This window comes from Aethalodelphis obliquidens, unplaced genomic scaffold, assembly GCF_003676395.1.
Source record: "Aethalodelphis obliquidens isolate GAN/ISIS:26980383/991018 unplaced genomic scaffold, ASM367639v1 scaffold26, whole genome shotgun sequence".
Lineage (NCBI taxonomy): Eukaryota > Metazoa > Chordata > Mammalia > Artiodactyla > Delphinidae > Aethalodelphis > Aethalodelphis obliquidens.
In genome coordinates this window covers 6891142-7035320 of record NW_020837970.1, presented here as the reverse complement: position 1 = coordinate 7035320, position 144179 = coordinate 6891142, and the positions used below count along the sequence as shown (strand labels likewise).

The following is a 144179-nucleotide window of genomic DNA, read 5'->3' as shown; positions in this document are numbered from 1 at the left end:
ATCTCAAGATTTGTCTGCATTTAGATGAGCCCAATACTAGATTAAATTGCAAATCTATAATTTTACTGTAATTAAGAAATCTTTATAATTTTGGAGAGTGTTCTTTGTGTCATAACTTATTCTAGCAGTAAGCAATTTATTGTTTCTCCTTTCTGCAAATAAACAAAAATTCATCAGCTAAATGAATTATAGTGAAATCATAAAAGCAAATACTATGCAGCCATTAAAATGTTATGAATGCACGTTTGTTGGCATGAAAAAAATGTCCAGATATATCGAGTGAAAAATCAAATAACAAAGCAGGATATATAATATTTCATTTTTGAAAAAAATCACATGTGCACATGTACATATAGAAAAAGTCTTGAAGAACAGCCATAGCTGTTCTCCAAATAGCAGAATTATAAATGGTCATTATTTTCTCCTTTGTTACTTTATAGTGTTATGAAATTTTTAGGGAGAGTTTACACTAATATTGAAATCAGAAAAAAGGGCAATTTTGGAGGAAACAACCTCACTAATTTCTTGTTCCCATATATTTATTGTTCAGAAGATGTACACATGAAAGCTCCTTGGGAATAGTGAACTATCAAAAATTATCAAACTTTCTCTGTAAAGGGCTAGTTATCAAATATTTTAGGCTTGTGTACCATACATTGATTTTGTGACCATTCAGCTTTGCCATTATAGCACAAAGCAATCACAGATGACAGGTAAATGAATGTGCTTGACTGTGTCCCAATAAAACTTTCCAAAAACAGAAGTCATACCACTATCTTACACCATACACAAACATTAACTAAGAATGGATTGAAGACTTGAGCGTAAGGCCTGGAACCATAAAACTCCTACAGGAAAACATAGACAGTATGCTCTTCGACATTGATCTTAGCAATATCTTTTTGGATCTGTCTCCTCAGGCAAGGGAAACGAAAGCAAAAATAAACAAATGGGACTACATTAAAGTAAAAAGTTACTGCATGGCAACAAAACGAAAAGGCAGCCTACCAAACTGGAGAAGATAGTTGCAAATTATATATCTGATAGTGGGTTAACATCCAAAATACACAAAGAACTCACACAACTAAACAATGAAAACACAAACAACCCAATTGAAAAATGTGCGGACGAGGTGAATAAACACTTTTCCAAAGAAGACATACAGATGGCTAATAGGCACATGAAAAGATGTTCAACATCACTAATTATTAGGGAAATGCAAGTCAAAACTACGATGAGATATTACCTCATACCTGTCAGAATAGCCATTATCCAAAAGTGAAGAAATCACAAGTGTTGAAGAGGATGTGGAGAAAAGAGAACACTTGTGCAGTGTTGGTGGGAATGTAAATTGGTGCAGCCTCTATGGAAAACAGTATAGAGATTCTTCAAAAAATTAAGGACAGAACTACCATTTGATCCAGCATTTCTACTTCTGAGTATTTATCTGAAGAATACAAAAACACTAATTCAAAAAGATATGTGCACCCCTCTATTTTTTGCAGCATTATTTACAGTAGCCAAAATATGGAAGGTACCTAAGTGCCCATCAATGGATGAATGAGTAAAGAAGACGTGTTTATATATATATATATATATATATATATATAAACACATGGATGGACCTTGAGGTGGTTATGCAAAGTGAAATTACTCAAATGGAGAAAGACAAGTATTGTATGATTTCACTCATATGTGGAATTATTTTTTAAAAAATAAATGAACAAATAGAACAAAAACAAACACATAGATACAGAGAACAGATAGGTGGTTACCAGAGGGGAAGGGGAGGTGGGGGGAGGGTGAAATGAGTGAAGTGGGACAATTGTATGGTGATGGATGGGAACTAGACCTTTGGTGGTGACCACTTTGTAGTGTATACAGAAATCAAATTATAATGCTGTACACATGAAACTTAATGTTACAAACTAATCTTACCTAAATTAAAAAAAAAAAAAAAACAGGGCTTCCCTGGTGGCGCAGTGGTTAAGAATCCACCTGCCAAGGCAGGGGACACAGGTTCAAGCCCTGAGCCGGGAAGATCCCACATGCCGCGGAGCAATTAAGCCTGTGCGCCACAACTACTGAGCCTGCGCTCTAGAACCCACGAGCCACAAATACTGAGCCTGCGTGCCACAACTACTGAGGCCCGTGCTCCTAGAGCCTGTGCTCCGCAACAAGAGAAGCCACCTCAATGAGAAGCCCGCGCACCGCAACAAAGAGTAGCCCCCACTCACCGCAACTAGAGAAAGCCCGCGTGCAGCAACGAAGACCCAACACAGCCAAAAATAAATAAATAAAATTTTAAAAAAACAAACAAACCCAGAGTCATAGCTTGCCAACCCCTGGTGTGACAGAAGAAACCTGGGCTTTGGGGAAGAGTCAGATGAGAGTTAGAGTCCTCGATCAACTGCATAGAGATGTATACCACTGCAAGACTTGGTTTCCTTGTGTGAAAAATGCAAAGAATAACACCTCCCTCGAAGGCTTGTATGAGAAAGTACATCTCACAAAACAGCACGCACCATAAGTGATTGTTTCCTGCCACCTTTCTTTTCAGAGCACAACTGGAAAAAAAATTAAGTGTGTTAAATAAGATTTAAAAGCAAACTAATTCTAACACCAACATTGATCCACAACAAAACTGTTTTACAGCTAAAAGAAAATTTGTAGGGCAGGCTAGGAAATAGGGTGAATAGAGGCAGAATGACCCAGTTGGTCATTTCCTTTTCACTGCTCCAGGAATGGTGATGACTATAGAAAGTTTTGAAAGCACACATTATGTTTAACGTAAGCCAAACACAATTTATCTGATAAGGTTCACGTTGAATGTACCCTAAGACAAAAAGTCATTCAGAACTGGCAACATTGAGCACTGACCTCAATACTTTCATGTAGGATAGTATTTTACTTTTTTTTTTTGAAGTATAGTTGGTTTACAATGTTGTGTTAATGTCTGCTGTACAGAAAAGTGATTCAGTTTATATATATATTACATAATATAGATATACATTCTTTTTAAATATTCTTTCCCATTGTGGTTTATCACAGGACATTGAATATAGTTCTCTGTGGTATATGGTAGGACCTTGTTGTTTATCCATTCTGTGTATAATAGTTTGCATCTGCTAACCCCAAACTCCCACTCCATCCCTCCCCCACCCCCCACCCCTCACCCCCCAACCCCCCACCCCCCTTGGCAACCACAAGTCTGTTCTCTGTGTCTGTGAGTCTGTTTCTGTTTTGTAGATAGGTTCATTTGTGTCCTATTTTAGATTCCACATGTAAGTGATATCATATGGTCTTTGTCTTTCTCTTTCTGACTTACCTCACTTAGTGTGATAATCTCTAGTTCCATCCACATAGCTACAAGTGGCAGTATTTCATTCTTTTTTATGGCTGAGTAGTACTCCACTGTATATATGTACCACATCTTTATCCATTCATCTGTTGATGGACATTTAGATTGTTTCCATGTCTTGACTCTTGTAAATAGTGCTGCTCTGAACATAGGGGTGTATGTGTCTCTTTGAACTAGAGTTTTCTCTGGATATATGCCCAGGAGTGGGATTGCTGGATCATATGGCAACTCTATTTTTAGTTTTTTGAAGAACCTCCATACTGTTTTCCATAGTGGCTGCACCAGTTTGCATTTCCACCAACAGTGGAGGAAGGTTCCCTTTTCTCCACACCCTCTCCAACATTTGTTATTTGTAGACTTTTTATTAAGATTTTTTTTTGATGTGGACCATTTTTAAAGTGTTAATTGAATTTGTTTCAGTATTGCTTCTGTTTTTTTATGTTTTGGGTTTTGTTTTGTTTTGTTTGGCCACGAGGCATATGGGATCTTAGCTCCCTGACCAGGGATCGAACCCTCATCCCCTGCATTGGAAGGCAAAGTCTTAACCACTGGACCGCCAGGGAAGTCCCTATTTGTAGACTTTTAAAATGATGGCCATTCTGATCCGTGTGAGGTGGTACCTCATTGTAGTTTTGATTTGCATTTCTCTAATGATTAGTGACGATGAACATCTTTTCATGTGCCTGTTGGCCATCTATATATCTTCTTTGGGGAAATGTCTATTTAGGTTTTCTGCCCATTTTTCAGTTGGGTTGTTTGGGTTTTTGTTGTTGAGTTGTATGAGCTGTTTGTATATTTTGGAAATTAAACCCTTGTCAGTCGTATGGTTTGCAAATACTAGGATAGTATCTTGACCCATTTTCTGGGAACAGGCCAAATGGGTTGACTCACAGACCCCCCCTTTACTAAAAATAAGTAATGGGCATCTTCATGTTTTCATGTTAATGATGATTGAGGCACCTTAGATTTCTCTCTTCTGTCCTTGCTGTTCATAATGATGTCTGTGGTCCTACACGTCATTCCTAACAACATAAAGTGAGATCAAAATATGTCAGTCTCTCATTTATTTACCTTCCAAAGAAGTAGTGCTTACTTGTAAGTTCAAAACACATTAATTACCCATGGTACTTCATTAGTTTCTATCTCCATGTCTAAGAAACATATCTTCTAATAATTTTTCTTTTTTGGCTACTCAGGGTCTCTGCTGACTGGAGATAGTTGATTAGCTTCCAAATGTTACAGAGATTCAAAAAACAAAAAGCCCTATTCATTCTGAGTACACGTTACATTCTTATGACTCTACTGTGCCAGTATCATGTTTCATGAAAGCTGGAAAAATAAGAATATGGAACAGAAAAGAAATCTCCCTTAAGAACTTGGATTCTGTTCACAGCAAAGTACTCATGATTAGCAATTTCCCCCTGGAAAAACCTTTAAAACATGAAAAAATATTGATGTTGATACCAAAACACGTATTGCCATACAATGTAACACAGTAGTGGCCGGTTAGTGATTTAAAAGGGAAGCCAGCCGCTATGATTCAGGTGCTTGTTTCATGACTAACCTCAGTACTGAGTGTGGAAAAGGAAGAATTTCTACAACATTTGCCTAAGACAGAGAGAAGGAATTAGAGGTAGTAACTAATACAGGTGTCTGGGACAGCTCTCATGTTCTGTATTAAATATATTTCTTAAATATAATATTTAAATCCAAAATACAGTACTTTGTGCTTATTCCTTTTGTTTCCAGGGAGATAAAGTCTATAACAGGCAGATAGCCTTCTTCAAATCAGAAGTGGTTGCAGGAGCATAAAGTACAGTGGTCTGTACACTGCACATAAGTGCCAGGAGCGATAGGTCTGGAACCCAGCACCAACTCAACAACCTCCAGGAGCGATAGGTCTGGAACCCAGCACAAACTCAACAACCTCCCCGATTATCTAGAAGGAGTTATGTGGGCTGGCTCCAGAGGTGGGTGCTTAGGCCAATTCAGGTGATCGCAGAGAAGAGACTGAACTAGAAAAACTAGGTTTCTCTGGAAGATCAAAACCCAGGACAGGAAGAGTCAAAGATGGAAGGTGGGGCTGCATTGAAAGGCAATACCATATAGTAAGGAATTATCATCAACCTTCCTATGACAAATAGTTATTTACCAGGTGTTTGGGGAAACAGATGACCTCTAGAAATGTATACTCTAGAGTGACAGCTAACGTAATGACATCTAACAGTTTCAGGGGGAGGGTGGATGTAATAGTGAGTAATTCATGTTGGGGGCTGATGCTGGGGGAGGAGGGACAGGCAAAGAGGAGGGGCCCAGGAAGGCTTATTACAGGAAGGAACTGTTGAGCTAAGCCTTACAGTGTTCACCAGCTAGATAAAGAGGAAGGGGATTTCATGTAGAAGGACCAGTATAAGCAAAGTTTGGAAGCATGGAACTTGCCAGATTTGGGGAAGAGCAAATAGTTTGGTGTATCTGGAATATAGGGGATGACTGGAAATAAGGTTCAGAAACTGGAGAGAAAGATTGTATAAGGTCTCTGTACTTCACCAAGGAGTGTGAATGCAATCCAGAAGGCAGTGAGGGTGACTAAAGCTCACTTGTGGTTTTAAAAGATAAGTTCACACATGTAGAGTCATGAGGTGGACTTCACTGCAGGCTTTAAGGGAACTGGAGAAGACAGAGATAAAGCTTTTTTAAAAAAAACTATAAATAGAGTGTGCCAAATACTGTTCTAAGTGTCTTTACAAACATCAACTCATTTAATCCTCATAACAAGCTTCTGAGGTCAGTACTAATAGTCTCCCTATTTTATAGATGAAGGAACTGAGGCCCAGAGAGGTTAAGTAACCTGTCCTAGGTCACACAGCAAATAAGTGGTAGAGGCAGGATAAAAGCCCCAAGCAGTCTGGCTCCAGCATTTGTGCTTAAAGCTATTCTGTTAAGTTTCCTGTGTTGGGCACTGGGTCCAGTATGCAGTTCATAGTAAGTTCTCAGTAAAAGTTGGCACAGAGCCAACCTCTGAGTGCTCTCTCTTGTCTCTCAACAACTGAGCTGCCTTTTTAGTGTCACGCCATCATCTATGTCCCTTGTCACACCTGCTGGAGGTCAGGGAGGAGAACAAGTAGCACCCTCTTTTCATTTTTTCTCTTTAGTGGGTATTCACCTTCCATTTACAGTGTGTGAAATGGTGTCAACAACGCAGGTTGTGGGCCTTCAGTGAAGAAATATAAATATACATATTTTTATATGTATATGTAGTTTTTGGTCAATAAAATTTTTTTAATTTTGTGAGCTGTCTTTTGAAAGAAACCCTTCCAACTACTATAGAACACTTTTGACATGAGTCTGATCGAGACAGTTTGCCAAAGCTGCCAGTCTTAATTAATGACTTACCATAACCTCCAGTTTTATTAGGTCTATATTTCTAGTATATGGGTACATATATTAATGACTGGCCTGTGAATAAACTGACAGTTTTAAGATGACACAAGATAACTTGTTTTCTTATGGGGAATTCACTTGTGCCTTGAACTTAGAGTAAAATGATGATTAGTTCAGTAAAGTATGACTCCAATGTTCTTATGATCACCTTAGCAATAGAAAAACTGTCTATAGATTTTATTTCTTGATGAAATCCTACTTTGGACGAGTCTCTCTGGTTATTCTCATGCTCTAGGAAGTAGGACAGTTGCCATCATGGTCATAAACTTTTCAAGCAGAAAAATATTCACTGGGGATCTGCTGGTTTCCTGTATTAGTAATATCCAAACCTCCACAGTATTTTCCAGTATCATAAAGAAGGTGTTAAAATATAAATATATAGTAAACAAACTTTTATTAAGCAAAGTTAATTTGAATTCTCTTTAATTGTTAATAAAAGGCATATAGAACATTTTATAGTGAAACAGGATATTAATAAAATAATGTGAATTTCATAACAACAAAAAGTAGTTGGATGGTCTGCTGTCTAATTTGAAACAATTTGCATCATTCCCCCAAAGAAGACGCCACGTGAGCCATGTTTTTTATGCATGTATTACACAGGCAAAGTCTGGCTAAGATATGGTGGTAGAAACAAAAAGTGGTGAGTTACTGCTGAGTTACAATCTTTTCCAGCCCTTTCTTCCCAAATTCACTGTCTTTCTGAGAGGTGAACTTTGAAATTAATGTGACAACTCAAAGTGACAGTGAAAATAATATACAGAGCTGAAAGTTTTCATTTGAAATTAACCCAGACAGTCTGAACCAGACCTACAGTAAGTCAGTCAAATTTGTGGGAGTTACATTGTGTTTGAGGGTTACTCCCAAAGGCCTAGCATAATTCAAGGCTGATTTTCCTTTAGGGCTGACAAAGGATAGCTTGTATTTCTTGCCAGTTGGAGTGACGCCACCGTGTGGCAATAGCATAAGCGCAGTTTACAAGTCCCTCAGCCAGGCCACTTCAAAGTGAGACACTTGACAGTTTTTTTTTTTCATTTGAGATTACGTACATAGTTTAAAATTTTGTACAGAGGAGAGCGTCAACTTATATTTTTATACTCTATGATTTCAAATTAGTATATTTCAAATTCACAGAAAAGGTGAAAGTGTTGTGTTTTTATATAGTCATATGCAGAGTGAGTGATTAAGAGGATGTACTTTTGGAGCTAGTTAGCCTGTAGTCAATTCCCAGCTCTGCTACTTACTCTCTGAATCGTTTTGGACCAATTACTCAACACTTCCAAGTCTCAGTTTTCTCATCTGTAAAATGGGGCACTACTGGTACCTATCATAATGGATTGTTGTGAGGATGAAGTGAGTTACTGCAAATAAAACGCTTAGACCAGTGCCTGGCACAGAGTAAGTCATCTAGAAGTTTTTTGTTATTGCTTTTCTATTAGTATTATTAAACTTCAAGAGACTTTGATAAGTCATCTGATTCATCTTTCTAAATCCATTCAGGGTACACCCTAAACCAACTCATGAGAGATCAACATCAGTGAACAAGCTAAGGGAACAGACCACAGCTACTATTTTTTTTAATCATTTTATTTTACCTGATATCTCCAAAACATTATCATTTTGACTTGTTTTTTTGTTTCATTTTGTTTTTTTTTAATTGAAGTACAGTTGATTTAAAATGTATTAGTTTCAGGTGTGCAGCACAGTGATTCAGTTACACACATATATGTGTGTGTGTGTGTATACATACTCTTTTACAGATTTCTTTCCCTTTTAGGTTATTACAGAATATTGAGTATAGTTCCCTGTGCTATACAGTAGGTCCTTGTTGGTTGTCTATTTTATATATAGTAGTATGTATTTATACTAATTTATCCCTCCCCTACCCCTAATTTATCCCTCCCCTACCCCTTTCCCCTTCAGTAACTATAAGTTTGTTTTCTATGTCTATGGGTCTGTTTCTGTTTTGTAAATAAGTTCATTTGTACCATTTTTTTTTTAGATTCCACATATAAGCGATATCATACGATATTTGTGTTTGTCTGGCTTACTTCACTTAGTATGATAATCTCTAGGTCCACCCATGTTGCTGCAAATGGCATTATTTCATTCTTTTCTATGGCTGAGTAATATTCCATTGTGTGTGTGTGTGTGTGTGTGTATACCACCTCTTCTTTATGCATTCATCCAGAAGCCACTTTTTACAATTTAAAAGCCAGTACCATACTTGAGATGATTGCTTTAAAAGAAATCAAAATAACTTCAATGTCTTTGTGTCAGATTACATCACTTAAATGCTCAGTGACAAATGACTGAGCTTCAGCATTTTAACTCTTCCTGTGAAATCTATTCTAGAAAGGCACCTCTCAAACTTTAATGTATATGCAAATAACCAGGGACTCTTGTTCAGGTGAAGATTCTGAGTCAGTAGGTCGGGATGGTTCCTGATATTGTTGCATTTCTTACAGGCTCCCAAATGATGCCAATACTGTTGGCCTACAGAGCACACGTTGAGTAGCAGCTCTCTAAATCACTAAAACTCATGTCCATTTCCGCTTTATTATTATCTCCCCCTGTCACTCAGCAAAACCTGGTAAGTTGATCACAAGGCAGAGCAAAGCCATAGGAATCAAGATAATACACTGTGTAGTCTTCACTTTCTCTAGACAACTTAACCTTCATCTTTTGCCATGGCAATGACTACAAATGTAAGGGAATGATAAGTGCCTAACAGAGCTAGGAAAAGTGTGGAAAGACCAAGTTTTATCACAGTTGAGTTCTACCATGTCAGAATTTCCAGAGAATAGGAAATAGTGTAAGTCACATTATGTAGAAGAGCCCCATATGTGACAGGCAGAAGGGGCAGTTTAAAGCCCACAGAAGTGTACAATGGGGGTGCTATCATCCTGGAGACCTCACAGGGTGTGAGAATCACATGGAACGTCCATAAAAGTGCTTTCTAAACTACTCAAAAGGAAGTGAAGGGTTTTATTATTTGTAAAGCAATGCCGCAAATATCGTAACTTTAAAAAATTCTTTGGAAATTTGCATAAGCTTATCTAAAATCAAATAGTTATGACTTAGGCAAACAAGATGCACTTTTATTGTCAGAAATTAGAAAATTACAGATCAAGAAATGTGGTATCATAGAAAAGACCCCAGAAGTTGAGAGTTTCTAGGGGAACCTGTTGTGAGGTTCTCACAGCATAAACTCTCACCAAATAAACAGTTTAAATAATTTCCAGGAGCTAAAAATATATCCTTAACAACATCTACATGCTTTTTTTAAATTAGATATATAAAACAGCTGCAATATTTTATAGTCAGTAAAATCACATTTTAGTAAAAGAAGAAATTATAAGTATATATGGAAAAAGCTAGAAAGATACACAATAAAATGTTGAGAAGTTAACTCCAATGGTGATTTTTTTTTTTTTTTGCTTAACTGTACTTTGTCATATGCCATAATCAATGCATATTATTTTTGTAATATGGGAGGTGGGGGAACAGAACCAAATTTTACTTTAAAAAAACATGTCCTGAATGTGAATAAAGTATTTTAAAAGTTTACTGTTTAGCAATTGAAAACCTTATATAGTAAGACTACAGTTCGTGATACACCTTCCTCCACTTACTGCTATTGGCCAAACTTTTGAAAATATAATTTGGTTCCTTTTTAACAAAACAAATACCAGTATCCAGAAAAGGACTTTAGGGTTCTGAGAATTTTCCCTGCTAATAATTAATTCCATGCGTTCTTTGGCTTCTAAATTACTCTGAGGAAAATCTGAAATAGAGAAAAACCCATTTCGTTCATGTCTGCATTCTTGTGGCTCCTAACTGTGTTTCCATTTCAAGTGCATGGGGGCCTTCGATATGGAATTTCTTAATTTTTTTGACTCTAGAAACATTTCCAAGGAGCACTTGCAAGAAAACTGCTTCAAATTGGAATCCTTCCACTCGGGTACAATCATACAAACAGCCGGCAGAATTTATTTAACCTTCAGCCAACTGCTCAACCAACTTGAAATTATTGATAGCCCATCAGCAATGATCAAGATGGAGAGGCTAAATGAAGAGGTGCTTTTTTTTTTTTTTTTTTTACAAGAGAACCATTGAGCTGGTAACAGGACTTGAAATGCCGTGTCAGCTCAGCTCGCCTGGTCAGGGAGCTCAGCTGCTGGAGGGAAATAAAACTGTTCAGTTACAGCCGCCCTCCAATCAGTCACAGGGGTAATGGTGTTTGGCTTCAGTCAGGTTGTATGTCAGCAAATATACATCTCTTAGACAGCCCCTAAGAGCGCCTTAAGATCATGCTTATTGTTTTTTATGGATGGGGGTCAGATGCTGATAGATGGTGGTCATAGGCCACTGAAATAAATTTTACCACGTTCAGCAGGTAAAGTTAATCTCAATCCTGGAGAATGAAAGAGCCATTTTGATAGAATATTCATTCCATTGACAGTGATGGGACATTTTTCCTCTGTTAATGTCTGGTGTAGATCATGTGAAAGTAGATATCCTCGCCTCCCCACTCTTCCAGCCCCCACTGTGTGAAGTCCACCTGCAGAAAAAGAGACCTCAGGAACAATCTGAGAGATTCCCTAAGATTGAACTTGAAAGCGGGAGTTTGGTTGAAGGAGCTCTCCAGGGGACTGAGCATACCATAGCTCTATCCTGCGGTGGTCAGAGTGACACAGGAATCAGAGAAAGAATTAGAGCCACTGGCTGTTACATTGAATTATTGATGCCCTATCTTTAGTCCAGAAAAGGTTGGAAGCAGCATTAAGGGGTTACCAAGTCATGGATGGGAAATACATGGCACGAGGGCAGCCACTCTCTGCCAAGTCTGTCACATGTGAGCAATCAGACACAGTACCCTTTTGCCATGGAGCTCAGATGAAGCTCAGAACCTCAATCTAACATTACAGGCACTCAGATTAAAATGAGTTTGCCACCATCCCACTAAGTCTTTAAAATCTAGGAATCTGCCTTTAAACGTTCAAAGAAATACGAGTCCTCTAAGTTTCCCAAAGGACGATGAGAGGGTGGTTCCAGTATTAGAGCCCATGAGAAACAGAATATGATAGCGTCTGCGAGAGATTTTTGGGAGGAATGATGAATGAATCCCAGCAGAAACAGGACACAGTGCTGTTCATTGGAGAATGAGAAGACTTTTGCAAAGGATTGGATCTTCTTATCCCTGGTCCAAGAATCAGTGAGATTTATGGAGCCGAGTCATGTGCCTACAAGAGCATCTAAGAGCTATACTTCATTAGAAACTCTTAGAAAGTATGAAGGAGGGGAAGGGAAAGAAAAGTACTAGAAGAATGTTAGCCTCAGAGTGACTGCATGCTTATGTTGTGGCAAATATAATTAAAGAAACCAACCCTTCGCCAGTGACTTCAGCCCTTGGAAGACCTGCGGTAGAACATGGGACTTTTCTCATCTCCCTGGCCTACTGCCTCATTTATCAGACTGGATTCCTCAGACAGTATGACTGAGAGCCTACTTGGGAATGAAAACAATAATTTCTCATTTTCTTAATTCAGGGAGAGTAGGTCTTTGTTTTATTAACTTGTCCACCTTCTTGTGTTCCGCTTTCTTGAGGGCAGGGTGTTGCCCACGTATCTCAGCGTCCCAGGGGTAGCGAGTACCCAGTCCAGTAAAAACTGTGAATACATCATTCAGCACCTCCCTTTCAGAGTCTGCTCTCTGAATTTTTAGTGTAGTGTACCTTATGTAGGCCAATTTCTGCAACTAGGCCAAAGAAAGTATCTATACTCAGTTCATGTTCCCTAAAAAAACCAAGTGACTAGACTGTCCTAGAATTTGAAAAATCGGTTTTTGGTATTTTGATTCACAATTCTGTAAGCACAGAAGAATTCACAATTACTCTGTAAACACATGGCTAAAAGAATAGGAATAATGAGTATTAAGATGTTAATTATAAACATTTTGTTAGGGAGAGGATTTGAAACTCTGGTTACAAAGGTTTAAGTTTTATGCAATACCAGACTTTGCCCCTCTAACAAAACTTGCTGGGTAAGATTTTCTATATATTAATTAAGTTAATATTATATCATTAATGGATTTAAGGCACTTTTTAAAAATAGGCCTCATTTCTCCTGTCCTTTCATACCGGGAGAAATATATAATAGATAGAAACCAACCTGGATTGCTCTGGTCTGAACACAGATCATGTAGGACTTTAATCATTGAACAAACGAACCTTTAATAGTGGTTATACCACAGAGACGTGCTGATCCAACACCAAGGTCGTAAACCCTAGTGTCGATATGAACTCTAAAATAGGATTGCGCTATTATCCCTAGGATAACTTGTTCCGTTGATCAATTTTTTGGATCAATAAGTGATAGTATATTTTGACTAGTAAGTCTAGACTTTAATCATTCAGAGGCTTTTTTGTTCTCCGAGGTCACCCCAACCAAAACTGTTAACCCATGTGAAAATTTTATTATCCTTTGGTGGTTTAGTTAGGTTTCTGGGGTTAATTAATTAAAGCTCCATAGGGTCTTCTCGTCTTATCTTATTATTCCCACCTCTTCACAATAAGGTCAGTCTCACTGACTGAAAGTAAGAATTCCCTGGCTGTCCAGTGGTTAGGACTCTGTATACAGTCTCACTGCCGAGGACCTGGGTTCAATCCCTGGCTTGGGGTTCAGTCCCTGGTCAGGGAACTAGGATCCCACATGCTGGGCAGTGCAGGCCCCCCCCCCAAAAGTAAGAGACAGTAAAACCCTCATGTGCCCATTCATACAAGTCCTTATTTAGAGAACAAATGATTACGCTACCTCTGCACAGTCAGGATACAGTGGCTGTTTAACAGTTGTCACTGGGCAGGCAGTCCCTCTAATACTAGTTATGCTAGAGGTGATGTTTTTGGTAAACAGGTGGGGTTTATGTTTGCCAAGTTCCTTTTCCTTTTTTTAATCTTCCCTTGGGTGCATGCCTGTGTTAACAGCATACTTAATAATTTAATGTTGAGTTGTGTTTATTGGCTGTTAACTAGCAGTATAATATCAGTTACTGATGTAAGCTTATACAAGGAGAAATAGTTCTTGTTACTCATACTAACATAATTGCTTCTCTTGGTTAATAGATGAGTCCAGTCCAGCTAGGAGATGATTTGCTTATTGTTGGTATTAAGATAAAGTTATTGCTGAGCTTGAATGCTTTCTTAGTTGGTGGCTGCTTTTAAGCCAATATGGTGTTGTTTATTTTTACTCTCTAGATAAGGTTGTATCCATTTCTAAAAAGGTATACTTTTTTTAAAATATATAAATGTACTTATTTATTTATTTTTGGCTGCATCGCCTCTTCGTTGCTGCACGCGGGGTTTCTCTAGCTGCGGCGAGCAGGCCTACTCTTCGTTGCGGTGTGCGGGCTTCTCATTGCGGTGGCTTCTCTTGCTGCAGAGCACGGGCTCCAGGAGCGTGGGCCTCAGTAGTTGCAGCACGCGGGCTCAGTAGTTGTGACTCGTGGGCTCTAGAGTGCAGGCTCAGTAGTTGTGGTGCATGGGCTTAGTTGCTCCACGGCATGTGGGATCCTCCCAGACCAGGGCTCGAACCTGACTCCCTTGCACTGGCAGGCGGATTCTTAACCACTGCGCCACCAGGGAAGTCCCAAATGGTGTACCTTTTTAAATTAACATTTAAAAATACATTAACGTTTATAATATTTTTTGCTAATTTTTAAAGTTGAACTAAGATTCTTTTCTTGGACAACCAGCTGTCACCAGGCTCGTTAGGTTTGTCACCTCTGCTTATAAACCTTCACACTGCTTTGCTACATAGATGAGTTTGTTCTACAAACTGTTCGTAAGTAGCTCATTTGGTTTCGGGATATTTAGCATAAGTTCTTTTTGTTAAATGTTTACTAGTTAAATCATTATGCAAAAGGTAAAAGGGGTAAACTTTGCTTTTTATTACTTGTAATGCTTCTTTCATCATTCCCTTATGGTGCTTTCTCTATAGCGCCAAAAGTGGGGTTTTTTCGTTTGTTTGTTTTTTGCGGTACGCAGGCCTCTCACTGCTGTGGCCTCTCCCGTTGCGGAGCACAGGCTCCGGACGCACAGGCTCAGCGGCCATGGCTCACGGGCCCAGCCGCTCTGCGGCATGTGGGATCTTCCCGGACCGGGGCACGAACCCGTGTCCCCTGCATCGGCAGGCGGACTCTCAACCACTGCGCCACCAGGGAAGCCCCAAAGGTGGTTTTAAATTTCTGTCTCCTGTACTTTAAATGTTGAGTGAATGATTTATTTAATTTGCTTGTGTTAGTAAAATTTGTGGAGGTTTCAGCTAGATTTGTTCAAAGTATTCATAGATTAGGAAATTCCCTAGGTGTAAACGAGGTGCTTTTATTTAAGCTATGCTTTGATTGATCCAAGCACACTTTCCAGTAAGCTTACCTTGTGACGACTTGTCTCCTCTCAGAGTTGGTGTTTGTTAACAGGTTATAGAAAGTTGTTATAATACCTGAGGAGGGTGACGGACAGTGTGCGCATGCTTCATGGCCTTGTTCAACTAAGCACTCTATTCTTAAGTTACTAGTAAATCCTCCTTTGGTTTTTAGTTTTCATAGAAACTTTCGTGTGTGAGAAATATATTCTTGAAATAGAATATATTCTTCCCATCCCATAGGTTACCCCTTGCCCTAAAGTTTTTATGTGTAATATTTATGCTTACTTTTATTCCTTCTTAGGGTTTGCTGAAGATGGCGGTATATAGACTGAATTAGCAAGGGTTGGTGAGGTTCATCGGGGTTTATCGATGATAGAACAGGCTCCTCTTGAGGGGTGTGAAGCGTCGCCAAGTCCTTTAAGGTTTAAGCTGCTGCTAGTAAATACTCTGGTGAATAATTTTGTTATTATAATTATTTGGGTTTAGGGCTAAGCATAGTGGGGTATCTAATCCCGGTGTTGGTCTTAGCTGTCATGTAATTAGGAAATACTAAAGTCACTTTTGTAGTTTATTTTTATTTTAGCTGTGGCTTTTTACGGCTCAGTTAGAATTTAACTTTATTTTTTATTACTCTTTAACATGCTTTACCCAGGTTTCCTATTAATTTGGGTCAATCGTATGACTGAGGTGGCTGGCACGAAACTTACCAGCCCTAGGTAGTATAACTTAGTGAAACTTTCGCTTATGGCTTAATTTTTATCACTGCTGTTTCCCGTCGGGGTGTGGTTAATCGTGGCATTTTGAGCTACTACTGTTACTGTGCTTGATACCTGCGCCTTTTCATCTTAATGATTTAGAAGGCATTCTCACTGGGGTGCACACACTTGCGTGTGTAATTTTATTACAAACTAATAGAAAGGTTATAGAGTTAATAAACTCATCTATGCATTTTCAGTGCATTACTTAAGGTTTTAAGCTCCATTAGCAGGTTGTGTTTATATAGTGAAGTAATGTATATACAGATTTGTGTGATTTATGTTAAATTTAGTGTTAAAATTTTAATAAAAATGGCCAGTAGATCTAGGGAGATGTCTGTCTGTATAAGTGGTATATACCTAAGTAATTCATTGGTATAATTAAGGTTTATTTTCTAGGTCTATCTTACTCTGAGCACTGAAATGTTCATGCTTTGTTGGATAGATTAATTAAAATTTATGTATGTATTTATATGTTTTTGTGTTGTATGGGGGATTTGGCATGGACTTATAGGCAAGTAGAGCATAGGATTTAAGTGGGACGTGAGGGGGGTTTGAAGGATAGGGATAATAAAAATGTACTCTATGATGTTCTAATAAGAAAAATGTACTACAGGATATAAAGGAAAATTCTGTTCTGAATTAGTCACAACTATAGACTTTTTTTAAATGCCCTTTAAAAGATTTTTTTAAATAATGAAAATTAATCCTTAATGAAGTCCTGCCAAACAGAGGTCCTAGAGGGCCTTCTTTTGATGAATAAATTAAGGATTTTTAATTCACTAATTTAATGGTTTCCTTGCCACTTCTGAAGGAAGGAATTGGCATCTAACGCAACCTTATGTAACCTGTAGTGCTCAGCAAGTGGCTTGAACACATCTGACATTCGGGAAGTAGCTACTAAATAGATGCTTGTAAGGGGTTTGAGAACCATTTGCTCTCTTGAGTAAATATTTCTTCCATATTTTTCATTTTATGAGGTAATTGCCACTTTTTTTTAGCCACTGCAGAGTTCAGTTTTAGTCCAACCCATGAAAGAGTGATTATAAATTCCAGATAAGTGGGATCCAACTTCACACAGTTTTACTCAACTTCAAAATGTGGCACTATGGGACTTCCCTGGCAGACCAGTGGTTAAGACTCCACGCTTCCAACACAGGGGACATGGGTTTCATCCCTAGTCGGGGAGCTAGGATCCCACGTGCTGCATGGGGCAGCCAAAAATATATATATTTAATAAAATAAAATGAGGCACTGTAAATTGAGAGCCTTGAAAATATGTTTACCTTTCACCCAGTAATTTCTCTTTTAGAAATAGTAAATAATAATGGATTATATAAAGATTCAGATAAAAGAATATTCATTACTGGGAAGCACCCTAAATGGTCAAGTATACCTTTAGTGGAATAACATTTAGCCTTTAAAAATGGCCTTGTAGATAATTATTTGGTGACTTGGAAAGATAATAATATATTAAGATTCTTTTAAAAATAAGGCTCAAGTTGACCCGCCAGAGGTTGGCAGATTGAGCGATGGATTAAGAGAAAGAGGTTTCTCACCGTCAGAAAAGAGAGTTACAAATATGAAAAGAGGGAAGGTTAGAATGAACTCTGCAGTATTGGACTGGAATTGGCGATATTGTGAATTTATGGCTTTCAGTACGCATAAACATAAAACCAAATATAAATGTAAATGTATATGTATTATACAGAATGTATCTTTCCCTGAGTGTCTGGGAGCATCAACCTTCCAGTAGCAATAAGCACACCACTTCCTAAGTCTTAAAAGACCTCTCCATTAAAAAGAACCTCCACAAAGAAGAAGTAGGGCTTCTTGGAGAAATGGCTGATTTCAGGGCTAGAGCAGGGAAGTACACAATATGCCTGGAACATCTTGTACCAGAAAGTAAGGCAGTGCTCAAAGAACAGTATGGACATGTCACTAGGACATGGAAGCTAGCTTTCAGGGATTCCCATTGGCTAAATATGGGACAATTTCATGGTCAGAATAATTAATGGCAGTAATAGAAATAGATAGTAATAGGAAACAGTAGAAATCCATGAATCCACGCTGATATAAATGAATGAAGAAAAATCTCTTCTTTATAATAGAATGTCAACTAACAAGTGTAGAAGAAATAATGGATTTAGAAAATCACCATTTGGTAGCTATCATAGTAATGATAAATTCAGTTAAGAAACATCAAGAAATGCTAAAACTAGTGGAAGAGATTTAGTTGGAAAATGGGATATATATATCATCTCGAAGTATCTCCATGCAAAATATTTACTACTTACAAAGGAAAAACAAGTAATTTTATAGGGAAAAACCTGCCATACATTACCAGTGACAAAAGTTACCGTCACCAGTAGTGGAGAAATCAAATAGTATGCCATCTTATAAAACGCAGTGAGAGAGCACAACATTCCTTTGTGATATTCCTGCCAAAGATTCATAAACTGAATCTAATCATGAGGAGACATCAGACAAAACCAAATAGAGGGACAGTTGACAAAACAACTAACCTGTAATCTTCACATATGTCAAGGTCATAAAAGTCAAGTTAGGACTGAGGAACTGTCCCACAATGAAGGATATTAAAAAGACTTGACAGTTAAGAGCAGTGTCTATTTCTGGATTAGGTCCTTTTGTATAAAGAACATTTATTCATACAGTTGCTAAAACTTGAATAGGATCTTTGGATGGTGGGTTTAGGGAGTTCTTTGTATTGCACTTTCAAAATTTTTTAAGTTTGAAATCATTTCAAGCTAAAAAATCAGGATATAATACAATATGTAAGCTATAATATCGCATTTTTTAGAAGCTGTATATCATAATATACATGACACAAAGAGAGAGGTCAAAGAATATATATCAAAACATCGTAATCTCTGAGTAATGGGACTATTTATTTATATTTTTATCTGTTTTTTATCTGTATTTTATAATTGTTAAAAATGAATATAATCGTTGCAATGCAAAAAAATATTATTTTATTTATTTATTCTTATTTATTTATTTTTTTTGCGGTACACGGGCCTGTCACTGCTGTGGCCTCTCCCGTTGCGGAGCACAGGCTCCGGACGCGCAGGCTCAGCGGCCATGGCTCACGGGCCTAGCCGCTCTGCGGCATGTGGGATCTTCCCGGACCGGGGCACGAACCCGTGTCCCCTGCATCGGCAGGCGGACTCTCAACCACTGCGCCACCAGGGAAGCCCAATTTTTGTTTTTTAATGTGTACTTGTGCACTTTGGTAATTTCCAGCCTTAAACTGGTAAGATTATATTATAAAGCATAATTGCTTCGTTTATAATTCAATTAGCTTCCACAGTATCTAGTTTTGTACTTCCAAGTCACTGCAAGATTACATTTTACTTCTGAAATGTGGGAAATAGTCATATTTGGGAAATGCTGTTTATCTTTTCTCTTTAATATATTACCTGTTGCTCATTGATCATATTCCTGAAAAATAGTCTACTATAATTGAATCACTTCCATTCTAATTTCTACAATAGAACTTTTAAAATAGATTAGTCTTAGGGCTTCTTACTGAAAGAATTTGAGCTTCCTGTTGAATTGCATTCATTGAAATGAAATGTGTTCAACATTGTTATCATTTGCAAAGGCAAAGCCCTTAGTAGCATGGGCCTGAGGTCACAGAAGAAGAGCCTTGCAAGTATCTAAAAAATGAGATTCTTCATCAGATTTTGAATAAATTTGCAGTTATGGTCATTGTGCGCTTAACGTATAGAACACAACACTGAAAATGTACACTAAATTCACCTTTTTGCATGAAAGCTTGAAAGAAACATCTCCTGGGTCAGTTTAGGTGAAAAGAAAATAAATAGTGGGGCTTTGCAAACCCTGGACGTACACACGTATCTCCAATTAACTGAAACAAAATTCGCAGCATGCTTTGAGTGGAGAGGACATTCTTTAATCATGTCATTGTATTTTGGCAGGTAATTTTAACTACATAAATCAGAAATTTTAACAGCAGAACCAAATCAGAGACATACATTTTTCTATATCAATTTTAACACCCTCTCTCTGGGCAGGTGTCTACAGCACACTCTACCTTACTTACCAGATCTGTAAAACAGAATCAATATTACCTTGTGCAGTGGGAGAACCAGCTGAACTTGGCTTGTAAAAATTAAGGTCTATAATATACATAATCTCATTACCTGCTAACACCTCTACTACACTGTAGCTATTCCTCAAGCCAAAGTCTCAATCAGAGAAAGATGGTAGGTGAATGAAACTGGTCTTACAAATACCCAGGACAATAACAAATTAAGATAGTTAATGTAAAGATTATGTTTAAAAATAGGATTATTTTAGCTGCAAGCGTAGAAAACCTAACTGAAAGTGGCTTAAATGAAAGATCAGTTACCATTTCACATAAAACGTGTCTAAAGGTAAGGCTGCAGGGAGGCTACAGGGACATCCCTCAACAGTGACATCCATGACTCAGGCTCTTTCCGTCTTAATGCTCAGTTCTCTTCCATGTGTTGTCTGTCGTCCTCACGCTCATTCCCTCGTTGTAGCAAGGTGGCTGCTGCTACTCCAGACATCAAGTTAGTAACCATGTTCAAAGGCAGAAAGGGTAATGTTTCTCTTTTGATCAGGGAGGAAAACTTCACAGAACTTCACCAGCAGACCTCCCCTCAGGTCCATTGGCCAAGACTTCCTGGGTCCCATGCCAATGCCCTAGCTGCAAGAAAGCTGGGAAACTACCTTTCTGACATTTAAGCCTCTGAAATGAGAATCAGCTCTGCCAGCAAGAAATAGGGGAAGTTGGAAGGGCCGTTGGGTAGGCAGCCAATAGTGTCTACTATACTATGTGTCTTCTGGTCAGAGTTTTGCTTTTTCTTTTCTTTACTTTAAAAAAAACTTTTTAGAAAGCTTCAAGTAAGCTTTAAGTACACCTGTCAGATGTATTCATATGCTTTTGAATATGGTGCATTTATGAGCCCTTGTTTCTCTTTAACTTTGCACGTATGAGGTGGATGTTTGTTAGTGGTCTCCTGTGTTTTCATTGGGCTCAACATACATAGCCACGTTCCAGCACCTCTGTGCTGATAACATCCTAAATTTACACCTGGGGCCCTATCCTTTCATGATAAAAATTAGCATTTGTATAACGCTTTGTAATTGGAGAAACTTCCTATTCATATATCTTTCAAACCTTACTATCCATATAAAGGCTGTGTCCATTTTTTTAAAATGAGCCAGGACAATAGGAAAGCTCTAGACCTGGCACTCCAGATCTGGACTAGGTGAAAGCCAGAGACTGGACACTTAAGTTTCAGCCTCTGGAAACATGGTCAACAAACAGCTGGGCTCCAGCCAGTGGCCTAGTGCTCAGAACAGAGCTCCGGTCTCATGCGAGGAAGGCCAACGACAAGATGACACTTTAGTCTGAAGGGAAACATCTCTAATAGGAGGTTAGCAGATGAGGATCTGGGAATCAGGACCAAGGTAGAAATCTACAAATAAGACCTAAGACTCAGGAGTATACAGAAAAATCCAGCAAGTTCTCAATACATTTTGATGAAGGAATGAATAAATGAGATAGCAGACTTGTAGCAGAGGTGATTTAATACTGCTTAAATAGTCACATCCATTATTAGTATTTACTTTAAATTACATAGGTATGTATATGTGTGTAAATATATAGGTATATATTGGGTTGGCCAAAAGGTTCATTCTGTTTTTTCCGTAAGGTGGCTCTAGTAGCGCTTAGTTGTCTTTAACTTCATTTGAAACAATTTTGTTAGATTGTACTGTGACAGCTGTCACATCAGCATGCATTAAAAAAAAAACTTATCAAAATTGGTGAATTTTTGTGTAGCCATTTTAATATTGAAGATGGAAGAAAAAAGCAACATTTTTGGCATATTATGCTTTATTATTTCAAGAAAAGTAAAAATGCAACTGAAACACAAAAAAGATTTGTGCAGTGTATGGAGAAGGTGTTGTGAATGATCGAATGTGTCAAAAGTGGTTTGTGGGCTTCCCTGGTAGCGCAGTGGTTGAGAGTCCGCCTGCCGATGCAGGGGACACGGGTTCGAGCTCCGGTCCGGGAAGATCCCACATGCCGCGGAGTGGCTGGGCCCGTGAGCCATGGCCGCTGAGCCTGCGCGTCCACAGTCTGCTTCGCAACGGGAGAGGCCACAACAGTGAGAGGCGTGCGTACCGCAAAAAAAAAAAAAAAAAAAGTGGTTTGTGCAGTTTTGTGCTGGAGATTTCTCACTGGATGATGCTCCATGGTCGTCAGGTAGACCTGTTGAAGTTGATAGCGATCAAATCAAGACATTAATTGAGAACAGTCAACGTATTCCACGCGGGAGATAGCAGACATACTCAAAATATCCAAATCAAGCATTGAAAATCATTTGCAGCAGCTTGGTTATGTTCATCGCTTTGATGTTTGGTTTCCACATAAGTTAAGCGGGAAAAAAAACCTTCTTGACCGTATTTCCACATGTGATCCTCTACTGAAATGTAACAAAAACGTTCCGGTTTTAAAACAACGGATGCTGTACCCTAATGTGGAATGGAAGAGATCGTGGGGCAAGTGAAATGAACCACCACCAACGACACCAAAGGCTGGTCTTCATCCAAAGAAGGTGATGTTGTGTATATGGTGGGATTGGAAGGGAGTCCGCTGTTACGAGCTCCTTCCAGAAAACCAAACAATTAATTCTGACAAGTACGGCTCCCAATTAGACCAACTGAAAGCAGCACTCGATGAAAAGCGTCTGGAATTAGTCAGCAGAAAACTCATAATCTTCCATCAGGATAATGCAAGACTGCATGTTTCTTTGATGGCCAGGCAAAAACTGTTACAGCTTGACTGGGAAGTTCTGATTCATCCGCTGTATTCACCAGACATTGCACCTTCGGATTTCCATTTATTTCGGTCTTTACAAAATTCTCTTAATGGAAAAAAATTCAATTCCCTGGAAGACTGTAAAAGACGCCTGGAACAGTTCTTTGCTCAAAAAGTTAAAAAGTTTTGGGAAGATGGAATTATGAAGTTGCCTGAAAAATGGCAGAAGGTAGTGGAACAAAATGGTGAATACGTTGTTCAGTAAAGTTCTTGGTGAAAATGAAAAATATGTCTTTTATTTTTACTTAAAAACCCAAAGGAAATTTTTGGCTAACCCAATACATATACATTTACGTGTGTGTGTGTCTATGTGTGTGTGTGTGTGTGTGTGTGTGTGTGTGTGTGTGTGTGTGTGTGTGTAGTATAGGTGTGGGGGGTGTATATATTCCATAGCTTCATCCACTTCCTTCCTTCCAATTTTTTATTAAAACTACCCGATCATAACCTCCTTGAGGACAGTATCCATGTCTTTACTCCTTTGTATCCTACAAAGCACTTACCACACACATTGTACATATACATACTCAGTTATTATTTATTGTTGAGGAAAAATCTTATCAGCCAGTAAAAGAGCAATGTGGAGATATGGAAAAAACACGTTTGAATTCTGGCTCCAGTGTTTAATAACTGTGTGTCCTTGAGTGAGTCACTTCTCTGAGCCCTGCTGTGTGTGAAATGGTGATGTGGTTGGAAACAGCCTATGGGTGTGTATACTCTTTGCCCCAGTTACTCCAGTTCTAAGAATGTATCCTACAGGTTGTCATCTCAGAAAAAGAGGTAGACTGTAAACAAAGAAATGCATTTATTTGGGGTCTTAGAATTGCAATGTGGAAGCACAGATTCTGACAGCAACCAGAATAATGAAATGTCCTGTCTGGGGAGCAAAAAATAGGGGTCTTAAAAGGAAAATAGAGAAGTACATTTAGTTTACATAAGTTGTTTGCCAAGAACTATGATTGGATGGCATATATATATATATATATATATATATATATATATTTATTTTTTTTTTTTTCCTGTAAGAATTTATTGGCTTGTCAAGGATGTTTCAGTAAAGGCACATTTCTACGCAGTTCTCAGGGATTACTTTCTCAGCAAATAGCTTCCTTTTTTTTTTTAAGTCAGCAGAGTCAGGTCAGCAGAGTTCCCAGTTTAACAAGATGGAGTTCTAAGGTACAAAATGAAGTTACTGCTGACAACTCTTTCCAGAAGGTAAACTTGCATTATTAAGAAATAGTATATTTACAGGTTTATTCATTGTAGCATTGTTTGTAATCACAGAAGATTTTAAGTAACCTAAATGCCCATCAATAAAGAACTGATTGGGACTTCCCTAGTGGGGCAGTGGTTAAGAATCCGCTTGCCAATGCAGGGGACATGGGTTCGATCCCTGGTCCAGGAAGATCCCACATGCCACGGAGCAACTAAGCCCATGTGCCACAACTACTGAAGCCCACACACCTAGAGCCCGTGCTCCGCAACAAGAGAAGCCACTGCAGTGAGAAGTCTGCACACCACAACAAAGAGTAGCCCACACTCAACACAACTACAGAAAGCCTGTGTGCAGCAACAAAGACCCAATGCAACCAAAAATAAAATAAATAATTTTTAAAAAATAAAAATAAAGAACTGATTGAATAAATTATAGCATATGCATATAATGACATCATAAAAAAAGATTGGGGAAGCTCTTTTTGTATTGATATGGAACAGTCTCTAAGATATATCATTAAATGCACATTTGTGTGTATAGCATACTACCATTTATCTTTTAAAGGGTAGGGAAAGAATGTATTCATTTACATATATATGCATAAGTTAGCTCTAAAGAAACAGATAACATTACATACCCATGAAGTGAAATATCACAGGAAACTGCTAACATTAGTTGCCTGTGGGAAAGGTAGCTGAGAGGCTGAGGGACAAAGGTGGCAGGGGAGAGTTTTCACATTATACTCTCTTGGACTTTAAAATTTTTTAAACTTGTAAATACATTTTCTATTTAAAAAGAGATAATATAATTTAAACTTAAGACATTAAAAATAAAGAAATAATGTTGTAAAATACCTAGCATGTGGCTGACATTTAGATATCAGCCTCTGATAGGCAAGTTATCTATCACTGCTGTGAGTAGTGATGTAAGTCTACTTGCTTTTCTCTCCAAACATTAACCTTGTTCCCTCTGGTGGTGATACCAGTGAGTTGCACTAAGCGGGAGAATAAAAGTTGGAACATCAAATTCATGAGTAAATGAGAAATGGATTGGATACCTACCTTCATTTTCCCTAACCACTCCAGTCCATGCATTTTCAAGGTAGCTCTCAACTTAGGGAGTCTGGCACCTGACAGCCTCCCCAAGGTACATGAAGAGTTAAGAATATACGTGATGTGCTCCCTTCGGCAGCACATATACTAAAATTGGAACAATACAGAGAAGGTTAGTATGGCCCCTGCACAAGGATGACATGCAAATTCCTGAAGCATTCCGTATTTTAAAAAGAAGAATATATGTGATCACAGTGGCCAGCACATGTAGCTCGGTTTACACAGACCTGTGGATGCATCTTATAAAACTTTGGGATGTTACCAAACTCAGGTCCGGCTGTTCACTGCTCGAAAACCAATACTCAAGAGGCAGGTGTTGGTCGAAAGGAAAATTTGCTTTATTTTTGAGGCTGGCAACTGGGAGAGAATGTGGACTCATGTCCAAAGACCAATTTCCCGCTGCCGGCCAGTGGGCAAGAGCTTTTAAAGGAGAGTTTCAGGGGTGTATAGATGGAGAGAGGTGGCTACATGTAGAACAGCATAGTCTGCTCTGATGATCGTCTTGAAATTAGTCATGCGGTGGTTTGATCAACATCATGTTTGATTGTTTTAACTACCGTTAATCTTCAGTTCAGGGTCGGTTTGTTCCCATTTCCTTGAGGCCAGTTCTTGGAATTATGGCAGCTTATGTCATGGCTACAGTTTGGTCATCATGTAGTTAATGTCTTCCACCTGGTGGGGGTTTCAGTATCTACAAAACAGCTCAGAGAATATGGCTCAGAACATTATCTATAGCCCTCGACAAGGAGCTAAAAGTCTTTGACTTTGCTTAATGACTATACTATTATTATTTTGTCCTGTTTGACTGCTTTTTCTTTGTTTCTGCATTTTCTCATTTCTCTGATTAAATTTATTTTTGACTAAAGTTTTTCTACAGACAAAAGGCAGGCAGAGGACATGGAGGGTGTCTGTCTTGGGAAGGCCCCATAGGGTCCTGCTCCATTTCAGGGACAGTATATTTGTAAATAAATAACCTAGAAATGTGTCCAAATATTGTCCAATAATTGAGGCAACTCAACTGCTATTATTCACCCACAAGCATGATTTTTTTTAAGTATAAATGGCATAAAGTTTTTACTCTTGAAATTAGCAAGTAATTTTGTTTTACATCTTTATTGGAGTATAATTGCTTTACAATGGTGTGTTAGTTTCTGCTTTATAACAAAGTGAATCAGTTATACATATATATATGTTCCCATATCTCTTCCCTCTTACATCTCCCTTCCTCCCACCCTCCCTATCCCACCCCTCCAGGCGGTCACAAAGCACCGAGCTGATCTCCCTGTGCTATGCGGCTGCTTCCCACTAGCTATCTACCTTACGTTTGGTAGCGTATATATGTCCATGCCTCTCTCTTGCCCTGTCACAGCTCACCCTTCCCCCGCCCCATATCCTCAAGTCCGTTCTCTAGTAGGTCTGTGTCTTTATTCCTGTCTTACCCCTAGGTTCTTCATGACATTTTTTTTCTTAAATTCCATATATATGTGTTAGCATACGATATTTGTCTTTCTCTTTCTGACTTACTTCACTCTGTATGACAGACTCTAGGTCTATCCACCTCATTACAAGTAGCTCAATTTCATTTCTTTTTATGGCTGAGTAATATTCCATTGTATATATGTGCCACATCTTCTTTATCCATTCATCTGATGATGGGCACTTAGGTTGTTTCCATCTCCGGGCTATTGTAAATAGAGCTGCAGTGAACATTTTGGTACATGACTCTTTTTGTATTATGGTTTTCTCAGGGTATATGCCCAGTAGTGGGATTGCTGGATCATATGGTAGTTCTATTTTTAGTTTTTTAAGGAACCTCCATACTGTTCTCCATAGTGGCTGAACCAATTCACATTCCCACCAGCAGTGCAAGAGTGTTCCCTGTTCTCCACACCCTCTCCAGCATTTATTGTTTCGAGATTTTTTGATGATGGCCATTCTGACTGGTGTGAGATGATATCTCATTGTAGTTTTGATTTGCATTTCTCTAATGATTAATGATGTTGAGCATTCTTTCATGTGTTTGTTGGCAGTCTGTCTATCTTCTTTGGAGAAATGTCTATTTAGGTCTTCTGCCCATTTTTGGATTGGGTTGTTTGTTTTTTATTGATATTGAGCTGCATGAGCTGCTTGTAAATTTTGGAGATTACTCCTTTGTCAGTTGCTTCATTTGCAAATATTTTCTCCCATTCTGAGGGTTGTCTTTTGGTCTTGTTTATGGTTTCCTTTGCTATGCAAAAGCTTTGAACTTTCATTAGGTCCAATTTGTTTATTTTTGTTTTTATTTCCATTTCTCTAGAAGGTGGGTCAGAAAGGATCTTGCTGTGATTTATGTCATAGAGTGTTCTGCCTATGTTTTCCTCTAAGAGTTTTATGGTGTCTGGCCTTACATTTAGGTCTTTAATCCATTTTGAGCTTATTTTTGTGTATGGTGTTAGGGAGTGATCTAATCTCATACTTTTACATGTACCTGTCCAGTTTTCCCAGCACCACTTATTGAAGAGGCTGTCCTTTCTCCACTGTACATTCCTGCCACCTTTATCAAAGATAAGGTGACCATATGTGCGTGGGTTCATCTCTGGGCTTTCTATCCTGTTCCATTGATCTATCTTTCTGTTTTTGTGCCAGTACCATACTGTCTTGATTACTGTAGCTTTGTAGTATAGTCTGACATCAGGGAGCCTGATTCCTCCAGCTCCATTTTTCGTTCTCAAGATTGCTTTGGCTATTCGGGGTCTTTTGTGTTTCCATACAAATTGTGAAGTTTTTTTGTTCTAGTTCTGTGAAAAATGCCAGTGGTAGTTTGATAGGGATTGCACTGAATCTGTAGATTGCTTTGGGTAGTAGAGTCATTTTCACGATGTTGATTCTTCCAATCCAAGAACATGGTATATCTCTCAATCTATTTATATCATCTTTAATTTCTTTCATCACTGTCTTATAATTTTCTGCATACAGGTCTTTTGTCTCCTTAGGTATGTTTATTCCTAGATATTTTATTCTTTTTGTTGTAGTGGTAAATGGGAGTGTTTTCTTGATTTCACTTTCAGATTTTTCATCATTAGTATATAGGAATGCCAGAGATTTCTGTGCATTAATTTTGTATCCTGCTACTTTACCAAATTCATTGATTAGCTCTAGTAGTTTTCTGGTAGCATCTTTAGGATTCTCTATGTATAGTATCATGTCATCTGCAAACAGTGACAATTTTACTTCTTCTTTTCCGATTTGGATTCCTTTTATTTCCTTTTCTTCTCTGATTGCTGTGGGGAAAACTTCCAAAACTGTGTTGAGTAAGAGTGGTGAGAGTGGGCAACCTTGTCTTGTTCCTGATCTTAGTGGAAATGCTTTCAGTTTTTCACCATTGAGGACGATGTTGGCTGTGGGTTTGTCATATATGGCCTTTATTATGTTGAGGACGGTTCCCTCTATGCCTCCTTTCTGGAGGGTTTTTATCATAAATGGGTGTTGAATTTTGTCAAAAGCTTTTTCTGCATCTATTGAGATGATCATATGGTTTTTATCCTTCAGTTTGTTAATATGGTGTAACACGTTGATTGATTTGCATATATTGAAGAATCCTTGCATTCCTGGGATAAACCCCACTTGATCATGGTGTATGATCCTTTTACTGTGCTGTTGGATTCTGTTTGCTAGTATTTTGTTGAGTATTTTTGCATCTATGTTCATCAGTGATATTGGCCTGTAGTTTCTTTCTTTGTGACATCCTTGTCTGGTTTTAGTATCAAGGTGATGGTGGCCTCTTAGAATGAGTTTGGGAGTGTTCCTCCCTCTGCTATATTTTGGAAGAGTTTGAGAAGGATAGGTGTTAGCTCTTCTCTAAATGTTTGAAAGAATTCTCCTGTGAAGCCATCTGGTCCTGGACTTTTGTTTGTTAGAAGATTTTTAATCACAGTTTCAATTTCAGTGCTTGTGATTGGTCTGTTCATATTTTCTATCTCTTCCTGATTCAGTCTTGGCCGGTTGTGCATTTCTAAGAATTTGTCCATTTCTTCCAGGTTGTCCATTTTATTGGCATAGAGTTGCTTGTAGTACTCTCTCATGATCTTTTGTATTTCTGCAGTGTCAGTTGTTACTTCTCTTTTTTCATTTCTAATTCTATTCATTTGAGTCTTCTCCCTTTTTTTCTTGATGAGTCTGGCTAACGGTTTATCAATTTTGTTTATCTTCTCAAAGAACCAGCTTTTAGTTTTATTGATCTCTGCTATCGTTTCCTTCATTTCTTTTTCATTTATTTCTGATCTGATTTTCATGATTTCTTTCCTTCTGCTAACTTTGGGGTTTTTTTGTTCTTCTTTCTCTAATTACTTTAGGTGCAAGGTTAGGTTGTTTATTCGAGATGTTTCCTATTTCTTAAGGTATGATTGTATTGCTATAAACTTCCCTGTTAGAACTACTTTTGCTGCATCCCATAGGTTTTGGGTTGTCGTGTCTCCATTGTCATTTGTTTCTAGGTATTTTTTTATTTCCTCTTGTATTCTTCAGTGATCACTTCGTTATTAAGTAGTGTATTGTTTAGCCTCCATGTGTTTGTATTTTTTACAGATCTTTTCCTGTAATTGATATCTAGTCTCATAGCGTTGTGGTCGGGAAAGATACTTGATACAATTTCAGTTTTCTTAAATTTACCAAGGCTTGATTTGTGACCCAAGATATGATCTATCCTGCAGAATGTTCCATGAGCACCAGAGAAAAATGTGTATTCTGTTGTTTTGGATGGACTTGGATGAACAAGTCCATCTTGTTTAATGTATCATTTAAAGCTTGTGTTTCCTTATTTATTTTCATTTTGGAAGTTCTGTCTATTGGTGCGAGTGGGGTGTTGAAGTCCCTTACTATTATTGTGTTACTGTCGATTTCCCCTTTTATGGCTGTTAGTATTTGGCTTATGTATTGAGGTGCTCTTACATTGGGTGCATAAATATTTACAATTGTTACATCTTCTTCTTGGATCGATCCCTTGATCATTATGTAGTGTCCTTCTTTGTCTCTTCTAATAGTCTTTATTTTAAAGCCTATTTTTCCTGATATGAGAATTGCTACTCCAGCTTTCTTTTGGTTTCCATTTGCATGTAATATCTTTTTCCATACCCTTACTTTCAGTCTGTATGTGTCTCTAGGTCTGAAGTGGGTCTCTTGTAGATAGCATATATATGGGTCTTGTTTTTGTATCCATTCAGCCAATCTGTGTCTTTTGGTGGGAGCATTTAGTCCATTTACATTTAAGGTAATTATCGATATGTATGTTCCTATTCCCATTTTCTTAATTGTTTTGGGTTTGTTAGTGTAGGTCCTTTCCTTCTCTTGTGTTTCTTGCCTAGAGAAGTTCCTGTAGCATTTGTTGTAAAGCTGGTTTGGTGGTGCTGAACTCTCTCAGCTTTTGCTTCTCTGTAAAGGTTTTAATTTCTCCATCAAATCTGAATGAGATCCTTGCTGGGTAGAGTAATCTGTTGCAGGTTTTTCTCCTTCATCACTTTAAATATGTCCTGCCAGTCCCTTCTGGCTTGCAGAGTTTCTGCTGAAAGATCAGCTGTTAACCTTATGGGGATTCCCTTGTGTGTTATTTGTTGTTTTTCCCTTGCTGCTTTTAATATGTTTTCTTTGTATTTAATTTTTGACAGTGTGATGAATATGTCTTGGCATAATTCTCCTTGGATTTATCCTGTATGGGACTCTCTGTGCTTCCTGGACTTGATTAACTATTTCCTTTCCCATATTAGGGAAGTTTTCAACTATAAACTCTTCAAATATTTTCTCAGTCCCTTTCTTTTTCTCTTCTTCTTCTGGAACCCCTATGATTTGAATGTTGGTGCATTTAATGTTGTCCCAAAGGTCTCTGAGAGTGTCCTCAGTTCTTTTCATTCTTTTTTCTTTATTCTGCTCTGCAGTAGTTATTTTCACTATTTTATCTTCCAGGTCACTTATCCGTTCTTCTTCCTCAGTTATTCTGCTATTGATCCCATATAGAGTATTTTTAATTTCATTTATTGTGGTGTTCATCGTTGTTTGTTTCATCTTTAGTTCTTCTAGGTCCTTATTAAATGTTTCTTGCATTTTGTCTATTTCCAAGATTTTGAATCATCTTTACTATCATTCTGAATTCTTTTTCAGGTAGACTGCCTATTTCCTCTTCATTTGTTAGGTCTGGTGGGTTTTTATCTTGCTCCTTCATCTGCTGTGTGTTTTTCTGTCTTCTCATTTTTCTTATCTTACTGTGTTTGGGGTCTCCTTTTTGCAGGCTGCAGGTTTGTAGTTCCCGTTGTTTTTGGTATCTGTCCCCAGTGGCTAAAGTTGGTTCAGTGGGTTGTGTGGGCTTCCTTGTGGAGGGGACTAGTGCCTGTGTTCTGGTGGATGAGGCTGGATCTTGTCTTTCTGGTGGGCAGGTCCACGTCTGGCGGTGTGTTTTGGGGTGCCTGTGGACTTATTATGATTTTACGCAGCCTCTCTGCTAATGGGTGGGGTTGTGTTCCTGTCTTGCTAGTTGTTTGGCATAGGGTGTCCAGCACTGTAGCTTGCTGGTCATTGAGTGAAGTTGGGTGCTGGTGTTGAGATGGAGATCTCTGGGAGATTTTCGCCATTTGATATTACGTGGAGCTGGGAGGTCTCTTGTGGACCAGCGTCCTGAAGTTGGCTCTCCCACCTCAGAGGCACAGCACTGACTCCTGGTTGCAGCATCAAGAGCCTGTCATCCACACGACTCAGAATAAAAGGGAGAAAAAGTAGTAAGTAAGTAAGTAAGTAAGTAAGTAAGTAAATAAGTAAGAAAGAAAGAAAGAAAAAGGAGGGAGGGAGGGAGGGGGGAAGGAGGGAAGGAAGGAAGCAAAGAAAGAAAGAAAAAGTAAAATTAAAAAAGTAAGATAAAATAAAATAGTTATTAAAATAAAAAATAATTATTAAGAAAAAAATTTTTTTAAGAAAAACAACAACAAAAGAAAAATGGACGGATAGAACCTTAGGACAAATGGTGGAAGCAAAGCTATACAGACAAAATCTCACACAGAAGCATACACATACACACTCACAAAAGGAGGAAAAGGGGAAAAAATCATAAATCTTGCTCTCAAAGTCCATCTCCTCAATTTGGGATGATTCGTTGTCTATTCATGTATTCTACAGATGCAGGGTACATCAAGTTGATTGTGGAGCTTTAATCCGCTGTTTCTGAGGCTGCTGGGAGAGATTTCCATTTCTCTTCTTTGTTCTCACAGTTCCCGGGGCTTAGCTTTGGATTTGGCCCCGCCTCTGCGTGTAGGTCGCTGGAGGGTGTCTGTACTTCGCTCAGACAGGACGGGGTTAAAGGAGCAGCTGCTTCGGGGACTCTGGCTCACTCAGGCAGGGGGTAGGGAGGAGTACGGAGTGCAGGGCGGGCCTGGGGCGGCAGAGGCCGCCGTGACGTTGCACCAGCCTGAGGCACGCCGTGGGTTCTCCCGGGGTAGTTGTCCCTGGATCCCGGGACCCTGGCAGTGGCGGGCTGCACAGGCTCCCCGGAAGAGGGGTGTGGAGAGTGACCTGTGCTCGCACACAGGCTTCTTGGTGGTGGCGGCAGCAGCCTTAGCATCTCATGCCCATCTCTGGGGTCCAGGCTTTTAGCCGTGGCTGGCGCCTGTCTCTGGAGCTCCTTTAAGCAGCGCTCTTAATCTCCTCTCCTTGAGAACCAGGAAACAGAGGGAAGAAAAAGTCTCTTGCCTCTTTGGCAGGTCCAGACTTTTCCCCAGACTCCCTCCCGGCTAGCCGTGGCGCACTAGCCCCTTCAGCCTGTGTTCACGCCGCCAACCCCAGTGCTCTCCCTGCGCTCCGACCAAAGCCCGAGCCACAGCTCCCAGCCCCGCCCGCCCCGGTGGGTGAGCAGACAAGCCTCTCGGGCTGGTGAGTGCTGGTTGGCACCGATCCTCTGTGCGGAAATCTCTCCGCTTTGCTCTCCGCACCCCTGTTGCTGTGCTCTCCTCCGCGGCTCCGAAGCTTCGCCCCCGCCACCCGCAGTCTCTGCCCGCGAAGGGGCTTCTAATGTGTGGAAACCTTTCCTCCTTCACAGCTCCGTCCCACTGGTGCAGGTCCCGTCCCTATCCTTTTGTCTCTGTTTATTCTTTTATCTTTTGCCCTACCCAGGTACGTGGGAAGTTTCTTGCCTTTTTGGAGGTCAGAGATCTTCTGCCAGCGTTCAGTAGGTGTTCTGTAGGAGTTGTTCCACGTGTAGATGTATTTCTGGTGTATCTGTGGGGAGGAAGGTGATCTCCGCGTCTTACTCTTCCGCCATCTTCCCTACGATATCCACAAGCATGATTTTTAATGAAGATGACTAATTCTTATAACTTCCACAATTCAAGGTGTCAGAGACAGATGTACTATTCTGTGTTAGTTGATATTTGTGTTGCTGAAGGAATGATACTCCATCTACATCAGAGTTTTTCCTACTGTGGACCCCAGTGAAACCTCAGGAACATTAAATCCCATTAGCACTACTACCCACACTGGAGGGAGAATTGATTTAATTGGGAGTCAGTACACATTTTATACTTCTTTGGGAGCAAAATCTCAGGACTTGGGTATGATTAACAGCAAAGGCTCTGTATGGTACTATGAGGAATAATTAAGCTATAAATTTCATCTTTGTTTGCAAAATGAGAAACGCCTTTAAAAAAAATATGATCCACTCTTTTCCCTCCAACTTTGTCTAGGTAAATATAATTAGGTAATGGATGATGATTTGTTAGCATTTTATTTCTTGTGTTTGCAAGGGCATTAACACTGATCATAAAGCTCACAACAAATATGGTCGGTTTCTGATTTTCAGAAGCAAGAACGTGACTTTTGAGAATCAGATGGGCCAGAAGCAGGCGTCCTTGCAAATTAAGTCTTCCTGTATTCTGAACAGGATCTGAGAGACTTTTGTCTTAGCTGATTTGCATGCACTAATTGCTAATTCTGAGTAAATGTGGAGTGATCACCTACACAATTACATTCATAAATTAATATTTTTACTTCACAGTTATTTACACACAGAAAGAAACAGTACAAATAATTTTAAGGCTGTGTCTACAATTACATAATGAACTGGTTAATTAAGGTAATGAGCTAGTTAATGACAAGCCTAGAAAATTTTCATGCAATATCCATATAAGGGAGGAAGAAATGTCTTTGCCTGAATAATTCTCATAATGCCTCAACATTTGACTTCACTATCTACACACAGAGACATACCCTAAATGATACTTTGGTAATGAATCTAAATTATCTTTTGATTTCTCATTGGTGGTATGGATGCCAAGGCTAACTGCCAGGGTAACAGGATTAAACCTGAGGTATCACAGAGAAAGAAGATAGCCCCACTCCCAAAAATCAGACTGGACACAGGCTGTTTCAGGCAAGTAGGTGGCAGTGAATATACAGAAACAGAAGCTAAGCTGGGTCTAGGGTAAATTAGCCATTAACTGTCAATACCAAAGAGCTCCTTTATCAGGGTGACCCATCCCAATTTTAGAGGGGCTGATCCTTTTGGGATCTCTGATCCTTTGGTCCAATAGATGTCTGACCTTTATGTTGGAGACAAAATTTCCTCTGACTCTTGGCTTCACATCTGGAGGGGCCTGCAACAAACCCTAATCATCTGGGTTTGGACAACCACCTCACTTATTTGGGAAAAGATCTAATTTTTTCCCTATTTCAGTGAAGACCATTGCATCCACCCAGCTGCCCCAAGCAGAACTCTAGCAGTCATCCTTGATTCTTTGCTTTCCCTTGTGTCGGTCTGAGCCACCATCATCTCTGATCATTGCAACAGCCTCCTCACTAGCCTCTCTGCCTCCATTCTTGCTCCCCTCAGCCACACCACTGATCCCCAAAGCCTATTCTCAATGCAGAAGCTGGTATAATTCTTTAAAATGTGCATGATATTATGTCAGTCCTCTGCTGAAAATCTTGAGCAGATGTGTAGGACTGAAGCTGTGGAACATGTTCTGGGTCTGGAAGCATATAGAGGAGGTCAGCAGATCAGCTTCTGTGGGATAACAGGGAGTAAAGTGCTCATGAAGAGTTGGGGAATTAAGCCCCTCTCACTGCTTGAAGCCATGACTAGGGGTGGAGCTCCTCTGTCAAGTTCAAGGATGCTTTGGCCAAGGAATATGATTTATGAGAAAATCAGCATCTAGAGAGGTGAAAGGACACAGACAGATCCTCTTTACCTGGACCTGATCCAATATTGCCTTGTATATTAATAATATCCCCTAGGATGGGAGCTGGGAACAGCTGCCACTACACTGAGTTCTCACCTAAGGCCTCTAGGGGAGATCCTGTGAAGGCAACTGTAAAATCACTAGACAGCAGGAGGTAAGCACAAAAAAAAAGAGAGAAAAATAAAAACCTCCCACCCCAGAATCTGAAAACCTAAATTCTAAAACATAAGAAGGAAACTAATTCTAAGAAGGGGAACCAAACAAAACTATGGTCAAAAAGCAAATTTACCTGAGACAAAAGAAAGTAATTTTTTAAAAATCTAACAAATATAGTTTGTTTCTGCAAAGAAATACAAATTTTTTTTAAGTATAGAATAGGTTAAAAAAATAAAATTCATGGCTAATAAAGCAAACTAATTAGAAAGTGTTCAAATGGAGTATTATACTGACTGGACTTTTTAAAAAAAAATCAGTAGAAGGGACAAACTCTGGATAAGAGTTGAAGAGAGAATTACTGAACTGGAAGACAACACTGGGGGATTCTCTGAGTATGCAGTACTTAGATACAAAGAAATAAAAATATGAAAAAACAGTTAATGTACATGGAGAATAAATTGTTTGGGATATAATTCTATTAAGAGTTCCTGGAAAAAAGATGAAAAGAATACGGGAATAGCAATATTTGAAAAAAATAAAGAATTTTGCAAAATTTGAGAGAGACAGGCATCCTTAAACTGAAAATGTACTCTAGAAACCAAGAGGAAAATAAATAAGTACACACTTAGACTTGTTCTAGTGGAACTGGAAAATATCACTGTTAAAAACTTTTAAATGCTATCAAGGAGGGGAAAACATTAGTGACAAAGGAAGTACAATTAAACTAATATCCAACTTCAGTCTTCAGATGCCAGAAGGCAATGGAGAAGTAGCTGTAAGTGTCAATTAGAATTCCACACAAGTCTGAACTGTAATTTAAGAGTGGGAATAAAATGAAGACATTTTCTGGCAACTAAAATTGTTTACCTGTTACTGACCCTCAATAAAATAATCACTAAAGAATCTTGTCAAATAATAATATAATCAATGTCAAATCATAAATAATCTTGTCAAAGAGAAAAGTGAACCCAGAGGAAAGAAGTAAGATGCAATAAACAGTGAGCATTGAAATTAGGTTTGTTTTTAATGTTGCTAAGTTTAAATAGCTGTTTACTGTATACGGTAGATAGAATTATAAGATGGCCGCAAGATTCCCTCTCCCTAGTCTACTTCGTATCTTGAGTGTGAATGGGACATCACAACCATGATTAGGTTATGTTGTATAGAATAGTTGATTCTAAGGAAAGTAGATTATCCTGGGTGGACCTGACCTAATCCAATGAGCCCTTAAATGGGATTGATCAGTACTTAGAGAGAAATACTTGAAGTATGAGAAGAATTTGATGGAAGATTGCTCTTTGAAGATAAAGAGGGTCACCTATCAGAGAATGAGAATGGCCTTAAGGAACTGAAAGCATCTCCCAGTTGTTAGCCAGTAAGAAATGGGAACCTGAGTCCTACAACCACAAGAACTGAACTTTCCACATAAGCTTGGAAGAGGGCCCCAGTTCCAGATGGGAATGCAGCCCAGCCAACAACTTGATTTTAGCTTTGTGAGACCCTAAGCAGAGAACCCAGTCACACTATGTCCAGACTCCTGACCCACAGAACTGTGAACATTTAAAAGAGTATTGTTTTCAGCCACTAAATTTGTGGTAATTTGTTAGGCAGCAATAGAAAACTGTTTTACCTAAAACAGTTAGTTTTAGCCATTAGTTCAATGGCTAAGTTAGGACTGATTGTAGTAGAAAGAATCTCAAGGAAACAAAACAGGTTAGAAATTGCTGTAGTAATCTAGGTTGAGATGATACCAGAAAGAAAAAACTAGAAACATTGTGAAGGAAGAGTCCTTTAGACTTGGTGTCCTCAAAAACATTCAGGGATAGTTAACTACTATAGCAATGATTAATCAAAGAATTCATTGGAGTCAATCATGAACTTTCTTTTGATGGCTTTCCTGCTGTAAGAAGATAGGGTAGAAGGTCCCCAGAGAAAGAGAACCAGGCGTGGCTTTCTTGACAGAAGAGAGGTTATTTTTGGCCTAAGCCATTATGTGACCTAAGCCTGACCACAGTGCTTGCCCTTGAACATGTCTCAGTAATTAATGATCTCAATGGAACAAAAGAATTCAGGAACAAATTCTGTTATCAGGCAAGAGAAGTAACAATAGAAATGATAATAAATCAGTTGTGAAGATTCCCTGTTCTGTTTCAATGGTAAAGATTAGCCTGACACCTCAACCACCTGATCAACTGGAACCTAAGGGATGGTGATGTTGACTGACCTTTTCTGACCTTCAGTGACTTCAATCAACTAAAGGTTGGACTCTGTTGACACCCTCCATGAATATGCATATACCCTTAGCTTAAAAATTCCCCAATTTTGCAGGGAGACACTGCTTTGGGAAAGATCCCAGTGTTTTCCTTACTTGCTGCAAGTGATAAGTCCTTCCTTCTCCAAATCTTTGGCTTGATTGTGTCTTTTGGCTCAACACCAACCAAGAGGTGAACCCAGTTTTTGGGTAACCATGCTATTATATTGGACTACTATTCCATTTAATTTTTGTGTGTTTGTATTAGCTTCTCAACTAGAAGACAAGCTCCTTGTGGACAGGATTGTTTAAACTTTACTGAATTCCCCCATGGAAACAAATGTCATAGGTATGAAATGGTTTAATTAAATTACAACATATTTTACCACATGTCTGTTAGACTGGCTCAGATCAGAAGGAGCTGACAATGTCAAGTGCTGACAAGGATGCAGAGCAACTGTAACTGACATGCATTGCAGGGGGAATGAAAAATGGTACAGCTGTTACTGAACCCAAATTCATGTGCCCAGCACATAGTGAGGCCAAACAAACAAAAGTATTAGAGTTTGGAGCAGAGAAAGGTTTATTGTGGGGGCCAAGCAAGGAGGACAGGCAGCTCAAGCTCAAAAGACCCAAACTCCCTGATGGTTTTCAGGGAAGAGTTTTTAAAGGCAAAATTTAAAAATTTTGGGCTGAGAGCTTCTTTCTTAGATCAACTGATTAATTTTTCATTGACATATGTAATATCCTCTTCCCAGCTCTACCCTTCAACCTCGGCAAGAAATATATATGTATTAAATTAAGTAAAATAGTTTATTTTTACACAGAGAAATTGACAGAAACAACAATGGATATACTAAGGGGGGAAGGAAGAAAATAAAATATTTCCACAGGTCATATTGAAGGTGAGGAAGAGGTCTGAAAGCAAGGAAGGCCTGCCAAGCTGGGACAGCATATCAATCAAATGTGTACCTGGACTTTCAGTCTATTTTTAGCACCAATTGGTAGCCTCCTCCATCCTCTACTTTCTTTGGCACCATGTAGCAACAACTGCTTAAATCCTGAAAGAGTTTAGAAGCACTCCAGACATAGGACTCTGGGCAATTTTTTAACCCCTACTTTCCACATCTTAGAGAAGTCTCTGCCTATAGACTTTCACAGGCATCTATGACAGGTCAAGTCTTAGGAAGGTTTGTGCAGCATTTCAGAGTTCATACTTCTACTGACGTAATAGGCAGACACAACTGGTAATTTTCTATTTTTATCTGACCTGACTTGAATGTAATTTCTGTGTAAACAGGGGGAGTGGAGTATTATAAGACCACCTCTAATCTTAGGGAAGAGGAGGAGAATTTCTCCTATTTCCCTATTCTCTTCTTGCAGTTTCATACACAATCACATAAAACAGGCACCCAAATGACACAGTTTAGGAAAGTGTGTCAAATGAGAAAGTGGTGTACTAGGATTAGTGAAAGCATTAATGCTGGGATGACATTAGAAAAGAAAGGCAAAAGAGTTCTGTGTTAGCATGATAGCATCTTATGTGGTCAGAGAGTTGTAGGCATTTCTGTTTTACTACATTGGTTATCTTTCTTGAGTTGTGTCTTTAAATTTAAGATGGGGTATACATTTTTACAATGGTTAAATACTGTACCCTTTGAGAATAGAGGAATTTGAATTTAATATTAACAGTATTTCCAATATGTTAAAAGTTAACTACAACCCATGTTCAATATTTTCTTAGATAATGATTGTATTTAACAGGCCATTCTGAAGTATAATAAATGATGTCTTCTAAATTCTAATAATGGCTGGCATTACTTATGACCCTTTCTATAGCAATAGCCAATTAAAAAAAAAGATCATATTTTCAGTATATACATATCCTTTTGAAGACCTAATGTTCAGAAGTGAGTCAATTTATTTAATTTATAGGAATATGAAAACCATTCTAGGAATAACATTTTATGATTCTACTCTCATCGATATCTGATACTCTAAATTTTCTTTTTAAGCATCTCCATTTTCCATTATCATGTCTGAATTACTTTTATTATTGTATTTTACCTATTTCACTGTCTACTTCTTTTCTTTTATAAATGAATTCACCAGTTGAAGCCAAAATGAGCCTAGAAACCCTTAAGATTTAAAACACACTTTAATTATCATATATCATGCCATTAAGAAAAATCATATATATCTCCCTCTCTAATAAGCATTATGTTTACATTTATCTCATCATTAAATCTGACTTATTAAAAATAATCTTTTAACAGCAATAAAAATGGAAGTGACATTAAAAATTTGTATTCTTATTTTATTATTTTAAAATTTTAAAACTATTTGGATGCTGTTGCAACTCTATTTTCGTCATTCCCTCTGCTTGTTTTACTGAAGAAAAAAATGTCACCATTGAAAATGTACATGTGATAGAACCTATACATAAATAAATATACATAGAATGACTGTATATACATATGCATATCAGCAGACAAAACTGTAAAATGACTCCGTAAAACTTCTGCTATTAAAAATGCTTCAAATACAGTGATAAGAGAATTATCAGAGATTTCTTTAGGAAAGAAGAAGGCTGTCAGTGTGTGGGAGGGTCTGTATTTAGATAAGCCCTGACTGGCCAGTTAAGTCCATGAAAACTGTCTTCTTCTTTTTCATTCATCACTTGTGTTTCCCCATTAGTCATTTTATAACAAATCAGAAGTCCAATTTGTTAAAATCCAAGTATCGTGTTTGCAGTGTCTTATTTAACCCCCCAGACTATAAAAGATCCACCTATTTGCCTTCTATTTGAATGGATATTAAGAGAAATGAAAGAGAAAGAGAAATATGGCTTTGTTTCATAAATGGTAAATATCATCTAAAAAGTTAGTTTATTGGCCATGGTTAAATATTTGATGCTCATGAAGAAATTGCATGATATGCTTTTGAATCACTTTATATTATTAATTGCATTAAACCTTTTTCACTCCCATAATTATTTTTAATCCTCACCCATTCCTTCAATTACTTTTTCCCTTTGAGTACTTTAATTATCATGTTCACTTTTTTCAAACTAAATTTTGTACTTTCCTTTATAAATTTTGTATTTCCATAAACTAGATAACATTATTCTTGGCCTAATGACCTAAATACGTTACAAGATTAGATATTATTAAGTGTGTTGCAGAATTTTTAGGATTAGATATCAGAGACAGAAATTGTGACAAGGTTGAAGATTTTTAATGGAAAGTTTTTTGACACTATATTCTGGTCGCAACTTATGGCTTAGAAACTTAGAGCAAAATAACTCAATACATATACAGATCAACAAATAAATAACCAACACTGACATAAATGCCTTATTTCATATGAACATGTCTCATCTCCCTTATTAGAACATGTCTCATCTCCCTTATTCATATGAACATGTCTCATCTCCCTTATTAGGTTAGTTTTTAAAGACAGAGTCAAAATAATGCCCCAGCATCTAGCGTATACCTAGAAAGTATTAGGAAATAAATGTTTGAGTTGGTTTTACTTTTTTTAATTAATTAATTAACTTATTTATTAATATTATTATTATTATTAGTTTGGCTGTGTTGGGTCTTTGTTGCTGCACGTGGACTTTCTCTAGTTGCAGTGAGCAGAGTCTGCTCGTTGTTGTGGTGTGCGGGCTTGTCATTGCAGTGGTTTCTCTTGTGGAGCACGGGCTCTTGGCGCGCGGGCTTCAGTAGTTGTGGCACATGGGCTTGGTAGTTGCGGCCTGCGGGCTCTAGAGTGCAGGCTCAGTAGTTGTGGTGAACGGGCTTAGTTGCTCCGCGGCATGTGGGATCCTCCCAAACCAGGGCTTGAACCCTCATCCCCTGCATTGGCAGGCAGACTCCCAACCACTGTGCCACAGGGAAGCCCAAGTTGGTTTTATAAGACCAATTAATCTTTTGCCGTGTATATTTATTTATCCCAAAATGAAATGTTATGCTATTTAAGATGTACAGCGACTAAGTTATTTGCACATCCTCTGAGTTCTGCACAAGTCTAACAAATCGGTTAACTTCATTTTCTATTGTGAGTTTCTGAGTTTACATTGCTTCCATATACCAATCATGAGGGACGGGGTGCTTTTGTTGCCCTTTCCTTAGACTGTGTATCAATCTTCACAATATGGGACAAAGCAGAACATTTCTTTTAGACAGTTTTTGTTCCCAGCTTACCCTTTTTGCTTTTGAGATCGTTTGACATTTCATGTTGGTGGAAAAAAATAAAAGTATTTTAAATGTGCAAGTGAAATAACAGCCAACAAAAAACTGTTCTCTGCATTAGATAATAGAATTTTAATGTATTTCTGCTGTCAGGTTGGTGTATTTGTGTGATAATTTTATGTGACAGTGTAATTAAATTGTAAAACAATTCCCATTTCCTATGTATTTTATCTATTTATCATCATTTATTTCTTTACTTTCTCTTTCTGCAATAAATATTATTGTAAGGAGAGTTAAATAAGTTAAACCAATGCAATTACTTTTACAGATTGAAATTAACTTCATATATCAATTTGTACACATTTATACAAAGTACCTACAACTTGCCCAGTATAAATAAATGTGTTTATTGCAGTATATTTATGATGTCACTGTGGTTTCCATGTTTGCCTTCCTTTTGAGTAATGATGTATATGTTTAAACCTGACATTTTAACAGTATTTTCAAACAATTTCATTCATTATCAAATAACCATTTATTACACTATGGCAATTTCATACCATTTACTCTACCCTTTAGACACTCCTAAACAATGATTTATCAACCAATATACAGATTTTAATGCTTATCACAGCAAATATAGAAAGTAACATTAAATAGTGACTTGACAAGAGATAACTAAATTATCTTTTTAAAAGAAATCTTGAAGAGTCATGTTTAGCAATCGCCACTATGCACTTATAGCTGTACGAGTAATTAAAAGAAGTGTATTAAATTGTTATATTCTTCATCTATTAAGATGGTTAATTATAAAACCTATATGGACATCAACCATATAACCCCAAATGCTAATCTTAAAGGAAAGAAAGAAGAAAGGGTGTTTTAAATGTTTTGGATGCTGACCTACTTGGTAGCTTTTTGTGTCTGGGCTTCTCGATAGGAAGGACAAGAGTCCTCAGAAATCATCCCTTGCGACAAGCCTGGAATGAGCCAGACGGATCGTGTCGTGTGAAACCAGTGGCTCTTTACAATGACCCTATCTGCTTGCTGCACACAAGACATAGCCAGATCGTCCTCGTGAGGTCATCCTCGCTGGAGCATCCCACAGAAGTTATGTAGCTATGAACTTTATTAGGGGAGAAAATTTAATTTCTCTACCCAAAGGAGCCAAATCAGTGGCAGAATATTATCCTTGTAAGATCACACAGTTGATCCAGTGAAGACTACAGTTCTCAGAGGATGCTGAAAAAGAAAGTTTAGTTTAAAAATAAACAATTAACAAGGACAGAAAGGGAGGAGGGAGAAACACGACAAGCTTCCTTTCAAGTAGTATCATTTCCATAAAACATTAAACCTGATAAAGGTTTCTGTCAGTGTGTGGGAGGGTCTGTATTTCTTTAGTTATCCACATCCAGAATGAATTAATTTGACACTAACTGCAGAAGGATTAAATTTATTCAATCTCTATAGACTACTCCTTGACTACTTAAATTAAATGAAGATAAAAATGAATTATTCTTTCCTAGATCAAAAATTAATCACCAAACCAATTTATGAGGATGTGAGGGAAGATGGGCAGTAAAGACCTCAACCTGTGAGTTTTTTGTTTTTTCTAAAATAGATTGAAATGAGAATCTTATTTTTGGATAGATTTATTAATTTAACAAAAAGATCCCTTCTTGAGGAGGCCCCTGGGACACCTTTAGAAAATATACCCTAGCTATAAGAACCTAAAAATATATACATTTTTATTAATACTTTTAAAATAGATAGCTATGCCATGATATTGGTTTGCTAGAGAACGGCTTTTTTAGTAGTCAAAACACAGAACGAATTATTAAGATCAAAAAGAGAAACAAGTTTCAAGTGATTTCATTGCAGCATGTGTTTTCTGTACCTCCAATCAAATAAAGAACTGAAGCAAAAACTATTATAAGAAGAGGCATGCCTATAAACTAAACTTTGAAGCAACTCCTCATTTTCAGAATGGTCCTTAAACAATAAATATCAATTCAAGGCAATTCCTAAGACTCCCTGAGACTACCATCTATTTCTTCATTTGCTGTTACCTGTTTCCTAGTCTTAGAGAATGCATATTACATGGGGCGGGGTGGGTAGGGAAGGGGGGAGACTTACAAATTCAATGGTCAAGTTGGAATTTCAATGGAAATTTGCTGATTCTGAGTTCAAGGCTCTGTCTACTGTATTGTGCAAACCTGCAAACTGTAAATACCGATATCCCTGGTAAATATTCAGATTCTTTACAGTATCTTTCCTATCACCTGGCATGGATTTTATGTATGTATTTGGATTGTCTTCTTTTTTTATGCCATTTTTAGAAAAGATAGATGATAACATGTAAGGCGTGTCATTTTCAGATGTTTGTACTGAAATATCCACTTAACATTTTAGTGAATTCCTAAAATTTAATGAAATGATAAGCCCAGCTTCAGACAAAATGCTGAATTAGGTAAAAATGAGTCTCTGGTACCTCATAAATTACTGACAAGGAAACTGAAGTTCTAGGGGACATAGGTAACTTGCCCAAGGTCACAGAGACTGTACTGGAATAAGGACTAAAATGCCTCTCCTAATCCCAATCCAGTCCTAGCCTTCCATTTTAACATAAGTTTTATGTATTAAGCCATTCTATGAAAAATAATTGCATTCTAACATGAATCAGTGCCATTAGCTAATTAAGGAAAGACTAATAATGCAATTTCAGGCATTAGTCATCATATTGATTCAAATTCACCCCTGCACTCTCTCATATCCCAGACTACACACAAGGCATATTAGATACAGTATTTGTACATAGTGCCTGGGTAAGGTCATTGTCAGATGGAATAGCACCTCATATATATATATATATATATATATATATATATATATATATATATGTGTGTGTATATATATATATATATGTATATATATATGTAAAGGTCCTCATATTAATGGGTAATCTGCTGAAGGGTTAATACTCTAGAATTTTAGAGATTAAAGATCTTTTAAAGATGATAATTCATGCTAAACTTCTGTCATTTCATCTCTCCCCATTCTATAAATACCTGAAACTACAAAGTGTTCTTTTTAAAAAAATTTTTATTGGGGTATAATTGCTTTACAATGGTGTGTTAGTTTCTGCTTTATAACAAAGTGAATCAGCTATACATGTACATATATCCCCATATCTCCTCCCTTTTGCATCTCCCTCCCACCCTCCCTATCCCACCCCTCTAGGTGGTCACAGAGCACCGAGCTGATCTCCCTGTGCTATGCAGCTGCTTCCCACTAGCTATCTATTTTACATTTGGTAGTGTATAAATGTCCATGCCACTCTCTCACGTTGTCCCAGCTTACCCTTCCCCCTCCCCGTGTCCTCAAGTCCATTCTCTACATCTGCGTCTTTATTCCTGTCCTGCCCCTAGGTTCTTCAGAACCTTTATATTTTTTTTAAATTCCATATATATGTGTTAGCATACGGTATTTGTTTTTCTCTTTCTGACTTACTTCACTCTGTGTCACAGACTCTAGGTCCATCTTAGAAAGTGTTCTTTTTCTTAATTTGGTGCTTTAGTAATTATATGAGAAGAAAGGCATTTGTCTTTAAGTATAAGGGAACTGTGTAAGTGAAAAAGAATGTTAAAATATTAATATTGTCTCCTCGGTTTTACTGAAATTCATTTAAAAAATTGAGTTAGTACATTTTACTTATTTACAGAGTTCCAATGTTTCAGAATATAATCACCTAGATTCCCTCAGTTGAGGTACTTTTAGGAGGTAAAGTATTTTGGGAAATATGTTTCCAGAACATTTAGCACATCACAATAGTGAGTTAGATAATACAGCCTTTTCATGTTTATATTTGTATGAAATAAAAATGCATCTGCCTAGATAGCCTCATCCACCAGAGGGAAGACAGCAGAAGCAAGAAGAACAACAGTCCTGCAGACTGTGAAACAAAAACCACATTCACAGAAAGATAGACAAGATAAAAAGGGAGAGGGCTATGTACCAGATGAAGGAACATGGTAAAACCCCATAAAAACAACTAAATGAAGTGGAGATAGGCAACCTTCCACAAAAAGAATTCAGAATAATGATAGTGAAGATGATCCAGGACCTCGGAAAAACAATGGAGGCAAAACAAGAAGATGCAAGAAATGTTTAACAAAGACCTAGAAGAATTAAAGAACAAACAAACAGAGATGAACAATACAATAACTGAAATGAAAACTACACTGGAAGAAATCAATAGCAGAATAACTGAGTCAGACGAACGGATAAGTGACCTGGAAGACAGAATGGTGGAATTCACTACTGCGGAACAGAATAAAGAAAAAAGAATGAAAAGAAATGAAGACAGCCTAAGAGACCTTTGGGACAACATTAAGCACAGCAACATTCGCATTAGAGGGGTCCCAGAAGGAGAAGAGAGAGAGGAAGGACCAGAGAAAATAGTTGAAGAGATTATAGTCAAAAACTTCCCTAACATGGGAAAGGAAATAGCCACCCAAGTCTGGGAAGCACAGAGAGTCCCATACAGGATAAACCCAAGGAGAAACGTGCTGAGACACATAGTAATCAGATTGGCAAAAAATTAAAGACAAGGAAAAATTATTGAAAGCAGCAAGGGAAAAATGACAAATAACATACAAGGGAACTCCTATAAGGTTAATAGCTGATTTCTCAGCAGAAACTCTACAAGCCAGAAGGGAGTGGCATGACCTACTTAAAGTGCTGAAAGGGAAGAACCTACAAGCAAGATTACTCTACCAGCAAGGGTCTCATTCAGATTCAGTGGAGAAATCAAAAGCTTTACAGACAAGCAAAAGCTAAGAGAATTCAGCACTACCAAACCAGCTCTACAACAAATGCTAAAGGAACTTCTCTAGGCAAGAAACACAAGAGAAGAAAAGGACCTACAAAAACAAACCCAAAACAATTAAGAAAAATGGTCATAGGAACATACATATGGATAATTACCTTAAACGTGAATGGATTAAATGCTCCAACCAAAAGACACAGGCTCGCTGAATGGATACAAAAACAAGACCCATATATATGCTGTCTACAAGAGACCCACTTCAGACCTAGGGACACATACAGACTGAAAGTGAGGGGATGGAAGAAGATATTCCATGCAAATGTAAATCAAAAGAAAGCTGGAGTAGCAATACTCATATCTGATAAAATAGACTTTAAAATAAAGAATGTTACAGGAAACAAGGAAGGACACTACATAGTGATCAAGGGATCAATCCAAGAAGAAGATATAACAATTATATATGCATCCAACATAGGAGCACCTCAATATATAAGGCAACTGCTAACAGCTATAAAGGAGGAAATTGACAGTAACACAATAATAGTAGGGGACTTTAACACCTCACTTACACAAATGGACATCATCCAATATGAAAATTAATAAGGAAACGCAAGCTTTAAATGACACAATAGACCAGATAGATTTAATTGATATTTATAGGACATTCCATCCAAGACCAGTAGATTATACTTCTCAACTGCGCACCGAATATTCTCCAGGATAGATCACATCTTGGGTCACAAATCAACCCTCAGTAAATTTAAGAAAATTGAAGTCATATCAAGCATCGTTTTGGACCACAGCGCTATGAGATTAGAAATCTATTACAGGGGAAAAAACGTAAAAAACGCAAACACATGGAGGCTAAACAATATGTTACTAAATAACCAAGAGTTCACTGAAGAAAGCAAAGAGGAAATGAAAAAATACCTAGAGACAAATGACAATGAAAACACAATGATCCAAAACCTATGGGATGCAGCAAAAGCAGTTCTAAGAGGGAAGTTTACAGCAATACAAGCCTACCTCAAGAAACAAGAAAAATCTCAAACAATCTAATCTTACACCTAAAGGAACTAGAGAAAGAAAAACAAACAAAACCCAAAGTTAGCAGAAGGAAAGAAATCATAAAGATCAGAGCAGAAATAAATGAAATAGAAACAAAGAAAACAATAGCAAAGATCAATAAAACTAAAAGCTGGTTCTTTGAGAAGATAAACAAAATTGATAAACCATTAACCAGACACATCAGGAAAAAGAGGGAGAGGACTCAAATCAATAAAATTAGAAATGAAAAAGGAGAAGTTACAACAGACACCGCAGAAATACAAAGCATCCTAAAAGACTACTACAAGCAACTCTATGCTAATAAAATGGACAACCTGGAAGAAATGGACAAATTCTTAGAAAGGTATAACCTTCCAAGACTGAACCAGGAAGAAATAGAAAATATGAACAGACCAATCACAAGTAATGAAATTGAAACTGTCATTAAAAATTTCCGTCAAACAAAAGTCCAGGACCAGATGGCTTCACAGGTAAATTCTATCAAACATATAGAGAAGCGCTAACACCCATCCTTCTCAAACTCTTCCAAAAACTTGCAGAGGAAGGCACACTCCCAAACTCATTCTATGAGGCCACCATCACCCTGATTCCAAAACCAGACAAAGATACTACAAAAAAAGAAAATTACAGACCAATATCACTGATGAATATAGATGCTAAAATCCTCAACAAAATACTAGCAAACAGAATCCAACAACACATTAAAGGGATCTTATACCATGATCAAGTGGGATTTATCCCAGGGGTGCAAGGATTCTTCAATATATGCAAAACAATCAGTGTGATACACCACATCAACAAATTGAAGAAGAAAAGCCATATGATAATCTCAATAGATGCAGAAAACGCTTTTGACAAAATTCAACACCGATTTATGATAAAAACTCTCCAGAAAGTGGGCATAGAGGGAATGGACCTCAACGTAATAAAGGCCATATACAACAAACCCACAGCAAACATCATTCTTAACGGTGAAAAACTGAAAGCATTTCCTCTAAGATCAGGAACGAGACAAGGATGTCCACTCTCCCCACTATTATTCAACATAGTTTTGGAAGTCCTAGCCATGGCAATCAGAGAAGAAAAAGAAATAAAAGGAATACAAATTGGTAAAGAAGAAGTAAAACTGTCACTGTTTGCAGATGACCTGATACTATACATAGAGAATCCTAAAGATGACACCAGAAAACTACTACAGCTAATCAATGAATTTGGTAAAGTTGCAGGATACAAAATTAATGCAGAAATCTCTTGCATTCCTATACACTAATGATGAAAAATCTGAAAGAGAAATTAAGGAAACACTCCCATTTACCATTGCAACAAAAAGAATAAAATACCTAGGAATAAACCTACCTAAGGAGACAAGAGACCTGTATGCAGAAAACTCTAAGACACTGATGAAAGAAATTAAAGATGATACCAACAGATGGAGAGATATACCATGTTCTTGGAGTGGAAGAATCAATATTGTGAAAATGACTGTACTACCCAAAGCAATCTACAGATTCAATGCAACCCCTATCAAATTACCAATGGCATTTTTTACAGAACTAGGACAAAAACTCCTAAAATTTGTATGGAGACACAAAAGACCCCGAATAGCCAAAGCAGTCTTGAGGGAAAAAAACAGAGCTGGAGGAATCAGACCCTCTGACTTCAGACTCTTCTACAAAGGTACAGTAATCAAAACAGTATGGTACTGGCACAAAAACAGAAACAGATCAATGGAACAAGATAGAAAGCCCAGAGATAAACCCACGCACCTATGGTCAACTAATCTATGACAAAGGAGGCAAAGATATACAATGGAGAAAAGACAGTCTCTTCAATAAGTGGTGCTGGGAAAACTGGACAGCTACATGGAAAAGAATGAAATTAGAACACTCCCTAACACCATACACAAAAATAAACTCAAAAAGGATTAGAGACCTAAATGTCAGACCAGACACTATAAAACTCTTAGAGGAAAACATAGGAAGAACACTCTTCGACATATATCACAGCAAGATCTTTTTTGATCCACCTCCTAGAGTAATGGAAATAAAAACAATAATAAACAAATGGGACCTAATAAAACTTCAGAGCTTTTGCACAGCAAAGGAAACCATAAACAAGATGAAAAGACAACCCTCAGAATGGGAGAAAATATTTGCAAACGAATCAACAGACAAAGGATTAATCTCCAAAATATATAAACAGCTCATGCAGCTCAATATTAGAAAAACAAACAACCCAATGCAAAAATGGGCAGAAGACCTAAATAGACATTTCTCCAAAGAAGACATACAGATGGCCAAGAAGCACATGAAAAGCTGCTCAACATCACTAATTATTAGAGAAATGCAAATCAAAAGTACAATGAGGTATCACCTCACACCAGTTAGAATGGGCATCATCAGAAAATCTACAAACAACAAATGCTGGAGAGGATGTGGAGAAAAGGGAACCCTCTTGCACTGTTGGTGGGAATGTAAATTGAAACAGCACTATGGAGAACAGTATGGAGGTTCCTTAAAAAACTAAAAACAGAATTACCATATGACCCAGCAATCCCACTCCTGGGCATATACCCAGAGAAAACCATAATTCAAAAAGACACATGCACCCCAATGTTCATTGCAGCACTATTTACAATAGCCAGGTCATGGAAGCAACCTAAATGCCCATCGACAGACGAATGGACAAAGAATATGTGGTACATATACACAATGGAATATTACTCAGCCATAAAAAGGAACGAAATTGAGTCATTTGTTGAGACGTGGATGGATCTAGAGACTGTCATACAGAGTAAAGTAAGTCAGAAAGAGAAAAACAAATATCGTATATTAACGCATATATGTGGAACCTAGAAAAATTGTACAGGTGAACCGGTTTGCAGGGCAGAAATTGAGACACAGTTGTAGAGAACAAACGTATGGACACCAAGGGGGGAACGCCACTGGGGGGTAGGGGTGGTGGTGTGATGAATTGGGCGACTGGGATTGGCATGTATACACTGATGTGTATAAAATTGATGACTAATAAGAACCTGGTGTATAAAAAAATAAAATTTAAAAATTAAAAAAAAGTGCATTTGCCTTACATAGAGCCATGTTAGCACCTCATTTTGTTAAATAGAATGAAATTCCCAGTTGACCCAGTAATTGTTTGTGTATTTTAAAATGCACTTACTTGTCTTCTTGAAACAAGTAAAATTGTACTTTGATTCTAAAGGTGCAGAACAAATTGTTAATGCTTTGTTGAATGACAATGCTATATCTAATTTTGTGCTAATCTGGATGCAGGAACTGTAATTGGCTGTGGGACAGTTCACTTTAGTTATCAATTCTCACTTTTCTTTACCCAGCCCATAAAGAATTAGAAAAGCATTGTCATTGGTAAAAATGAACATCATCACCATCATCGTCAGTCAAACTCTGCTTTTTGTAATTGGAGGCTATTACTTTTTTGTATGTTTCTAATTATAGATGGTCATACTGCTATTAACATTTCATATCTTAAAGGAGAGAAGGAAGAGTAAAATCAACTTCCCTATTCAAAATTAATGTTTATTTTAGTAATAAACCAAGCATGGTAATACTATGTCTCATACTTTTGCAAGAGCATTAATTAATAAGTGGAGTGATTTTTTGGTAACATCTCAGGGTAGGTGGATCTCTGTCCATCATCTTCTTTCCAAATGTGAATCACGATCTCCAATCTATTTGTTGCCATGATTTTGCCAAATTTTGTGCTTTTATATTATAAAATGTATCCTGTCAGATAGTTTTTAATTCATATTTGCCATTTCTTTTATGACACTGCATTAACATCTTCACAGAGGACTTGAATATGGACTTGAAGCTTTGTTCACGCTATTAGTTTTGATCAGTAATCTGAGGTAGTACTAGTCTTTCCTAACTTCTGCTGGATGAAATGCACATCTCCTATCATCCCCAACAAACATGACCATGTCTAGATCTCAACTTTTTTTTTTTTTAACATCTTTATTGGAGTATAATTGCTTTACAATGTTGTGTTAGTTTCTGCTTTATGACAAAGTGCATCAGTTATACATATGCATATGTTCCCATATCTCTTCCCTCTTGTGTCTCCCTCCCTCCCACCCTCCCTATCCCACCCCTCCAGGTGGTCACAAAGCACCGAGCTGTAGATCTGAACTCTTATTCTCACATGACTTTAACCCATAACCTAGCTATTTCCCTGTATGAGTTGAATCCTTAAAATCCTGCGGACTAAAATTGTCCAGTAAATAAGCCTAGTTTTCCTCTAACATGGCCTTAACCTAACTCTTCGTGTGAAAATATTTCGTAGGAATGTGTGCTGCTGCGTCCCCGTACCTATCCTGTGGGATGTGGAAGCATCACTCAGGAGTGAGGTGTAATATATGTATGCAGTCCAGTTTGAATTTTCTGAAATAGGGAAGCAGAAATTCTCTCTGGAACAATTTCTTTTACTGATTCACTGTAGAAAAGAAACTTGTCACCATGCCAAAGACAAAACTGCTGCTGGGTTTAGTTTTGAATTTTATAAAGTGAATAAGTGAAAAATATATACACATTCATTTCAGACTCAAGTTATGAATAATTAACTGAATATATAATTGTATCCGGTTTTACCCTCAAGCTCAACCAGCAAAGACATCTTCAGCCCATGTAAAAAGGATACTTCATTTTTTTTTCAAAATTATGAGTGAGCTGCCAAACATCATTGAATTTATATGCTCATAAGCAAGAATAACAATCTGTCTATAAAATTATACAGTGGAGAGTGCAGCAGCCTTCAAGAATTTTGTTTAATGTACATTATGTCTTCTGAAATTTGAATTTACACAAGCATTTTCTTAGCATTGTCTCAGATGTCTTCTTCTTCATCACCCCTCATCTGACCTGTGGTCCAAGGTTGGGGTGGGGGTGGAACAGGGACAGCACCTCTTAAGTCCATCTTGACTGAGTGCTTTTGTTTTGATGTATGAAGTATGACAGAGTAACACACATACTAAAGTATATATTCCAATGAGTGTTATCCCTCTCAGAGTTGTTCTCTTAGGACTTATCCTAACGAGGCTGCCATCGTGTAGGATATGTTTCAATTTCTTCTTTTGGAGGGTAATTATAAAGTGATAGTTGATTGCTTTTCTATGTCGTTCATTATATCGGCTTGAATAAATCCTTAGTATTAAAAAAATCCCTTTTTACTTTAAAAAAAATTTTATTGAAATATAGTTGATTCACAATGTTGTGTTAGTTTCAGGTGTGCAGCAAAGTGATTCAGTTTTTTATACATATATATCTCTTTTTACATTTTAGGGTATTACAAGAATTTCCTGTGCTATACAGTAGGTCCTTGTTGGTTATCTATTTTACATATAGTAGTGTGTATATTTTAATCCCAAACTCCTAATTTATCCTTCCCCCTCTCCCCTTTGGTAACTGTAAGTTCGTTTTCTATGTCTGTGAGTTTGTTTCTGTTTTATAAATAAGTTCACTTGCATCATTTTTTTAGATTCCACATATAAGTGATATCATATGATATTTGTCTTTGTCTGGCTTACTTCACTTAGTATGATAATCCATGTTGCTGCAAATAGCACTATTTCATTCTTTTTAATGGCTGGGTAATATTCCATTGTGTATATGTACCACATATTCTTTATCCATTTCTCTGTCGATGAACATTTAGGTTGCTTCCACGTCTTGGCTATTGTAAATAGTGCTGCTATGAACATGGGGGTGCATGTATCTTTTCGAATTATGTTCTTCTTCAGATATACACCCAGATGTAAGATTGCAGGATCATATGATATTCCTATTTTTAGGAAAAAATCCCTTTTAAAAAAATTTACTTATTTATTTATGGCCACACCCTGCGGCATGCGGAACTTCCCTGACCAGGGATCAAACCCGTGCTCCCTGCATTGGAAGGGTGGAGTCTTAACTTCTGGACCACCAGGGAAGTCCAAAAAGTCCCTTTTTAATCTGGCCTTTAATTACTTATTATTGTCACTAGTCATTCATACCTGCTTATCTCACTGCTTGTTCTCTAGTCATGATGAACAGTGGGCACTTCCTAGAAGACTCCATGCATTTGCATATGCCATTCCCTCTGCTTGGAAGATCCTCCTTTTATTCTTAAGGTCAATATCATTTCTTTCAGAAAGTCTTCCTTTCCTGACCCTACCTTCTACTCCCCCACCCCCAATCTGTTTAGCTCCCTTCTATTTAGCTGCACCTTGGAAGTACCAACATCACCTCAATCCACCAAATTGTTTACGGTCTTCATTTGCCCTTCTCCCTGACTAGTCTATGAGTTTCTTGAAGACAAACATTGTGTCTTTTTCATCTATACCCTCAGGGCCCAACCCTCAGGACTCACAATATTGTCCAATAAAGGTTTGTCCAGTGATGGTTTGTGAATGGATACAAAGGTTTGTCAAAATGTTTGTGAATGGATACTTGAACTAGGTGGGTAACCTTAGATCAGGGGTCCCCAATCCCTGGGCTGCAGACTGGTACTGGTCCACGGCCTGTTAGGAACCGGGCCACACAGCAGGAGGTGAATGACCGACAAGCGAAGCTTCATCTGCCACCCCCCATTGCTCGCATCACCACCTGAACTATCCCTGCCCCACCCTGGTCTGTGGAAAAATTGTCTTTGATGAAACCAGTCCCTGGTGCCAAAAAGGCTGGGGACCATTGCCTTAGATGATAATTTTGAAGGTAAACATTCACTTGATTGAGTCCTAGTCAAGTTAAAAAAATTACTGGATTATTTAATAAATGATGTTAGGTGGAATATTTTGTCAGTAAAGTAAAAATCAGATTCCCTACCTCATATCATAAGCATATGTACAAAATTCCAATTGGATTTAATGTTCGTATTTTTTAAAAAGATGAACTCTAAACAACTATGACTACTTGTATAATTTTAGGGTGAGGAGGGCCTATTTAAACATAGCACCAAAACCAGAAACCACAAAGGAAAAGATTGATGGTGGCTCTGAGCTAATGTATCACTTTCCAAATGTATCACTTTCTGCTTAGGGTCTGGAAGACACACTTTCTTCCTTTGTGGACTTAAAAAAGCTCACAATGTAAAAGTTGCTAGTAGAGTTTATTCAGTGTCTTCCTGAAGACTGTAGCCTGGGAGACGGCCTTTCAGATAGCTCTGAGAAACTGCTCCAAAGAGATAAAGGGGGAGGTCAGTATACATGTGACTTTGGCAAAGGGGGTATGTGCAACCAAGCACACATCTTGGGAGAAGTTTGCTGCTAATCATGAGGAACACACATCTTAAAGGTTTTAGTGCTTTTCTAAGTATAGGCAGATGCAACAATCCACGTTCATAAAAAATTTCTCCTGAAAATAATCTATCTAAAGGCCTGTTCTGCTAGTTTTTTTTAGCACAGAGTGCCTCATTCCTGATCTCTGCCCTGAACTCCTTTCAGAGTGTGTTAAAAGTCAGCAACAGTAATGGCTAATGACTCAATCCTTGTAGGACCACATGGCTAGCAACATTCTTTAGTTGGCACCTCTGAATTATTTTCCAATTGTTAAGAGTCTAAATATCTGCCTATTCAAGGAGCCACATAGGAAAAACAAGTGATTGTAACAATACACTAAAGGTTGTCCAAAATTTTGGAAACACAGGGAAAATAGTGTCTATTATTCTTTTTTCAGATTAATAATTGAAGCCATTGTTTCAAGGTATTTCACCTAAAAGTTGAAGGAAAATATATTGAGCGTATTATTTGAAAATATAACTAGTATATTGTTTGAAAATAAGTGAGTCCTATGTTTCTGACCTTTTGGATACTCCATGCAGTGTTGGCTTTAACAGTGCATAGAGTATCCAAAATTGAGCAACCTAAATGTTCAATAAGGACTTGTTAGTACATAAATTATCCATAATAAAAATTATGGTGTTGAAATATACGTATTGACCTGAAAAGGAATTCAGGACATATTTTTAAAATATTTATTTGTTTATTTTTTGGCTGCATTGGGTCTTTGTTGTGGCATGCAGGGTCTTTTGTTGCGGTGCAGGGCTTCTCTCTAGTTGTGGAGCACAGGCTCAGTAGTTGCAGCGCACGGGCTTAGTTGCCTCGTGGCATATGGGATCTTAGTTCCCTGACCAGGGATCAAACTGGTGTCCCCTGCATTGCAAGCCAGATTCTTTTTTTTTTTTTTTTTTTTTATTTATTTAGTTTTGGCTGTGTTGGGTCTTCATTGCTGCACGCGGGCTTTCTCTAGTTGCGGCGAGCGGGGGCTACTCTTCATTGCGGAGCACGGGCTTCTCATTGCAGTGGCTTCTCTTTGTTGTGGAGCACGGGCTCTAGGCACGCGAGTTTCAGTAGTTGTGACACACGGGCTCAGTAGCTGTGGCTCGCGGGCTCTAGAGCACAGGCTCAGTAGTTGTGGCACACGGGCTTAGTTGCTCCGTGGCACGTGGTATCTTCCCAGACCATGGCTTGAACCTGTGTCCCCTGCATTGGCAGGCGGATTCTTAACCACTGGACCACCAGGGAAGTCCCCAGGATATATTTTTAAATGAAAAGAAAATATGAGATTATAAACTGTTAGGTAAATTATTTTATTTTTATAAAATATATGCTATTTTTATAGTTATATGTATACAAAAATCTGAAAGGATATACATAAATGTGATAATAGTGACTGCCCTTCTTGCCTTATCTGAGTTTCTAATGTTTCAGCAATAAGAATAGATAATTCATGAGATGGGGATAAAAAGTCAAATAGTAGAATGGTTTACTCAAAACCAAAGCAAATACTGACCAAACTTATTTAAACAATAAAGTTAGTGAAATGAAAAAGAAACTAAAGATTGCAAAACCACATAACTGTATACGATTTCAAATCATTTTCTGCCACCCTGTGGAGAATACTACTCATTGCAGGACATGGAACTATGAAAAATCTAACTGAAGATGAAATTGTTGTCTAGGGGCATGGCCCAAGAAGTTGTTTAAAGGTCGGTTTATTAGGGCTTCCCTGGTGGTGCAGTGGTTACGAATCTGTTTGCCAGTGTCGGGGACACGGGTTCAAGCCCTGGTCCAGGAAGATCCTACGTGCCACAGAGCATCTAAGCCCATGCGCCACAACTACTTAGTCTGCGCTCTAGAGCCCGCAAGCCACAACTACTGAGCCCGCACGCTACAACTACTGAAGCCCGCACGCCTAAAGCCCTGCCCCGAAACAAGAGAAGCCACCGCAATGAGAAGCCCGCGCACCTCAGCGAAGAGTAGCCCCCGCTCGCCGCAACTAGAGAAAGCCCGTGCACAGCGAAGACCCAATGCGTCCAAAAATAAATTAAATAAATACACTTATTTTTTAAAAGCCCTCTGTTTATTAGTTGATCAGTTTTGTTTGTTCACTGTGCCAGCTACTTAACAAAATTGATAGGAGGAAAATAATAATACCTAACACATATATAATTCCAAAGCCGTTCACTGTTCCAATATACATAGGACTTTATCTCACAAAGATCCTATGAAGTAGGTATTACTTTTTCCCCATTTTATAGATGAGACACAGAGAGTTTAACCCCCTGCTAGCGGTAAATGTTGCCAAAGCAATGTAAACCCGCGAGCTGCATTTTAGGTCAATGATTTAAATTTTTGAGCTTTTCAGTTCCCTCAAACCCCACCATTCCATAATGCCTTACCCAAAGGGTTGACTGCTGGGCCTTTGCAAGGATTTAGTGTTTGGGATTTAAGAGGGATCATTACATTCTCCAAATTAATCTTAGTTCCTTGAAGGTGTAGAGCAGTGTTGCTACTCAGAATATGGCCCATTGATCTGAGCCCTTCAGAGAACTGTTTGTTACTGGTCCACGGCGAGATAGGTAGTACAGAAATTGAGAATAAGTGTTTAGGAAACTTTACGGCGATTTTGCAGGTAATTTTATGGCTGTTGACTCTAATGATAAAATGTTTCTAATTTTTTATCTTACCAAAGCATGGTCCACAATTAATTGGAAATTTGTAAAAATAATAAGTTGATCGTTCTCTACATATACTTTTGTAAGCAGATACGGTAGCGGGTCCCCGAAGAAAAAGAACTAGATCCAGCTTTTTTGACATAAGAGAAGCCATTTTAGGCCTAAGCCATTTTGTGATCCAAGCCTGGCCACAATGCTTGCCATTGAACAGGTGTCAGTAATAAGGATCTTAAAGGAACAAAAGAACAAGTGACTGTTATCTGGCAAGAGAAGAAACAATAGCAAAGATAATACATCAGTTGTGAAGACTCCCAGCTCCGTTTCAATGGTGAAGGTTAGCCGGAAGCACTCGACCACCAGATCAACTGGAACCTAAGAGATGATGATGTTGACCTTTTCTCAGCCTCAAGTGACTTCAATCAACTAAAGCTTGGACTCCGTCAACCTTTACCCCAATTCTATGCCGCAGTCTCCTCTGCTCAAGCCCCTTCATGACTGTGCATGAACCCTTAGCTTAAAACTTCCCTAAGTTCTCTGCTTGGCAGACACTGCTTTGGGAGAGATTCCCCAGCTTCCTCCTTATTTGGTGCCAGTAATAAATACTTCCTTCTCCTGATCTTTACCTTGGTTGTCTTTTGGTTCAACTCCCTCTAAGAGGTGAACCCAGTTTTCTGGTAACAATTTGAAAAGCACTGTTATAAAGCTGTTCGCCCGGGATAATTTTACCAGACTCTAAGGATTTCTTCTGAGGTTAACTTCCCCAGTGAGACATCTGATATTTTTCCTCCTCTTTTTGCATCTATTTTATTATATAGCGCTATCATAATGATCAGTAAAGCAAACATAAAGAATATAAAAATGCCTCCTTGAGACTCGAGGGCGGCGGTCCTGCGCCGGGCGAGGAAGCGCCTGCAGCCTCTCAAGGGCCGCAGGGGTTGTGTAACAGGTCGCCTGCCGGACAGAAACGCTTGACAGCCCCGCGGGCCAAGTCGCGGGCGCCTGCGCGCAGGCATTAGCTCCTCCCTCCCTTCCTTCCACCCAACGGCTGAGGGTGTGGTCGGGAGAAGGAGCCCTGAGGCTTCCCGAAGACGCCACGGCTCCGCCTCGGCTTCCGCCAGCTGCGGCGTCTGGAGAAGGTCGGGATGTTGTCATTTCCTCCGGAGCAGCTCTCTGCATCCGGGTCGGCTGTTGCCGCTGTGGCTGAGGGACTGGGCCCGGGTCTCACCGTCGGAAGGGAGCGGGCTCCGCTCGGCGCTACCTTCTGCGACCTGGCCGTCAGCCCTGCGTCGCCGGCCTGGAGGGGCGAAGAAGACGAGGAGGCCAAGGGTTCCTCCGGGGTCAGTGCGACTCGGGAAGGCTGGGCACGGCGGGTCTGAGCTGGGAACAGTCCTGGGGTGGACGGGGGGACGTCCGAGGGGCGCGTATCCCGGACCGCCCGACAAGGGAAGCCCAGAGCGGTATCCACTGTAGGACGCGCCGCGGAAACTGCCCGGAGGCACTTCCCGGATCCCCGCCCCGCTTAGGCCCCCGCCCTTGGCCAGGCTTCTGATTGCTTTTTGCCACCCTTGCGTCCCCCCTTCTCCCACCCCTTTTCCGTTTGTAGGGGTGGTGCTCTCTTCTCTGCCCCTCTGCACATCCCCCATTTTGGGGGCACGTTGGTCCCTTGTTTGTCACCAGCGTTGGTCCTGGTGCAGAACAAAGAAACTTGGATGTCTAATGTGCTCCACACCCTCCGGGAATATAGACACGGAAGCGGCATCTGTAATCAGGGCTTTAATGGACCTTGATATGTGGAAAGCCCAGTTCCTGCGTGGATTCAGACACTGCCTTTTACTTCCGTACCTGGCAAAAGTGGTTTGAGTTTCTTGATGCCCCTGGAGATCTACTAGAGCAACTCCTATTAAATCAGAAATGTATTTGGGTCTGATACGTTGCTTTGAAACCCCCTTGGTCTTCCCTGTTCTGGGCAGCTCTTTGAGAGCACGGCTTTTGTCATCTAGGTAGTCGTAGCGCCTTGCATGTAGTTAGTTTAATGAAGTGTGATTGTGTTTTGGTGGTGGTTTTTTTTTTTTCGGAGTTTTAAAAAAAGGCTATTTCTCCTAATGCTTAATTACTTAATTTTTAAAATTAAACGTATTTTTTCTTTAAAATTATACAAGAATTTCTGCCATTTGTAAATGGGTGTTGTTTCCTCAAAATTATAACTGAAGTTACCGTGTCTAGTTACCCTACAGACTATTTTCTTATGATTTTGCATATCTTCTCCTTAGTTCTTATCATTTTACATTTTCTCCACACAATCTTTTTGATTTTCATGATCTCCTCTATTGCAGCCTAATATTGTTGGGTTTAGACAGGAAGTATGACAGGTCCACTTCTGCAAACATGGGGCTTGAACTAGATCATCATAAGTCTGTGCTATTGTAGTCTTTAGGCATTACAGGACCTTTGAAGCTAAGTGTAGCCATATCTGGCATTGCAGGCTTATTCTGTAGAAAGTTGCCAGTGAACTGGAGGCGGTGTACTGTATTAGAAACAGTCTAGGTCTAATCTGGAAACCAGAATGTAGTGTTATTTGCCTCATATATAAGATAAAATGGGTGTAATAACATCAGTGTTTTATACGACACAAAGTTTTTGGGTGGGACGCATGGGATGATGGATGTACAAGTGGTTAGTAAAGGGGAAAAGCACTCTTTAGGAAAGTAGTTCTCTTCCTTCTGGTGTAATGTTCGTAGAAGGAGCAGTAGTGGAGAAAGGCATCTAAAAAAGGAAGTATATGTGTAGCCAGATCCGATAATTTAACCTTGGCTGATAGTGGATCAAAAAATGCCATGTGAAGTTTGCATCCTATAAAGCAGAGTGCTAGTATAATGTGATGATAATAATATTCCAAAGTTATAATTTTATGTTACATCCAATGTTTGTAACTCCACAGAAAAGTGTTACAGATCAGTTTTTAGACTTTAATCTTCTTAAAGGTCTCAGAGCATTTCCAGTACGTTCTGCATACTGATAATATAATGTACCTTGTATAGTTGGCATAATTACCCTGTGCTTTATTGTCACAATTTTGAGAAACAGCACTATTGTAATTTCTCTTGAATTTTGTGTTAACATTTCTGATAGGGTGTCACATTTAATTGAGATATATAATTGACATGACAGTTTTTTAGTTTCAGGTGTACAACATCATGATTCGATATTTGAATATATTGCAAAATGATCACCACAATACGTCTACTTAACATCCACACTTAGTTACAAATTTTTTTTCTTGTGATGAGGACTAATATTTACTCTCTTAGCAGCTTGTATATATCTAATACAGTTTTATTAATTATAGTCACTATGCTATACATTATATTTCCAGGACTGACTTATTTTATAGCTGGAAGTTTGTACGTTTTGACCCCCTTCATCCATTTTACCCACCTCCCACCCCACGACCTCTGGCAACCACCAGTATGTTCTCTGTATCTATGAGCTTGGTTTCGGGGGGGTTGGGTTTTTTTCTGTTTTTTTGTTTTTTGGGTTTTTTTTTTTAAAGATTCTACACATAAGTGAGATCATATGGTGTTGTCTTTCTCTGTCTGACTTACGTTACTTAGCATAATGCCCTCAGGGTCCATCCGTGTTGTTGCAAATGGCAGAGTTTTTTTTAAATAGCTGAATAATATTCCTTTGTGTGCGTGTGTGTATGTGTGTGTGTGTGTGTATTCATCGATGGACACTTAGGTTGCTTGCATATTGTTGGTTATTGTAAATAATGCTGCTGTGAATGTGAGGGTACAGATATCTTTTCCAGTTAACGTTTTCATTTTCTTCCAATAAATACCCAAAAGTGGAATTGCTGGATCATATGGGAGTTCTGTTTTTAATTTTTTGAGGAACCTCCTTACTGTTTTCCGTAGTGGCTGCACCAGTTTACATTCCCATCAAGGATCCCCTTTCTCCTCATCCTCGCTAACATTTGTTATTTCTGGTCTTTTTGATAATAGCCGTCCTAAAGTGTGAGGCGATATGATATCTTTGTGTCATTTCATTCTTAAAAACCTGCATGACTCTGCTCTCAAGGAAACAATGACAAGCATATAGGATTTTTACAGGTGTTTTGGTGACCTTCCTAAACACATAGGCTGGGCCTAAAGTATTTTCTTGTAGTGCTACCAGCATTGCCAGCTTCACAGGAAAAAGTGAACATAAATATTTAGAATGAAGCCCTTTCCTTTAAATGGGGATGTGAAAGCCTTGCCTAAGCATTTCCTTTTGCCAGATTGATTTCAGCATACGTGTTGGTTATTAGCACCTACATCTAGGTTAAACTACATAATAGTAAAGTTGTCATGTAAAATTGTAAGTGATAATTCAGGCAGTTCTAAATATGATCTTAATATTCAATTTCTGCTTATATTGTTGTTTGTTGTTTGTTACATTGTTAGGCTGCATGGGGAAATCCCCGTTTTCATCTTGGTTAAATTTACCACCACACCTCACTGAGGTCAGCTACTGTTTTTGAATTTGTCTCTGTGACCTCCACTGCTAACTGGCATAAGTAATGATGTACCACCACTACCACACATTTGTTGAGAAATCAGGGTATTCCTGTTGCATTTGGTTATTTTAACAGTTGGCATCTTAAAGTATTACTTCCCCATTCTGATTTACCAAATCAATGAACAAAAAACGGGAAACAGCCACGATTAACTTGTGAATCAGCAGCATCCTGATTTCCTTCAGAGTAGTTGTGCTTATATTGCTCCTGTCTTGTTTCCTGTTCTTACAGCTGCTGATAATGTGCTTCTAAGAGCAGTCCTCTCTCTGTCATTTAAACTTTACCTAGTGTACTTCTCCCCTAAAATTGGTGATGAAATGGTTAAGAGTGAATCTGTATTTCTCTCTCCTCCTAGGTTTCGTTTAACTAGCTTAATTAATTATCCCCAAACTAAATATCCATGTCCATATGCTGGGGTGTATTAACATCACATGACTCAATGATATTAAAGTAAAAGTTGAATGAATCAGCTAAATGAGCTGAGAGACTCTGGCTGCCTGTGTCTAGAGAAGTATTTTCACGTGGTTGACTTGTTCAAGTGGTAAAGCAGCTAAAAGACATGGTTTATCTTTTAGAATTTCACAAGGTATGTATTTTCTCTTACAAACAAGGAATAATTTTACCAACAGAAATAGACACTGCTTGTATGTAGGTTGCCCCAAATATTTTCACTACTCTTTTTGAGGGGTAAAACTAAACAGGGAGACTATTTATGTAGTTTAATTAGAAAAAAAAACTTAACAGGTTGAGCAAAACAAATGGTTACTATTCAATGTTAAACCTTACAATTAAATGTTTATTTTTAAATTTAACTAATGTTTAAAGACCCATTATGTGCCGGACACTGTGCTAGATGTTGGGAGTATAGTGGTAGCAACTTCCAGTCACCGCTTATATTTTTGAAATATTAAATGTTTTTCTGAGTATGTGGGGTATTTGAAAAAAACACTCAGAACATCCTATTATTTTTCCAACACCCAGTAAAAATGTGAAACTAAGTAATGAAAGCTCTGATTATTAAATCTAGGAAAAAACATTAATTCACTTCATAGTGAGTATCAAAGATTTGAAAAAACACTGAGAAGTGTAATGAATTTAAAAGTTGAGGGACTTCCCTGGTGGCACAGTGGTTAAGAATCCGCCTGCCAGTGCAGGGGACATGGGTTCGATCCCTGCTCTGGGAAGATCCCACATGCCGCGGAGTAACCAAGCCCGTGTGCCGCAAGTACTGAGCCTGCGCTCTAGAGCCCGTGAGCCACAACTCCTGAAGCCCATGCTCTGCAACAAGAAAAGCCACTGCAATGAGAAGCCCGCACACCTCAACGAAGAGTAGCCCCTGCTCACTGCAACTGGAGAAAGCCCGTGCGCAGGAATGAAGACCCAATGCAGCCAAAAAAGAAAAAAAGTTATAAAAGTTGGAATAGACTGTCAGTTTTCAACCTTAAGTAATAGAATGCTGCACTCTCACTTGAACATGAATTCTAGAGTAATAAGTATTAAGTATTTGGGTTTTATTGATCATAATTTGGGGGTCTTTTCTAATAATTCTGTGTTCTAAATAGAAAATTATTTGTTAAAGTAGGTATCCCTTTTTTGTTTGTTTTCCTCTCTACAGAGAGTAAGAGTTGCTGTCAGAGAACAGTCTATGAAGTGGTCCTTGAAGGTGTGTCAGATTACTTTATAGGTTATGTATCAGAAACAGAGAAACTGCTAAATAAGTCAAGATTATTATATTTTAAGTGTGTTTTCCATTCATTTCTCAAAATTGCCTGGCTCAGTTTTTCCCGGAGAATTAAAAATGCCTTACTCCTATGTGTAAATTAACCGACTTTTCCCAGCAAACATGTTGGTGAAGAAAAGACAGCATTTGCTTTTTTCTATTTGCAAGTGGTTCCTCAACAATTTAGACCTTTTGAGAATGTTTGAAATCTCTTGAGCATAAGTAAGAATTCAAACTGGGAAAAGAGCCTCCCAGTCTTGGCAGAGATATGAATGTAGTTTATTATGTGAAATCTAACACTTTAGAAAATTTCCAATGTAATTTTGTTGTTGTTGTTCTGGAACATAATGGTTTTTTGGTACAACTTTGTGTATCTTTTGAATGTTGTAATGACACAGCAGATAAGGCAACCATAAAATATGACCACAAGTTATACATACATGGTTTTAAAAGTTAAATAATTTAGAAGGATTTACCATGAATAGCATCTTCTCCCCCTCCCACCTTATTTCTTCTTCCACTGGTGTCAACCACTTTTAACTTTGTTTTAAAACTGCTAGTGATAACTAGTAATACTTTCTATCTCTTAAGACATCTATGTTTTACTTCTTTTTTAAAAGATAACTTTAGACATCTATTGACTTACTCTAATGTAAGTGAACTAAATATTCCGTTTATACCTCTTGCCCCCTAAAGTTGTCACGATTTTTGTTGCACTGTTAACCAGTTGATCTTAATGACTTCTTAAATAATATACTTAAACCTGTATTTCTTATTCCATCAACGATACCAAACTCTAGATCCTTCATTTTGTAAACTGCGGATAGTAACACCCACATCCTTTCTTGGAAAAACTGAAACTAAGTTAAAACATGGAGTTGCGTGAATAGAAATATTCACCAAATTCAGTGTCTGAAAACTCATGCTAAACTACATGAGAAAAGCTTGTTATAGATATGAAGCAAATCAGAACGTAGCATAATTCATTTACTGGACAGGTACTGAATAGCCTTCTTTAAGTGGCTCAGGAATTATGTCATTGGAACTATAGAGAAGTAATATAAGAGCACACCACTTGGACTCTGCTGAATCAAGTGAGTGTAAATGCTATTTACCTAGTGTTCAATTTCTAGAATTAACCTCTCTCCAAAGGACAGAAAATTTAATTATGGGTGTAGAATAGAGCATATATTTATTTACTTTTATTATTTGTGCCCCCCATCCCGCAAATTGCTTTTACATAATTTACAGTACCTAATAAATTTTAAATCGTGTCCTGGGGCACACATGCATATATGCAAATGGAAGCAGGTGCTTCACTGCACAATACCCTTATTATAAACAGTAATTACTGGAATATATACACTCTGTTTTCTGTTCTAATTCTTGGGGGAAAAAAGTTGTAGTTGCAACCAACTAAATTTATTTCATGATCAGGGTGGAAGTATGAACTAAGGTATAAGATTATTGCATCTTTTCAGCAGATAAAGTGAAAAATAAGCCTATAAATTTTTTTTTCGTTTTTTACAGGATCTTGGCTCTCTGGGTTATCAGGAGCTTGTAGTTGACATTGAGTCCAGGCTGAGGATGGAAGGTGTTGAACTTAAGGAAGAATGGCAAGATGAAGATTTTCCAATGTAAGCAATGCTTTTAAATGAAAACAAGTAAACAAAACTTCACAGTTTCTTTATTGAGATGTCACTTACTACAGGGGTCCCCAACCCCCAGGCCACGGACCACTACTGGTCTGTGGCCTGTTAGGAACCCGGCCACACAGCAGGAGGTGAGCGGAGGGCGAGTGAGTGAAGCTTCATCTGCCGCTTCAGTGCCGCTCCATCACTCGCATTCCCGCCTGAACCATCCCCCCACTGCCCCTCTGTCTGTGGAAGAATTGTCTTCCACGAAACCGGTCCCTGGTGCCGAAAAGGTTGGGGATTGCTGACTTACTAAATGAATATCAGGCTTCTTAAAGAAACCCAGTGTTGCAAAGTATTCATTTAATACTGGTAATAAGAGTCTGAGGGGTTTCTAGGGGAAGATGGTCTTTAGAAGTCTATAAGAATTGTTAAGTTGTATGCTTTTATTTTGAGAAAAAGCTTGTTAAGTAACCAAGGAAGAGCTTTCTAGGTTATCTGGCGAGCTACCTTGACACATTTGCATTTGTGTTTACAATTGTATTGGCACCAGTCGGGTTAAGAGAAAAAGAGCAAAGGCAGACTTTATATTTAAGTGATGCTTCCATGCCATCTTGGTCAGAAGACCATCCCAGTGCATAAGAAGGTTCCTTAGCAGTTGGAATATGGACAGCTGGTGAGAGTACTGAGTCATTGCATAGCATAGCATGATAATAGTAATAAAGAAATGCAGAGCTCAAAATACGTAATCATCATTACCATATTCCCATTGTGAGTGACAATTCAGCTTCATTGTACATTGTATCATGCATCACGTTAAATTCATGCATTCGAAATATATTTGTTTTGTAGATTAATGATTTTTTAATTTGTTTTGTAGTTGTATTTAAGAGCAGTTACATAAGGAATATATATACCTACTTTTATGTGTTGCTTATGTAAATATGTAAGTCAATTCAGACAGTCTGAAAATTTTCTTTGACAGTGGTTTGTAAATTACTAAACCTTAAGAAACATTGGTTTATTCAGTTTTCCACATAATTGTTTCTATAAGCTATTTTAATAGATCTTTGAACTTCAAAAAATTTTTTTTTAATTTCTGGGTTAAAAATTGTGTCTGTGTGTTCTAGACCTTTACCGGAAGATGATAGTATTGAAGCAGATATATTAGCTGTAACTGGACCAGAGAGTCAGCCTGGTAAGAACTTGACACTTAGTGATAGACTTTAACTGTGCTATTTTTTGAACACATTTCTTTGTCAAGATAAAAAATATACTCAGTTTTTATTCCATCATAGGGTGCCAAAGGGTAATTTGAATGTTTAGGAAAGCGTTTTTGGATTGCTTTGGAATACTTTTCAGAAACATACCTTTGGGTTTTAGAAATTTCAACCATAAAGGGGTGAGAGGAGATCGTTTTTAATAGTAAAAGGTGACTATAAGGTCTGCTGCTGTTATTTAAAAAGGCATATCCTTGCTGAGATGTGTCATCTTGCTGTGATACAGAAGCAATAGTGATCAAAATCCAAAGTTTGTAAATAAGTGCTTTGGAATTGTGTTTAATTAATGTTATTTTCTCAAGAATAAAGTGATTAAAGTTTTTCTCTTATTCAGTTTATACATCTAAGCATTTTTTCTAAATATATCTTTCACTTTTTTTTTTTTTTTTTTAACCCATTCCAGGCTCACTAGAAGTTAATGGCAATAAAGTGAGAAAGAAACTAATGGCTCCTGACATTAGCCTAACCCTGGATCCTAGTGATGGCTCTGTGTGGTCAGATGATTTGGATGGAAGCGGGGAGATTGACTTAGATGACTTAGATACACCATCAGAGGACAGTAATGAATTTGAGTGGGAAGGTAAGTGTTTCATTATTTTTACCTGACTTTTATTAATGAATGTTCGTGTTTATATACATACATAGTAGCATTTTCCTATTAGGATAATTGGAAAAACTTAAAACTTGATCATGAACCAGCTGAGAGATTTTGTTGAAAAAATCAGTGGCTAAGGGATTTTGTTGAAATGTTATACTTTCTAAAGTTCATATATTTGTTGCAAAGATATGAAATTCGGCTAGACACTGAATACGATGGCTTTCAAAACCGTTTATAGTAGATTACACATGTGGCTCTATTTTTTTCTTAATTGCCCAATGCTGTAAACGTACGTTTTTCCATGTTGCTCCCAATATTGCTTGATAATTATGGCATGTTCTTTTATTCAGTAGATAACTAAGAAGAAAAGCTTTGAAGAAACTTATGCTTTAGGGAATGTGCTAAAAGTAGTTAAGAATTTGCAGAGAGGGAGTTCTGAAGGGAGTGGTTTTTTTTTGAAGGTGTTTTTTTTTTAAATAGGTTTGCCGGATAGTGCTGCACTTTGTAAACAACTACCTTGAATTAATGTATTCTCCTAGCCTCCACCCTTATATTCTTTATCATTAGTTATTTGGAATTGAAAGGAATTGGCATGTGTTTTGCTTTGCATGCTTTCTTTAATTAGATAATTGCTGTCTACAGTATCTTTATAGTTGTTAATAATTTATATATGTTTAGTTCATCTTTAAAGTGATTTTTATTTCAAAGCAGTGTTTATCACTAGGTATGTTATCTGCAGTAAAGAGTAAGATCCTTAATGTGCTGTTATCTTCTGTTCCTTTTTTCTTCCCTGTTTCACTGGTTCAATATGCAATCCGGTAATAAGCAATATTTTATAAAGATACTGAAATAGTTTTCTGCCTATGTGTTTTGTCTCTTCTTTCTTTAATGCTGCTGTAGTCATTTCCTGGAAGGATATTTTCCGTTAACAGCTTTGTCTTGGAAACAAACAACTAACATACAGTAGGTTTCCCCTTCCCCCATCTTTTGGTAAGGACTATGATACTAAAATTTCGAAAATCATTGCTTCATTAAAAATCAGCTAAAGTGCAATCTTAAAATGTAAATTATACCTAATCATTGGTGCTTGTGCTTTGACTAATGTCAATTTAAAATAGACTTTTGCATGTACACTTCAGAATATTATCAGTAATTTTCTGCTTTATAAGACTGATCAAATGAGAAATAATCATTGACTCGTTAACCACTTTCTATCTGGTATTATAATGTTTGGGGAATAATTTATGTGCTCAACAACAAAAAACATTGGCTCCCAGAGAGTTGCTTTAAGTAACCTATAGTGGTAACTGTCTGTCAAGGACAGTGTTGTAAATAGAATCTGGAAAGGCATTGTAGGGCCAGTGTACTAAGATTTTGATGGCTGTGTGAATTAACGTTTCTGAATTTGTGGATGCACGTTGTACTGCGATTAGGTCCTTTCTGAATTAAGCAATTCAAAACAAGTTAACCATGATTTCCAAAAAACAAAATGGCCTTATATCAAGAATAAGCCTTTTCCTCTATTACAGAAGAAATATTTAAAATTCCACACACAGGGAACTCTGCTCAGTATTATGTAACAACCTAAATGGGAAAAGAGTCACTTTGCTGTACACCTGAAACTATCGCAACATTGTTAATCAACTATACTCCAATATAAAATAAAAAGTTAAAAAATAAATAAAATTCCACAGAAGGTATAATAAAAAAATTCTCTGAACAATCTAATTCGATAGTAAAGTGGTTAACATGTAATTTGATTTTTATTTTATAAATAACAATCTGTGATTCAAAAACCTTTTATTTTGACAGATGATCTTCCGAAACCCAAGACTACTGAAGTTATTAGGAAAGGCTCAATTACTGAATATACAGCAGCAGAGGAAAAAGAAGATGGACGACGCTGGCGTATGTTCAGAATTGGAGAACAGGACCACAGGGTTGATATGAAAGCAATTGAACCCTATAAAAAAGTTATTAGCCATGGAGGTAATGGTTACCAAAGATTTTTTAGATTTTTTAATACAATATCAGAAATCTGAATGCTTAAGAGAATCTCTCCTTTGAGATATTACATAATTTTGAAAGCATAATAAACATCATGTCCTTTTAGAAATGTAACAGGTTTGAAGTAAAAGGCTAAAGCCAACATTTAAAAATTGTTAACACGTGCATACAGTAAGTTCAAAAGGTGTAAGAGTGTACGGTGAAAACTGTCTCCTTCCACCCTTATCCCTAGACACCCCTAAACTGGGACTTTCTCCCTTTTTTATCCATTTATAATTTATATACAGTGAGCTACTGTAATCCTTTTTTTGTAGCATTTGTATATTCCCTTTTTTTCCACCTTCATTGAGATAAAACTGACAAAGTGTGTAAGTTTAAGGTGTAAAATATGTTGATTTGATACGTTATATATATATTTTCTTTTAATTTTAATATTTAGTTATTTGGCTACCTCGGGTCTTACTTGTGGCATGTGGGATCTTTTGTTGCAGTACGTGGGCTCTTTCGTTGCAATGTGGGCTTCTCTTTAGTTGTGGCCCTCGGGCTCAGTTGTGGCATGTGGGCTTTAGAGCGCGCAGGCTTAGTTGCCCCTCGGCATGTGGGATCTTAATTCCCCAACCAGGGATCGAAAATGCGTCCCCTGCATTGGAAGGTGGATTCTTTTTTTTCTTTCGCTTTCTTTTTTTTAAAAAAAGTTTTATTTGTTATTTATTTTGTTTATTTTTGGCTGCATTGGGTCTTAGTTGTGGCACGCGGGATCATTCGTTGCAGTGTGTGGGCTTCTCTCTAGCAGTGGCGTGCAGGTTTTCTCTTCTCTAGTTTTGGTGAGCAGGCTCCAGGGCGCCTGGGCTCTGTAGTTGTGGCACACAGGTTCCAGAGCACATGGGCTCTGTAGTTTGCGGCATGCAGGCTCTCTAGTTGAGGCACGCGGATTGCCCCGCAGCATGTGGGATCCTAGTTCACTGACCAGGGATCAAACCCGAGTCCCCTGAATTGTAAGGCGGATTCTTTACCACTGGACCACCAGGGAAGTCCCTGGAAGGCGGATTCTTAACCAGTGGACCATCAGGAAAGTCCTTGACACATTATATACTGCAAGTGATTGCTACCATAGCATTCGCTAACACCTGTATCACATCACATAATTACCATTTCTTTTTTGTGGTGGGAACATTTAAGGTCTAGTCTACTCTTTTAGCAACTTTCAAGTACATGATACAGTATTGTTAACTATAGTCACTATGTGGTACATTAATCCCCAGAAATTATTCATCTTCTAACTCGAAGTTTTTACTTTGATCAACATCTCCCCTTTACCCCCAGCCCCTGGTAACCACCATTTTAGTCTCGGTTTCTGTGAGTTTAGCTATTTTAGATTTCAGATACAAGAAATGCTCTAATCTTAAGTGTACAGTTCACTGAATTTTGATGAATGCCCATAGAACTATATACACTTAAAATCTACACCCCCAGACAGACAGAACATTTTCATTGCCCCAGAAAATTCTCTGGTTCTCCCTCTCAATGAATACCCTCTCTCCAATAACCACTATTCTAATGCCTACCCCGTGATTAGTTTTGCTTGTTAAAGAATTTCATGTAACTGGAATCATAGTTTACACTCTGTCTACTTTCACTCAGCCTAATAATTTTGACATTTATCCATGTTGTTGCATGTATCCATAGTTCATTCCTTGTTACTGCCGGTTTGCTTATCCATCACTATTTTGATGGCCTTGTGAGTTATTTTCTAGTTTGAGCTATTATGATTAAAACTGCTGTGAACACTTTATTTTTTGTCTTTGCCATTCATTTGCTTTTGGCTTGGGGGGGGGAGCTGTGTTGGGCTGCACACAGGTTTCTTTCGTTGCTGCGCTCAGGCTTTCTCTAGTTGCAGCGAGTGGGGGCTACTCTTCATTACAGTGCACAGGCTTTTCGCTGTGGTGGCTTCTCTTGTTGTGGAGTACGGGCTCTAGGCACGGGGGCTTCAGTAGTTGCGGCTCGCAGGCTCTAGAGCGCAGGCTCAGTAGTTGTGGCGCACGGGCTTAGTTGCTCTGCAGCATGTGGGATCTTCCAGGACCAGGGATCAAACCCGTGTCGCCTGCATTGGCAGACGGATTCTTAACCACTGCACCACCAGGGAAGTCCCCTGTGAACGTTCTTATACTCTTTTGCGCTTATAAATACAACCTGGCCCTTTAAAATATGAATCTTAATTTGCCTTAAAACCCTGAACAAATCATTTAGCTTTACCACAAAGTAGACAGTTAGTTCATTCCACATTTTTTTTTGGAACACCCACTTTGCATATTTATGGAATATATAAAAATAAGGCTTTGTTCCTTAAGAAATTTACAAGTCAAATAGGAAAAGCTATGAAGTGCAGTTATAACATCTATCAGTCTGACTGTCTTGTATGTAGAAGTTTACATAATCACTGTGTAAATAGCACCAGAATGTTAGTGGTAGTCAAAATACAACTCTATAGAGCATGTCATACTACCTGAAATCCTAATTCAGGACAGGGGGCCACATAGGTCAAGCAGATTGGGTTTTTCACATAGTCGTTTCTGCTTAATTTACTCTCTGCCAAATGCATTCTGTTTATTTCTGTAGTCTTCATTCATCTGAAAGCAAATCTCTTGAATATTTGCAGTTACATTATTCTGCCTAATTTAGTCTTACTCAGTGAAGAAAACAGGATAATATGGATCACGAAGTCCACAGACATGTATTAATTCATCTAGTTCATTGGAAGCAAGTTGTGAGACCTGCCTCATTGTTTAAACCTAACATTTTTGAGAAACAGCACTTTATTTTTTTAGGAGAACATAATTAGGGCCATTTTATCCTATTGAGTTACCACAAGGTGTTTTGTGACTAAGGGATTAAGAAAGGTAGTGAATATTCTAATGTACTTGAAATGTTCCTTTTTAGTGCATGTTTGTAAACAATAGGAATGAAAATTAAAGCAGAAGTATTTGTTGCTGGTTACAGCTTAATATCTATATGAGAATTAAAACATTTATGTTTTAGAGATTGTAATTAAAACGTATATTTTAGTGCTGTTTTTCTTCACTTAGACTTAGGTCAGACATAATCTTTTCTTTTTAATACCCTAAAAGCTACAAAATGCTAGACATCATTGAATGTAAAACTATTTTTTAAAGAGCAACTACTTTAAGCAGAAGTTGCATAAGAATGTTTTATTGCAGATGTTGTATCTGGTTGGATTATTATCTACTTGCTAAAATAAGGCAGCTTTCTGAGTATGCTAATTTAAGTGGGTTTCTGGTTTTTATGCCCACTCTTTCCTCTTTAAATTTTATTGTTCTCTTTTTGAGAAGAGAGGATTTAAAGAGCTCTGTAAGACTATACAGGGTCAGAACAAAAAAAACCATACTTTTTGATTCAGAAATGTGTGGAACATGCACCACTATAATTTATCAACCATAAATGATATCCCCTGAAACATCTTCAGAGTATAATCATGCTGGTTTCTTTTTCAGGATATTATGGGGATGGATTAAATGCTATTGTTGTGTTTGCTGTCTGTTTTATGCCTGAAAGTGGTCAACCTAACTATAGATACCTGATGGACAATCTCTTTAAGTAAGTAGATCATCACAAAAATGTTTGGACAGAATTGAGTACATTAGATCTCCAGTTTAAGGAAGAGAACTTTATTTAGCTGGGTAGAAATTATTGCATTGGCCAAAAAGTTCATTCGGGTTTTTCCGTAAGATGTTACAGAAAAACCTGAGGGAACTTTTTGGCCAACCCAATATAAATAATCCTAGTTCTGATTCCTTACGTCTATCCCTTGGCATTATAAAAACTATCCATTTTCCAACTCAACAGAAGAATTGTCATTTTAAAACTGGAAGAGATATTACAGATTATGTGTTCCAACTTCATTTTACACTTGAGGACACATTAAGTGCTTTATTGGGGAAAATTTCAAACATATACAAAGGCAGAGAGAAGTATATTAAATCTTTGTGTAACAATCACCCAGTTCCACAATTATCAGTTTATACTTTATTCCCACAAATACCTCCCCATGGCATAATTTTGAAGCAAATCCCAGACATCATATCATTTATAAACATTTTAAGATGTATTTCTAAAAGAAAAGAACTTTTTTTCTTTAAATAACCATAATACCAACTAATGCTGTTTTAAATTTTTGCTCTCACTGAAGGGGAGGGAAGGGAATTGTGTTATTTGGATAAGCTGGTTTGGTTCTGCATAGCAATGTTTCTAAGACTTTATTTGTACAGGTACGTTATTGGCACTTTGGAGCTGTTAGTAGCAGAAAACTACATGATCGTTTATTTAAATGGTGCAACAACTCGAAGAAAAATGCCCAGTCTGGGATGGCTCAGGAAATGCTATCAACAAATTGATAGAAGGTATTGTAAATGCAAGTGGAAAGCTAGTCTGAATAATGTTTATTATGTCCTTATTAGATTAAACTTTATTTCTGTTGCCACTTAAAGTCACCATGTATTTCTTCAGAAATTACATTTATTAATTTCATAACAAGTTTCTATTTTCAAACTTATAAAATAGCTCTTTATTTCTCCTTTGTACCACATCAAACATTTTCCTATAATTTACATTTTGGGAAAGGATGGAGAATTTAGTACATTTCCTATTTTATTACATTCTGAATTTTGCCTCATTTATAGTGCTTAGTATATTTTGTTAGTTAAGATGCTTATTTAGCTGTAATCTTTCTTTGGAATGAGTTCTAGAAATGTATTCTCTTGGGAGTTAGTCATCCATGCTAATGAAAGGAATTTTGATCCTCTATTTGGTTTGATTTGACCACAGCTAATTCAAACTAGGTTTAATCAACTCAGATCCAGTAACAGGTTTCTCTTCATACCTGAACATGACATTGGCTGGTTCTTGTGATTTTTTTTTTTTTAATACTTAGTCATCACTGTAAGTGTGAAATATGATGATAAAAACAGCAGTTTTTATTTCATCATTCTAAGTTGTCTAAGATAATGCTTTTTTAAAATTTATTTATTTATTTATTTATTTATTTTTGCGGTACGCGGGCCTCTCACTGTTGCAGCCTCTCCCGTTGCGGAGCACAGGCTCTGGATGCGCAGGCTCAGCGGCCATGGCTCATGGGCCCAGCCGCTCCGCGGCATGTGGGATTTTCCCGAACCAGGGCATGAACCCATGTCCCCTGCATCAGCAGGCGGACTCTCAACCACTGCACCACCCGGGAAGCCCTAGGATAATGCTTTTAACTTTCAATAAAAATTTTAGACTCCATAAGAATACATTAGATCTGATTCATGTTGCCTGTTCCTGTGGTGATCTCTCCTCTCACCTTTCTGCCTGCCCAGTGCCTTTCATGGTGTTGAAGAAATTAATAACAGTTTCCCCTCCATCCTGAAAAATGAAAAGAGCTTACTTTTATATTCAGTATTGGCTTCTACCCCTGGTTGACAGTCTTGAAGACAAGTGAATGTATATTAGGGGACATTTAATAACAGGCTACACTGTGAACATAAATTTAGGTAAATGAAGTAGAGTTCATTTTGTGGCAGTGGGAAGGACCATTGGAATTCAGGAGTGCATTTTCTTTTGTTTGTTATCTTTTGTTGTCTTTAGGAATATCATATCCAAATGACAGCTCTTGAATGAGGATTTTTTCAATTTTTTGTATAGATTTGCACATACTTACTGATGTCTTAGCTTTTCTTCTAGCATTAGAATTTGTAGAACTTTAAAATTTTTCTTTTTCTTTTAAACTCCAGGTTACGGAAAAACCTAAAGTCTCTCATTATTGTACATCCCTCTTGGTTTATCAGAACACTTCTGGCTGTTACAAGACCATTTATTAGGTAATTTTCTGAGAACCATTGACTCTTAAAGAAACCCCCACAGACTCCTTGTATGAATTTCTTGTCAGTTCTGTTGGTCAGAAATATTAAGGTAATTATCTTTATTTCTTTCCATAGCTCAAAATTCAGCCAAAAAATTAGATACGTCTTTAATTTGGCAGAACTAGCGGAACTTGTCCCCATGGAATATGTTGGAATACCAGAATGCATAAAACAGTATGTTTTGTTTCATTTTTTTAATTGTATTGGATCTTTATATTTTGATGTGCAAGAGGTAAATATTTCAGTACCCATTCTTTCTCCCTTCATATATTATAATTATTTTATAACTGCTCTTGTTTTTATAACAAAGAAAAGGGGGAAGAAGACACTTTCCAACACTTTCCCCATAAGTCACCATTTTCTTCAGGCTATCAGTTGAGTAGGAGGAATTGTTTCTGGTTTGGTTCATTTATATTTTTAAAGATAGTTACAGTCTTAAGAGATGGTCTCTTGATTGGTTAGTACTAAGGAACATTCTCCAGACTTGAACATGCTGGTCTCCAAATTTGAGTAAGCTTGTCATGGCATCAAATAATATTATTAGGGAAGTAAAATATTTATATCTGTCAAATCTTAATACTTTCCAGTGGCTGGAGTTTGTTCTGTTTACCAAATTCACTTATCTAACTTCTAAAAGGAATTGGTAGAAGACTGTTAACATAAATACTTGAGTATCACAGTGCTATAATATAGAAAAATGTTTCTTTGTTCTATTAATGTGATGTTTTAGTCTGTTGAATGTGTCAAAACCACATTTCTTAAGTCAGTTCTGACTTCCTGTATAGTATGTTAATATTTTTGGGTTTGCCTGCAAACTTTTGAGTTTATTTTTAGTGCCTTTTTTTGAGTTTTTGTTCATCTTCATAACATGTATGTTTACTAAAATAACTCTTCCCTACCAAGGTATGAAGAAGAAAAGTTTAAAAAGAAACAGAAAAGGTATATGCACACCTTGACTGGGTTGCATCTAGACTAGTCCATTTGCATTGCACAGACTAACTCTTCCTTATTGGTTGGTTAGCTCGTAGACAAAGATAATAGCATTTGTAAATATAAATATACCCCAGGATTCAAATGTAGAGTGAATCCAAAGTTCCTGATGCTGAGTATGGCTTGGATTCACTCTGTTTTAACACCATAATAATCTCAGTTACAAAATAAAGACCACACCTCCTCCTCCCTGCTTTTGGTATAAATACTGACAGTAAATTCCTAAGAATACTATTTGGAAAACCAATTATTTATAATACCTTACTAGTTTCACCATACTTTAAATCTCTAAGTTGCGCTTTTGAAATATTTGTGCACTTTTTTAATGTATCAGTTTTCCCCCCTGGGGTTGATGATTATATTTGCAATGCACATGTTCTTTGGCTAACCAACATTGATTTTCTTGTATGCTTAAATGGCCTGCTAACTAGTCAAATTCTACATGTGATAAAATACCTAAAAGTTCAATGTACCATTTAATAGTTAAAACACTCTGCTTTCCATCTTTAATTTAATTTTGAATACTTCTGCTTTGAGCATAACAAACTGTCATCTGTTAATATCTTGGCATAGAAGATGAAAGGCAAGTGTATAAAATAGTTACCATTTTATATAGTAATTTAGAAAATTATAGGATTTAGATCTAACTTGTTAATGGATTTTTAAAATATTAACAACTAAATTAGCAAAACAGATTGATACAGTCTCATAAGAGTTAAGGTGAGAGATTTGTATGTAGTTATCATTTGGACCATTGTAAGGAACTGGAGCTGGAATATTCTTAACTTTGAACACATTTTGGCTCTGTTGATGAGCAAGACTTCAGTTGACCATGTGATAGAGTCATAGCTTTACATTTCTATGTGACACTTTACAGCTAAACATTTTAAGATAGAGATAAGGACAGTGATTTTAAATCTTGCTAATTTCTCGTTCCTCTCAAGACATTGGTGTGAATTTGCCAGACAAGAGGCTGAAGTTTAAAATGTAGTCTATAATTGTAGAGTATTTTGAAGCCAGCTGCTTCATGGATTTCAAAATGAATTGCCTTTGTTGATGAAATCTGCTATGTTGTGCCTTTTTACAAAATTCTTAGTTAAGTAACTTAGGCATCAGAAAAAAAATAGAATTGTACTTCTTATTTAAATGTATTGTTTGAAACCTACCAATATTATTTTATCTTGATTTTTTTTTTACTTTCGTTTCATTTAATCTTAAATAGAATCATTACATATATCTTTTAGGCACTTCTGAGTTTTTGTACAGAGTTTCTTTAGCCTTGAAAAATAATAAATCCTTGTCAGCTTGAAAAGGGTAGCACTCAAGTTTTAAAAATAGAAGGGCATGTTTTTAAAACCAAGTTAACAGAAACTGCATGGGGGAGCTTATTACCCAAGGTGAAATTTCTATGAGTACTGGTGATAAGGGTTCAAAACTGAGTGTGCTGAAATAGAGCAGTTTTAAATGTTTTAGATGTTTGTTTCAAATAACTCAGTGCAAGTGTAGCCAGGTAGATGTTGATTGTTAAAATATTTGAACAGAGTTTAAAAATAAAGTGATTATGAAATTAGTTCATACCGATATTTCACATGTTGAAAAGATTGATGTGTTTTGCATGCCTTATCAAGAATATGTACCTTTCAGATTTTTGTTACCAATATAAAAAATATTTTTAAATGCTGTTAATCTGGCTTTACCACAGGCCAAGGCTTTTAGGTCTGACTCACTAATGTTCAGGTGATTGTAGTAATGGAAACAAGTGTGAAAAGTATCTTCATATATCATACCAAGTTGTTTTAAACTCTCCTCCATCAGTGATTCAAACTACTACAAATATAAATATACAAGTATAATAGTAAGAGATTGTTGTACATTATCTGTGAAGGGTTGTCTATAATTTTTGTGTGGTAATTACATAATTCTTCTAATCCCCACTTGCCTAAATTTTGATGTGATCTCTATGCATCCCACTCCTGATCCAATCATATTTTTAATCTACATCTAGATACTTCTGATTATTAAATTCTGTGGCTTCTTACTATCAAGATAAATAAAAAGTATTCACATTCTAAGTGTACCAATAAATTTTGGAGAATAATTATGGCATCCATAAATATGTACTTTTACCACTGAACTTAAAAGTTGATCAGTTGATGGCATTAGTGGCATTTAAATATTTCAGTTAACAACATCATTTTTGAGGGAATTATTTTTCCTGCCACTCAGATCACTTAGCTCCCTGCCTCAGCCATGCTACAGTTCAACATTTTAATATGCCTGTTGTAATTTGAACTTTTAATAAAGTTTATATGCATTTGTATATAAAGTATCTTACAATCTTAAAAAAAAAAACAATAATCACATTCTTGCCAGTGTCCTCTTGCCTTTAAAAATTATCTTTCCTGGTTGGGAAAATGTTTGGTAACCTTTTTACTATGTCTGCTTCTTTGCAAAGCTTTGTTTATAACAGAATAATAATCTATGGTAAAATCAGCCATTATTTTTAGAAAGAGAATTGTTCATTTGCTGATATCTTATTATCTATATTGTTTTTCATTAAATAGAGTTGATCAAGAGCTTAATGGAAAACAAGATGAACCGAAAAGTGAACAGTAAGTTTGGCATCTAGTCCAAACACTGAAGAATGTGCTGATGAAGCAGTGCTTTTTTGCATTTATAATGCATTTATTGGTCCTGATTTTTATGTAACCTGTTACAAAACTGACTTGACTTTTTCTTAATGGACTTTTGTATAAGGGACTGTTCACTGCTGTACTGGTTTGCAGATCTCTTGAATTTAGCTCTTTACTAGCTAATTATATTGTAATCATTTTATATTTTATATTGCTAAATAGCAGAGAACCACACTTTATATAAAGCAGTTTTTGCATTTGTTTATTAAATGATGCATTTTCTTCAGTAAAATATTTATATGCCTAAATGGAAAAGGAAAGAGATAATATATATTTTTATGTTTTTGAGCAGTATTTTTTAATGTATACCTTTCTTATGGAAGAATATGCAGGTAAATAAGACCACGATTTTGTAAAATGCATGTTAAAATATTTGTTTTTGTAAATGGTTAAATACACTTCCTGGGTCACTTAGAAAATACGCTCATAAGGTGAGGGACAGTTAAACTGGTTCTCATGAATACCCAAAGGTCATATACATAATCTAAGTAGATTAGTACCATTCTGAGTTTTTTTCTCACTTAACATTTATTTCTTAATTCAGACACAAATACAAGTGTATTGCACACTTTTTTTTTTAAACATAAAGACAAGTCAAAAAGCCATTTTTAGAATTAGAGAATTTAAGAGGTTAAGAATTGGGGCTTGTGTATATGTATATATCAGACATTTTATCTTCTGGCCGAAAGTCAGAACTTCATAAAAATTGTAGGTTTGTTCACTAATGTGAAATAAGCTGTGTGTCCAGGGTATCACTCTCCTGAATTGGTGTGAGTGCAGTGTAATATTCAGAGAATGTGATGAGTTATTCACTGTCACTACTTTTCTTTAGAAAATAGGGGCTGCTTTTTTAACTACTTTCAATGTGGGCACTTTACCAAAATACTTTCATATCAGGTGTTTGACCCAGTCAGATAAGGTGTGTTTTTCCATTTTCTGTTGAATTATGTTGACAGTACTGTAAATTAAGTTATTTTGTAAGTCTTAGAGCATCATCATATTATGGTGTTTTGCGTTTGGTGTAAGCATATGAACTCCTTGTTTAATTTGGTAAGTACCTTGACTCTGCATTGAAATTGTATTTATGCCCCAGATAGAACTTAATTACCCACAAAATCATTCAAAAACAACAGGTTGGTCTAATACTGTGTCATATACTTGTGTGACTTATACATTTGGTAAACTTAGTACCTGCCTGATTTAAGGGTCACACCACACTCCAGCCCTTCTTATAAGGTAATTTACAAAAGAGTAGTAAAACTGAAGTGCAGGAGCTAAACCTCTAGGATTTATTCTATCCTAGACTGGCTTTTATCATTGCTGTTTTTAGTGTAAAGTTTTCTATTACAAAAGAGAATTTCCTTTACTTTTTGTCCTCCTCAGTCATAAACTTGACACAGTAACCCAAGTCCAATTATGGCAGATGCTGGAGGATTCCCAGGATGAGACTTTCTTTAGCAGCCTCCTGACTTCACTTGGATCCAGCTGCTGTAGGCAGATCCTGAACTAATGTCACTATAGTCAATAAAGCTAAAACCATTATTGCTTGCTCAGATCTTAGCAATACTTTGTGTTCAAAAAGCAAATTAACAGTAACAGTTTAGGCATTCCTTCTGAATTTACGAATAAAAGATCATATTGAATTTAATTGTGATTAGAGTCTATATTTGTAGAGTGCTTTAAGTGACCTTTCATCAGTAAAAGTAGTCTTTCATCTATAAATTTGTGTCTCAGTCAAACCTGGCTGAGCTTTTTAAATAGGTGGCTTTCCTCCACATTAAGTACCCAGTTCTTCAGTTGCAACACGTTACTGTTTATTGACTTTTGCATTTGCAAGCATTGTCCCTGATTATAGATACAACTCGTTGCAAAAGTGGTGCATTTTCCTACATATTTTTTTAAAGTAGAGATAGCCTATATTCTATCAGAACATTAAAATTTAGAGGGAACAGTGATACCATTTGGGATATAACCAAAGGGATGTGCTGTGAATCACTAGATTTAAAAGAATACCTGTTCTAACCTATACCTTGATGAAATCTGGTATAGGGACATGCCCCGTAATGTTTCATAGCTGTGAGACTTAAGATCATAACAAGTAGGTCAGAGGAAAAGCATTTATTAAACTGGTTATTTGTAATTACTAGCTATGTGACATTTTCCCCATATCATTCAGTTTTAATTTTCCATTAGTGATTGAGGTGAAAGTACATAAAATTGTGTTATTTTATCTTTCTGCTGGGATCATGGTTCTAACTTGTTTAATTTGATGCTTATGCCACTATTTTTTGTTGTGTTTAGGTTCTGAGTGCCTCTTCTTAGTCAAAAGTTTCTCTTATAAAGTAATCTGATTGTGTTCTCCTTGGTCATATTCCTTATTAGCACCAAGGGAAGATACTATATTGATCCCACAGTTTAAGCTTAATAGTCTTTAACTGGGGGTGGGGGGAGTATAAAGAAATATGATTCCAAGTAGGGCCTAGCAGGACCTGGAAAGGAAGATAACAAAACAAGGAAGTAAGAGAAAGAAAACTATAAAGGGATAATGAGTTAGCTAAGATTCCACTGAATGTGTCCTTGTTAAGGGGAGTGCTGTATATGGCAGCAGTTGGTACCATTTCTTGTATCAATCAGGAAGACCTGCAGGCTACATACAGAATATGTGAATAAGACTGTGGAGTGAAGGGGGCAAAGGCTGGTAATACTTACAATGAAAATTCATATTTTCCTCTGCTTTGTCTCTTCATACAAAAGCAAGTTTAAACAGGGAGGGTCAGCAATTACAATGCTCAGATTGAAGTGTAGGGTTACGTTACTTTTGACATAGCTGGTAAACATTTAATGTATTGTTCCAAAATGGACATCACTCTTTAGTAACTATACTGAATACTGAAATTTGCTGATTGACAGGTATATATAGGTTGCTAGACTTTCTTCAACTGCAATTCCAGAATTTAAAAAGGTAAGGAATCTGCTTTTTTGAGAGTCTTCTTTTAAATGACTGTGTTACTCTGGCTGTTTTTACGTGATTGCTCAGGGAATTTGAAAGTGTTTGAATTAAAGGAGAAGGGGCTTTTTAGATTTCTTCAATTGATAGTTAAAAATTAGCATTAGGATATGTCCAGTTTCCTAATGAGATTGGTAAAGTTGTATATAAGGTGACAGCAGCTTCATCCTTTTCCCCATGTGATACGTGGAAAATTGCTAACATTGCTCCTACAGGAGGAGGAGGAAATAGACTGAAAATAGGTAGTTATGGCTACCACATTCTGTTTTGTTTTCATGCCTATTTTTTCTCATCCTGTATAGCTATTTGAGAAGTGGATCACAAATGTCAGAAGGGTGGGATAGCTAGAGGAATTAATGTACTTAAAAGTTAGACCAACTATTCTGTTAGAGTTTATCTTGTAGGAACAGGGATTGCGTAATTTGAGTTGCTGGGAGAAAGAGTTAAGGACTTAGACTTGCATGAGAAGGTCAGCTGGTAAGAGAAGTGGGAGATTCTCAGTGTTCTAATAGTAAGGAAGAATTACCTGGAGAGTCTTTCATCCCCCTCTTCCCATCCCAAGATTCTGAATGAGTTAGAATCATATCAGTGGTGAGTCCCAGTAATGTGATCCTTTAAAATTCTTAATGGTAATTGAAAATAATGTGTTGACCAGCAAGGAGTGACACTAAAATTTGAACAGAACTGTTACTTTGTTGCAGCTATATATGATAGATCTACTTAATTTCTTATGTTTTGAGAACTACTTTTATGAAAAGTTTACATGAAGCACTTAATATAACACATCAAACACCAGAAGAAAATCAAAGTTTAATGCTTTCATTTACTAAAGAATTATTATAATATCTGTCTAATTCTATTTTATAAGACATTCTACAAGAGGTTAAAACATTTGCATTTTGAAACTTTTATGCGTTTTCACATTCAGTGTAGCTAAGGAGGAACTTGGAAAATAATGTTAATTAGCTACTCTACTGCACTTTTTGTATTTGAATTTTCTGAAGTTATGTCCCTTAAACAGCTTATTTACATAAACTAGCTAGTAAATATTTGTGGTGTTCAGGGCACTGACTTGCACAGCCCTTGGGGCACATGGAACACAATTCAGAGTTCGTTAGACACTAATGCACTTTGATATATATTTCAAAGATTAATACATTTTTCTTACCATAAATTCACATGCTGTCATTTAGACACAGTTAATGTACTGTGATCATTTTATCACTGTTCAGATAATGTTGCATAGCCTAGTGCTCTCCTTTTACAGTGAGAGAAATTCAGTTCTGAAGACTGTGTGTGCAAGATGTTGATGTGGTCCCTGTAAGAAATACTAAGGTTGGTCTTGATTTACTAAGAAGATGTAATATTTTCTTTTTCTCTGACTTGTTAGGAATACAATAACTTGTGTCCTGATTTGTTGCATATCGTATTTGTGCAACGTTAATGAATTGAAATAAATTAATTGGAAAGTTTTGGTTTTGACTCATTTGTCACATTTTTCTGTCTCCCATTTCACTACTGAATTTTTACAAAGTTTATCTTGTAAGCTTTTCAAATAGTTTTAAACCTTTTGTTTGTGTAGTTTGGGTGCTGCTTCCTATTCAAGGGGGTGAAGAGTTCATCCTGCTTCAATTTTAAACATTATCTTAACTATAAGCACACTTTGTATTTCATAGTTTAGAATTATTTTAGTTATGGGGAATCCACCAATGAAATCAGTTCAATAAGTGGCTGAAAACATGGCATAAAAAATAACCTGTTTACTCTATGGACCTGCGCAGAGGTTCAAGTTGGTTGCAGTTGTTTTGCATTTACTCCTTAATCACTGTTCAACTGCTTAACGTCAAACAGCTGCGCACATTACTGCTGCCTTTAATCCAGTTAGAATACCGTTTGGGATTACGTAAACGCAAATACAAACTGAAGTATTTGTCTTGCATTAAGCATAAATTTTAAATACAGATTCTCCCGAATTGAAATTCTGTGATTCACAAACTAAACGCTTGCAGAGTTAAATGAATTGCCGCACTGTTTCGTTAAATACTTGGCTATAAACTTTTCAGAATTTGGCTTCAATTCTGTATTACTGGGTCTTCAACAGTATTACGCTGAACACACTAGCGGCATAAAATGTGACTGCCTTACGTTTTCTAATTGTGCGTCTAACAGTGGAGAAGAGTCTGTAAAATTGTAATTCTCTCATTAACGATTTACTGAACCTGGTGAATTACTTGGGAGCTACACCTGTTCAGCGGTCTGAGGCTTCAAAGCTGCGGCCCCACGCTCCTCTCTCCACATCCCTCCCCTCTCGCAAGACTTGAGTGGCTGGCGGGAGCAGGAATGGGCGGGGCTCACGGGCCTACGTCATTTCCAGCTTCTGCGAGTGCTTCCGGGACGCCGACCCAGCGCCGCTTTATGTGCGGCGGAACGAGAGGTACTCTGGCGAAGTAGGTATCTCTTGCTGGGTTCCTGGCCGAACCACTTCTGTTGCCTCCGACGCGGGAAGCGCCTTTTCCACAGGTACTTGGTGAGCCTGCCCGCGCTCCCTGCCACCATTCAGAGCAGGCATTGCGTCCGTTGGGTCTTCTGCGAGGGCCTTTTCGGCCTGGGTTCGGCCCGTTACCGACTTCGCTGCCGGGATGGCCTCGCGGCGCTTCCCGGGGTGGGAAGGGAAGGAAAAGGAGGCGGCCGGGAGGCTTGTTGTACTCGGGGCGCCATGTGAACAGTCCGGAGGGTGGGGGGTTGGGGGGCAGGGGTCCTCAGCCCAGCACCGTATTTTTAGCCAGGTGAAAGTCTTAAAGCTTACATGATGATTTTTCCCCACAGTATCGGGGCGGGCTTGCGGGGGGGGGGGGGGCCGTTTTTTTAAGGTCTCATTCTTTTGTGTCTTCGGTGCTTGAAGTCCGCTTTCCAACCTCATGTGAACTCGTACCGGAATGAATTTAAATTGGATGGTTTGCTCAAGAAAGACTAGGACTGTGAGGTTACTTCCGAATGTGGAGCCTTCTACTTTAATTTTCTAAACTGCAAAATGGAGTAGTACTAAATTTACGTGGCTCATACCACATCTGAAAGAATTAAACATTTCACAAGGAATTTTTAGAAATCTGAGATTAATTAAAGCAAGTAATTTAAACAAACATTTAAATAACATAGCTATTTCTAAAATTATTTTTTATTGAGGTATAATTGACATATAACTTAACTACATTACTTTCAGGTGTACAGCATAATGATTCAATGTTTGTATACATTGTGAAAAGATCACCACAATAAGTCTAGTTAACATCCGTCACCAAACATAGTTGCAAAAAATTTTTTTTTCATGTGATGAGGACTTTTAAGATCTACTCTCTTAGCAACTTTCAAATATGCAATGCAGTATTAGTAACTCTGGTCACCATCCTGTACATTATATCCCCATGACTTACTTATTTTATAATTGCAAGTTTGTAGTTTCACCCATCCTTTTCCCCAACCCTCAATTTTCTATCTATGAGCTTAATTTTCTTCTCTTTTTTTAGTTTCCACATGTAAGTGAGATCATGTGGTGTGTTTTTCTCTGACTGACTTCACTTGGTGTAATGACCTCAAAGCCCATTCACATTGTCCCAAATGGCAGGATTTCATTTTTCTAAATGTCTGAATAATATTCCATTCTATATACCGCATTGTTTTTATCCATTCATCCCTGGATGGACACTTTGATTGTTTGTGTATCTTGGCTATTGTAAATAATGCTGCAGTGAAAGAAAAGTGCATGTATCTTCTTGGGGGTTTTTTTGGGGGGGGGATATAGTTGATTTACAATGTTATGTTAGTTTTAGGTGTACAGCAAAGTGAATCAGTTATACATATATCCACTTCTTTTTTTTTTAAGATTCTTTTCCCATATAGGTCATTACAGAGTATTGAGTAGAGTTCCCTGTACTTTACAGTAGGTCCTTATTAGTTATCTGTTTTATATATAGTAATATGTATATGTCAATCCCAATGTCCCAATTTATCCTCCCGCTTTTCCCCCTGGTAACCATAAATTTGTTTTCTACATCTGTGACTGTTTCTGTTTTGTAAATAAGTTCATTTGTACCATTTTTGGAGATTCCACATATAAGTGATACCATATGATGTTTGTCGTTGTCTGACTTGCTTCACTCAGTATGACAATCTCTGGGTCCATCCATACTTTACAATGGTGTGTTAGTTTCTGCTTTATAACAAAGTGAATCAGTTATACATATACATATGTTCCCACGTCTCTTCCCTCTTGCGTCTCCCACCCTCCCTATCCCACCCCTCCAGGCGGTCACAAAGCACCTAGCTGATCTCCCTGTGCTATGCGGCTGCTTCCCACTAGCTATCTGTTTTACGTTTGGTAGTGTATATATGTCCATGCCACTCTCTCACTTTGTCCAAGCTTACCCTTCCCCCTCCCCATATCCTCAAGTCCATTCTCTGGTAGGTCTGTGTCTTTATTCCTGTCTTACCCCTAGGTTCTTCATGACCTTTTTTTTTCTTAAATTCCATACACACGTGTTAGCATACGGTATTTGTCTTTCTCTTTCTGACTTACTTCACTCTCTATGACACACTCTAGGTCCATCCACCTCATTACAAATAGCTCAATTTCGTTTCTTTTTATGGCTGAGTAATATTCCATTGTATATATGTGCCACATCTTCTTTATCCATTCATCCGATGATGGACACTTAGGCTGTTTCCATCTCCGGGCTATTGTAAATACAGCTGCAGTGAACATTTTGGTACATGACTCTTTTTGAATTATGGTTTTCTCAGGGTATATGCCTAGTAGTGGGATTGCTGGGTTGTATGGTAGTTCTATTTTTAGTTTTTTAAGGAACCTCCATACTGTTCTCCATAGTGGCTGTACCAATTCACATTCCCACCAGCAGTGCAAGAGTGTTCCCTTTTCTCCACACCCTCTCCAGCATTTATTGTTTCTAGATTTTTTTTTTTTTTTTTTGCGGTACGCGAGCCTCTCACTGTTGTGGCCTCTCCCGTTGCAGAGCACAGGCTCCGGACACGCAGGCCCAGTGGCCATGGCTCATGGGCCCAGCCGCTCCACGGCATGTGGGATCTTCCCGGACCGGGGCACGAACCCGTGTCCCCCGCATCGGCAGGCGGACTCTCAGCCACTGCGCCACCAGGGAAGCCCTGTTTGTAGTTTTTTTTTTTTTTTTTTTTTTTTTTGTGGTGTAGATTTTTTGATGATGGCCATTCTGCCCGGTGTGAGATAATATCTCATTGTAGTTTTGATTTGCATTTCTCTAATGATTAATGATGCTGAACATTCTTTCTTGTGTTTGTTGGCAGTCTGTATATCTTCTTTGGAGAAATGTCTATTTAGGTCTTCTGCCTGTTTTTGGATTTAGTTGTTTGTTTTTCTGTTATTGAGCTGCATGAGCTACTTGTAAATTTTGGAGATTAATCCTTTGTCAGTTGCTTCATTTGCAAATATTTTCTTCCATTCTGAGGGTTGTCTTTTGGTTTTGTTTATGGTTTCCTTCGCTGTGCAAAAGCTTTGAAGTTGCATTAGGTCCAATTTGTTTATTTTTGTTTTTATTTCCATTTCTCTAGGAGGTGGGTCAAAAAGGATCTTGCCGTGATTTATGTCATAGAGTGTTCTACCTATGTTTTTCTCTAAGAGTTTGATAGTGTCTGGCCTTACATTTAGGTCTTTAATCCATTTTGAGCTTATTTTGTGTATGGTGTTAGGGAGTGATCTAATCTCAAACTTGTACATGTACTTGTCCAGTTTTCCCAGCACCACGTATTGAAGAGGCTGTCCTTTCTCCACTGTACATTCCTGCCTCCTTTATCAAAGATAAGGTGACCATGTGTGCGTGGGTTTATCTCTGGGCTTTCTATCCTGTTCCATTGATCTTTCTGTTTTTGTGCCAGTACCATACTGTCTTGATTACTGTAGCTTTGTAGTATAGTCTGAAGTCAGGGAGCCTGATTCCTCCAGCTCCGTTTTTCGTTCTCAAGATTGCTTTGGCTATTTGTGGTCTTTTGTGTTTCCATACAAATTGTGAAATTTTTTGTTCTAGTTCTGTGAAAAATGTCAGTGGTAGTTTGATAGGGATTGCATTGAATCAGTAGATTGCTCTGGGTAGTAGAGTCATTTTCACAATGTTGATTCTTCCAATCCAAGCACATGGTATATATCTCCATCTATTTGTATCATCTTTAATTTCTTTCATCAGTGTCTTATAATTTTCTGCATACAGGTCTTTTGTCTCCTTAGGTATGTTTATTCCTAGATGTTTTATTCTTTTTGTTGCAGTGATAAAAGGGAGTGTTTTATTGATTTCACGTTCAGATTTTTCATCATTAGTGTATAGGAATGCCAGAGATTTCTATGCATTAATTTTGTATCCTGCTACTTTATCAAATTCATTGATTAGCTCTAGTAGTTTTCTGGTAGCATCTTTAGGATTCTCTATGTATAGTATCATGTCATCTGCAAACAGTGACAATTTTACTTCTTCTTTTCCGATTTGGAATCCTTTTATTTCCTTTTTTTCTCTGATTGCTGTGGGGAAAACTTCCAAAACTATGTTGAATAAGAGTGGTGAGAGTGGGCAACCTTGTCTTCTTCCTGATCTTAGTGGAAATTGTTTCAGTTTATCACCATTGAGGATGATGTTGGCTGTGGATTTGTCATATACGGCCTTTATTATGTTGAGGAAAGTTCCCTCTATGCCTCCTTTCTGGAGGGTTTTTTATCATAAATGGGTGTTGAATTTTGTCAAAAGTTTTCTCTGCATCTATTGAGATGACCATATGGTTTTTCTCCTTCAGTTTGTTAATATGGTGTATCACATTGATTGATTTGCATATATTGAAGAATCCTTGCATTCCTGGAATAAACACCACTTGATCATGGTGTATGATCCTTTTAATGTGCTGTTGGATTCTGGTTGCTAGTATTTTGTTGAGGATTTTTGCATCTATGTTTATCAGTGATATTGGCCTGTAGTTTTCTTTCTTTGTGACATCCTTGTCTGGTGTTGGTATCAGGGTGATGGTGGCCTCGTAGAATGAATTTGGGAGTGTTCCTCCCTCTGCTATATTTTGGAAGAGTTTGAGAAGGCTAGGTGTTCGCTCTTCTCTAAGTGTTTGATAGAATTCGCCTCTGAAGCAATCTGGTTCTGGGCTTTTGTTTGTTGGAAGATTTTTAATCACAGTCTCAATTTCAGTGCTTGTGATTGGTCTGTTTATATTTTCTATTTCTTCCTGGTTCAGCCTCAGAAGGTTGTGCATTTCTAAGAATTTGTCCATTTCTTCCAGGTTGTCCATTTTATTGGCATAGAGTTGCTTGTAGTAATCTCTCATGATCTTTTGTATTTTAGCAGTGTCAGTTGTTACTTCTCCTTTTTCATTTCTAATTCTATTGATTTGAGTCTTCTCCCTTTTTTTCTTGATGAGTCTGGCTAATGGTTTATCAATTTTGTTTATCTTCTCAAAGAACCAGCTTTTTTATTGATCTTTGGCATCATTTCCTTCATTTCTTTTTCATTTATTTCTGATCTGATCTTTATGATTTCTTTCCTTCTGCTAACTTTGGGGCTTTTTGTTCTTCTTTCTCTAATTGCTTTAGGTGCAAGCTTAGGTTGTTTATTCGAGATGTTTCCTGTTTATTAAGGTAGGATTGTATTGCTGTAAACTTCCCTGTTAGAACTGCTTTTGCTGCATCCCATAGGTTTTGGGTTGTCGTGTCTCCATTGTCATTTGTTTCTAGGTATTTTTTGATTTCCTCTTTGATTTCTTCAGTGATCACTTCGTTATTAAGTAGTGTATTGTTTAGCCTCCATGTGTTTGTATTTTTTACAGATCTTTTCCTGTAATTGATATCTAGTCTCATAGCATTGTGGTCGGGAAAGATACTTGATGCAATTTCAAATTTCTTAAATTTACCAAGGCTTGATTTGTGACCCAAGATATGATCTGTCCTGGAGAATGTTCCATGAGTACTTGAGAAAAATGTGTATTCTGTTGTTTTTGGATGGAATGTCCTATAAATATTAAGTCCATCTTGTTTAATGTATCATTTAAAGCTTGTGTTTCCTTATTTATTTTCATTTTGGATGATCTGTCCATTGGTGAAAGTGGGGTGTTGAAGTCCCCTACTATGAATGTGTTACTGTCGATTTCCCCTTTTATGGCTGTTAGTATTTGCCTTATGTATTGAGGTGCTCCTACGTTGGGTGCATAAACATTTACAATTGTTACATCTTCTTCTTGGATCGATCCCTTTATCATTATGTAGTGTCCTTCTTTGTCTCTTCTAATAGTCTTTATTTTAAAGTCTATTTTGTCTGATATGACATTTGCTACTCCAGCTTTCTTTTGGTTTCCATTTGCATGGAATATCTTTTTCCATACCCTTACTTTCAGTCTGTATGTGTCTCTAGGTCTGAAGTGGGTCTTTTGTAGACAGCATATATACGGGTCTTGTTTTTGTATCCATTCAGCCAGTTTGTGTCTTTTGGTGGGAGCATTTAATCCATTTACAATTAACATAATTATTGATATGTATGTTCCTATTCCCATTTTCTTAATTGTTTTTGGTTTGTTATTATAGGTCTTTTCCTTCTCTTGTGTTTCTTTCCTAGAGAAGATCCTTTAGCATTTGTTGTAAAGCTGGTTTGGTGGTGCTGAACTCTCTCAGTTTTTGCTTGTCTGTAAAGGTTTTAATTTCTCTGTCGAATCTGAATGAGATCCTTACTGGGTAGAATAATCTTGGTTGTAGGTTTTTCTCCTTAATCACTTTAAACATGTCCTGCCACTCTCTTCTGGCTTGCAGAGTTCCTGCTGAAAGATCAGCTGTTAACCTTATGGGGATTCCCTTGTGTGTTATTTGTTGTTTTTCCCTTGCTGCTTTTAATATGTTTTCTTTGTATTTAATTTTTGACAGTTTGATTAATATGTGTCTTGGCGTGTTTCTCCTTGGATTTATCCTGTATGGGACTCTCTGTGCTTCCTGGACTTGATTAACTATTTCTTTTCCCATATTAGGGAAGTTTTCAACTATAATCTCTTCAAATATTTTCTCAGTCCCTTTCTTTTTCTCTTCTTCTTCTGGAACCCCTATAATTCGAATGTTGGTACGTTTAATGTTGTCCCAGAGGTCTCTGAGACTGTCCTCAGTTCTTTTCAATCTTTTTTCTTTATTCTGCTCTGCTGTAGTTATTTCCACTATTTTGTCTTCCAGGTCACTTATCCGTTCTTCTTCCTCAGTTATTCTGCTATTGATCCCATCTAGAGTATTTTTAATTTCATTTATTGTGTTGTTCATCATTGGTTGTTTCATGTTTAGTTCTTCTAGGTCCTTGTTAAATGTTTCGTGCATTTTCTCTATTCTAGTTCCAAGATTTTGGAACATCTTTACTATCATTATTCTGAATTCTTTTTCAGGTAGACTGCCTATTTCCTCTTCATTTGTTAGGTCTGGTGGGTTTTTATCTTGCTCCTTCATCTGCTGTGTGTTTTTCTGTCTTCTCATTTTGCTTATCTTACTGTGTTTGGGGTCTCCTTTTTGCAGGCTGCAGGTTCGTAGTTCCCGTTGTTTTTGGTGTCTGTCCCCAGTGGCTAAAGTTGGTTCAGTGGGTTGTGTAGGCTTCCTTGTGGAGGGGACTCGTGCCTGTGTTCTGGTGGATGAGGCTGGATCTTGCCTTTCTGGTGGGCAGGTCCACATCTGGCAGTGTGTTTTGGGGTGTCTGTGGACTTATTATTATTTTAGGCAGCCTCTTTGCTAATGGGTGGGGTTGTGTTCCTGTCTTGCTAGTTGTTTGGCATAGGGTGTCCAGCACTGTAGCTTGCCGGTCATTGAGTGAAGCTGGGTGCCGGTGTTGAGATGGAGATCTCTGGGAGATTTTCGCCGTTTGATATTATGTGGAGCTGGGAGGTCTCTTGTGGACCAGTGTCTTGAAATTGGTTCTCCCACCTCAGAGGCACAGCACTGACTCCTGGTTGCAGCACCAAGAGCCTTTCATCCACACGGCTCAGAATAAAAGGGAGAAAGAGTAGAAAGAAAGAAAGAGAGGGAGGGAGGGGGAGAGAGAGAGAGAGAAAGAAAGAAAGAAAGGATAAAAGAAAATAAAATAAGGTAAAATAAAGTTATTAAAATAAAAAATATTAAGAAAAATTTTTTAAGTAAAAAAAAAAATGGATGGATAGAACCCTAGGACAAATGGTGAAAGCAAAGCTATACAGACAAACTCTCACACAGAAGCATACACATACACACTCACAAAAAGAGGAAAAGGGGAAAAAAATAATAAATCTTGCTCTCAAATTCCACCTCCTCAATTTGGGATGATTCGTTGTCTATTCATGTATTCCACAGATGCAGGGTACATCAAGTTGATTGTGGAGATTTAATCTGCTGCTCCTGAGGCTGCCAGGAGAGATTTCCCTTTCTCTTCTTTGTTCGCACAGCTCCCAGGGTTCAGCTTTGGATTTGGCCCCGTCTCTGCGTGTAGGTCGCCGGAGGGCGTCTCTTCTTCGCTCAGACAGGATGGGGTTAAAGGAGACGCTGATTCGGGGGCTCTGGCTCACTCAGGCTGGAGGGAGGGAGGGGTACGGAGCACGGGGTGAGCCTGCAGCGTCAGAGGCCGGTGTGACGCAGCAGCAGCCTGAAGCGCGCCGTGCGTTTTACCAGGGAAGTTGTCCCTGGATCCCGGGACCCTGGCAGTGGCGGGCTGCACAGGCTCCCCGGAAGGGGGGTGTGGATAGTGACCTGTGCTCGCACACAGGCTTCTTGGTGGCGGCAGCAGCAGCCTTAGCGTCTCCTGCCCGTCTCTGGGGTCCGCGCTTTTAGCCGCGGCTGGCGCCCGTCTCTGGAGCTCCTTTAAGCAGTGCTCTTAATCCCCTCTCCTCGAGCACCAGGAAACAAAGAGGGAAGAAAAAGGCTCTTGCCTCTTCGGCAGGTCCAGACTTTTTCCCGGACTCCCTCCCGGCTAGCCGTGGCGCACTAACCCCATGCAGACTGCGTTCACGCCGCCAACCCCAGTCCTCTCCCTGTGCTCCGACCAAAGCCCGAGCCTCAGCTCCCAGCCCCGCCCATCCTGGCGGGTGAGCAGACAAGCCTCTCGGGCTGATGAGTGCTGGTCGGCACCGATTCTCTGTGCGGAAATCTCTCTGCTTTGCCCTCTGCACCCCTGTTGCTGCGCTCTCCTCCGCGACCCCAAAGCTCCCCCCATCCGCCACCCGCAGTCTCCGCCCGTGAAGGGGCTTCTAGTGTGTGGAAACCTTTCCTCCTTCATGGCTCCCTCCCACTGGTGCAGGTCCTGTCCCTATTGTTTTGTCTCTGTTTATTCTTTTTTCTTTTGCCCTACTCAGGTACGTGGGGGAGTTTCTAGCTTTTTGGGAGGTCTGAGGTCTTCTGCCATCGTTCAGTAGGTGTTCTGTAGGAGTTGTTCCACGTGTAGATGTATTTCTCATGTGTCTGTGGGGAGGAAGGTGATCTCCGTGTCTTACTCTTTCGCCATCTTCCCCCTCTCTCCCTATTTCATTCTATTTTTGTGGCTGAGTAATATTCCATTGTATATATGCCATATCTTTTTTATCCACTCCTCTGTCAGTGGACGTTTAGGTTGCTTCTGTGTCCTGGCTATTGTAAATAATTCTGTAATGAACACTGGGGTGCATGTATCTTTTTGAATTACAGTTTTCTCCAATTATATGCCCAGGAGTGGGATTGCTGGATCATGTGGCAGCTCTATATTCACTTTTGTTTTGTTTTGCAGTACACGGGCCTCTCACTGTTGTGGCGTCTTCCGTTGCAGAGCACAGGCTCTGGACGCGCAGGCTCAGTGGCCATGGCTCATGGGCCCAGCCGCTTCGCAGCATGTGGGATCTTCCCGGACCGGGGCACGAACCCGTGTCCCCTGCATCGGCAAGCAGATTCGCAACCACTGTGCCACCAGGGAAGCCCAATATATTCAGTTTTTTAAGGAACCTCCACACTGTTCTCCATAATGGGTGCACCATCAGTGTAGGAGGGTTCCCTTTTCTCCACACCCTCTCCAGCATTTATTGTTTGTAGATTTTTTTGATGATGCCCATTCTGACCGGTGTGAGGTGATACCTTATTGCAGCTTTGATCTGCATTTCTCCAATAACCAGTGATCTTGAGCATCTTTTCATGTGCTTCTTGGCAATCTGTATGTCCTCTTTGAAGAAACATCCATTTTGATCTTCTGCCCATTGTTTGATTGTTTTCTTTGTTTTGTATATTGAGCTGCATGAGCTGTTTGGATATTTTGGAGATTAATCCTTTGTAGATCGCCTCGTTTGCAAATTTTCTCCTATTCTCTGGGTTATTTTCGTTTTGTTTATGGTTTCCTTTGCTGTGCAAAAGCTTTTAAGTTTAATTAGGTCCCACCTGTTCATTTTTGTCTTTATTTTCATTACTCTAAAAGGTGGGTCAAAAAAGATACTGCTGTGATTTATGTCAGAGAGTGTTCTGCCTATGTTTTCCTCTAAGAGTTTTATAATATCCGGTCTTACATGCAGGTCTTTAATCCATGTGAAGTTTATTTTTGTGTCTGGTGTTAGAGAGTGTTGTAATTTCATTCTTTTACATGTAGCTGTCCAGTTTTCCCAACACCACTTACTGAAGAGACAGTCTTTTCTCCATTGTATATTCTTGCCTCTTTTGTCATAGACTAGTTGACCATGGGTGCATGGGTTTATTTCTGGACTTTCCATCCTGTTCCATTGATGTATATTTCTGGTTTTTTGCCAGTACTATACTGTTCTGATTACTACAGCTTTGCAGCACACTTTGAAGTCAGGGAGCCCGATTCCCACAGCTCCATTTTTCTTTCTCAAGATTGCTTTGGCTATTCGGGGTCTTTTGTGTTTCCATACCAATTGTGAAATTTTTTGTTCTAATTCTGTGAAAAATGTCATTGATAATTTGATAGGGATTGCATTGAATCTGTAGATTGTCCCAGTTAGTATAGTCATTTGGACAATGTTGATTCGTCCAATCCAAGAACATGTTATATCTGTCCATATGTTTGTGTCATCTTCAAGTTCTTTCATCAGCGTTTTATAGTTTTCAGAGTACAGGTCTTTTGCCTCAGGCAGATTTATTCCTAGATATTTTATTCTTTTTGATGCGATGGTAAATGGGATTGTTTCTTTAATTTCTCCTTCTGCTCTTTCATTGTTAGTGTATAGAAACGCATCAGATTTCTGTGTATTAATGTTGCGTGCTACAATTTTACCAGATTCATTGATGGGCTCTAGCAGTTTTCTGGTAGCATCTTTAGGATTTTCTATGTATAGTATCATGTCATCTGCAAACAGTGACAGTTTTATTTCTTTTTCTTTTCCAATTTGGATTCCTTTTATTTCTTTTTCTTCTCTGATTGCCATGGCTAGGACTTCCAAAACTATGTTGAATAAAAGTGGTGAGAGGGCTTCCCTGGTGGTGCAGTGGTTGAGAGTCTGCCTGCCGATGCAGGGGACACGGGTTCGTGCCCCGGCCCAGGAGGATCTCACATGCCACGGAGCGGCTGGGCCCGTGGGCCGTGGCCACTGAGCCTGCGCGTCCAGAGCCTGTGCTCCGCAACGGGAGAGGCCGTGACAGTGAGAGGCCCGCGTACTGCAAAAAAAAAAAAAAAAAGAGTGGTGAGAGTGGACAGCCTTGTCTTGTTCCTATCTTAGAGGAAATGCTTTCAGCTTTTCACCATTCAGTATGATGTTAACTGTAGGTTTGTTATAGATGGCCTTTATTATGTTGAGGTAGGTTCCCTCTATGCCCACTTTCTGGAGAGTTCTTATCATAAATGGGTGTTGAATTTTGTTAAGTGTTTTCTGCATCTGTTGAGATGATCATATGGTTTTTATGCTTCAATTTATTGGTGTGGTGTATCACACTGATTGATTTGTGGATATTGAAGAATCCTTGCATCCCTGGCATAAATCCCACTTGATCATGATGTATGATCCTTTTAATGTGTTGTTGGATTTGGTTTGCTAGTGTTTTCTTGAGGAATTTTGTATCTATGTTCATCTGTCATATCGGCCTGTAATTTTCTTTTTTTGTGGTATCTTTATCTGGTTTGGGTATCAGGGTGATGGTGGCCTCATAGAATGTGTTTGGGAGTGTTCCTCTGCAATTTTGGGGAATAGTTTCAGAAGGATAGGTGTTAACTCTTCTCTAAGTGGTTGATAGAATTTGCCTCTGAAGCCATCTGGTCTTGGACTTTCGTTTGTTAGAAGTTTTTAATTACAGTTTCAATTTCACTACTTGTGATTGGTCTGTTTATATTTTCTAATTCTTCCTGGTTCAGTCTTGGAAAGTTGTACCTTACCAAGAATTTGTCCAGTTTATTGGCATATAGTTGCTTGTAGTAGTCTCTTACAATCCTTTGTATTTCTGTGGTGTCCATTGTAACTTCTCAGTTTTCTTTTTTTTTTTTAACATCTTTATTGGAGTGTAATTGCTTTACAATGGTGTGTTAGTTTCTGCTTTATAACAAAGTGAATCAGTTACACATATACATATGTTCCCATATCTCTTCCCTCTTGCGTCTCTGTCCCTCCCACCCTCCCTATCCTACCCCTCTAGGTGGTCACAAAGCATCGAGATAATCTCCCTGTGCTATGCGGCTGCTTCCCACTAGCTATCTATTTTACGTTTGATAGTGTATATATGTCCATGCCATTCTCTCACTATGTCCATTTCTAATTTTATTGATTTGAGCCCTCTCCCTTTTTTTCTTGATGAGTCTGGCTAAAGGTTTATCAGGTTCATCTTTTCAGAGAACCAGCTTTTAGTTTCATTGATCTTTTCTGTCATTTTCTTCATCTGTATTTCACTTACTTATGCTCTCATCTTTATGATTTCTTTCCTTATACTGACTTGCAGTTTTGTTTGTTCTTCTTTCTCTAGTTGCTTTAGGTGTTTGAGATGTTTCTTATTTCCTGAGGTAAAATTGTAGTGCTATAAACTCCCCTCTTAGAACTGCTTTTGCTACGTGCCATAGGTTTTGGATCGTCGTGCTTTCACTTTCAGTTGTCTCTAGGTATTTTTTGATTTCCTCTTTGATTTCTTCAGTGATCCATTGGTTGTTTAGTAGCATATTGTTTAGCCTCCATGTGTTTGTGTTTTTTATAGTTTTTTTCTTATAGTTGATTTCTAATCTCATAGCGTTGTCAGAAAAGATGCTTGATATGATTTCAGTTTTCCTAAATTTACTGAGGTTCACTTTGTGGCCCAAGATGTGATCAATCCTGGACAGTGTACCATGTGCACTTGAAAAGAATGCATATGCTGCTGCTTTTGGATGGAATGCTCTATAAATATCAATTAAGTCTAATGTGTTATTTAAGGCCTGTGTTTCCTCATTGAGTTTCTGTCTGGATGATCTGTTCATTGATGAATCTGGAGTGTTAAAGTCCCCCACTATTATTGTGTTACTATTGATTTCCCCTTTTATGCCTGTTAGCATTTGCCTCATATATTGAGGAGCTCCTGTGTTGGGTGCATATGTATTTACAATTGTCATATCTTGGATTGATCCCTTGATCATTATGTAGTGTCCTTCCTTGTCTCTTGTAACATTCTTTATTTTAAAGTCTGTTTTATCTGATATGAGTATTGCTACTCCAGATTTCTTTTAATTTCCATTTGCATGGAGTATCTTTTTCCATCCCTTCACTTTCTGTCTGTATGTGTCCCTAGGTCTGAAGTGGATCTCTTGTAGACTGTGTGTATATGGGGTCTTGTTTTTGTATTCATTCATCCAGTCTTTGTGTTTTGGTTGGAGCATTTAATCCATTTACATTTAAGGTAATTATCTTTATGTATGTTCTTATTGGCATTTTCTTAATTGTTTTGGATTTTTTTTTTTTTTTAGGTCTTTTTTCTCCCATTCCTCTTTTGTTCTCTTCTCTTTTGATGACTAACTTTAGTGTTGTGTTTGGATCCTTGTTTCTTTTTTGTGTGTGTATCTATTGTAGATTTTCAGTTTGTGATTACCATGAGGCTTTGATATAGCAGTCTATATATAAACAAGATTGTTTTCTGTTGCTGGTCTTAATTTCAAATGTATTTCCCATATCCTGTATTTGTGCTGATTTCGATATCATATTTTTGATATATCGAATTGCTGATTTCGATATCATATTTGTGTGTGGATGATTTCCTACCTTTACTGTATGTTTGCCTTTAACAGTGAGCTTTTCCATTTGTAATTTTCCTGTTTCTCATTGTGGCCTTTTCTTGTCTACCTAGAGAACTTTCTTTAGCATTTTTTGCAAAGCTGGTCTGGTGGTGCTGAATTCTCTTAGCTGTTGCCTGTGTGAAGCTTTTGATTTTGTTGTCGAATCTGAATGAGAGCCTTGCTGGGTAGAGTATTCTTGGTTGTAGGTTCTTACCTTTCATCACTTTAAATATATTTTGCCACTCCCTTCTAGTCTGCAGTTTTTGCTGAAAAATTAACTGATAACCTTATGGGAATTCTCTTGTATGTTATTTGTTGCTTTTCCCTTGTTGCTTTTAATATTTTTTGTGTGTTTAATTTTTGTCAGTTTCATTACTATGTGTCTTGGCGTGTTCCTCCTTGGGTTTAATCCTTTATGGGACTCTGTGCTTCCTGGACTTGGGTGACTTTTTCCTTTCCCATGTTAGGGAATTTTTCAGCTATTAATCTCTTCAAATATTTTCTCAGGTGTCTTCTGTCTCTTATCCTTCTGGCACTCATATAATGTGAATGTTGGTGCATCTAACAAAGTCTCAGAGGTCTCTTAAACTGTCCTTTTTTTTTCATTCTTTTTTCTCTGTTCTGTGGCAGTCATTTCCGCCATTCCTTCTTCCAGCTCCCTTATCAGTTCTTCTGCCTCATTTATTCTGCTATTTATTCCTTCCAGTGTAGTTTCATTTCAGTTATTTTATTGTTCATTTCTGTTTGTTTCTTCTTTAGATCTTCTAGCTTGCTCTTAAACATCTCTTGCATCTTTTAGGTCTGTGCTTCCATTCTTTTTCCGAGATCTTGGATCGTCTTCACCATAGTTACTCTGAATTCTTTTTTGGTAGATTGCCTATCTCCACTTCATTTAGTTGTTCTTCTGGGGCTTTATTTTGTTTTTTCGTCTGGGACATATTTCTCCAATATTGCATTTTGTCTAACTTTCTGTATTGTGGGCCTGTTCCACAGGCTGCAGAGTTGTAGTTCTTCTTGCTTCTGCTTCTGCCCCCTTGTGGATGAGGCTGATCTAAGAGGCTTTTGCACGTTTCCTGGTGGGAGGGACTGGTTCCTGCCCAGTGATGGGTGCAGCTGAGTCTTGTCCCTCTGGTGGGCAGGGCTGTGTCAAGAGGTGTGTTTAGGGCTTCCCTCGTGGCGCAGGGGTTGAGAGTCCGCCTGCCGATGCAGGGGACACGGGTTCGTGCCCCAGTCAGGGAAGATCCCACATGCCACGGAGCAGCTAGGCCCTTGAGCCATGGCTGCTGAGCCTGCGCGTCCAGAGCCTGTGCTCCGCAACGGAAGAGGCCACAACAGTGAGAGGCCTGCGTACCACAAAAAAAAAAAAAAAAAAAAAAGAGGTGTGTTTAGCAGGCAGCTGTGGGCTCAGGATGACTTTTGGCAGCCTGTCTGCCGATGGGTGGGATGTGTTCCCACCCTGTCAGTTCTTTGGCCGGAGGTGTCCCCGCACTAGAGCCTAGAGGGTGTTGGGTGGGGCCAACTGTTGGTGAGAAAATGGCGGCCTGTAGGAGGGCCCATACCAATGAGTACTCCCCAGAACTACCTCCACCTGTGTTTTTGTACCTGCAGTGAGCCACAGCTGCTCCCTGCCTCTACAGGAGACCCTCCAATACCAGCAGGTAGGTCTGGCCCAGGATCCCGTGAGTTCACTGCTTTTTCTCCTGGGTCCTGGTGTGCACAAGACCTTGTGTGTGCTAAGAGTGGAGTTTCTGTCTCCCCCAGTCCTGTGGAATTCCTGCAGTCAAACGCCACAGACGCTCAAAGCCAGATGCTCTGGGGGCTCCTCCTCGCATTGCCAGACCCCCAGGCTGGGGCGCCTCATGTGGGGCTCAGAACTTTGACTCCTATGAGATAACCTCTGTGGTAATCATTATTTTCCAGTTTGTGGATCGCCCACCCATTGGGTATGGGATTTGATTTTATTGCGATTGTGCCCATCCTGCCATCTCAGTGTGGCTTCTTCTTTGTCTTTGGATATAGGATATCTTTTTCGGTAGGTTCCAGTCTTTTTTTGTCAATAGTTGTTCAGCAGTTAGTTGTGATTTCAGTGTTTTTGTGAGAGGAGGTGAACCCATGTCCTTCTACTCTGCCATCTTGTCTCCCATCCCACAGTTTCTTTATCCATTCATCCTTTGATGGACACTTAAGTTGTTTTCATATCTTGGCTATTGTGAATAGTGCTACAGTGAACATGTGGGTGCATATATCTTTTCCAGTTAGTGTTTTCTTTTTCTTCGGATAAGTACTCCAAAGTGGAATTGTTGGATCATATGGGAGTTCTCTTTTACTTTTTTGAGAAACGTCCATACTTTTCCATAGTGGCTGCACCACATTTTGCATGCCTACCAACAATGCACAAGGGTTCCCTTTAATCCACATCTTCACCAACACTTGCTATTAATTGTCATTTTGATAATAGTTATTTTAACAGGTGTGAGGTGATATTTCACTGTGGTTTTGATTTGCATTTCCCTGGTAATTAGTGATGTTGAGCAGCTTTTCATGTACCTGTTGGCCATCTGTATATGTTCTTTGGAAAAGTGTTCACATCCTTTGCCCAATTTTTTTTATAGAAGTATAGTTAATTTACAACATTGTGTTAGTTTCAAGTGTACAGCAAAGTGACTCAGTTATACATATATTATAAATATATATGTATTTTCAAGTTCTTTTCCCTTATAGGTTATTACAAGATGTTGAGTATAATTTCCTTTGCTATACAGTAGGTCCTTGTTGCTTACCTATTTTAAATGTAGTATTGTGTATATGTTAATCCCAAACTCCTAATTCATCCCCTGCTCCCTCCCCTCCCCAATTCCTTTGGTAACCATAAGTTTGTTTTCTGTCTGTGAGTTGATTTCTGTTTTGTAAATAAGTTTATTTATATCATTTTTTAGATTCCGCATGTAAGTGATATCGTATGATATTTTGTCTTACTCTGTCTGACTTCACTTAATATGATCATCTCTAGGTTCATCCATGTTGCTGCAAATGTTCTGTCCAATTTTTAATTGGATTGTTTGGTTTTTTACTATTGAGTTTTATGTATTCTTTATATATTTTGGATATCAGGCCTATATGAGATACATGATTTGTAAATATTTTTCCCCATTCAGTAGGTAGCCTATTTTTTTTATGGTTTCCTTTGCTGTGCATAAGCTTTTTAGTATTATCCTGTCCCATTTATTTATTTTTGCTTTTATTGCTTTTGGTGTCAGATTCAAAAAATCATCACCAAGACCTGTGTCAAGGAGCTTACCACCTATGTTTTCTTCTAGGAGTTTTAGGGGTTTTATGGTATTAGGTCTTACATTTCAAGCCTTTAATCCATTTTGAGTTCAGTTTTGTGTATGGTGTATGATAATGGTCCAGTGTCTTTTTTCTTGGATGTGGATGCCCAGTTTTCCTAGCACCCTTTATTGAAGAGACTGTCCTTTCCCCATTGTCCGTCCGTCCTTCCTTCCTTCCTTCCTTCCTTCCTTCCTTCCTTCCTTCCTTCCCTCCCTCCCTCCCTCCCTCCCTGTGTTGGGTCTTTGTTGCTGCACGCGGTCTTTCTCTAGTTGCAGCGAGCAGGGGCTACTTTTTCATTGCGGTGCACGGGCGTCTCATTGCAGTGGGTTCTCTTGTTGCAGAGTACAGGCTCTAGGCGCACAGGCTTCAGTAGTTGCGGCACGCAGGCTCAGTAGTTGTGGCGCGGGGGGCTCTATCTAGAGCGCAGGCTCAGTAGCTGTGGCGCATGGGCTTAGTTGCTCCGCGGCATGTGGGATCTTCCCAGACCAGGACTCGAACCCGTTCCCCTGCATTGGCAGGCAGATTCTTAACCACTGCACCATCAGGGAAGCCCTCCCAATTGTACATTCTCGCCTCCTTTGTTGTTAATTACTTGACCGTACATGTGTAAGTTTATTTCTGGGCTCTTTATTCTATTCCATTCATCTAACATCTGTTTTTATGGCAGTAATGTACTGTTTTGATTACTATAGCTTTGTGATAGAATTAGATATCAGCAAACATGATGCCTCGAGCTTTGTCCTTCTTTCTCAAGATTGCTTTGGCATTTTGGCGTCTTTGTGGTTTCATATATATTTTAGGACTGTTTGTTCTATTTGTTTGAAAAATGCCATTGGAATTTTGATAGGAATTGTGTTGAAACTGTAGATTGCTCTAGGTAGTATGGATATTTTAATAATACTGATTCTTCAAGTCCACGTGCATGGAATTTCTTTCTGTTCATTTGTGTAATATTCAGTTTCTTTCATCATTGTCATATAGTTTTCAATGTCCAGGTCTTTCATCTCTTTGGCTAAATTTATTTCTCTTTGGCTAAATTTATTTCTAAGTATCTTGTTCTTTTTGATGCAATCGTAAATGGGCTTATTTCTCTTTCTGATAATTCATTATTAACTTATAGTTATTTTCTGGTAACTCTAAGACTTTTGTTAAATGGGCAGGACACAAGATTCTGTACTCTCACTTTGTCAAGTTTATATCTTCTTACTGGGACCCCTTCTTGCCCTTTTTATCACCCCTCAGCTACCCACATACATTTTACTAACTGATTTTTTTGTGTTCATTTATTTATTGAACAAATATTTCATTGTCTATTAACGTCTCAGGTAGTGTTTGTTCTAGACGCCTGGTTTACTTCAGTGAACAAACACAGACAAAAGTCCCTGTCCTGGTAAGGTCGTACAGTCTGTTGAAGGATGCAGAAAATAAACATAAACTAAGGAAACTGTATAACACGTTAGAAGGTGATGGTGCCATCAAAGAAACATAGCAGGGTGAGGGGGATTGGGCAGTTCCAGAGTGGAGGTGGGAGTTGGGGTTTTAAATGTGGTGGTCTGTTTAGGCCTCATTAAGTATGTGCTATACTTGAAGGAATTAAGAAAAACAAGAGGATATCTGGGAGAAGAGCATTCCGGGTGAAAAGGACAGTCTTTACAAAGGCTTACATAGGCAGGAACATGTCTGTCATGTTCTAAGAAAAACAAGGAGAAGCCAGTGTGTCTGGAGAAGGGCAAGAACAAGGGGGAGATGGCAAATGAGGTCAGTGAGATAATGGGTAGCCAGATTATTATAAGGACTGAATGAAATGGAAACCATGGGAGGTTTGCACAGAGAAGAGATATGTTCTAACCTGTGTTTTAAAAGATCACCTGACTGCTGAATTGGGATTAGAATCTCGGGGGCAAGCATGGAAGCAGGGAAAGCAGTTAGGAAGCATTTCAGGAATCCCAATGACAGGTGATGGTGGCACATACCAGGGTGATAACAATGGACATGGTGAGGAATGGTTGGATTCTGAATCCATATTGAAGGTAGAGTTTACAGGTTATGCTAGGGATTGGATGTGGAGGTAAGATGGCCAGACTGGGGGTAGGGAGGGGTGGTCGGGAATAACTTCGAAGGTTTTTGCCTAAGCCCATAGAGGTATGGAGCTACATCAGCGGAGATGGGAAGGACAGCACATAGAGATGTTGAGTAGGCAGTTGGATCCAGGAGTGAGAGTTCAGGGCAAGGTCGGTTCTAGTATATGAATTTGGGAATCATCAGCAATGGTATGTAAAACCATGACACAAAGCAATATCACCAAGGAACAAGTGTAGACGGAAAGCAGAGAACCAAAGCGGTGTCTTGTGACATTAAGAGTTAAGGGAGAAGAGCCTCAACGAACAAACAATATTGAGAAGGATGAACCAGTGCGTTTAAGAGAACAACCTAAAAAGTGTACTGTCCCAGAAGCTAAGCCAAGATCCTTTATCAAAGAGGAGGGAGTAATCAGCCATGTCATATGATTAAGTCTGGTGAGAACTAAGAATTGAGGATTATTAGTTTTAGCATTGCCACCGGTGACTTTCACCATGTTTCATTTGAGTGCTTGAGGCAAATGTATAAGGAGTGAGTTTAAGAGAAAATGTGAGAAAAGGAAAGAGAGACAGTGAGTACAGACAACTCAGGAGTTTTTGCTGCAAAGAGGAATAGAGAAATAGAGTGTAGCTGGCCAGAGAAGCGAGTTGAGACTATTTTTTTTAAGATGGGAGAAGTGCTGCCTGTTTGTTTGCTGATGGGAAGGATCTGTAGAGATGGGAAATTTGATAGGGATAGAAGGAATAATTGAATTGTTGGAAAAATACCCTGTCTGTAACAGGGGGATAGGACCAGATCCACAGTTAGAAGGATTGTATTTAGGTAACAGCATGGATAGTTTGACTATAGTGACAGGCAGAGTATGTGGGTGTAGATATTGGTAGGTGGTTAGATGTAGTTTTGAGAGTTGAAGTTTTCATTGCTTCACTTTCCTCAGTAAAGTAGAAAACCTATTCTAAATGTATCTAAGTGCAATACAGTTTGATATTCGCATTTTGACATATCACCAGGTTATTTATTCACTAACAAATACTTATTGAATTCATACTAGGCATTGTTCTAGATGGTAAATATATAACTGAGCAAAAGTCCTATCTTGAGGGAACGTCTGTTTTAGTGGATGGAAATAGAATAAGCATATATATGTCAGCTTCGATTAGTGATATAAATGAAAATAAAGCAGTGTAAAGGGGAAGGGAGGTAGTTCTTTCTTATAGGTTGGTCACAAAAGTCACTTCTGATGAAGTGACATCTGAGCAGAGATCTGAATCGGATGAGAGGTAAACCCTGCAGGTGTCTGCGCAGTACATTTGAAACAGCAAGAACAGCCAGTGCAAAGGCCCTAAAGCAAGAACATCTTGCCATATTGGAGCAAGGGACTAGTATGGCTGAAGCAGAGTGAATGAGGGAGTAGGTGGAAGAAGTCAAGTTCAGAGAGGTAGTGGTGGGAGGGGGGCCCAGATCATGCAGGCCTTATAAACCATTAGGAGGACCTTGGTTTTTACTCTGAGATAGGATGCTGCCTTGGGAGGTTTTGAACAGATGAGTGATGTGATTTTATTTGTGTTTTAAAAGGCTCAGCGTGGCTTCTCTGGGGGCAGGGGTGGGATAGACAAGGGTAGAAAGAAGGATACGCCTTACTTGGCTATCACCATAAATCTTAGTGACAGGTTGATGGTGACTTAGTGCTAGCAGTGGTGATGGTCAAAGTTGTTGGATTCTGGTTATATTCAGAAGGAAGAACTGAAAGGATTGGCTGACAGATTGCACGCAGGGTGAGAGAGAATTTGACTTATAAGGTTTTGGGGCTGTCTTACTGGAAGACTAGATTTACTGTTAAGTGAGGTGGACAAACCGAGGGCAGAAAAGGTTTGGAGGAGTATCCAGAATTTGGTTTGTAACAAATTTAATTTGATCTACCACTTTATGTTTCCATCCAGTGTGTCAAGCAGGCAGTTTTATACATGGCAACACGGGCATATAAAAGGTCAGGAGTGGCAATGTAAGTTTGCACATCATCAGCAGATAAATAGAACATATTTAAAAAGCCATAAGCCTAGATGAGGTAACTAAGGGAGTAAAGCATATAGAGAAGACATGAGAAGCTTTGGGGCACTCAAGTAGTTAGTTAGAAGTTAGATTGCTGAGGAGCAACCAACAGAAGGAAACAAGAAACAGTACTATCCAGTGAGGTGGGAGGAGAACACTGAGTGTGGGGTCCCAGAAGCCAAAGAAAAGACTTCAAGAAGGCAGACATGATCAAGTGTATCAAATGCTCACTAGGTGTGTAATGTGAAGACTGATAACTATTATTTTTGCTGAGTTTTCCCTGATGTTTACTCCTGAATACACCTGTCTCCTTCTGTCCATCTTCAAACTGAAAGTGCCATGAGGTCAGGTATCTAATACGTGACATGTAGTAAAGCTCAGTATTTGCTGAATATGTGCTACTGGCACCTTCTTCGAGCCCTCATCTCTTTCTAATCTTGCACTTGAGTACATTGTTTACATTGCTGCCCATCTGTCTGACCTTTCCTGTCTAGAAAGCTTCAGGGGCTCCCCATTACCTGCATTATAAAATCCTGGCACCTCTCCTGACAAATCCATCCATGTCATCTTTTTCAGCCTCATCTCCTACCACTTCCTATTCATACCTATACCCTAATATGGAACAATTTATAGTTCTGTCTACAGACTGTATTATTTCATCCTTCTATGGCTTTACTCATTCTATTTATTTTTTCAGCCTAAGATGACTTTCCTCCTTTGCTTGGCTAAAGTCTAGCTTGAAGAATCAGGAAGCTTTTGTGAGCCAACTCATTCAGTCCACAGGCAGCCTCCATAATAACTGTATATAATCTCTATCACAGTTCTTATTCTCTAACTTTTTTATGTGTCTGTTACGTTTTCTAAAGTATAAATTTTTTAGGGTCAGAAGTGTATCTTTATCTTCCTCTCCATGGTACCTGTCACAGTGCTATCTTCTGGGTAGGCACTCTAAATACTGAATTTTAAGAGAACAGGAAAATGAAGGGGAAGGCATTCAAATGTGAGCTGAAGATTGTCTGGATCAGTGACTTGACAGTAAGTAGAAAAGAATGGTACATGGTAAATTCTAGACTAGGTCAAAAGGTAGATATTTGAAAGAAATGGTAAAGATGTACATTTTAATATACATATCTATACTTTGTACAAAGGAGTATAAATGCCTACGTCGAAATAATAGAAAAAGTATATAGAAAAACTATTTTTAACTATTCCTTGCAATTCCTCAGTTATTATATAGTATGCTAATAGTATATATTAGAAAATATGAAGTAGACTATGTTACATATGTAATTTATAATTTTTTTAATACTTTCATATTAAATTTTTAGGATATCAATGCAAGCCTGAATAAGAAAAAGAATTTCTCCCTCCTAAGCCATGGCATATCAGTTGTACAGAAATACCACTTTGGGAAACAGTCTTCAGGAGAGCCTCGATGAGCTTATACAGGTGAGGGAGTAAAAAATCAACATTTTTATTTAGATGGATCTATAATAATTCTTGTTCTCATACTTATGAGAATGGCATAGTCTACATAGCTTTAAGATAACTTTGGATAAGTTAATACAAGTCTTGAGATTTAAATTAGAATTTTGAATTTATATTTTAATTTTAGGAAAATTAACCTTTTTATGTAAACCTCTCATCCAAGAACATATTACATATTTCCATTTATTTTCATATATTTTGAGCTTTGATAAGATCAGACTTTTTTTTTTTTTTTTTAACGTATTATTGGTCCCAAGTTTTTTATTTAAAAGAAACTTGGTTCCTTCAATTTATCGAACACTTCTTTCCAGATACTGTGAAGGAGTGGTAGACAAAGTTTTGTCCTGGTGTTGTAACATCACTGCATGTTTTCTTTTCAAAATTATGTTTGTGTCAAGATAATGCAAGAAAATATTGTCAGCCTTTGCTTCTTAGTTGTCAGTTATGGCAAAAAGAATAAGGGATTCTAGTTTAAGGGATTCTAGTTTAGAGGCTCTGGTTAACCTCAGTTAAATTTTAGATGATAATTCATGATTTTTTGTTTTTTTAGCTTTTTAAAAAATTTTATTTTATTTTTGGGTGTGTTGGGTCTTCGTTTCTATGCGAGGGCTTTCTCTAGTTGTGGCGAGCAGGGGCCGCTCTTCATCGCGGTGTGCGGGCCTCTCACTGTCGCGGCCTCTCTTGTTGTGGAGCAGAAGCTCCAGACGCGCAGGCTCAGTAGTTGTGGCTCACGGGCTTAGTTGCTCTGCGGCATGTGGGATCTTCCCAGACAGGGCTCGGAATCTTCCCAGACCAGGGCTCGAACCCGTGTCCCCTGCATTGGCAGGCAGATTCTCAACCACTGTGCCACCAGGGAAGCCCTATAATTCATGTATTTTTGTTTTATTTTTTCTTTAATATTCTTCTCTAAGAAGATTCATGACCTTTATTTTTTCTCAGTCTCAACAGATTACCCCCCAGCTTGCCCTTCAAGTTCTACTTCAGTTTGATAAGGCTATAAATTCAGCGTTGGCACAGAGGGTCAGGAACCGAGTCAATTTCAGGGTAAGGATATTTTCTTAAATCTAGAAGCTGCACCATGGTTGTTACAATAGTGCTTTTTAGGACACCTACATATTTATTAATCATAAAAAGAGATGGCTTAATCAAACTTTGGACCTTGTTTGATAACAACTAAATCCTGCTTGATGTTTAAATCTGTATATTAAGTTCATCCACTTAATGTTAGATACAGAGTTGTTTTTAGATTCTTATTCCATTGTTTTTCACAAATCAGCCTATGTATGTTTGGCTACCTTCCCTGAAGAGTTACTGAGATTTCAAATGTCTGAAACATTATCTGCAGGATTGAAGGTAAGTGAGAGTAATCTCTAAGGATCAGTTATGTTTTTTAAACTCTGACCAGGGAAGTTCAGAGTTATTTGTAGAAACTTCACGTTGCCGCCCACCTACTCTTAGATAACATGGCTTATAAAGACCTGACCTGTTGGCAGATAATGGTCTCTTCTGGTAGCTTGGTCTCATTTGAATCATTTGTACTTTGAACAGTAATCCCAAACTGGACAAAACTGTCTTTCTCAATTCGATGGTAAATTCAGATTACAAGATATGAAAATCAACAAATGAAAAGAATATAGATGTTAATTTGCATTTAAGAGAACATCAGTGTTTGGGGTTTTTGGTTTTAGTTTGTGATGAAAAGCACAAAGAAAAATTTATCATTTATTCAACGAACATTTCAATGCCTATTAAATACGAGGCATTGTTCTGGATATTGGGTATACAGGGCAAAAGAAGACAGGCCCCGTTTGACTTATTTTAGTGACGGGGTAAAATCTGCATGTATTTTATGTTCATATAAATAAGTCACATGATTTTCACATGCCTAACAATTATCTGGAGTAAAACGTGGCTTTATAAAATTTTATCAGTGGATTCTTGAATTTTTAACAGTAATAATGCTGGCAAAGCTTCCTTTTTGTACAACCATACATACAAATGTGCCTACTTTGTCATTCAGAACCTGATCCTTTAATTCTAAATTGATCCATGTTGATACGTACTTGCCCATGTAGAAAATTTGTTTGACTACTTATCAGAGTCGTAGGGTTCACAAGGCCTGAGTGGTCTTCTAGTTGTATTATTGTAGGTTTCTAGTTTGGATCTCTTTAGCTAAAGGTAAATTAACTGTAAAAAAGTGTTATTCAGTAGATATATGTAAAAAATATATGTATTTATTAGTGGTGCATTAAAGATACAGTTTAGCCACATGTTATCTATCATATAGAAGGAAATTTTTAATATAAAGAACAGAATTTCAGCATAGTTGAATGTTCACATGCTAATCATAAATAGCAGTGACTTGCCTGGTTCAAGTCATTGACATATCTGCCACTAACTGGATATGACAGTAACCCACACACTTATAAGATCTCTGATTATACACAAGCCAGAAATGAACATTGAGGTTGGCATTTGGTTGTTCAGCCTTCCAACGGCTCAAACTATACTCAAGGAAGAGATCTAATTAAAAAAAAAAATTTTTTTTTTACATTTACAACTGCATCTTTTTAATATGTCCTGAGTGATTTTCTATGCATTACTCCCACCTCTCCACTGAAACTTCTCTTGCCAAGTTATTTATTGCTAAATCTAATGCATAAGTAGTGATACTATTGATTAGTCTCTTTTGAAACGCATACTTCCCTTGAAATCTTACTATTTTGGCTTTTTTCTTCTATTCTCTGGCCCCTCTTCTCAGGCTACTTTGTATCACTTAATTGCTGGTTTTCCTTAAGGGTTATCTAGGGCTCCACATATTCTCCTTGAATGATCTCATCCAGTCCTTGGCTTTAAAATTGATACGCTCCCATGCTTGCTTCTACACTCCAGCTGCTTATTGGATATGGTAAGATGTGGCTGAAACTCAAATTTAACTTTCCTCCCAAACCAGTTTTTTCTATGAATGCGTTGTTACACAAGCCAGAAACTTGGGAATATCAAAGATTTCTCTGTTCCCCACCCTACCGTATCCAGTTGGTTAGCAAGCGTTGACAGATCTACCTTTTAAAATCTCTCCACTTCCCGGGACCCCCCCCTTGCCTCTGTTATCGCCCAGCCACTTTCACCTGTCTGATTCAGCCAGCTAAAAGCTATCGGCTTCTTAGCGTCTCTCCTTCCTTCAGTCAGACTCCCCTCTAGTCTGTTCATGATATCACCAAAAATGCAAAATGCAAATCTCATCATGTTACTCCTCTGCTTGAAATCCTTCATTGACGTCCTAATGCCCTCACAATAGGGAAAAGCTTTCCCAAGGTTCTCCATGATCTCTTTCACCTTAGGACCTCCTGTCATATTCTCCTTTCAGGAACTTACTATCCCATTCCAAGTGTTTGTCTTCCTTTCTGCTGTCCCACCTTTCCGTTGACTCTTTTTCATTCTTTGGGACTCAAGCTTTCTCTGTCCTACTTGGCTGCCTCTACCGTACTCCCATTGTACCCACTGACAATCTTTCATAGCACTGTTACACTATGTATTTACTTGTTTTAGTGATCTCCCCTGCTAACCTTCTTGGGTGACAGGGATCATATGTGTATTGCTTACCGTTGTATTCTCAGTGCCTAGTATAGTCTAACAAATAGTAATTATTCAAATTCCCATAATCATTCTAACTTAAGCCATTAATGAGAACTCAGTTTTTGATATTACAGGTAACACTGCAGGGAACAGTTTTGTGCTGAATTTTTTTTTCTGAAGGCATATAAATGTCTCATTGAATACTAAATTTCATATGTAAATACTTGTGCATGTATATCTCTCTCAGGTTTTGATTATATTCTGTTGGTGTCCACCCTTGCAAAAAGTTCCTTTTAATGGTCAGATAAAATTTTTTTAGGAGGAATAGATATTAATTATAAGAATGTGAGTTGCAGAGGACAATAATGTTGTAATTTTAGTGGCTAATACAGTAATTCATCTGAGCTATAAGTCACAGGATGAAAATGAATGTTTCTAGGAATTCCCTGCTTTTGTACAAATTCAGAGAATCAACATACACAGTAAAATCGGTTGCTTTTAAAAAGTATTTTTTAAGTATTTATATAAAAAAATTCAAATGCATTTTCATAATTTAGCCACATGAGGGCAGTAGAAATACAGATTCAGATTTCCATTCAATTTTTCTTAAGATTTCAGGTAAGTAATTTGCAGGCTTTTCCAGTGCTGAAAGTAGTCTGCTAACTAAAATATTTTTTAACTCTTCCCTTAGCAAATTTATCTACAATTTTTTTCTTTAAGTGATTAACACTTAAGATTGCTTGCTTAAGATTTTCCTTAATTTTCATCCTATTTTGAGAATTATGTACTTGTAGCTAGGTTTTCTTAAATTGTCTGGAGAAAAATGTGAGGGGGAAAAAAATGACTTTTCATGGTTTGTCTAAATGTTTTGTTTTAAAGGGCTCTCTAAATACATACAGATTCTGCGATAATGTGTGGACTTTTGTATTGAATGATGTTGAATTCAGAGAGGTGACAGAACTTATTAAAGTGGATAAAGTGAAAATTGTAGCCTGTGATGGTAAAAGTAAGTGTTTGCCCTAATTACTGTGAAAGCAAAGCTACTTGAAATCTTGTTTTCATGAGTCTTTAGAAAACTTTCATCTGACATTTTGGGAGAAAATGGCCAGTGATCCACTCCCAGATAGAGAGACCAGGCTTCTTTCTCAGCTAGATTCTGGATTCCAGATCTCACATAGTCCTCTTACTAACTTTAGGTATAAACATTTCATATGACACATAGACTACTTCCACAGCTTGACTTTGTGTGCAGGGTCGGGGGCGGGGGGGAAACATATTAATAAGCTTTTCTTCCCTATTTCAGTTGCAGAGTTGAAGTGTTTCTTTCTAAAGCTTTTCTTTTTCTTTAAGGAAGTGTTTAATTTCAACAGTTTTATCCTATGGTTTCTGTTTTGTTGGAGACCTATACATTTTAAAAATGATTATTTAAAAGACTTCAAATAACCATAAGAGCCTTATCAGTCATAATGGTAAATATCTAGTCCTCTGATCTGTTACCTGCAGATATTTTTACAGCAGACCTAAGAACTTCTTCAGGTCCTTAAATGTTTCAAAAACTATACATCTCTGCTTTCTGTTCCATGATTATTTTCTTTTTACTAATTGAATTTTAAATATATAAATTATACTTACTTTTACTTTGTAATCTGAACAATTTGTGTTTAAAGCAGCTATTCCTGAAATTAAATAGAGAATACTGTCACTTTCCAAGAAGGGGAATTTTGAAAAGCAAGAGAAATGTAGAAAGCAGGACCCTCCGTTTCTCAGGTTGTAGGTTAGGTTTTTTTGTTTTTATGTTTTGGGTTTCAAAGAAATGCCCTATCACTGAAAAGCTATAAAGACAGAAAACCACACAGAAGAAAAACATCATTTGTAACATCATCTGGAGATAACATATCACTTAATATTTTAATGTGTAACCTTCTAGTCTTTATTTATACATATCTTTACAGTAATATATGTATGCACGTACTCATTTGCAAATATATCATTTTTTACACATAAGTCATTAACTGTTCTCTTAAACCTGATTTTTGATAGCTGCCTAGAATTATATACCTTTATCCCTTTTTAAAGAAATCATATCTTCCAGATGTCAGAGTCTCTGAAACTAGCAATGTTACAGTGGCTCATACATTTCATTTCGTAAGGTTAACTAGGGATAATCATTCTAAGAACTTTAACATGACTTTTTTATATAATTACCAAATAGCTTGTTCTTTGCTGTAACAACAACAAAAAATCTATGTTTATAATTTTATAGTTCCTGGATCACAGATAACATTTCTGTATGTCAGATAATGTATACTTTTTTTCATGTCTTTCTTATAATTTAGGCTAATAGTACCCTTATAACCCTTAGGTTTTCAGATTTTTACTAGACTGTAGAATTTAAGCATTAATGTATAATTTCTAGACCACTATCAAAATGAGTTAATAATGATATGGATCAGTACTGTTCATAAAACTTGCATGCTGATGGAAATGTTTCCTGTCTGTACTCTCCAATAGCCACATCTGACTGTTAAGCACTTGAAGCAAGTGAGAAATTTAATGTTTTAATTTTTATTTAATTTTCTTAACTTTAAATAGCCACATGTGGTTAGCCAGTAGCTACCACATTGGACAGCACAGATGTAGACTAGTAGAGTGTCAATCGATCAATCATTTGAAACAGCTAAGAACCAAAAAGTCAGTGAAGGCCCCTCAGCAAGCTTAATAATATCAAAGAGTCCATGTAAACATATGTATTTTACTTAGAGGTAGTCTTTAGAGTGTATTTCTCTTGCTTCTTAAAGATATAAGATTGTCTGTTTTTTCACACTTCAGTGTATATAAAGTACAAATCAGCCTTACCTACTGCAGTGGCTTCTGAGGAACTTGCCCCACTTACAGCACAGTACAGTCATTGTTCTTCAAAGAAACGATTGTTGAGTATTCAAGAAAAGCTTAGATTGTGTTCCATGCACTCGTGTCAGCAGAAAATACAATCAATCATTAAAGTATAAATAGTTGTGGCATTTAGAGGTAGAAGCTTAAGTAATAATTAATACCATTCCTTAGTAACCAGATAAATGCAGTACTACTGCGAAATAAGCCCATTTCTTCTAAAAGTCAGCTTTCTGAAATAAAGTTCAATTCCAAATAGAGAAGCAGAGAAAGTGATTGATAGTGGCTAGAATTTTGGTCTTTTTCTCGCCAGGAATTAAAACAATTCTGTTCTATGTTATAGTCCTTTGTGGTCTTAAATTTGTGGACAGTAGAGGACTGGAAAAAAAGTATAGCAGCTGTATGAACCAAATGTAGTATAACTTGATTTCTCTTAACATAAATGTGGAGACTAAGCGTTAACTTGCCTTTTAAGGCAGAGGTAAAAAGACATTTACGTGCACAAGATATTACTGTGGTCAGCTTTTCTTTTCCACCCTTGTCTCCCCTGCTTCACCACCATTACTTCCTGTTTTACTTTTGAAAGAAAGATTTTTCTCAACATATTTAAATTTAAGTTGCTGCTTGAATTTACTGTGTCTCTCCTCTGTTTCCTAGATACTGGCTCCAATACTACAGAATGAATAGGAAAAAAATGGCTTTTTAATGCCATCCTGTTATTGTTCATCGCTTTTTGAAGAGAAGCATAGAAGAGACTTTTTTTTTAATTTATTCTAGCATTGCAGAAATGACTACACTGTGCCGTACTATCAGAGAATTCCAGTAGAAAGAAGCTTATAATTCTGTACCTTGTTACATTACCTTATTATACAGCATGAAGAAACAGAACTTTTTTTTAATGACAAATCAAACATTGTGGCCTTCCTAAGACCATTCTTTAATAAATTCATTTTAAAACTCAATGTGAGTAATAACTGCTAGAGCTACTGAGCAATATGGAGATATTAGATAAGCATTTTGACAGAGCACCGTGTTCCTTGCAAAGGAAATTAGAAAATGCATTCATTTCAGTAAAGTTAGTTTTTATCAATTGTTAGTTTAACTGATGAAAGCATTAGCAGGGGCAAGACCAAAATTCCAGACTAGAACTTTCCTTACAAAAAATTTTTTTTAAGTACAAAACCAAGGGTAATTATTGGTGTGAAAAATCTAAGTAGAACTCAACTAGGAAAAATTAAACAACAACATGTAGTCTTTACATGTAAATTATTTCTTAAATTGTCCATATGAGTCAGGTTTCATTTTTAGAATATTCTACATCTTACCAGTTATTAGACTTTCAATAAAAAGTCCTATTAAGGGCCTCCCTGGTGGCGCAGTGGTTGAGAGTCCACCTGCCGATGCAGGGGACACGGGTTCGTGCCCCGGTCCAGGAAGATCCCACATGCCGCGGAGCGGCTGGGCCCGTGAGCCATGGCTGCTGAGCCTGCGCTTCCGGAGCCTGTGCTTCGCAATGGGAGAGGCCGCAACAGTGAGAGGCCCATGTACTGCAAAAAAAAAAAAAAAGTCCTATTAAATGTATCCCATATCTTTGTGTACTTGAAGGAAAAAGTTTCCTTTGTCAGTCTAGGAATATATGATGAAGAAAGTGGCATTTCTAAAATGTCACAGAGGGAGAATGTTTATCATTTAGTAGAAGTAGGCTTTTACAGCCCCATCCTGCGGTCATTCCCAGTTCAACCCTTTTCAATGTGAAGCCGTCCTTTCACTCTCACTCTGCTGAGAGATAATGGAGTTGGCGGTAATCGTCAGCAAAATAGCTTTTCATAAACCTATTAAAGTACTAAAAAAGACCTTTATATTGCACACCGTCCCCCTATTTTTTTAGTTGTAGAAGCATGTTATATAATAGGTTTCATCATTTTTAAGTAATCAGTGCTCAGGTCTGATCTATGTAAGATAATGGCCAACATCACTAACTTCATTATCAGTGCTGTGTTACATATATTCTTCTGGATAATCCTCACAACAGCCCTGGAAGAACTTTGTTACCCTTTTTACAGATTTAGAAGCTTAGTTACCAAAGGTTACCTAATTAGGATTTTTCTTAATTGCAGTGGGTCAAGATCAATACCTTTTTATTTTGCAGGTTCCACATAATGGTTAGGAGACAGGTTATATTGATAGTAAACTTACAATGGTTGTAGAAATTTCTGTTTCTTAAGGAGTAAATTATGGTTTAAACTTTTTTCATGTTATTAACAGTCACTGCGATCTTAAGAAAAGTACAGGGCTGGAGGTGTATACGTTGGGGGATTTTAGATCCTATAAATGATGTCACTAGATTATGCTTTCAAACATACAAAAGTAACATGACCTAGATGATGAGTTTCTTACAGGAAATGGTTGACTGCCACGACCTACTAATTGGACTAATGCCTTTGTGCTCCTAGTATTACCTCAGCACGTCAGTGTAGTCCTTGATTCTTAAATTAAAACTAACTTTCATCCTTGTAGCCCATTCTGCACAGTCTATTCCAGTGTTCTCTTTGTGACCTTCCCTACCAATGAGCACATAGTCTGCTCCAATTAAATTTGAGAAAGAAACAAGTCAGATTTCTCTTTTGTCTTGGTTATGCTGTTTCCTTCATTTCTCATGACTTTCCTTTCAGAATCAAGATCCTATCCATCATTCAAAACTTAAACACACTTGTATCTGAGTACAACCCATATTGAGCTCTTCCCTTGTGAGCTCTTAACAAAGGAGTCATGAGAAAACACAGCAAAGGACAGGAAGAACTTACATCACTCTCAGTACTCACTCATACTCATCCAGGTAACTGGTGTGTAATACCTAGGGTTTATAGTGTCCCTAGGTGTAAACCCTAGGGATTATACCACATTCCACCAGTTGAAACCAATTCTTGTACTTAGACAGCCACCACATACACACCTCTCTTTTCACCTGGGCAGGAGTACAGAAGTCATAGCCTGACATTTCCTCCTCTCAGTTCTAATTACTTGCATACCCATGGCTAACATCTGCATAGTGATATAGGTGTTCTAATCTTCCCACAGCAGTACTTGGACTTCACTGGAAATTACAGGAGAGACACGGCCAGAGCTTACACCACTTTGGTATAAGCTCTCCCACCTGGCCGCAGACTCCAGTGATAATAAGCTTACTTGCCTGTTAATGTGGAAGAAGAAAAAAAGTCCATTAATTCATCTATTAGTAGAACTAACTGTAAAATCTGGACTTTGTGTGGTAACGTACAGTTGGTCCTGTCTCAATGTATTACTGAGTACTACTTTAACACCCAAATAGTGGACAAAGAATAGCTTCTTTGGGTTTGATGCCTGACTGGTCATTGTTTGGTTTGTTTATAGTGATCTGTCTTCCGCTGATGTTAAGGGGGAAAAAAGTATTTTATCTCTTGGTTGACATCAATCCCAGTGTCTTAAGGTATGTTATCGTCAGTTTTGAGTGGGTCATAATTGAATCACTAATAGTAAAATATGTAAAATACATACATACATTGGAATGTATGTGTGTGTTTTCACTCAACTGGAGAAGCAATTATTTGTAGCATAATTATAAAATTTGGAATCAATAAAACAATGCATGGTAAGGGAAAGTGCAAATTCTCCATAAGAATCTGCAACATTGGTTCTGTCAATCCATTCTAAAACTGCCCCCTAATTTGGTGAAAATTCATCCAGCTATTTTTTTATATGCTGTAGTAATAATAGAATCTTATTTTTCTAGTACATAGGTAGATAGAATGTGCTTGGGGTTTGGGGCAAGGCATTCTACCTTGTAAGAGGTATAAGAACTTTGCAACATACAGCAAAAGATTTAGCAGCATTAGTTCAAGAGAGCATTGTGCTAGAAAACTGTCAACAGTATTCTCTCGTGGATGTCCCAACTCTTATTCTCTGATACTTTCTTCCTCTGCTTTTACGCATTCTGTTTACCAAAGTGAGCCACAAAACACCTTGAATAGCTAAAGCAAGAACAAAGCTGAAGACATCACACTTCCTGCTTTCTGACTATATTACAAATCTATAGTAATCAAAACAGCATGATAATATTGGCATAAAAACAGACACATAGATCAGTGGAACAGAATAGAGAGCCCAGAAATAAAGCCACACATATATGGTCAATTAATTTATGACAAAGGAGGCAAGAATGTACAATGGGGAAAGGACAGTCTTGTCCATAAATGGTGTTGGGAAAACTGGACCACTCTCTTACACTACACACAAAAAATTAACCAAAATGGACTAAATTAGACTTGAACCTAAGACCTGAAGCCATAAAACTAGAAGAAAACATGTGTAAAGCTCCCTGACATCAGTCTTGGCAGTGAATTTTTTGTATTTGATACCAAAAGCGAAGGCAACAAAAGTAAAATTAAGTGGAACTACACCAAACTAAAAAGCTCTGCACAGCAAAGGAAAAACCATCAATAAAATGAGCAGGCAGCCTACAGAAGAGGAGAAAATATTTGCAAATTATATACCTGATAGATTTATATCCAAAATATAAAGAATTCAGACAATAGCTAAAAAACAGTTCTGAATAGACATTTTCCCAAAGAAGACATAAATACAGCCAACAGGTACATGAAACTATGCTCATCATTAACCAGGGAAATGCAAATCAAAACCACAGTAAGACATCACCTCACACCTGTTAGAATGGCTACCGGCAAAAAACAACAAGCATTGGTGAAGATGAGAAAAGGGAACCCTCGTGCACTGCTGGGAAGAATGTAAATTAGTACAACCAGTATGGAAAAGTATGGAGATTCCTCAGAAAATTAAAAATAAATTTACCTTATGATCCAGCAATTCCACTTCTGGGTATTTATGTGAAGGGAATGAAATCACTATCTTGAAAAGATATCTGCATCTATGTTCAAAGCAGCATTATTTACAATAGCCAAGACAGGAAAATACATGTCCATTGATGGATTAATGCATAAAGAAAATGTGTCATCTATGGCCCACAAGGACCAGATCATTCAGCCATTAAAAAAAGGAAATCCTGTCATTTGCAACAAAACAGATGGATCCTGAGGGCATTATGCCAAGTGAAATAAGTTAGAGAAAGATACTGTATGACCTCATATGTGGAATCTCAAATAAATTGCACTCATGGATACAGAGAACAGATCGGTTGTTGCCAGAGGCAGATGGTGACAGGGTGAGCAAAATGAGTGAAAGTGCTCATGAGATACAAACTTGCAGTTATAAATGAATCCAGGGAATGTCATGTACAGCACAGTGACTATAGTTAATACTGTGTTGTACACCACCAGTTTGAACTGTGTGAGTCCACTTACACAGGAATTTTTTTAATAGTAAATACTACAATGCTACACGATCCACAGTAGGTTGAATCCACAAACGTGGAACCACAGATGCAAAAGAACCACATACACAGAAGGCCAACTATAAGTTATACATGGATTTTCAACTGCAGAGGATCAGCAACCCTAACCCCCTCATTGTTCAAGGGTCAACTGTGTATATTTAAAAGTTGCTGAGAGTAGATCTTAGAAGTTCTCATCATAAGAAAAAAGATTTCTAACTGTATGGTGATGGATATTAACATTATGGTAATCATTTTGCAGTATACATGTATATAAAATCACCATTTTGTACACCTAAAACTAACGTTATATGTCAATTTTAATCTCATTTTTTTTTTTTTTAAGTTCCCATCTTCAGAGACTTCCAGTCATTCCAGAATAACAAGGACAGGACTTAGCTTCCTTCCAAAAACAACTAGAAAAGTAGACAAAATATATGAAAGTGTTTTCCAGACATTGGAAAACAGGCAGCACAAGGCTGTAATCTCTGAGAAAGGGGGCAAAGAAATAGTTGAGGTCTACAACCTTCCATCTCACTGCATAGAGGCAATACCCAGACTATAGGAACTTCCCTGGTGGTTCAGTGGCTAAGACTGGGTCCCAGTACAGGGGCCCAGGTTCAACCCCTAGTCAGGGAACTAGGTCCCACATGCCGCAACTAAGAGTCTGCATGCCACAACTAAAGATCCCACATGCCGCAACGAAGATCCTGCATTGCCACAACTCAGACCTGATGCAGCCAAATAAATAAATATATATATATATATTTTTTTAAATACCCAGACTATGGACACAGGGAGAGGGTAACCTAAACAGAGCCTGACAACCTTGCTGAGTTGAGAAGACACTGAGATCAGAGTTTAGGAAACCTGAGGTGATTGAAAGATGCAGCATTCTAGAAAGGAATCAAAACAGTGGTCCCCTAGAGTGTTTGCTGTGTACTTGGTTGCACATAAGTAGAATGACGCCTTACAAACCCAAGCAAAGAGTAGCTAGGGAGTTAGTTATAAACAGCAATTCCCAAAGCTCACATAGGGTGGGGAACCAGAGTAAACTGTTCTCAGTAGTCACCTAAGGCATCAAATAGAGTGAGACCCCAGAGGGTCATGCCTCAATAGTAGGCTAAAATGGAGTAAAAGCTACTCTAGCTTAGAACCACCCTAGCTAAGGTGAAAAACAGGACTTGAGGGGATCAAACTGATTAATAAATAATTGTCAAAACATTTATATATATAGCATTTTTCACAGAATTAGGACAAAAAATTTCACAATTTGTGTGGGAACACAAAAGACCCTGAATAGCCAAAGCTATCTTGAGAAAGAAAAATGGAGCTTGGGGAATCAGGCTCCCCAACTTCAAACCATACTACAGAACTACAGTAAACCAAGGCAGTATGGTACTGGCACAAAAACAGAAATATAGATCAATGCTACAGGACAGAATGCCCAGAGATAAACCCACGCACATATGGTCACCTAATCTATGACAAAGGAGGCAAGAACATACAATGGAGAAAAGACAGCCTCTTTGATAAGTGGTGCTGGGAAAACTGGACAGCTACATGTAGAAATGAAATTAGAACACTACCTAACACCACACACAAAAATAAACTCCAGGTGGATTAAAGGCCTAAATGTAAGACTAGACACTCTAAAACTCTTAGAGGAAAACAGGAAAAATACTCTTTGACATAAACCACAGCAAGCTTTTTTTTTGACCCACCTCCTAAAATAATGAAAATAGGAACAAAAATAAACAAATGGGACCTAATTAAACTTAAAAGCTTTTGCACAGCAAAGGAAACCATAAACAAGACGAAAAGACAACCCTCAGAATAGGAGAAAATATTTGCAAATGAAGCGACAAAGGATTAATCTCCAAAATATGCAAACAGCTCATGGAACTCAATATCAGAAAAGCAAACAACCCAAGCCAAAAATGGGCAGAAGACCTAAACAGACGTTTCTCCAAAGAAGACATACAGGTGGCCAAGAGGCACGTGAAAAGATGCTCAACATCACTAATTATTAGAGAAATGCAAGTCAAAACTACAATGAGGTATCAACTCACGCAAGTCAGAATGGCCATCATCAAAAAATTTACAAACAATAAATGCTGGAGAGGGTGTGGAGAAAAGGGAACCCTTTTGTACTGTTGGTGGGAATGTAAATTGATACAGCTGCTATGGAGAACCTAAATGTCCAACGACAGATGAATGGATAAAGGTGTGGTACGTATATACAATGGAATATTACTCAGCCATAAAAAGGAATGAAACAGTCATTTGTAGAGATGTGGGTGGACCTAGAGTCTGTCATACAGAGTGAAGTGGGCCAGAAAGAAAAACAAATATCATATATTAATGCATATATGCATAATGCATATGGAACCGAGAAAAAAATGGTACAAATGAACAGGGCAGGAATAGAGACATAGATGTAGAGAATGGACATGTGGACACGGGGTTGCGGGGGAGGGAAGAGCAGGGTGGGATGAATTGGGAGATTAGGATGGACATATATACACTACCATGAGTAAAATAGATAGCTAGTGGGAACAAGCTATAAAGCACAGGAAGCTCAGCTCGGTGCTCTGTGACGACCTAGATGGGTGGGATGCGGTGGGGGGGGGGGGGGTAGGAGGGAGGTCCAAGAGGGAGGGAATATAGGTATACATATAGCTGATTCACTGCATTGTACAGCAGAAGCTAACACAACATTGTAAAGCAATTATACTCCAATTTAAAAAAAATACAGCAGAGACAAAAACACTGGAGAAAATGAAGAGCCTCAGTGACGTGCAGGATCATATCAAGTGGAGATTTCTACATATTGTGTGCCAAACCCCCCCCCCCCAAGAAGGAAAGGAACAATTTTTAGGAAATAGTCAAATGTTTCCAAATTTGATGAAAATGATAAATCAACAGAGAAAAGAAGCCTTAATAAACTCTAAACAGGATAACCACATACCTCATAATATCATTGCTAAAAACCAGTGATAAAGAGAAAATTTTTTTAAGTAATCAGAGGTAAAAGTCACTTTGTAACCACAGAGACGAAGATAACAAACCCATGGGTTTCTTGTTAAAAACTATGTACTTAGAAAACAATACAACAAAATCTTAGAAGTGCTTAAAAAGGGCCACCTCACATCCATTAAAATGGCCACTATCAAAAACAGAAACACAAAATATGTGTTGGTGAGGATGTAGAGAACTTCGAACTTTTGTACACCGTTGGTGTGAATGTAAAATGTTGCAGCTGCTATGGAAAACAGTATGGCAGTTCCTAAACAAGTTAAAAATAGAATTTTGATCTAATCCAGCAACTCTACTTCTGCATTTATACCGAAAAGAAGTAAAAGCAAAGACTCAGAAATATCTGTACACCCATGTTCATAGCAGCACTATTCACAATAGCCAAAAGGTGGAAGCAACCCAAGTGTCTATCAACAATTGAATGGATAAACAAAATCGTATATACATATACAATGAAATATCATTCGGCCTTAAGAAGAAATCCTGACACATGCTGAAATGGATGGACCTTGAGGACATTATGCTAAATGAAATAAGCCAATCAAAAAAAGATAAACATTATATAATTCCACTTATATAGAGAGCAGTCAAATTTTTAGAGAAAGAAAGAATGGTGGTTGTCAGGCTCTGAGGGCTGGAGGATTGAGTTGTTTAATGGGTGTAAAGTTTTGGTTTTGCAAAATGAAAAAGTTCTGGAGATTGGTTGCTCAACAACAAGAATGAACTGTACACGTAAAAATGATTAAGATGGTAAATTTTGTGTCTATTTTACAACTGTTATTAAACTTATAAAAAATGCTGAGGGAAAAATCTGTCTTCTCCCTGCCTGTCACAGATCTGTTTGCTCTACTCAAGCCTCACCACTTCTAAGATTTCCTCACCATTCTGCTTCACACATTTCTTAACCTCTCCTGAACTCCCAGACCACCATACATAGTGCTATGTAATCTACCTGTCTTGAAACTTAACCTGTAGGAGCCTTGAAAAAGGCCAAGTCTTCAGCTTGTTTGGGGGCCCCTCTAGTGCCTACTTTATTTTTTTAATAAATTTATTTATTATTTTTGGCTGTGTTGAGTCTTTCGTTGCTGCGTGCGGGTTTTCTCTAGTTGCAGTGAGCGGGGGCTACTCTTCGTTGCGGCTCTAGATGCGTGGGCTTCAGTAGTTGTGGCTCATGGGCTCTAGAGCCCAGGCTCAGTAGTTGTGAGGCACAGGCTCAGCTGCTCTGCAGCATGTGGGATCTTCCCGGACCAGGTCTCGAACCCGTGTCCCCTGCATTGGCAGGCAGATTCTCAACCACTGCACCACCAGGGAAGCCTGTGCCTACTTTAGAGGAAATGTATCAGTCATTGTCCACTCGGAAAAAGAAACCACATTAAGTATTTCAAACGGAAGGAATTTAATACAAGGAGTTTGTTACAAAGGTGTTCAAACAGCTTGAGCAACAGATGAAACGTAAGTGTGTCTAAAGAATAGGAACTGAGGAAGCAAAGAGGAAAACAGTATGACTCGGAGCCCACAGTCACTATGCCACTGAGGCTGCTACTGTTGAACCATGTGCCTGATCAGAAACTAATTGTCCTACGCTAACCAGCCACAGCTTCCACTGCATCTACTGTCACTTCTGCTATCACTGCCGTTGCTTGTGACACTACCAGAATGTCTAAGAAAGGTAGTTTCTCCCTTCTTCTCACCTGCCAGTATCCCAGTAGTGCCTCTCAAAGGCAGAACTAAACAGAAATCCAGCTGCAGGGAGTCTGGGAAATGTAGCTTGTGGATCTCCTCCTGCCACAGCAGTGCAAAGGGAAATACAGAAGAGTTGATATGCATCTGAAAGAAAAGAGAATATCCAGCACCCTCCTTTGAGAGGTGCTGGATATATATATATATATATTCAGCATATATTCCCATCCTTTTGCCTGTTTTGAGATTTACATACAACAACAAACTATCTCTTCTACAAAATATGCTTAATCTGTCCCCCACAAGAAAGACACAAATTCCTACCACTATGAACATCTGCTAGAGATGTTAATTCCTTTCCTAGTTAATTCAACACACATACCCACTCCCCAGATATTTTGTACTGTTAAGACTAATTTATAAAAATTAGTCGCCACTGAAACTTTTATATGTAACAACAGAAGAGAGAGGGAAATGATTAACATGTAATGTTTATACACACACACACACACACACACATACACACACACACGGAACAGACAGCATAGTCCTCATTTTTATAAATTAAATAGCCATCAGACTGATCTTTCTTTTCATAGCCCATATCATTTTCCAGTTGCCTTCAGTCAGCACCTTAGCTGACTGGGGTTCTTTACCTGGTGGGGAGACCCTAAACTTCATTCCTGAAGTATTTAAGTTCTTAGTGAATTTTCCTTTAGTGAATTGCTATAGCCTTAACTTTTACAACTGAATATGGGGACACTAAGGAGGCACTCCAGAGAGTCACATTGTTTAGCAGCAGCCATATGTTCCTTGATAATTAGGATCAAGCACCCCCGTCAATATAATAACCCCCTTCTTTTCCCATTGGTCCAGTGGCACAAGAACCCTAAATGCTCAAATGGGAGTCTCAATTTCCAGTTCACTGGGAGCATTGTTGGTTTCCTAGCGGATGTGTTCTTCCTTTGGGACCCAACCAGCAGAGCCCAAAATTACAGGTACAGGAAGCAAAAATTCTTTGAGTGGGTTATTAGATGTAACATTGCCAAGTGTCATTCTCACTTACCCCCTTGATTCCTGGACCTTTTGATTCAATGACAACCCATTAGCAGAGAGCATCCCTAATGCACGAATTGTGGTTTATAAATACCATTCACACTTAAAAAAAAAAAACTATGAGAATGGCTGATGAAAGGTAAGGGATAGGAAATATAATAAGCTTCGAAAGTCTTCTTGTAAGAGAAAATAAGGAAGTTAACCAAAATTACTGGAGTCATGTCACAAGGAAACAGGAGCCATCTTTAAAGGGTTCTCACTAGTTTTCATATGCTGAATAATGGTCCCCAAAGATATCAGGTCCTAATCCCTAGAATGTGTAAATGTTTCCTTATATGGTAAAAAGTTTGCAAATGTTACTAAGGATCTTGAGGTGGGGAAAGTATAGGATAATCAGGATAGGTCCTAAGTGTAATCACATGTATTTTTACAAGAGAGATGCAGAAGGAGATTTGACATACAGGAGAAAAGAAAGCAATATGACCATGGAGGTAGAGATTAGAGTGATGTGGCTACAAGCCAAGGAATGCTGGCAACCACCAGAAGCTGGAAGAGACAAGGAACAGATTCTCCCCTAAAGCCTCCAAAGGGAGTGTGGCCACGCCAACACCTTGACGTGGCCCAGTGAAACCGATTTTGAACTTTTGGCATCCAGAACTGTGAAACAATAAGTTTCTATGGTTTTAAGCCACTATGTTTGTGATAACTTGGTACTGTAGCCATTGGAAAATACACTAGCCAAAGATGGAGCATTTTGAGCTTCATCAAATAATTGCAGTGAATCACAGCATATGAAGTATGTGGTGTTTTGTGTTTTGTTTTGTTTTGTTTTTTAACAATTCTTGAGTGCTAAATGAATACACATAAATTTGTTTGTCATTAGGTAACCAATTCATTGTTCTGAAAACTGGTAACGAGAAATAATTGGTCTTCAGAGTAGCAATACTGTTGATAAGGAAGAGTTGTGCTTTATAAAAAATTTTAGGGCTTCCCTGGTGGCGCAGTGGTTGGGAGTCCGCCTGCCGATGCAGGGGACACGGGTTCGTGCCCCGGTCCGGGAAGATCCCACGTGCTGCAGAGCGGCTGGGCCCGTGAGCCATGGCTGCTGAGCCTGCGCGTCAGGAGCCTGTGCTCCGCAACAGGAGAGGCCACAACAGTGAGAGCCCCGTGTACCGGGAAAAAAAAAAAAAAAAGGATTTGTAGAATTAGGATACCACCATTTTGCAATTTGTTATGAAATAAAAGAACTAAACAATGATCATCAATGGCTACTAAAACGATTAGGTAAAAAGGTTATGGGAAATGTATAATCGGGCTGACAACTGCCAAACCCCACAGTTCAATCCCAACATTAAAAAAGAAGAAGAAGAAAAAACAGACCAAACAGACATATGTACCTCCTGATGTGATGGAATAGGCAATACAAAATACCAAAATGAAATTTTCTTGACAAAAATTCAAACCTGAATCCCTTCAAGCTTCTAAATCTAAATACCAGTTTACAAGAAATATTGGGGACAGGAATATATTAAATACTATTGCTGAGATCCTATCAGCAGAATCCAAAATATGGGGAACTGTTGAGGAAAAAGACCGAGTTTGTTCAACAAATAAACTGCCAATACAATAAAGGTAGAGGGAGGAATCTACAATTAAAAGAGATTTAAGAGATGTATCAACCCAACGTGTCTTACTTCAAATAACCCACTGTAAAACATAATTATGACACAGTGGGGGAAATTTAAAAACATTTGGTATCTCATTAAATTAAGGAATTACTATTACTACTTTAGGTATGATATAGTTGGTTGAGTTTTTTAAATGTTTATTACTTATCTCAATTGTGATATACATACTAAAGAATGAATGGAAAAATGTATTTGGGCTTTACTTCAAAATAGCTCAGTTGGGGTTGGAAATTTAGGCCAAGGGTAGATAAAACAAGGTTGGTCAGGAGTTGATAATTTTTGAAACTGGATGATGGGTACTTGGGAGTTTCATTATGCTATTCTATTTATGTATATGCTTGAAGATTTCCATATTAAAGATTTCTTTTAAAAGTATCTTCTACAGATCTTCATTGCTTACAGATAAAGTCCAAACTACTTGACAGAAGCAGAACACTAGGTTTTCTGTAATCTGGCCACCTTCTAGGCTCATCTTCACCTGGCCTCATTCCCAGCTACCTCCTCTTTACCTATAAAGAGCTACATTTATTTCCCTGAACATACCCTGTATTTTCATGCATTTGGTAATCCCATTTGCTTACCTGGAAAACCCTTCATTACTTTCATCATTTGGTGAACTCCAAGACCTAGTTCAAGTGTCACTGTTTCTAAAAATCTTTAATAGACTCCTTGAAGTAGGACTACTCCCTCACTTCAATAGACTCCTTGAAGTAGGATTAATCCCTCACTTCAAAGCAATCCCAACACATCATGGACATGACACTCCAGTACACCCCTTATATCATCCCATCATCATCCCCTCCCCTCCCCACGTTACTCAGATAAAATTCTATGGTCCATCATTATGATCACTCCCTTTAACGTAACCTCAACTCCTTTGCCTCTCTCTCATACTTGCTAGGATACATCACAAACCTGAGTAAATGCTACCCTCTGCCTACTGTATGCCTGTACTCTTGCAGCTGAATGTGAATGAGTGGCTGATTTCTTTTCAAACTCACTTTCCCTAATGTCATTGGGTTCTTAATACTGCCAGGCATCATTTTTTCCCCCTTAATCTGGCGGCTTTTCCAGTTTCCAACCTGAAATAATCATTTAATACATTTTCCTCTTTTCTAAACTTCCAATATCTCTTCCCCCATACACATCTCATAAAGTCATCTTTATTTCACTGAACAAAACAAAGGTAATCAAAAGAGAATTTCCAGGATAACCAAATGGCAATAAGCATATGAAAAGCTACTGGGTTGGCCAAAATTTTCGTTCGGGTTTTTCTGTGCCATCTTACGGAAAAGCCCGAAAGAACTTTTTGGCCAAACTGATACTTAACATCATCAGTCATTAGGGAAATGCAAATTAAAACCACCATCTGATACCAACACCCACCAGAATGACCAAGACAGATTAATAATATTAGCAAGGAAGTGAAGCAAATGCACCTCTCACACCTTGCTGGTGAGAGTTAAATTGGTAGATCATGTTGTAAAAACTATATGACAGTATTTACCAAAGGTAAACATATGTATACCTTATGGCCCAGCAATTTCACTCCTACATACCTACTCAATTGAAATGTATGCATATGTTCCCTACAAAACATTTCAAGAGGTTCATAGAGCACAATTCATAATATATAGATAAAACCTGAAAACAACCCAAATGTTCATCAGCAATAGAATAAAGTATGGTATATTCATATAGGGAATATTACACGGTAGTAAAAATCACTGAGCTATGGCTACACACAACATAGGTGAACCTCAATTTTGAGTTTAAGGAGCCCTAAACAAAAGAGAACATAGTATTTATATAAAAATTCAAAAACAGGCCAAAAAACCTATGGTGTTGTTACTGAACGCAACTTGGGTCCACTCACCTGACACGCAGCAAAGCCAATCGAACACCAGGCTGTAATAAAGGAAAGTACTGCATTTATTTGCAAGGCACCAAGCAAGGAGAATTAGCAGCTAATGCTCAAAAGACCCAAACTTCCCAATGGCTTTTGGTTTTTAAAGGCAACTTTAGGGGTGAGGGTTGCAGGATGCATGATCAGCTTGCGGACATTCTTCTGATTTGTTGGTGGTGAGGTAACAGGGTGAAGTTTCAGGAATATTAATCATTAATCTAGTTCTTACCAGTCTGGGGTCTATGATCTTGTGATCCACATGTAGTCAACACCCTCCACCAGATGGGAATCTTAGTTTCTGCAGAACAACTCAAAGATACGCATCAGACTGTTATCTATATCCCTTCAGGAGGAACTAGGAGTCCTCTGACTCTATTGTTCAAGCCCTTTGTTTCACATTTTCTACTTCTCTAATCATTAATTTGAGTCTGCTATTCGAAACTTCAGGAAGGCCTAGGAAAGGAAAGCTTTCTCTACAAACCAGAACTGGAGACACAGAAGGGCTTGCACCCAGGAGTGCCCTGCAGGGTCCTGCTCAGTTTCAGTGTCAGGACAGTGGTTATCCTTGCTGCAGCTTGGGTAGTAGCTGGAAAGGGACACAGGAGCCCTCTGGGTTGCTGGTAATGTTCTGTTTCTTTATCTCGGTTCTAGTTAACACAGGTTTGTTCACTTTGTAAAAATTACAAGCTATATATTTGGGATTTTTGTACTTTTCTAGATGGATATTATACCTAAAATAAATTATTAAAGAATAGAAAAATAGAACTCCACAAATTCCACAAACCACCACATTGACCCATCTATGTACATCTGAGCCCAACCACCCCGCCTGCACTCCTGTTACTGTGGGTGAACTGTTGTTCATGCTTCCATCAGAGACAGGCCCTTTCTTCTGTGCACCACATAACTACCCTCTTCTTCACAAGGATGTCACCCTGGCAGGTATCCCATCTCATTCCTACATCTTCTTGACTAGATCTTTCCCGTCAACCTACAAACATGCTATCACTTTCCTAATTTTTAGGACAAACTGCTCTTAACCTTCCATTACTTTTATTCTCCTTCTCTTGCCTTAAAGCAAGACTCAAACAATTCATCTATGCTTGCTGAATCCAGATTTGTTCTAACATTCTCCTTGAACCACCTCCAATCATGTTCTCACCTCCACACTCCACAAAAACTGATCTTATCAAGGTCACCTCCACATTGTTAAATCCAACAGTCACTTCTTCATTCTCACCTTACCTGATTAACCAGTTTTGGGCATAGTCATCAACTTCCTCTTTCCTGAATCACCTTCCCCTTTACGCTTCCAGAATATTATTCCGGTTTTCCTTCTATTTACTACACTAGCTGCTCCTTTCCAACTCTCTCTTGTTGGTTCCTCTTTACCTCTGTAACCTCTGCATTTTTTTTTCACATCTTTATTGGAGCATAAGTGCTTTACAATCTGTTAGTTTCTGCTGTACCACAAAGTGAATCAGCCATATGTATACATATACCCCCATATCCCCTCTTGAGCCTCCCTCCCACTCTCCCTATCCCACCCCTCTTAGGTCATCACAAAGCATCAAGTTGATCTCCTTGTGCTATGCAGCAGCTTCCCACTAGCCATCCATTTTACATTTGGTAGTGTATACATGTCAATGCTACTCTCTCACTTCACCCCAGCATCCCCCTTCCCGCCGTGCCCTCAAACCCATTCTATACGTCTGCGTCTTTATTCCTGCCTTGCCACTAGGTTCATCAGTACCACTTTTTAAAATTCCATATATATGCATTAGCATACAATATTTTTCTCTTTCTGACTTACTTCACTATGTATGACAGATCCTAGGTCCATCCATCTCACTACAAATAACTCAATTTTGTTCCTTTTTATGGCTGAGTAATATTCCATTGTATATATGTGCCACATCTTCTTTATCCATTCATCTATTAATGGACATTTAAGTTGCTTCCATGTCCTGGCTATTGTAAATAGTGCTACAATGAACATTGTGGTACATGTATCTTTTTATTTTTAATTAATTAATTAATTTTTGGCTGCATTGGGTCTTCGTTGCTGTGCGTGGGTTTTCTCTAGTTGTGGCGAGCAGGGGCTACTCTTCATTGTGGTGGGTGGGCTTCTCATTGCGGTGGCTTCTCTTGTTGCAGAGCATGGGCTCTAGGTGCATGGGCTTCACCTAGCACACCAGCTCAGTAGTTGTGGCATATGGGCTTAGTTGCTCCGCAGCATGTGCGATCTTCCCGGACAGGGATCGAACCCATGTCCCCTGCATTGGCAGGTGGATTCTTAACCACTGTGCCACCAGGGAAGTCCCACATGTATCTTTTTGAATTATGGTTTTCTCAGGGTATATGCCCAGTAATGGGGTTGCTGGGTCACATGGTAGTTCTGTTTTTAGTTTTTTAAGGAACCTCCTTACTGTTCTCCATAGTGGCTGTATCAATTTACATTCCCACCAACAGTGCAAGAGGGTTCCCTTTTCTCCACACCCTCTCCAGCATTTATTGTTTGTAGATTTTTTGATGATGGCCATTCTGATTGGTGTGAGGTGATACCTCATTGTGGTTTTGACTTGCATTTCTCGGATGATTAGCAATGTTGAGCATCTTTTCATGTATTTGTTGGCCAACTGGATGTCTTCTTTGGGGAAATGTCTGTTTAGGTCTTCTGCCCAGTTTTGGATTGGGTTGTTTTTTGTGTGTGATATTGAGCTGCATGGGCTGCTTGTATATTTTGCAGATTAATCCTTTGTCTGTTGTTTCACTTGAAAACATTTTCTCCCATTCTGAGGATTGTCTTTTTGTCTTGTTTATAGATTCCTTTGCTGTGAAAAAGCTTTTAACTTTAATTAGGTCCCATTTGTTTACTTTTATTTCCCTTCCTCTAGGAGGTGGGTCAGAAAGGATCTTGTGGTGATTTATGTCATAGAGTGTTCTGCCTATGTTTTCCTCTAAGTGTTTTATAGTGGCTGGCCTCACATTTAGGCCTTTAATCCATTTTGAGTTTATTTTTGTGTATGGTATTAGGGTGTGTTCTAATTTCATTCTTTTACATGTATCTATCCATTTTTTCCAGCACGACTTGTTGAAGAGGCTATCTTCTCCATTGTATGTTTTTGCCTCCTTTGTCAAAGATAAGGTGACCGTATGTGCATGGGTTTATCCCTGGGCTTTCTATCCTGTTCCATTGATCTATATTTCTATTTTTGTGCCAGTACCATACTGTCTTGATGACTGTAGCTTTGTAGTATAGTCTGAAGTCAGGGAGCCTGATTCCTCCAGCTCTATTTATCTTTCTTAAGATTGCTTTGGCTATTCGGGGTCTTTTCTGTTTCCATGCAAATTGTAAAATTTCTTGTTCTAGTTCTGTGAAAAACGCCACTGGTAATTTGATAGGGATTGCACTGAACCTGTAGATTGCTTTGGGTAGTAGAGTCATTTTCACAATATTGATTCTTCCAATCCAGGAGTATGGTATATCTCTCCATCTGTTTATGTTATCTTTGATTTCTTTTACCAGTGTTTTATAGTTTTCTGAGTACAGGTCTTTTGCCTCCTTAGGTTTATTCTAGGTATTTTATTTTTTTTGTTGCAATGGTAAATGGAAGTGTTTCCTTAATTTCTCTTTCTGATCTTTCATTGTTAGTGTATAGGAATGCAAAAGATTTCTGTACATTAATTTTGTATCCTGCAACATTACCAAATTCATTGATTAGTTCTAGTAGTTTTCTGGTGGCATCTTTACGATTTTCTATGCATAGTATCGTGTCACCAGCAAACAGTGACAGTTTTACTTCTTCTTTTCCAATTTGTATTCCTTTTATTTCTTTTTCTTCCCTGATTGCTGTGGCTAGGACTTCCAATAATATGTTGAATAATAGTAGTGAGAGTGGACATCCTTGTCATGTTCCTGATCTTACAGGAAATGCTTTCAGTTTTTCACCATTGAGAATGATGTTGGCTGTGGATTTGTCATATATGGCTTTTGTTATGTTGAGGTAGGTTCCTTCTATGCCCACTTTCTGGAGAGTTTTTATCATAAATTGGTGTTGAATTTTGTCAAAAGCTTTTTCTGCATCTATTGAGATGATCATATGGTTTTTATTCAGTTTGTCGATGTGGTGTATCACATTGATTGTTTTGCATATATTGAAGAATCCTTGCACCCCTGGGATAAATCCCACTTGATCATGGTGTATGATCCTTTTAATGTGTTGTTGGATTCTGTTTGCTAGTATTTTGTTGAGGATTTTTGTGTTTATGTTCATCAGTGATATTGGACTATAATTTTCCTTTTTGTGTTATCTTTCTCTGGTTTTGCTACCAGGGTAATGGTGGCCTTGTAGAATGAGTTTGGGGGTGTTCTTCCCTCTGCAATTTTTTGGAAGAGTTTGAGGATAGGTGTTAACTCTTCTCTAAATGTTTGATAGAATTAACCTGTGAAGCCATCTGGTCCTGGACTTTTGCTTGTTGGAAGATTTTTAACTACAGTTTCATTTTCATTACCTGTGATTTGTCTGCTTATATTTTCTAATTCTTCCTGGTTCAATCTTGGAAGGTTGTACTTTTCCAAGAATTTGTCCATTTCTTACAGGTTGTCCATTTTATTGGCATATAGTGGCTTGTAGTAGTCTCTTATGATCCTTTGTATATTTCTGTGGTATCCATTGTAACTTCTCATTTTTCATTTCTAATTTTATTGATTTGAGCCCTCTCCCTTTTTTTCTTGATGAGTCTGGCTAAAGGTTTATCAATTTTGTTTATCTTCTCAAAGAACCAACTTTTAGTTTTATTGATTTTTGCTACTGTTTTCTTCGTTTCTATTTCATTATCTCTCCTCTGATCCTTATGCTTTCTTTCCTTCTATTAACTTTGGGTTTTCTTTGTTCTTCTTTTTCTTGTTGCTCTAAATGTAAGGTTAGGTTGTTTATTTGAGATTTTTCTCAAATAAAAGGTGAGAAAATTGAGGTGAGTTTCAATTGCTATGAACTTCCCTCTTAGAACTGCTTTTGCTGTGTCCCATAGGTTTTGGATCAGCAAGATCATGGTGTTTTTGTTGTCATTTGTTTCTAGGTTTTTTTTTATTTCTTCTTTGATTTCTTCAGTGATCTCTTGGTTATTTATCAGCGCACTGTTTAGCCTCCATGTGTTTGTGGGGTTTTTCCTGTAATTAATTTCAACTCTCATAGCATTTGTGGTTGGAAAAGATTCTTGATATGATTTCAGTTTTCTTAAATTTTCCAAGGCTTGATTTGTGACCCAAGATGTGATCTATTCTGGAGAAGGTTCCATGTGCACTTGAGAAGAAAGTGTATTCTTCCTCTTTCCAGCAGAATATCCTAAAAATATCAATTAACTCTATCTGCTCTATTGTGTCATTTAAAGCTTGTGTTTCCTTATTTATTTTCTGTCTAGATGATCTGTCTATTGGTGTAAGTGGGGTGTTAAAGTCCCCCACTACTATTGTGTTACTGTTGATTTCTCCTTTTATGGCTGTTAGCATTTGCCTTATGTATTGAGGTGCTCCTATGTTGGGTGCATAAATATTTATAATTGTTGTTTTCTTCTTGGACTGATCCCTTAATCATTATGTAGTGTCCTTCCTTATCTCTTGTAACACTCATTATTTTAAAGTCTATTTCATCTGATACGAGTATTGCTACTCCAGCTTTCTTTTGATTTCCATTTGATGGAATATCTTCTTCCATCCCTTCACTTCCAGTCTGTATGTGTCACTAGGTCTGAAGTGGGTTTCTTATAGACAGCATATATAAGGGTCTTCTTTTTGTATCCATTCAGCCAGTCTGTGTCTTTTGGCTGGAGCATTTAATCCATTTACATTCAAGGTGACTATCTTGAATGTATGTTCCTATTACCATGTTCTTAATTGATTTGGGTTTGTTCTTGTGCATCTTTTTCTTCTTGTGTTTCCCGCTTAGAGAAGTTCCTTTAGCATTTCTTGTAAAGCTGGTTTGGTGGTGCTGAATTCTTGTAGCCTTTGCTTGTCTGTAAAGCTTTTGATTTCTCCGTCAAGCCTGAATGAGATCCTTGCTGGGTAGCTTTTTCCCTTTCATCATTTTAAGTATGTCCTGCCACTTACTTCTGGCTTGCAGAGTTTCTGCTGAAAGATCAGCTGTTAACCTTATGGGGATTCCCTTGTATGTTATTTGTTGCTTTTCCTTTGCTGCTTTTAATATATTTTCTTTGTATTTAATTTTTGATAATTTGATTAATATATGTCTTGGTGTGTTTCTCTTTGGGTTTATCCTGTATGGGACTCTCTGCACTTCCTGGCCTTGATTATTTCCTTTCCCATGTTACGGAAGTTTTCTACTATAATCTCTTCAAATATTTTCTCAGACCCTTTCTCTTTCTGTTCTTCTTCTGGGACCCCTATAATTCGAATGTTGGTGCGTTTAATGTTGTCCCAGAGGTCTCTGAGACTGTCCTCAATTCTTTTCATTCTTTTTTCTTTATTCTGCTCCCCGGCAGTTATTTCCACCATTTTATCTTCCAGCTCACTTATCCGTTCTTCTGCTTCAGTTATTCTGCTATTGATTCCTTCTAGAGTATTTTTAATTTCAGTTACTGTGTTGTTCATCACTTTTCTCTTTCATTCTTCTAGACCCTTGTTAAGCGTTTCTTGTATTTTCTCCATTCTGTTTCTGAGATTTTGGATCATCTTTACTATCATTACTGTGAATTCTTTTTCAGGTAGGTTGCCTATTTCATCTTCATTTATTTGGTCTTGTAGGTTTTTACCTTGCTTCTTCATCTGCGCCTTTTTTTTTCTTTTCTTTTGATAGGTGGGGCTGTATTCCTGGCTTACTGGTTGTTTGGCCTGAGGCATCCAGCACTAGAGTTTGCAGGCAGTTGGGTAGAGCTGGGTCTTGGTGCCAAGATGAAGACCTCTGGGAGGCCTCACTCCAATTAATATTCCTTGGGGTTTGAGGTCTCTGTTAGTCCATAAGTTTGGACTCAGTGCTCCCAAAACAGGAGCTCGGGCCCAACCTCCAGCCTGGGAACAAAGATCCTGCAAGCCGCATGGCACAGCAAAAAAAAAACCCCAAAAAACAAAGGAAAATAAGGGCAGTACAATAACAAAGAATAAAAAATAAAATAAAATTAGAAAGATAAAAAATATATTAGGAAAAATATAAATATAATTGAAACAATGGCAACAAGGTAAAACAAAACCACAACAAAAAAATGAAAAGAAAAGGGGAAGACAAGCCAAAAGGAGAATAACAAAGTATAAAGAATAAAATAAAATTAGAAAAATAAAAGATTAGAAAAATATATATATAAATGAATCAACAACAACAAGGTAAAATAGAAACCCCAACCTAAAAGAAGAAAAAAAAAAGGCCTTGGCTACAGGGGTGGAGTTTAGGCGGGGGTGGAACTTAGGGGCGGGGTTTAGGGTGGGTCAGGACCTAGGCAGGCAGCAGGGTGATGTTTGAGCATGTGGCAGGGCCTAGGCTCAGGGCCGGTGCAGCTGGAAAAGGCCTTGGGGACAGTGCTTAGGTGGGGCGACGTTCAAGCATGGGGTGGGGCCTCTGCTTAGGTCCTGCGCAGAAGGGGAGAGGCAGTATGCCCAAAGGGGGGGCCTCTGGAGTGTGGACTTCCAGGGTTTGGCGGTAGGGCCCTTGAGTGAGGGTTTGTGGGTGGAGTTTAGGCCCAGCACGCTGGAGGGAGGGGGTCTCCGAGCGTAGAGGTGGGGCCCTGGGTGGGGGTGTAGGGGCGGGGCTTGGGGTCTGCGTGTCAGGAGGGAGGCTCCGAGGGCAGGATTAGGTCCAGGAGCCCAGTAGGCTTCCTGGTGCATAAGTGGACAGGGAAAGAGCTGGCTGCGTTCCCTTCCATTTCTCTGCTCCCCCCACCACCCCAGCCAAGGGTCTCCCCCAAGGGTCTCCCCCAGGGTCTCCCCCATTGCCACCGCTAGACCCCTAACCGTGGGTGGGTCCCGCTGGGTGTAGGAACTCCTCCCCTCCCCCAGCCGCCCCTCAGGGATGCCGGTCCGGGAGGTCCGGCTTTTACTTTTGCTCCCCCTTCCCTCCCTCCCACTCCCTCAGGACCCACGGCTGGAGGGGGCCTCGGTGGGCAGAGGATCAGGCCCGGGATCTCAGCAGGCTCCCGGGGGCCCAAGTGGGCAGGGGAAACCTGTCCACACTCCCTTTTGATCCTCTGCCCTCCCAGTGGTCCCCCAATTTCCCCCTTCGGGCATGGGATCCCTTCGTGTCCCCCAGCCGCCCCTCAGGGGCGCCAGTCCCGTACCGCCTCCACTTCTCCTCCCCCCTCACTCCCCCCCACGCCCCCTGTCTTACCTGGTCACTGTGGATTCCTCCTGACCCCTTAGGTGTCCGTGGTCCCCCACTGGTGCCTGGCAGGTGCCCTAGTTGTACAGAGAGGCGAATTCTGCATCCTCCTAGTCCGCCATCTTGACTCCACCATCCTCTGCATTTTGGAGAGCCCTCAGAACTCATTTGGGAGGTTCTTTTTTTCTATTTCTGCCACTCCTTTGGGACTCTCATCCAGTTTCATGGGTTTACATATAAGCTGATGAATACCATATAAGTGTCTCCAGTCTAGACCTCTCTCCTGAACCCAGATTCCTGTCACATTCATCTCCTCAACATCTCTACTCAGATGTCTAATAGGCATCTCCAATTTAACATGTTCAAAATCAACCCCCTGATCTTCCCCTAAGAAACCACTCTTTCACAGTGTTCCTCTCTTGGTTAACGGTAACTCTGTCCTTCTAACTTATCATCAGAACAAAAGCCCTGGAGTCATTCTTGACTCCTCCATTGCTCTCATAAACAAATTCAATCTGTCAGCAAACTCTCAGACTGAACCTTCAAAACATTTCCAGAATCTGACCACTTTCACCATTTCTACTGCTCGTGCTGAGATTAGTACCATAGCCTCCTAACGAGCCTCCCTGCTCCCACCCCTACCTCCCAACAAGTCTGTCCTCAACGCAGCATTAAAATGTTAGTCAGATCACGTCAGCCCGCTGCTCAAAACCTGCCAGGGGCCTATAATATCTCTCAGAGAAGACAAAGTCCATGTAATGGGGCACAAAGGTCTTTACAATATATCCTCCTCCCCTGTATTCTTAGGTCTTTTCCCCGTCCTTTACCCTGCTCCGTTTACACCAGCTTCCTTGCTGTTCCTCAAACGTGGCAGGTGTGGTCGTGCTTCAGTGCTGAGCAAGTCTTTCCTCTTGGCCTAGAATGCTCTTCCCGCATTTATCCTCACAGATCATTCCTTCATCTCCTTCAAATGTTGACTCAAATGTCACCTTTTCATTAAGGGCCTCCCTGACCACACTATTTAAGATTTTCCTCCCCACTCCACTCTCCTAAGGTCTCATTCACTTCCTTCAATTTCTCTCCAGCACTCGTCTCCTCCTAATATACATATACATTACTTATCTGTTTGTAGTTGTTTTCCCACTGGTATGCACATACCAACATGAGCATGGGGATTCCTGTTTTGTTGACTGCACTATCCCCAGTGTCAAAAGCAATACCTGGTAAATAGTTAGAGCTTACTTAATATCTGTGGAGTGAATGAAAGTTATTTCATCGCTCATCATACACTCAAGCGTCACAGAGGTGGGAACAATCTTTGTGATGACGGACCGACTAAGGGGAAGAAGTAAGAATAGGTATTCAGTTCAATTGAAGGACTTAAGGCAGGCAATGGATTTAATTATTCTTTCCATTTTTTAACTGAAATACTTTTTCTCCTCAAATAAATTATATCTTCTGTTGCCAGACAGGGTTAACTGTTCTTCCTTTCTTAACTTTTCGCTCAGTCAAGAAAAGAGCAAAGATTACAATAGGCAGAGTGTGCAACAAAAACTATAGTTATTAAAACAACACTTATCGGGACTTCCCTGGTGGTCCAGTGGTAAAGAATCCACCTTGCAATGCAGGGGATGCGGGTTCAATCCCTGGTCCGGGAACTAGGATCCCACATGCCGTGAGGCAGCTAGGCCGGCGTGCCACAGCTACTGAGCTCGCGCACCTCAACTGGAGAGCCTGCGTGCAGCAAACTACAGAGCCCACGCACTCTGGAACCCGCATGCCACAACTACAGAGCCCATGCGCCCTGGAGCCTGTGTGCCACAACTAGAGAAGAGAAAACCCGCACGCCACAACTAGAAAAAAGCCCGCACACCTCAACAAAGAGCCTGCACACCACAATGAATGATCCTGTGTGCCGCAACTAAGACCCAACACAGTCGAAATTAAAAATAAAAAAAAATCATTTACCAACAGGCCACAAATCAAAAATAAAGAGGAAACTCAAACCTTGAGAATATAAACATAGTTGCTCAATTCTTTAATGAGATTTTTCCTTTCCAGAGAAAGGGTACAGAAACAGATACGACTCAGAGGGAAGGAAAAATCAACAGATGTGTTGGTTTAATTGTACGGTTTCTAAAATACACTCACCAAATGAGGGAGAAAATTGACCCTTCTGATAAGAAGACCTTAGGTTTTTTTATTAAATAAAGAGCACTTCCTATTCACCTTTGAATGTATTTCTAGAGGAAATTTCAATGCTTGGAGAACCTGTTCCCCCAAAATGACAAGTTCACATTTTAATCTTTTTAACGTATTTATATAAAACCTTATTTATTTCACGTGAAAATTTAAAGAGGAAGTTGACTATGAAGCCAAAAACCCACGTTCTTTTCCCAGAACACATGCACTCGGAAACTTTTCTGCCCCCTTGCAGCCCTCTCAGAGGAGGACCAAGGACAGTCACAAAGGCTAGCAGGTGGAGAGGTTCACAACCACCACTGCTAGGGACAGACCTTACAGGGCTCATCTGTGGAGCACCAGCTATTCATTAGTCATCCCCATGATGGGGCTGAGAGCAAAGTGAAGAGGACTCAATGTGACAGTGCAGGTAAGTTGGTGGTGGCAATGCCCATTACCAAAGGAGTACAACCTTACAAAAAGCAATCACTAACTTAGAAAAGTCACTGTACCAGACACAGTGAGAGCTATGTCAGAGTACATGGGTTGCAGGGAAAGTTGGTTGTGAGAGAACACTTGATTAACTGAATCAAGATCAGGAAAGAAACACACTAATGACATCACGACATATTAATGGGAACATCATTCAAATGTCACAAATTACTGGAATATAGATCACTTTTGCAGAGCAGATTGTATGCAGAAGACCAGCTCTACCATATACAAGATATGCTTATCTGTTTATGAGGTATCCTTTTCCCATCACAGAAGAATATAACAGCTAATTGCCTTCCAATTACCTGACAATTATCTCTAGCTTTAGAAAGGAAACTATTTCGCCAGGTAACATTTGTTAGGCAGGCGGATGGAAGTGTGGGGCAGAGAACACATGTACACACACACACACACACACACACACACACACACACACACACAACCTGTCTCCCCACACGGAAATGTATAAGCCACAGAACTATGAACAGTGACCATTCCATTCACATACTTAAATAAGAGTTTTGACTCAAGACGCATAAAGATAGAATAACCAGACCTAGTTTATTCTTGTTATCTAACATAATTATTAATACTACAGCACCCACCCACCCCCAAATAAAATGTGTTCCAGTTTTGACAATAAATTATACGGTGACCTTACTTAATGGCAACTACCATCTTTCTCATGGAACGTTAAGCTTTGGTTGTGAAGCTTGCAAAATTAGTGCTGTAATTTTCCCATAAGGGTATGGAGGGTCATATTGGTTAAATCACCCTGCCTTTTCCCTTACAGAAAAGTCATGAATCTGGCGATGTTAACAAAGTGAGGAGGGCTTTCAATAATGAAAGAGTCAGCTGTGTTCCTCTATATTCTTTTGCATCTGCCATTTATACAGCTTGCCATGATCATTCCGGAACAATGGGGATTCTCTTGCTAGCCACCAGGGATTTTAAATGTCACCAATAGTTATGAGAAAACGTCTCAGAGTTTTATCTTATCTCTGGCTTACTAGACAAAGAGTAGAGTCAGGGATTTGAATCAGAAGCTCTTTATTTTGAAGCTAATAGTACAAAATACAAGGCCTTTTTTCCCTCAGTCCCCTCCCTACTACCAAGCATCTCCAAAGAGTGGAATTGGAGTGGCATCTCCAAAGAGTGAAAAAGCCAATACCAAGAATTGAACTAAAATCCAGGGTCTCCTGCCACACTTCCCTCCCTTATTCATCCAAAGAGCTGGTTCTTATTCCCAACTCGGTGGGAAAGTCAGTGGAGAAGCTATTGGAAGTGAGGTGAGGACACAACAGTGTTCACCCAGGGCAGCAATTTGCGAGGCAACAAATCTACTCATCACACTCCAAGAGCAGCCCCCTGACCCAGGGAGATGCCACGGATTCCAGAGCCCTGCTCTCCCACCCCACACTGTCCCAGCATGTTCTGGGCACGTTTGTACATGTTCCTGCCCCCTGGGTAGCAATCCTCTCACGGTGTATCTCAGAGTTCAGTCCCATAGATGGCCTTATAACGTAAATACTCTTCTAAACACTGCAGAACATTATCATCCACCTTTGGGTCAAACTTGTTCGCCAAGAGGTGATGACTCTGAAGAATCCAGTGCAGGTCCCCAGCCCCATAAATGCAGATAGCCCGCTGGTGGATTCCAGAGCAAGGTGCATAAGGCGCCCCCATACTGATGTCTCCCTCGTGGAACTGCCATTTGACCAGCCTGGCAATGGCGGTCATGTCTGAGATGTGAAACTTCGGGTGGTAGGGGACAGAGCCAGGCATCCACGGTGCACGCTGAAGGGTGGCCCAGAGGTGTTCATCGGGGCTATAGGTGTCTTTTGCCCATTCGATCAGTCGTTGGGATTTGGGGTTCTCTAAGACATGTTGGACAAAGGCTCGAGAAGCCACAAAATAGGCATTCCCTGTGAACACGGGTAAGTTATCAGGGGGAGGGTCCTTCATCTTGCTGGTTAGGTGCAACGTGTCTGTCACCTCATAGTGGTATTTCCAGCGAGACTTTTTGTACTCAGTAGGTATCTCGGACTCCATACTGTTCTTCCCATTCAACATCTTGAGGGCCAGGACCGTCTCAGCATTGGTCTTTATAGGAAAATCTGTCCCACATGTATTCAGTAAGTATTTCCAAGGCACCGAGCTCTGGAGCAAGTCTTCCATACAGTTCAGGTCAGCCTGCACCCTGGACCAGGAGGCGTAAACCACTCGGACCAACTTACTGGCCATGAAGACATTTGGGAAGCAGGAAATAATGGCCCTGACTGCCTCTTTGAAAGTTTCTGGGGACTTCTCATCCACATGGACGCAGTATATGTTCTGAGGGGCATACACAGCTCGCAGCAGCCGTTCAAAGTTTTCAATCTTCTCATGGACCACCACAGAGTATGCGATGGGGAAGTCTAACTCTTCTTTGCTCAGTGGGAACTGTATGAACTTCCTTTGGGACTTAAACTGCTCACAATCTCTGGTCATGTTGAGGTAATCGGTGTCTGTGAAAGGCTCCCGCTTCTTCTTGACCTCCAGATTGTCCAGGAGAGCCTTGACCACTGCTTCCTGGTCCCCTCGGGTGACCCCAGAACAGTTGATGGATCTCTTTGCTGGCAGCTTCAGGGACTTGTACAAGATGTCCCTACAGCGCTGGCTTCGAAAGTCCCTGGATTCCAGATCCAGGGAATCTATGTCACATTTTAACCTGAGAGAAAGTCTCAGAGCAACAACGGCCAGCAGCATATAGCAGCCCAGGGCCCACAGGTGATGCCCCCTGCAGAGTTTCTTCTTCCACCCAATCATCTTCATGGAATGGGAGATCGGTAGAGTTTGGGCACAGGGAAGGAGGAGGATGAAATCCTTGGACAGAACAAAATGCCTTCAGTTACAAACTAACCTGGAACATGCTCAAGGAACATCAAGTTCAACTCCAAAGTGATGGCAAAAACAGGTTTCTTCTCTAGACAAATACCCTCAGTCAAGTCCTGCCTAGGAACTTCATGCACCCAGCTCACTGATGGAGGTCTATAGCCTGACACTACAAACCAGCTGATCATGCTGGCACTGGAATCAGGATCTGGGTCCACCTCCACCTCAGGAGAGAGTAAGGGAAGCAGAGAGCTAAGTACCTGTTGCTGTAGAGCTGTAATTAATAAGAGGAACTCCCCACCCTTCCTTTTTCCTTCTTCCCCCCAAACCTTACCACCCTGTTTCTAACATAGCTCTTAACTGGGGGATAGAATTTCTGATCGGTCTAGAGAGAAAATCCATGAAATTCAAACTCTCAGCTTCAGTTCTAGACATGTCCTTTTAAAAGATAAAGTAGGGCTTCCCTGGTGGCGCAGTGGTTGAGAGTCCGCCTGCCGATGCAGGGGACACGGGTTCGTGCCCTGGTCCGGGAAGATCCCACATGCCGCGGAGCGGCTGGGCCCGTGAGCCATGGCCGCTGAGCCTGCGCGTCCGGAGCCTGTGCTCCGCAACGGGAGAGGCCACAACAGTGAGAGGCCCGCGTACCACAAAAAAAAAAAAAAAAAAGATAAAGTACAGTTCTTGCTCTTATTTGGCAGTTCATATTTTAGGATGCTTTCACCACATATAATTCATTGGTTAGCTGTGGCATCTAGCCACGCTTTAAAGAAAATGTTCTTAAACAAGTACAAAAAATTGGATGTAATTCCAAAAATACATTGTAATCATACAGATAACTCTCAGTCTATCCAAATTTAAAATATATCCACACAGAGACACACAAAGCTATGCATATGCAATATTTAATGAGAACTTTCTTTGAGCCAGAAATTTCTTTACATTTTCCCATTGAATCTTCACAACATGCCTAAAACATAGTAATATTAGGCCTCTTTTATAGAGAGGAAAACGGAAGCTAAATAACTTGCCAAATGTCATATACATTATAGGAAGCAAATCTGGGACTCTTCCATACTCCCTCTTCCCCCCAATCTTTTTTTTGGGAGGGGGCGTGTGTCTGTAAGCCTAATACTTGTTCCTCCAAACCACAGCTACCTTTTAAATACAATACAGGGTACCTAAAACTACTATGTAAAAAACAGATAAACAACAAAGTCCTACTATATAGCACAGGGAACTATATTCAATATCCTGTGATAAACCATAATGGAAAAGAATATGAAGAAATATGTATATCTGAATCACTAAGGGTACTTAGTACCAACAAAGAAAACCAGATAGTATAGGGGAAAAAATAATCCCCAAAAGGAGAAAAAGAGGAACAAAATGTGACATATCCTTCCGGCAATAATTCTTTTCCCTTATCGCAATCTTGTTCAAAGCATAAGACTGTATCCTCTTCAGTAATAACTTATGGGAATCTAAGAGGATGAAAAAATGAAAAGTAAAGAAAACTCTCACCTTTAATAGCTTCCTTCTTATTTAGGGAAGATCTTTTTCCCAAGGGAAGATCTGTTGGGTTCCATGGAAGCAAATGTGAACACCATGTCTCTTCTTTCTTCAGCCTCTCCAAAACATATTTTCTAACATTCATAGGATGTCCAAGAAACTGTGTCAGACTCC

The 144179-nt window shown here is 38.5% G+C and overlaps 3 protein-coding genes and 1 non-coding gene across 10 annotated transcripts in view; 3 read left to right on the top strand and 1 right to left on the bottom strand.

Annotated features, from left to right (window-relative positions):
- Positions 1–25266: 25266 nt before the first annotated feature.
- On the top strand, positions 25267–25373 carry LOC113629368 (U6 spliceosomal RNA). The gene has a single exon (XR_003436503.1). It is a non-coding gene; the product is annotated as a U6 spliceosomal RNA (small nuclear RNA).
- A 33597-nt stretch (positions 25374–58970) lies between these two features.
- Positions 58971–83733, top strand: BNIP2 (BCL2 interacting protein 2). 4 transcript variants are annotated; one of them, XM_027123179.1, is made up of 13 exons: positions 58971–59192; positions 64026–64073; positions 65661–65767; positions 66895–66962; positions 67448–67624; positions 69455–69631; positions 73159–73261; positions 73918–74064; positions 75433–75519; positions 75637–75735; positions 76465–76500; positions 79116–79163; positions 82155–83725. In XM_027123179.1, the coding sequence occupies exons 1-13, from the start codon at positions 58998–59000 to the stop codon at positions 82162–82164; spliced, it is 1302 nt and encodes a 433-aa protein (XP_026978980.1). In that variant the 5' UTR covers positions 58971–58997; the 3' UTR covers positions 82165–83725. The 4 variants fall into 4 exon arrangements, with proteins under 4 accessions (XP_026978980.1, XP_026978981.1, XP_026978982.1 ...); XM_027123180.1 differs by having other exon boundaries at positions 58983–59192; positions 73933–74064; positions 82155–83733; XM_027123181.1 differs by lacking the exon at positions 76465–76500 and having other exon boundaries at positions 58983–59192; positions 73933–74064; positions 82155–83733.
- Positions 83734–84645: 912 nt separating this feature from the next.
- Positions 84646–114832, top strand: GTF2A2 (general transcription factor IIA subunit 2). Of its 3 annotated transcripts, none has more exons than XM_027123183.1 (5): positions 84646–84771; positions 107246–107366; positions 108345–108449; positions 111861–111987; positions 114528–114832. In XM_027123183.1, exons 2-5 carry the CDS (start codon positions 107295–107297, stop codon positions 114551–114553), a joined length of 330 nt encoding a protein of 109 aa, XP_026978984.1. In that variant the 5' UTR covers positions 84646–84771; positions 107246–107294; the 3' UTR covers positions 114554–114832. The 3 variants fall into 3 exon arrangements, with proteins under 3 accessions (XP_026978984.1, XP_026978985.1, XP_026978986.1); XM_027123184.1 differs by having other exon boundaries at positions 84677–84778; XM_027123185.1 differs by lacking the exon at positions 84646–84771 and adding an exon at positions 105528–106952.
- Positions 114833–140369: 25537 nt separating this feature from the next.
- GCNT3 (glucosaminyl (N-acetyl) transferase 3, mucin type) overlaps positions 140370–144179 on the bottom strand; it is a 90319-nt gene continuing 86509 nt past the window's right edge. For both annotated transcript variants that reach the window (XM_027123175.1, XM_027123176.1), the window contains 2 exons: positions 144018–144179; positions 140370–142487 (listed from right to left, as the gene is read on the bottom strand). The exon at positions 144018–144179 is cut by the window's right edge. In XM_027123175.1, the coding sequence (XP_026978976.1) occupies positions 141114–142436 (1323 nt within the window). In that variant the 5' untranslated portion in view covers positions 142437–142487; positions 144018–144179 and the 3' untranslated portion in view covers positions 140370–141113. The remainder of the gene's footprint in view (positions 142488–144017) is intronic.

Coding starts and splice junctions, on each gene's coding strand:
- BNIP2 (XM_027123179.1), top strand. CDS start 58,998: ATGTTGTCATTTCCTCCGGAGCAGCTCTCTGCATCCGGGTCGGCTGTT. Junction 66,963..67,447: donor TGGACCAGAGAGTCAGCCTG/GTAAGAACTTGA, acceptor AACCCATTCCAG/GCTCACTAGAAGTTAATGGC. Junction 69,632..73,158: donor AAAAGTTATTAGCCATGGAG/GTAATGGTTACC, acceptor TTTCTTTTTCAG/GATATTATGGGGATGGATTA.
- GTF2A2 (XM_027123183.1), top strand. CDS start 107,295: ATGGCATATCAGTTGTACAGAAATACCACTTTGGGAAACAGTCTTCAG. Junction 107,367..108,344: donor GCCTCGATGAGCTTATACAG/GTGAGGGAGTAA, acceptor ATTTTTTCTCAG/TCTCAACAGATTACCCCCCA. Junction 108,450..111,860: donor GGAACCGAGTCAATTTCAGG/GTAAGGATATTT, acceptor TTTGTTTTAAAG/GGCTCTCTAAATACATACAG.